Source organism: Pseudorasbora parva, chromosome 2, assembly GCF_024679245.1.
Source record: "Pseudorasbora parva isolate DD20220531a chromosome 2, ASM2467924v1, whole genome shotgun sequence".
Taxonomy (NCBI): domain Eukaryota; kingdom Metazoa; phylum Chordata; class Actinopteri; order Cypriniformes; family Gobionidae; genus Pseudorasbora; species Pseudorasbora parva.
In genome coordinates, this window is record NC_090173.1 from 8,008,915 (window position 1) to 8,153,093 (window position 144,179).

General features: G+C 42.0%; 5 protein-coding genes across 5 annotated transcripts; 2 read left to right on the forward strand and 3 right to left on the reverse strand.

The window, feature by feature from the left end:
* Positions 1-12,840: 12,840 nt before the first annotated feature.
* Positions 12,841-17,694, forward strand: LOC137048460 (interferon-induced very large GTPase 1-like). The gene is made up of 2 exons (XM_067426628.1): positions 12,841-12,997; positions 13,037-17,694. The coding sequence occupies exons 1-2, from the start codon at positions 12,841-12,843 to the stop codon at positions 17,584-17,586; spliced, it is 4,707 nt and encodes a 1,568-aa protein (XP_067282729.1). The 3' UTR covers positions 17,587-17,694.
* A 24,736-nt stretch (positions 17,695-42,430) lies between these two features.
* On the reverse strand, positions 42,431-79,960 carry LOC137048469 (interferon-induced very large GTPase 1-like). Its single transcript, XM_067426639.1, has 3 exons — positions 79,726-79,960; positions 77,496-77,542; positions 42,431-47,140 (listed from the first exon to the last, which is right to left on the reverse strand). The coding sequence occupies exons 1-3, from the start codon at positions 79,958-79,960 to the stop codon at positions 42,431-42,433; spliced, it is 4,992 nt and encodes a 1,663-aa protein (XP_067282740.1).
* Positions 79,961-95,889: 15,929 nt separating this feature from the next.
* LOC137048478 (interferon-induced very large GTPase 1-like) lies at positions 95,890-102,159 on the reverse strand. Its single transcript, XM_067426652.1, has 2 exons — positions 102,073-102,159; positions 95,890-100,685 (listed from the first exon to the last, which is right to left on the reverse strand). Exons 1-2 carry the CDS (start codon positions 102,157-102,159, stop codon positions 95,967-95,969), a joined length of 4,806 nt encoding a protein of 1,601 aa, XP_067282753.1. The 3' UTR covers positions 95,890-95,966.
* A 34,748-nt stretch (positions 102,160-136,907) lies between these two features.
* LOC137048482 (uncharacterized) lies at positions 136,908-137,576 on the reverse strand. Its single transcript, XM_067426666.1, has 2 exons — positions 137,315-137,576; positions 136,908-137,212 (listed from the first exon to the last, which is right to left on the reverse strand). The coding sequence occupies exons 1-2, from the start codon at positions 137,574-137,576 to the stop codon at positions 136,908-136,910; spliced, it is 567 nt and encodes a 188-aa protein (XP_067282767.1).
* A 947-nt stretch (positions 137,577-138,523) lies between these two features.
* On the forward strand, positions 138,524-143,553 carry LOC137048487 (interferon-induced very large GTPase 1-like). The gene is made up of 2 exons (XM_067426680.1): positions 138,524-141,459; positions 141,550-143,553. Exons 1-2 carry the CDS (start codon positions 138,524-138,526, stop codon positions 143,315-143,317), a joined length of 4,704 nt encoding a protein of 1,567 aa, XP_067282781.1. The 3' UTR covers positions 143,318-143,553.
* Positions 143,554-144,179: the final 626 nt, after the last annotated feature.

Here is a 144,179-nt window from a genome sequence, read left to right on the forward strand (position 1 = left end):
AATAGGCTATATTATTAATTATAGCCTATTATTATTTTTTATGCAAGTTATTTGTAAATTCCCCCCTTACCTGTCGCCCCCTGATTTGGCAAATTGAGCATTTAGACATACTCATAGTAAAAAGACAGCTGCTCATAAGTTATTCTGAATATACACATAACTAATATATATTTAGAAAGCCAACACTTGAGAGTTTACAGTTGAATACTCAGAATTACTCAGAGACCTCTTAATATAGAGATATATAGGCTAAAACATACAAATAAAAAATGTAAATATTTTTTAAAAATTTTCTTCATGTATAAAAATATTATGTGAATGTTGTTCATGCTTTATTTAAAATCTGAGGCTGTTAAGTCCAAAACTATGAATTTTATGAAACATGCTTTTATCAAATAAGTTTGCAGTCTTTTGTCTAATGTCTGGCAAGGAGAACAGCTCAATTCATGCTTCAATGTGCTCACTCAATGATCATTTCACACTTTTGAATGCATGAGACATAATCCTCATTATTCTTTTGTTACTAATCTTTTGTTGTTTTTAACAGCCATTACTAAAACCCATTATAACATGTATGCCTGCCTAAATGGTCCATTAACAGTGCAGTATTTCATTTAGTAGTCGACATTATCTAGTCTTTCTAAAAGAAAAACAACTAAACTAAAAGCACATTATGTGAATTATTGTAACAAAATAGACAAAGCTCCTGGTCCAACAGGTGCATTACAGCTTCAGTTAGCATCAAGCTACTATTCACTCTATATTTCCCTTTAGACCACCATCGAGTGTTTGTATTAGTTCCCTTTATCGAGGGAACTTCACACTGCGTCGGAACGACGAAATGGGGATGCTCCCTAAGCATCAGCGGCTCTGAAGTCTGAATAGAAACTAGACCAATCCGATTGGCGTGCGTGATGACGTCATTGTGACGGCGTACCCGGAAGTATAAAAGGGGAGCCGGCGCATAATGGCGGCAGTCTTTGCTCTTCAAGCAGGCGCTCTGTGTTACATTGTCTGTCTATTTACTGTTGTTTGTCCAGTTGCGATTGAAAGAGTGTGTTTGACTAGTTTAATAAAAGTGAGAATGGAGAGAGAATTCAAGCAGTGTGTGCATCCTTGCCCTCGTTACATCTCGGGCTCGGATACACACATGCTTTGTGTGCAGTGTCTGGGTGTTCAGCACGCTCGGGCGGCTCTCGAGGGAGCCGCCTGTGAATACTGTGAGCGGCTGACACTCAGACTGCTCCGCTCTCGGCTGGCCGTGTTCGATGAGACCGGCCAGCCTCGTGAGCCCCGTGGTTCTGGACCCGCGGTCGCTGAGGCGGCTCGGCGTCGCAGATCATGGGGCTCACAGCGGGACTTGTCAGAGGGTTTCGGGACTGCCGCGGCACTTTCCCAATCCTCCTCTGACAATTCCGACGATCTTCCTCCCCGTGTGGAAGCCCGCTTGGCGGCATCTTCCCCCGGGTTGGAGGGTCTGATGCTTGAGCTATCTGATTCTGAGGAATTAGATGTGCTCAGCATCGAGGCGGGTGACGTTAAAACACCATACACACTGCTTCATTCATAATAAGGTGCTCAGGCAGTCCCCGAGGGGGCTGCCTGTAGTAACCCCGTGTTCTCCGTTCCCGTGCGGAAGCCCGCGATGCGGCTCTTCCCCGGGAGGGAGAACCAGATGCTTGAGCAAACTGATTCCGAGGAATTAGATGTGCTCAGCGTCGACTGAGTGAAGCAAACGAGAGCTCGCCACCTTATAATACAGGCTCGATCTCGCGTTGCCGAGGCAGCGCGTGCATTAAGGGTCTGCAACAGAAAGTGAACACACGCTATATGTGTACATATGATACTGTTTAGCGAGGCTTGCAGTCAGCTCCGGAGGGTGCTGGCTGGTCATTGAGAAATGCTCGTAGCGTACAGAAACGTGCGTTTCGAGTGTTTCAGCCACGCGCCTGTGGTCTTTCATCTCGAGGGATGAAAGCCAAATATGTTGGGAAGATTTTTGAATCTCGCGTTGCTGAGGCAGCGGGTAGATGACGAGTAGTTGAATACATATTTAAACAGTATGGTCTGGTGATTAGGGCTGCATTTAATTCTGAGAAAGAATTTAAATTAAACATTATCTGACTTTGAGGAGTTAGATATGTCTATTCAGCCTATCATTCAGCATGTTCACGTGATGGGTGATTATGGTGGCATTTATTTCTGAGGAAATAAATGGGATTTATCTAACTTTGAGGAGTTGGATTATCAGCCTATCATCCCAGTTGTGTTCACTATTTGGGTGTTTGATGGCATTTAATTCTGTGCAATTAAATGAGATTTATCTGACTTTGAGGGGTTAGGTATTTCAACCTATCATCCAAATTGTGTTCGCTGGTATATTTATTGCTCCCGGGGAGCGATCGAGGTCGCCTCCTCTGTGGAGTCTTCTGGAAGTCGATGCTGCGATCCGCCGTCTACGACGCTCGGGCCACATTGGCTTCCAGCGAACGCATGCTGCTCTAGCCGCCTCTAGAAAGACTGCAGCTGGGCAGCAAACGCGTTCGCACACTGAAAATCCTCCCCGACTAAGCCCTGCCGGGTGGCCGCTTCAGGGGGTCGGGCAGGAGGCTCGGTGGGTACCAGAGACCAGCCTTGAGAGGCTGGTTCCCCTAGTAGGATATATCAGCGCATAGTCATTATGCTCCTAATATATCTGCTTGGGCCCTATGTACCATGGTCAAAGGGCGCAGACTGCAGTTCAGTGTTCCAATACCGAAGTCATCGGTGTGGTCTGAATGGTGGTATGCCCAGCCCAGTGGCCTGCTGGCCAGCCCCCTCTCCAGAGGAGCGATCGAGGTCGCCTCCTCTGTGGAGTTTTCTGGAAGTCGATGCTGCGATCCGCCGTCTATGACGCTCGGGCCACATTGACTTCCTGCGAACGCATGCTACTCTAGCCGCCTCTAGGGAGACTTCGGCTGGGCAGCGAACGCGTTCGCACACCGAAAATCCTCCCCGACTAAGCCCTGCCGGGTGGCCGCTTCAGGGGGTCGGGCAGGAGGTTCGGTGGGTACCAGGGACCAGCCTTGAGAGGCTGGTTCCCCTAGTAGAATATCTCGGCGCATGGTTATGCTCCCGAATATATCTGCTGGGGCCCTGTGTACCTTGGGCAAAGGGTAGAGACTGCAGTTCAGCGTTCCACCACCGGGGTTCATCGGTGTGGCCTGAATAGTGGTGTGCCCAGCCCAGTGGCAGGTTAGGGAACAGGAAGTGTGCTCCCTGATGGTAAAGGAGGCTATATAGTGTATCCCTCCGCCAGACAGGGAGTCCGGCTTTACGGTCGCTACTTCATGGTTCCCAAAGAGGATGGAAGGGTGCGTCGGAGGTACTTGAACCGTTCTCTGAGGAGATTCAGGTTCAAGATGCTCACTATCCCATCGTGAGTCAGATCCAGTTCGAGGAACTGGTTCGTCACGATGTATCTAAAGACGCATATTTCATATCTCCATCCTACCTGCCCACAGGAGGCCTGAGGTTCGCTTTCGGGGGCGAGGCGTACCAATATCGGGTTCTTCCCTTCGGCCTCACTGTTAAGCACTTTCAGAGAGTGCTGGGGCACATGGCAGCAGTGTCCAACGTGATACCGTTCGGCCTGCTACACATGAGACCCCTCCAGTGGTGGCTGAAAACCAAGGGGAATTCCCCCAGAGGGAATTCGTTCCGTATGATCAGGGTAACGCGCAGATGCCTTCGTTCCCCAGTCATATGGAGGAAACCTTGGTTTTTGCCCAGGGGCCAGTGTTTGGAGCGTCCTGTTGCCGGGAATCCGTTTCAACAGACGCCTCCCTCACTGGTTGAGGCGCGGTCATGGACGGCCGCTTGCGAGGGGCCCGTGGGAGGGCCGTCATTCCTCCTGGCACATAAACTGCCTGGAGATGATGGCGGTCTACAAAGCTCTAGGAGCTTTTTCCCGGACCTCCGCGGCCAACATGTCCTGGTACGGACAGACAATACGGCTGTCGTAGCGTACCTCAATCACCAGGGAGAGTTGAGATCGCGCCCTCTGTGCAGATTGGCGCATCTAATTCTCCTGTGGTCCCAAGGGAAACTGTTGTCCATTAGGGCAATGTATGTCCCGGGGGTCCAAAATCAGGGAGCAGACATCCTGTCAAGGCAGGGGCTGAGGCCCGGGGAGTGGCGGCTCCACCCCGAGGTGGTGGAGGCCATGTGCGAGAGGTTCGGCCCAGTGGAAGTGGACCTGTTTGCGTCTCGAGAGACGTCCCACTGTCCACTGTGGTTTTCCCTCACGCATCCAGCCCCGCTGGGGTTGGATGCCATGGTGCAGACGTGGCCGAGGCTGCGTCTGTACGCCTTCCCCCGATCGCTCTGCTCCCGGGAGTCCTGGAGAGGGTTCGTCAACAGGGGGTCAGCCTACTTCTAGTGGCGCCCCGTTGGCCGACCCGAGTTTAGTTCTCAGATATCATAGCTCTGCTGGCAGGTCAACCATGGTAGATTCCTCTGAGGAGGGATCTCCTGTCTCAGGCGGCGGGCACGATATTTCACCCCCGACCGGAGATTTGGAACCTTTGGGTCTGGCCCCTGATGGGGCCAGGTACCTAGAGGCTGGCCTGTCGGCAGGGGTGGTAGAGACCTTACTCAGCTCCAGGGCTCCATCTACCAGGAGACTGTACAGCCTCAAGTGGAATGTCTTTTCCACTTGGTGCGGGGAACATGAGGTGGACCCAGTTAACTGCCCGGTGGCTTCAGTGCTGGAGTTCCTCCAAGATCGTTTCTCTGCGGGTCTGACCCCGTCCACACTCAAGGTGTACGTGGCTGCCATTGCGGCTTTCCACACACCTCTGGGTGATGGGCCTTTGGGTAGGCACCAGCTGGTTGTACAGTTCCTCCGTGGGGCTCGGAGGATGAGGCCTGTGGCTCAGTCCAGAGTTCCTACATGGGACTTGGCAGTGGTTCTCGGAGGTTTGGCTGAGGCCCCCTTCGAGCCATTGGAGCTGGCGGAACCAAAACACCTGACCTTTAACCTGATAACCGTCACGAGGACGAGGACGCACTGAAGGTCTCTTTGTTTAAATTAGCTCAAAATTACTATCAGATGTAAGTAATTACCTTGACAAACTATACATCATTAAAAAGATCTAAGACTAAAGTTTAATTTTTTTACCTCTGTTTTATTCTCAAAGTCTTATAGTGACCGTAATGTGTTAATATGTTCCAGGAGTTATGAATATGATCTTGGGCGTCGCTACCTTTTGATTGTAATATGCGCGTCATTTGCTCCCATTCATAAAAAAATCCTCCTTGGTCGTCATGAAGACACTCGACAAAACAACTTCCCTCAGGGCTTTTACTTCAAAAGTGTGCAGATGTGGAGAAATATTGATAGATTCTCACACGTTTGAGTCAAATTTCTATACAGAGAAGTATTATTTATTCAATCTTTATCCAAAATCCGCGGATGAATGATTATGAGAGCAGTAGGCTGTGATATGCTGTGTTTTCAATTCATTCTGGCAGCCGGAGGGCGCTGGAAAGCTGTACTACTGAAAATTCACCCCATGGGGAACACATGAAGAACAGACACACCATGTGACATTCAGGAAGTATCTGACATATGGACATATCCACACAGCTCCCTGGGATCGTCAGATCGCTATTTTATGCAGATAAACACGTTTTAAGACAATAAACACACAATCGCGGCAATATATGGTTGGTCTGTGTTCTTTATGCCATGTTGGGTGGTTTCATAATAGATGATATTTATAATGCAATGCTATTCCACATAGCTTTTAGCATTGTATATTTTCTGTCAGATTTTTTGACCCGAAGCTATATGAGATCACATATTGTTATATAAAACACTCTACATATAAAATATAAAGTGATATGAAGCAAGTTTTGAATAAAACATGATTTTAATCGTATAAATTGTTGTTTTGCTGGTGTGCTAAGCTAACATGCTAGCTTGCCCTAGATGCACCTGCCACTGAGTAAATACTTTATTTTTATGAACATTTTCTAAATGTAAAACTACTGAAATGCTTATTTGGATGAAATGCATTCAATAGAGTCTCAGTGAGGGTAAAGTGAGAGGTTTGATTTAGAAATGAGGTTTGAATAGAACAGTTTGAATAGAGAATCGTTAGTAATTATAATGCAGACAAAAGAATAATAATTGGAGCCATAACCAGTCCGCAGAAGTGTGAATGCCGGGGAGACAAACTGAATGGGGCAGTTTGCACCTCTAAACAATAGAGGCAATACAGCGACTGAAAGCTGAGAAGATGTGGCAATAAACATCAGTTGATATTTCAGCGATATCTCAAAATAAAATCACATGAAACGATCTTGTAAAACGTTTAATAAAATGCAGAGTTTTAGACTGATCATCTTCAGATCTGAAATATAACATGGTCAGACTTGTGGCTTTAGCTGTAGTGCATTTCTAGATTTCTCCAAGGCCCACTTCAATTTTATTTTCATAAAGATATATCATACAAATAAATTTCTAATAACTTTACAAAACTTTGAAGCTTATTATAGCTTTTTTTTATTATAAAAAATATTATCATTTTGACTTTACAGTAAACTGCCAGGTGTCTGCTTTCAAATGAGACCATAATTATGCTTTTAGTGCAAAGGATTCACAAACTGTATTTGTTTTAGTCTGAGTATACATTTCTTAGGATTTTTTCAAAATTTAGAAATCAGCTTAACAGGTTAAAGTAGCTTTTCTCCTCGCTATTACCTCTCTTAGGAGAGTGGGAGATCTCCAGGCCTTGGCGGTAACGCCAACTTGCCTGGAGTTTGCCCCGGGTGGAGTAAAGGCTATTTTACATCCTAGGCCGGGTTACGTACCTAAGGTCCCATCAAGGGTGGTCAGGTCACTGGTTCTACAGGCATTTCATCCTCCGCCTCATGTGACGGCGGAAGAAGGGAGACTTCACCTACTCTGCCCGTTTCGGGCACTTAGAGTTTATTTGGAGAAGTCTGCACAATGGAGGAGATCTCAGCAGCTGTTAGTGTGCTTCGGTTCACCTAAGAAAGGGTTGCCTGCTTCTACTCAGACAATCAGTAATTGGATTGTCCAGGCAATAACCATGGCCTATCGGGTGCGCAGTTTGCCTTCACCCTTGGCCGTGAGGGCTCATTCCACCAGAGGCATGGCCTCTTCAGTGGCCCTCCTTTCTGGGGTCCCCTTGCAGGATATCTGTGAGGCGGCTGGGTGGGCCACCCCGCACACTTTTATCAGATTTTACAGCCTAGATCTCCCTGCGACGTGGCGCTAGGGTGCTCCAGTCCTAGTTGTGCCCGGTCTCCGGCTTCACACTAGGGCAGGCGCTACCCTCGGTGTGGCCTAGTGGGTACTCATCCCCATTTCGTCGTTCCGACGCAGTGTGAAGTTCCCTCGATAAAGGGAACGGCTCGGGTTATGTATATAACCCTTGTTCCCTGAGAGGGAACGAGCACTGCGTCGCGCCGCCACACCTCGGCACGCCTGGAGCGCATGCTTCAGAGCAAAAAACTGCCGCCATTATGCGCCGGCTCCCCTTTTATACTTCCGGGTACGCCGTCACAATGACGTCATCACGCACGCCAATCGGATTGGTCTAGTTTCTATTCAGACTTCAGAGCCGCTGATGCTTAGGGAGCATCCCCATTTCGTCGTTCCGACGCAGTGCTCGTTCCCTCTCAGGGAACAAGGGTTATATACATAACCCGAGCCGTTTCCTCTCGCGATATAATGGGGATTACATTCATATGGTGATGTTAATATATGTTACATTTATAATTTTATATGGAGCTAATCGCTACACCTGTTAGCAGTCATAATCTATAAATCTATACGTAAAACCCTTATTCCATAGTTAGGATGTTTTTTTAGCTTCTTAGTTCATGAAATGTAGAATATATGAATATATGTAGAATATATATTAGTAGACGTGTAGAATATATGTTCTTCACAGAGACAGAATGAGGAAGTAAACACACAGGAGGAGCGCGTCATGCATAGGGCAGTATTGAGCATATCATATTATTGAAAGCTCAGTGAGCAAATGAATGCCTGATGACTTCTATCTGACACATGTCATTAAGAGGAGACCTAGAGAGAGCTATGTGCATGTCTCAATTTTTTCAGATTGCATAATTCACTGAGAAATGAATAGAAATGGTATTCTGTATGATGAAATATTTTGCAAACATGTGAGATATCAATATTTCTCCAAATATGAGCACTTTTGAACAAAGAGCTAAACTTAAAGCTGTTCCTTGCGAGCTTTGTGAACACAACAGTGTCAACAGTGCAGACGGGAGAGAATTAATGTGTGTTTGATATTCCATTCAATATATCGTTCATAACGGATTGATTATAATGCACACCTGACATAAATGAAGAAAATAATGTGACTGCAACTCAGTTTTATCATAAACAGTGTTCAAATATCGAAGCTGACGTCTTAATCTGCCTGATGATACTGAGATTGTCCAGATAAAGTAAGAGTGTGATGTTTTAACAAGCAGTGAATGTTGAACAATAGTAATCTGAGGTTGTTGGCGATCTTTGAATGGCATGGGGTTAAACAAAGAAATTGCTGTCTATGGTTAATTTTCGTTAACTTGAAATGTGTTGGCTAAATAAATGAGAAGTGGTTGTTCTGTACATTGTTTATTTTTGTAATGCAAGTTATAATTTGTACATTAAACAAATTCATATATGTTCATATGTTCATGTGATCTGTAGTGAGATCAGGGAGCAGGTGGAGGAAAGTCTAGAGAGGTGGAGGTTTGCTCTGGAGAGAAGAGGAATGAAGGTTAGTCACAGCAAGACGGAATACATGTGTGTGAATGAGAGAGAACCAAGTGGAACAATGAGGTTACAGGGGGAAGAGGAAAATAAGGCACAGAATTTTAAGTACTTAGGGTCAACAGTCCAGAGCAATGGGGAACGTGGAAAAGAGGTAAAGAAGCGTGTGCAGGCAGGTTGGAACGGGTGGAGAAAAGTGTCAGGTCTGTTGTGTGATAAAAGAATACTAGCAAGATGAAAGGAAAGGTGTACAGGACAGTAGTGAGACCAGTGATGTTGTATGGTTTGGAGACGGTTGCACTGTGGAAAAGACAGGAGGAAGAGCTTGAAGTAGCAGAGCTGAAGATGTTGAGGTTCTCTTTGGGAGTAACGAGGATGGATATGATCAGGAATGAGTATATCAGAGGGACAGCCATTTGTTGACTTGACATGGTTAGATTCAGATGGTAAGTGTGAACTTTGCACAGTTTCGGTTGACGTCTGCTATGGTTGCAGTGCTGTCCGTAACACAGCATTTCTGGACACTTGTTCTAGGGCAACTCCTGCCCGTCGAAATGAAGGGTCTGACCTCAGGCTGAAGGTTTGGCAGCAGTACGGAGTAACAAGAGCCCAGTACATGCCGCTCTGCCACGCACAGCCATCTTATGTCTCAGCCATGAAGCCAGTGTTGAAGTGGCCTCATATGAAGCAATTCTCTGCACAGGTGAGAGTTTTCTCTTGTCCCAGGTGATCCGAAGTTCCAACAGGCTGAGGTGACTGAGCACTATGTCCCAGCCTTTGTTTGCACAACTGATCCCAGAGACTGAGCTAGCATGAGCCAGTCATCGAGATAGCTGCCTTCTCTGAGCAGAACAAGGGCTGCCTCTGCAACCTTTGTAAAAACGAGGGAATGGCAAGACAGGTACAGCCCAAAGGGAAGGACTTTAACTGATATGACCCACCCTTCGAATGTGAAGTGTCGAAATGGTCTGTGGTGAGAGAGAATTGAGATATAAAAGTAGACGTCCTTCAGGTCGATCATTGCAAACCAATATCAGGGATGATTTTTTTGAAATGCATTTCTGTATTTGATTAGACTAGATTGGCCATAAACCATTGCCTTTCTTTGGTACAATGAAGTAGGGGCTGTAAAACCCTGCCTTCATATCGGCTGGAGGGAATAGCTCAATCGCAACCATCACCACTAGGACCTCAATCTCTGTCCCACAAGGCAGGAGCATCGCAGCTCCACACAGAGTTGAAGTTTGCCCTTGCATCAAGCCCCTGTACTTGGGAGGGCACCGGGCAAACTGAATCGCATCTGATGGCCCTGATGAGCCTGCGAGACGAGCTGGGCAGTGATAGCCAGACTTCCAGATACTGTGCGTAAGTGGGACCAATGGAACCACAGACATACCTAGTGTGGGGTAGCAGGTTTCGTGAGAAGGCTTTCTGGTGTTCTGAAGCTGCATACTGCTGTCCACTGACAATGGAAGAGAGGGAATGGCAAGGCATTGTAGGGTTTCACACTGCCAACTGTGATACAGGGATAAGGAAAATGTGGGTAACCCTGAACAACGGTAACCAAAATAAAATGAAACTGAACATTCTCCACTCTGCCCTCTTCTGGAGGAGGGACTGGTTTGGACACCATCTCCTGGAGAGCAGCATCTTCTTTCCCTGGGTCTTTCTCTTTCCCTTGTGCTTGTCGCCAGGCTTGCTGGCAGGCTGGGCAACCCCAATGGTAACAAGCAGGCTGAGGTGCTGCAGGTGACAACTGGCTGGAGACAGTAGCTAGTCGCGGGGGCAGGATAAGCTTGAGTCCCTCTGTTTGTTTTTGTGTCATTGAAAACTGCTGGGCAAAATATTCAATGGCATCGCTGAAGAGCATCGCACTCTGGCGTCGCACTCTGTGAGGCAGGAGCATTGAGGAACCAAAGCTTGTCAGGCTCATGCATATCTGCTATGTTCAGGCACAGGTGGCACTCCTGATCCAGTAGTATGGAAATTTGCTGATCCAGGGAGCGTGCGGTGACTTTCGTCACCCTGAGAGCGAGGTCCATCGCCGTATTTAGTAACCTGCATAAGCCCTGGATTGAAACTACCCATGTGCATTTCCTTGAGGGCTTAGGCCTAGTAGACCTGCATGAGTGCCATGGCATTCTCCCCAATGTCAAGATGTGTCAAGATGTGTAAGCCCTGCCAGAAAAGACGCAATCGTACAATCGTACCTTTAGGAGGGGAACCGTAAATTACCCCGTTAAGAGGTAGCAGTCTTGGTACAGAGTTGCATTGCCACAGATTACTCCACTGGGGGGAGCTCCACACACCCATTAGTCACACCACCATCAGGGGTAGTGAAGGAGGATGCAGCACCAGACCAGCTTAGGGCAAAAAAAATGTTGCATCCATGATCTGTTAACTTCCAATGCACTTCCAGAAAGAAAGGCACTAGGGTGGCGTGCTGAGAAAGGGCATGCCTCCCAGAAATACCAATCGTCCAACTTTGAGGGTTCAGGACACAGTGGTGGATTCCACTCGAGCCCGACACTCATGGTGGTCCGGGAAAGCATAGCCGCTCTGGGTCAGACTCAGGCAATGCTACCACACATGAAGGGAACAGTGCAGTTGAATATTCATCCCTGTAGGATATAAGATCACCCTTCAATGCAGCAATCGGCATCCTGTCTTCTGCCGGAGACCAAAAAGAAACAACTGGCCTCCCATGGTCTCCCATGGTCTCTTGGAAGTGCCAAGGCTTGCGGTGTTGAGAAATGAGGGGTCCGAGGAGGTTGACTCAGCTGGGAAGTCCTCACTGTGATTCTCAGGTCACCACTAAGGCTATTACCCGAAGTAGGCCCCGTCTGAGTAGCCCCGGAAAATGCTCTAGATTGGGAATAGGTGAAGGGACTCTTTTGACACCTCATCTGAGGCATTTGAGTGTAGATCTCAACACCACTCTGGTCATGTTCCTGCATGCCATTGTTTGAAACACATGCTAATGTTTATTGGCTCGTTTAGTTTACACTCAAAGTAGATTGGTCTTTACGCAATCTCCAATTTGTTGGTCAGTTCTGATGTACATTCCGATGTAGGCATACAAACGTGACCAACTGAATGGGAACACAATATAACTGACTTCTAGCAACAGCTTTAGATGAAATCAACTGAAGATAAAAGTCATTAAATCTCTCAAGATCCTCCATAAGGAGGATTAAACAAGTCCACATACAGCATTACACTCTTCAGTTATTACTAGGCAGTTTGATGTTATTTCTCACATATGTGCAAAAACAATTCTCAATTCGTATTAAAATTTGTAGTAACTTCATGCCGGCAAAACATGCTTACATTGATTGCTTACTCTGACATCAGTATTTTACTTTAGCTTGGGCCCGGTGTAGCCTACACCAGTGGTTCTCAAACCTGTCCTGGGGACCCCCAACCAGTACACATTTTGCATGTCTCCCTCATCAAACACACCTGATTCAAATCATCAGCTCATTAGTAGAGACTCTAAAATTTGAATTGGGTGTCTGATGAGGGAGACATGCAAAATGTGCAGTGGTGAGGGGTCCCCAGGACAGGTTTGAGAACCACTGGCCTACACTACTACAGTGGCTTGCACAGAGAGGGCTTGAGCTCTTGCCCCTTTAATCATGAATGTGGATTCGTTAATCATTAATTTCCTTTTGTTTATTTATTAATGTCTACAAATGTTCGCTGGTTCCCGTCTCCTTCATCCTCATGATAGGACTCAAGACCGGTGTGGCTCGCAGTTGACACTCATTTTCAATCACACACTGGTCTCACTTGCTCCTTCCATGTCTTTCACTCATCCACCTCGCCACAATCAGTCTAGAGCGATATTATTATGTAAGACCAAAACAAAATTATAAAAGCAAATAAAATGTTTGTTTTTTCTTCAACAGGCAGAAAATGGGCACTGTGGAACATCAGAAGTCAGTTCAGATCAACATCTACAACAGGACGTGTTGACAAAAAAAATTAATCTGTTTCACAGACTTCATCTTGAAGGCAGAAATCACAATAAAATGAGAGCTGCAGATGTTCTTCAATTAACATCTGCAATTTTATTACAGTCCCATGAGTTTTGTGCTGAAGAGGATCTGATTCAGACGTTCATACAAAAATTACTAATGATGAACTACAGAGCAAGATACATTAAAACTAATAAGGCAATTGAGCAAGGTTACACTGAACAAGACAGCTATGATTCATTTAAACAAGAGACTGATGCTCATGATATTTTTTTCAATTTAATGTCAGTGACTAACAAAGGAACAAGCCAGTCTGAGCGAATCCACCCAATGGATGTTCAGATGGCTGTGTTTCATTGTGCTGATGGTTTCCTGAAGCAGCTGATGGTCACTAAACTGTCCCAATGTCAGTACGCTCTGCCTCTGCTTGTTCCTGATCCATTCACACAACACACTGAGTTTCCTCTCTGGACATTCAGACAAATCAGCAAGAGCTGGAAGATCAGAAACACCAACAATGAAATTTTAAGTCAAACCCAGTTGATCTACAAGGCAGAAACTCCAATGGTGTTTTTCTTCAGGTTTGGCTCTGTGTCTTCATCCAAGTCTCAGCTGATGAACAGTCTGATCAATGAGAAACACAACACGTTCTTCCACAGGAACTGCCCAGGTAGCAGCAGAACCAGAGTCCTGATGGATGGGGTGGTGGAGATCGCCTGGTTCTGCCCCTCTGGGAAAAACACGGATAAATTCACTGACTGTGTTGCGTTCTGTAATCTACATGGTGATGCTGGAGACCATGAGAAACAGCTGCAGATCCTCACTGAAATGGCTTCAGTCAATGTTGTTCTTCTACCACAACTTGTCAAGAATGACAAATACATGATAAAACTTCAACAACTCTACAAGAGCTCAAAGCCACTCATTTGTCTTTTTACCGAGGATGATTCTGCTGTAACTGTGATGAAGAAAAAATATAGGATTGGTCTGAAAGACAGAAATCAGTCAGAAGTGTCTGAAGAGATTAGAAGAGCAATAAATGATTGTCTCTCAGATTCATCTACCGCTTTCATGCTTGAAGATTTGTCCAAACACTCAGACATCAGAGTAGATGAGGAAGGAGATGATGACTGCAGGAGAGGAAGAGAAGCAGCACAGCAAATGATGGGTTTACTGTGGAAGACAGATCTGACACAAATCAAAGAATCATTTCTGCCCTGTCAGGGGAAACTGTGGCATCAGTGGAGTAAAAAGAACAAAGAACTACATCAACCTGATGGAGATGAAATAGAAATGGACATCAGTAGAAAACAAACAGAGATGAAGAAAATCCGAGAACAGCAGCATGAATCTGACATCAGTGAGTTCATGAAGTTCTTCATTAAACAAATGAACTCAGATGCTGAATATGAGAAGATCTATTTCATTAAATGGCTCAAAATTCTCCTGGATGAATACATTTCAGCTGACTTTTCTGATCTTCATCACAAATATGAAGAAACATGGTCAATGGTTTTAAAACTGAAAGAGAGACGTGAACCAGACAAACTGACAGCTAAACAAGCAGAACTTGAGAGAATATCTGAGGATCTTGAAGCTGCAACCTTTGGTCTGGAGCACATCATGAGGGAGATCGGTCAGATCTATGAATCATGTTCATCTGTGAAGAAGAACAAGAAAGACCTGCAGTTTGACTTCTCTTCTCTTCCGAGTCTTGCAGCAGAGAAGATGATCTCTGGATTTCCACTTGAGCTGATGGATGGAGATGCTGCTCATGTTCCTGTGATCTGGATCTCTGCTGTTCTAGATCAACTCATCCAGAAATTGGGAGACAGGAGAGTCTTTGTGCTGTCAGTTTTAGGGCTTCAGAGCTCTGGGAAATCCACCATGCTCAATGCCATGTTTGGACTCCAGTTTGCCGTCAGTGCTGGCAGGTGCACCAGAGGAGCTTTCATGCAGCTGGTCAGATTGTCAGATGAGATGAAAACGCAGATGAACTTTGACTATATTCTGGTTGTTGATACTGAGGGTCTTCGTGCTCCAGAATTGACTGGAAGTTCAACCAGGCATCATGACAATGAATTGGCCACATTTGTTGTTGGTCTTGCAAATTTGACATTGATCAACATCTTTGGAGAAAACCCATCCGAGATGCAAGACATTTTTCAGATTGTCATTCAGGCTTTGCAGAGGATGAAGAAGGTCAAACTGAATCCCAGATGTGTTTTTGTACATCAAAACGTCTCAGACGTCACAGCTGGAGAGAAAAACATGGAAGGAAGGAAAAGACTGCAGAGGACTCTGGATGAGATGACAAAAATCACTGCTAAAGATGAATTCTGTGATGCAGAACGTTTCAGTGATGTTATTAAATTTGACATTCAGAATGATGTGAAGTATTTTGCTCATCTCTGGGAGGGAAACCCACCGATGGCACCACCAAACCCAAACTACTGTGAGAATATTCAAGAACTAAAGAAAACAATTTTTTTGTTTCATGCCTCAAAATCAGATGGGATGAGGCTGATAGACCTAAAAGACCGTATTAATGATCTCTGGGAGGCTTTACTGAATGAACGATTCGTCTTCAGCTTTCAAAATTCTCTGGAGATTTCAGCCTACCGAAAACTGGAGAAAAAATACAGCAAGTGGTCCTGGAGTCTTCACAATGCCATGATAGAAACTGAGAACAAACTACACAACAAAATAGAAAATGAAGCAATTCATGAGGTTGAGGAAACTGATCTTCAAAAAGAACTGAAGACGACAAGTGAAGAAGTGGAGAAATCAATGTCTGAATTCTTTGAGAAAGACAAAGATAAAGATATACTGATTCAGTGGAAAACATCATTTGAAATCAAAATCAAAGATGTTCAGGAAAACATTGTGAGAGAAACAAAGAGGAAATTAAATGAGATTCTTCAGCAGCGAGACCTGAAGAAGAGAAATCATGAAAACACTCTCTATGAAAAGAGCAAAGAACTTGCCTCAAAACTCAAAGAAAAAACAGATGAAGAAAAATTAAAGAAAACAATTGATGCTCAGAGGACACGCCATGAAAACACACTTCATGAAAAGAGTAAAGAAATTGCCTTAAAACTCAAAGACAAAGCAAATGATGAGGAGACACTGAAGAAAGAGTTTGATTTGGTTTGGGAACAGGATGTAAAGAAGATAATCACAGACACTCCTCCAGTAAAAGAAATTGACATAATGAGAGATGTGAGAGAGATCCTCAGTGACATCTATGAGGGGCAACTCCCTGTGGATCACACTACAGATGTTTTCACTGTGCCCAGTTATCTTCAATATATTATTTTCAAAAAATCCACAAAAAATCGCTTTATAAGAGCTATAAAGAATGCTTTCAGAAGATTTAAAGAAGCATTTGGATACATTCGAACTCTGTCTCCAGAAAATGAAGCTAAAATAAGATCATTAGTCACAGATGTTGACCAGCAGACTGAAACAATGATTCAGTCATTCAACATTTCAAAGACGGGCTACAACAGAAGCTGCATTCAACAACTCATAGATTACATCAAGAGGAGACTAACAGATCATGAGGAAGAATCAGTAAAATATGAGTTTAAGGATGAATTTTTCATAGATTCTGTTCTTTCCATCTGTAAGAAAGCAAAAAAGATGATCATTGATCAACACAGAAAGTTTGAGGAAGCAATACATGTTGAGAAGAAGAGAGCAGAGTACTATAGTATTTTCCAGAAATACTGTCATGGAGCAACTTCAGCTGCTATTTTTGGAGAGATCATCTGTCAGAAACTGAAAGAGCCCATTGAGCAGAGCGTCTACAAGAAGACTGCCAGAGATCTGACAGATGAAATGAGATCAAACTGTGAATCACTGAATGGAAACAGATCCAAACTAGAGAAACACATCCTGAAGACACTGGCAGAACAGGAGGATTTTGTCAAATACATGGATTACATTAATTATCCCAGAGATCACTTCAAGAGTTTCATCAGAGATGAAGTCAGTCGGTACATCACTGATAAGTTCAGTGTCAGTGTTTTACCAAAGATGAAGGAGAACATTAAACTTCTGCAGCAGAAGATCATGAAAGCAGCTCATGAATCTACTGAACATGTTCAAGTGAACAGAGGAGATGCTGGTTTGTGGTTGAAGAGTTTCACACAGCAGCTCTCAGATGTGCTGATCTTCTCTGAAAAAGACCTCAGTGGAGTGAAACATGAGGATGTTGATGATTTCAGCCTCCTAGAAGATGTGATAAGACAAGAACTTCCTGCTATAATGTCAGATATCAGCAGTAGATTCAACACAAAGACATTCCCAGTAAAGCTGGACTATAAGTTCAGGCCAGCAGATATTCTGATTGATCACTTCTGCCAGTGCTGTTGGGTTCAGTGTCCATTCTGTAGAGCCGTCTGCACCAACACCATAGAAGACCATTATGGAGATCACAGTGTTCCTTTCCATCGTAGTATTGGACTAAATGGAGTAAATGACAGGAATACATCTAACTTGTCTAATCATATCTGCACATCAGCCGTAGCAAGCAGCAATCTACATTTTTATCCCAATGACTCAGATGATACAGTCCTATATAAAGATTACAGAACAGCAGGAGGAGTTTATGCAGGCTGGAGCATCACCTCTGATCTCTCTGAGCTGCCCTACTGGAAGTGGTTTGTGTGCAGATTCCAGAAAGATCTGGAAAAATACTACAGTAAAACATTTGAGGGAAGTGGTGAGATCCAAAAAGAATGGAGAAAATACTCAAAACAGGAAGCTATTGAGAGTTTGAATAAATATATCTAAAGGAGAAAAGAAAATGGGACTTGCGTCTCTCAGATTCTGCAGTCAGAAATGAGTTTCTCTGCCATTCATCAGTGAGTCTCTAAAGTCACATAAGCCTCAGAAGAGCAGAACTTCAAATATACTAGAGGAGGATTAAAGACAAGATTCAATTCCTACAAGTGTCTGTGAAATGATCTTAACTTCAAAACAACATGACTCAATGCACATGATTAATACTTTAAGACAACCCTAGTGAAAATTAAATGTACCAATAAATATTTTAAATGCATTTTTATATGCTAAGCATACACTGTAAACCCAGATAAGTTCAATTTACTTAAACCAATTTGAGGAAACTATTTGCCTCAAGTTAATATAAGCTTAAAAAACTGAGTTCATTTAACTATTTTTTTGTAATATCAATTACTTTGTTGTTATTGCACATTATACTTATGTTATTACAGTATATTTAAGTTAAATTTACTAAGGTAAATGTATATCTATAGATATATATATATATTTTAATTTAGAAAAAAGCAAATAAATGTACATTCATACAATTTCCTGTTTTATTTTAATTCAATTCCATTGTAAACACGAATAAGTTACCAGAACTCCAAAAAACTGAGGTACAGTATTTAAAGTGTCTTTAAAGTTTATTAATGCATTTCTCACTTTCCAAACCACCATCAGAATAACCTTGGCAATATACTACACAAATAGACACCAAACATGATCGAAAAAGATTGAACTGTCATGTGTTCATTCATTTGTTCATGAACAGCTGATTCTGTGTAAGATGTTGCATTACAAATAGCTGTCACTGAGAATACTTATTTCTCTGAATAAGAATGAAATGGATGTGTGTAGTTTGCATCAGTCTAAAGGTTTCCAAACATAGTTGTGAATGGATTTGGATGGATCAGTTTTGGTCTTTCTTTGTTTCACCACTACTGCTGAAGTCCTGAGGAATGTTTATGGCTTTCACAAACCAGGACATTAGGGATCAGTCTCTAGGTGGGTGAAGGGCAGAAACTGCATGTAGACCAATGAGAAGTCCTGTCCATCTTGGGCTTGGTACTAGAGGTCTTCTTCTTGCCCTCAAAGCGGTGTCTGGCTGTTGTCCAAGCATCTTTATCTGATGCCGTTGGACATCTCGTTTGTGCTAGTACAACAAGATCCAATCAAAATGTTGCAAACCTTTGTCCACTGTTACGGGCAAAGAGGGACCCAGCCATAAACTGGGCCCTGGAATGTGCTGTCCACTACCCTACAGAAGCTCTTATTGAGATTAACAGAAGTTTAAATGTTGATGATTTATTGAAATCTTGATCCTTTACTTTTTAACATCAGATTTGTTTGTTATGGAGAGTCTGATTTATAGTAATCATATGACCTTCAGCATGATATCCAGCAGTGTTTTAATAAGAACTGAATGATTAAAACAAAGTTATGTATTGCATTCCTGTTTAATAAACACTTTCAAACTCCTGTGAGTTTTGGACACACACATATCACATCAAGAATCAGCATATGAATCTCATCAACGGTGATGTAATTCATGCCGCAATGCATTCTGGGTGCGTCATACAAAATTCATCCATGGCTCCCAGAATGCATTACGGCATAGAATCATGTCACCAATGTTGAGATTCATAGGCTGATTATTGATGTTTGAGTGTGAGTTGATCTCATAGGAGTTCAAAATGTTTAGTGTTCAATGCATTCTGATAATTTCTCATTGCATTCTGAGTCTCTTGCTCTAGAATCACAACAATAATCAAACACAAATTAATAACAAATGTCACCCATATAAAAATCAGACATAAGATCAGTGAATTAAACCACAAAATGATGATTATATTCTCAAGTTCTCTTAGTGTTCACACAATAACAAACAGCCAGACAAAATAAATATGTTAAAAAGTCAAGGGTCAAGAGCCCAACTAAAGCAAACACTGATCACCATAATGGTGACATCAGACTAAATTCTAAACATCTTAACCTCTGTTAATCTCAAAAGGAGCTTCTGTAGACGTCTGACAGAAATAAAGTCAGTTTGGTTAGTAATGTGACGCTGGTAATGCTGTTTGTGGAGTTGTTTAATCCTCCTCTAATGAGACCTTCAGAGATTTAATGTCTTATTTTATCTTCAGCTGATTTCATGTTGTCCACCACCGGGCAGCAGAGACTTTGACATGTGAACAGAGGGGGAAAGTTCAGAAGATAATCACACATTACTAACCAGACTGACTTTATGTCTGTTATACAGCTACAGAAGCTCTTATTGATGTAAGGATTGGTTTTATCCCTTTAATGTTTGGTATCTTTGGTAAAGGTCTCAGTGCAATTGGTAAACTGGTCTCAACTTTACTGTAATCACTGGTAGGATGAGAAAGATGGACACTTATGAGAATTCTGTTCTCCTTTTTGAGTTGTCTCTTCAAGATATCTGATCCTCTCCCCTGAAACCAGGTGTTTGATTTGCAAATATTTACAGACCATTTGTTCTGGTCTGGGTATTTAAGGAAGTGTAGCGGAAATAGTGTTTTATATTTTTAAGCTGATCAGTTGTGTACCATGGATTCTTGTTTAATTATTTTTTATTTAAGATTTTATTCAAGCCACAATAAATGTTAATCTTGATTTATATTGTATTATTTTGAAATCATTATTCTAGTATAGATTGATATGTAATAATTTATTTCCAGGTTAGATCATACAGCCTGACATGGTAAAATATTCACGCTGCAATCCCCGGACTTATATTAGAACTGGCTATGTCCGTGATCTAGTAAATAGCAACGCTTAGTTCTGTGCAAAACTGACTCTCTGGATGAACGAATATTTGAAAGTAAGAGATACTAAGAAAAATCAACGATCTAAATTAATCTTATGATCAGCTGTTAAGTTACAAACATAACAAATATAATGAAGTCACATAAAATTGGAGTCAGATACGATTATTCAGTCAGAGTTAAAAATAGATATCAATAAACTAAAAAATAGATATCAGTGTAATTTTGTGAAAACAATAGTGTAAACCGTGTACCTGTTAAGGCATGTGTGCTGGAGCAGGTTGGAAAATTGTGAAGCACTTTGGGTAAGATAAAAGATGAAAGCATCTAAGGCCCTGTCCCTAATGGCACCCTAAACCCTTTCTTTGAGTCCACACTTTCACAACATAATGCTGTTTTGACTGCCGGGTAAAAGTCCTCTGCGTAGCTCGCAAACTTGCGGGCTCAGCTGAAGTGCACATCGAGGGCGCATAGCAGCCGCAAAGGGGGCGCTAACAAGCACCCTTCTTAAAGCGTAAATGCCGAATGGGACACTCTACGGTCTTGTGGACTTAATGGACATGCGCACGCAATGGCCATTGTAAGTCCACAAGACCAAAAGAGCACATGAAGTGTGCCATTTAGGACAGGGCCAAACCTGCAGGACACTGGACCCCTGCCCTATAGAGCACTATCAGTGTTTTACTGCATCAGTCAAAGGACTTTAAACAACAAAATGTGTGAAGTAACAACTTTTTGATGAATATAAGTTAAAGAGTATTCACCTTACTTTCATTTTAAGTTAGACCTATATGGTTTGAAACGCTTTACTTATATACTATTTAGGGATATCTGTAGTTTTACTGCATCAGTCAAAGTTCTTGAAACTAGAAAAGAAAAGGTGTACAATGCTGTATTTTTTGTTGTTGATGAATATCAGATTCATTTTATTTAGGCCTGTATATGGTTTGGAACATATACACTTTACCCAAATGCAGAGATCCTATATAAACATATATGTTTTAATATAGGATTTGATATAGGTTTTTAATATATGTGACATTTAAAATTGTCCGTTTTCCTATACTTTATATTCCTATAATTTAAATATTATACTCAACATAGTTTTAATCTGTCATTTTCAGCTAGGGCAACTTAAAAAACTACGTGCAATTGCTTTCCATGTTTTCTTCATGTAACGTGAACATATTTTTTAGCCTGGATGCCAGCCGAACTTAGCCCCGCCCACAACATTTTTAGGTCGGGCGGTTCGGTCTGGCCTCGATCCATAGAGGAGTTATTATCTCTGAACAGAAACTGTTCTGACCAATGAGATCATCAGGGCGGGCTTTAGATGATGACGGACAGATGATCAACAGTAAAGTAATCATCACGTCATCAAAGGGGCTTGGATTATATTTTTTTGAATCCTAAACGGAGAGCTTGTTTGTATCTGCATCACCTTCACAATTTCTCTCAGTAATGATGATCATATTGGGTAAGTACTCTGTGTATCATTAAATTATTTTATTTTTTTACAACACCGGCAAAGATCGCGTATTCCAGCCTGATTTCAGCACACGTGCAGACAGGGTTGCCAAGTTTTCACAACAAAACCCGCCAACTACTAGCCCTAAACAATAGCTTCTCGGGGGGTTCTCCGGGGGAAAATGGCGTTTGGGGGTAAAATGTGTGTTATTTTGGCAAGGTTGCCTGCTAAAATTCGCACTCAGGGGTCTTTATATCACATAATAGTCGCTTCAACCCGCGGACATAGAAAACAACCTGCGGGGAAAAAACACGGACTTGGCAACACAGTACAGTTGAACTATGTTGACATGTGACAATGCGTCGCTTTGTTGCTCTGATTGGTTGTATGTCTATCCAATTGATGTCTTTGCTGGTTCAGTTGAAACACGCCTCATTATCACAGCCCAGTGGAGCAGTATCAGACTCATATTCTGACTAGAATTGAGTATGACCACGTCAGGCTACATATTTTTAGTAGTTCACCTAGCATGAATGCACTTAACACTCAATTAAGTAAGCTTAATTGCATCAAGTTGTGCTTACTTAAACCATTCAAGTTGTGTCAACATAATTCTGTCTGTGAGCTGAGGAAGTGTACTCCCAGAATGCATTGCAGAACGAATAAATTAATCGCAGGGCAATTGTAACTTTGTTTAATTATTTTTGGCTTTATTTGACCATTTTATTTGCTGTCTTTTGTCGGTATAACCCCAATAATGACAGCAAATGAACTTTTAAAGGTCTTATTAAGTGTAAAAAAAAATGTTACCATTGTTGTGTTTTGCATGCTGAATGTTGAAGTCTGTGTGTGACTCAAGCATGATCAAATGTTAGATATTGTCACAAATATAGAGGCATTACATCAACACAATTAAAAGTTTGTCATACGTGTTAGCAAATAAATGTTAATAGATCATTAATTGGCATTTCATTTATATATATATATATATATATATATATATATATACACACACTTATTCCTTTTAACCAAAGGGAACACTGTTCACCATAATGGTGAGAAATTTTAGGAAATCAACATACATTTATGAATTCAGCTTATGTGATGCTTTCCCAAAGTATTGAGTTGTATAGTCAATAACATTCAACATGACTGGAAAATGAGTGAATGCAACTGCAGAAGAACAATGACAGCAGAAGTGGAGGAAATTAGTGCTAAGTCTATTAAAGCTTGGGTGAAATGCTGTTTCATGCATACTGAGCTTTTTCCACTGTTAAAGACTTGGATTCCCATCCTAAACATAGACAAAGTTTCAAAAACTAATGTTGGACGTTTGATGGAGTATTTCTGTGTCAAAAATACTCCTTCCGGTTTCTCACAAGTTTCGGAGAGGTTTTTTCGAGTATGGGTCGGCTTGACGTTAATAGAGTGGAAGGTCCTTGTATGGGCCGTACGGGCTCTTCTCCCGGTAGGGTGCGCGCGCGTGACTAGAGCGAGAGAGGAAATGCACGCCCATAAACACTCATCCGTGAACACTTCTGACACGCCCTATGGTCGCACCGTGCTCCACTTTATTCCTATGGGTGACATCAAGCATCTTCAACGCTTCAGCACAGCATTCGGGGAAGGCAGCGCTGCATTTGAACCGATTTGAATGCAGAAATGACGGGAAGTTTCACAACATCGCTTCAGTCGTGTCGCAAAAGTCGATCTCCACGGTCACTGCTGTCACAGGACATTACGAAATCAACAGTTACCAAAGAAGTGTGTTTTTGTCGGAGCGGTCCCAGTGATAAAGGTTCACAGTTGTGCTTTGGAAACAGGCGGTGAGTAAAACTGCTTCAAATGTCTGTGTTGTTGGCTATCGTTGCATAAGTAAATATCTGTAAACAACACGATCGTGTATAACGTTAGTTAATTTATCAATGGAGCATGCGATCTATAGTGTGTTTAAATACATTTGTTTAGCTGACCACTATAGGTGTCTGTTTGTTTATAGTAAAACCACCCAAACATAAACCTAGCGTTCTCACAAAGCGTGCTTCATCATTCAAATGCGCTAACGGACTCCATTGTTGTTCTGTATAACGTTACACTAGTCTGACGTGCAAAACCGTTTTGCTTGCTACTGCTAAGGTTTAGTCGCATACAATAGTCCATAAACCGAATCATGTCCTCATAAACTGCGAGTAAAGACACACAAATGTTGACAGGCCACTAAATACAGTCAATACCACAGAGACGGGCGTCCTGCTGTTGCTGTTTCTCCTGTTCAATTTATTTCAAACTCCGGATCTGATTCTGGATCATATATGTATTAGTTGAATCTGATTAAGGGTAGCGTTTTCTTCTCCACGCTTGAGGACGTCACCGCTTTGTGCGCACTCGTGATTCTTTAGCTCCGCCCACACAATACGCCTCCAGGTGCTCGTTTTTTTCCAGAAAGACTCGGTACAGCCGTCTCCACAATCTTCCTCAGGGTCCGGTCACCTCTTCTCGTTGTGTAGCATTTTTTGCCACACTTTTTCCTTCCCACAGACTTCCCACTGAGGTGCCTTGATACAGCACTCTGGGAACAGCCTATTCGTTCAGAAATTTCTTTCTGTGTCTTACCCTCTCGCTTGAGGGTGTCAATGATGGCTGTAAATCTGTGAGTTAAATCTTTGTATATATACACGCACACACACACACACATATATATATGTGTGTGTGTGTGTGTGTGCGTGTATATATACAAAGATTTAACTCACAGATTTACAATGGCCTTCTGGACAGCAGTCAGGTCGGCAGTCTTACCCATGATTGTGGTTTTTGAGTAATGAACCAGGCTGGGAGTTTTTAAAAGCCTCAGGAATCTTTTGCAGGTGTTTAGAGTTAATTAGTTGATTCAGATGATTAGGTTAATAGCTCGTTTAGAGAACCTTTTCATGATATGCTATTTTTTTGAGACAGGAATTTTGGGTTTTCATGAGCTGTATGCCAAAATCATCAGTATTAAAACAATAAAATACCTGAAATATTTCAGTTGGTGTGCAATGAATCTAAAATATATGAAAGTTTAATTTTTATCATTACATTATGGAAAATAATGAACTTTATCATAATATGCTAATTTTTGGAGAAAGACCTGTATGGGAGAAGTAGCGGATGGGATATGAGGTAAAAAAATAAATACTGTTGGATTTCTCACAATAAACCGATCGGTTCGTGTCTTAAGACATCAATGTGTCGTCAGGAGCAGCAGGGTTTTTGTGCACGTTGCCTAAGCATGTTTTTTTTGTTTGTTTGTTTTGCTCTCATAGACTTGTTACCAATTCACCCCATTATATGACTGGCACACAGCAACGGTTGGAGTTAAAAATCTTCATTTGTGTTCTACTGAAGACACAAGCACACCTACATGTTGGATGCTCTGGGGGTCAGCAGATAAACATAACATTTTCATTTTTGGGTGAACTAACCATTTAATGTGTTGATCAGAATATGCAGTTTGTCACTGTTGTTGATATTCCTACACTGACTGTGTGTATCTAAATGAATGAATTTAAGAAATCCTTATATTTACCATATTGATTAAAGCAGCATTGTGAGTCTACAGCTGTAACGAAGTATCCACTGAGAGGCGAGGTTGAGAACCCAAATGTAGTTTTTTTATTTAGTTAACTCAAAATCCAAAACAATAAACTAGAAACGTGACTTAAACAGTCTTGACTTGAACAGACTCACCACCCGTGGGTTACAAGATACAATAACAGACAAAGACACATGGCAAAGATGAGGGCTTAAATGCACAGCCTAATGACTGGACAAGGGACACTTGTGAACAATGATCAAACAATAAACCAATGACATGACAGAACACAAGAAAAGGGAGCACATAGCAGATTCACATGACAAACCAGGAAGTGCATGACAAAACATGACTGTGAACATAACTCAAAAACATGAACATGAAACATGAACCAACACCAAAACACCCTGTAACAGACCCACTCAACAACAGGGCAAAGTCTATAGACCGGGTCAGAGTCCATTGCACTGTGCTCTCTGGCATTAAATAACTGAAAAGGTCATTAAGTCCATGGCAAAATATGCCTTTGAGAGCAGCATCATAAGTCCACCTTAAAACACAGATTACAGAAGTCCTGAACTTAGTCCTCTATAGTGCGATGGCCTTAACACAGACGGAGCAGAGAAATTGCTGGGTTCATGTTGGCGGTCTGTTATTCTGTTACGAAGGATCCACTGAGAGGCGAGGTTGAGAACCTAAAATCTAATCTGCCACGAGTGTTGTCTAGCAACTCTCAATACACTTCTGATCTGTAAACGGCAAACTCTGGTTGGGCCATTCACATCATGTATAGAGTTGGTGGGCGGGGCTTAACATTATTATGTTATATCATACGTCCGAGTTGCGCTTGCGTGCTTCTAGTAAACATAGAAACTTGCCGAAACTGCGGTCTTTCGAATCAGCTTTGAGATAGTGGAAATAGTGAGGTTGACGTTTGGCCAAACACCAATAAAACGTCTCGGGTTATGACTATAACCCTTGAGAGGGAACGAGACACTGCGTCGTCGAGTGACGACACTCTGGGCACGACCCCAGTGTTACGTGACTGAAGCATGAATTAAATCTATCCAACTGTGATTGGTGTTGCTTCATGACTTAGTAGATGACGGCATAACCAGAAGATACAAAGCGACGCTGACACACACACAAACTAGCTTATTTGCGATAAAGCGAGCGCTCTGCTCATGATAGGTGTGGAGACGAGACGCAGTGCCTCATTCCCTCTCAAGGAACAAGGGTTATAGTTGTGGCGGAGTGAGTGTTATGAAGGTGAGGCGGAACACCAATTATACACGTACTCAGCGGGGTGTGTGTTATGAAGGTGAGGCGGAACACCAATTACACACGTACTCAGCAAATTCATATAGAGCTCACTTTCCGACTACGCCACCTCGGGAATTACACCCAAGGAATTTAGTGCGCCCCCTAAAGGCACGCACAGGTTCGCATCGCCATATAAGCCAGAGACATAAGTAATAGTACAAAAGTATTTTATTAACAGTATAAAAAAAGGGAGTATTACCAGACAGTCACACTCATCTCATTGAAGATTCAATTATTTATGGCAAAGGACCTGGGCTTACCGTCAGGGGCAGTCTCAGGTCAAATAATCACCCTTAAATCACATCACTCACTCAGCTCACAGTGCCCACAACATGGTGGCTTTATTACAGTAGGCTATGTGTGTGCGCTTCAGATGCGAGCACGAAATCTGCGGGGATTAGTAGAATGAATTTATGTGCAATCCCGCGCGAAATTCAGACCGATCACACACTAACACTAACACACTGTCATGAGGAAAAAGTCCAGCAGAACGCGCGTTCGCGTGTGTCAACTCGCTTTCGGTCGGAGAGGAGAGCGCAGCTGATATAGATACTGTAAAAACTGAGAATCGTATCGTTTCAGATATTCCAGTATCGATACATCTCGAAATATCGATATTTTTGACAACACTACTTCCGATGTATAAAAATAAGAGGAATAGTCTTTGGAGCCCCACCCCGGACTGAACAAGGAATGGTTGCGACTAGATCCTAGACCGGAACAGTATATATAGGTCCAATGCTTCCACCTGAACCCCTTTAGTAGGGCCCTGTAATTTCCGCGTTTACGGAATCGCGGACGAAATCCCGGAATTGGCATATTAACACGGAATTTGCACATTAACACAGAATCTAGTGTTAATGCAGAATTTCCCGGAATTTTACATATTTGTAATGAAATTCTGATTTGTGTGGGAGCAGAACGTATGTTTGAGGAAAATGCAGTATGGGGAAAGCAAATCTTGGCGACACAACCCCTCCCGTCATTTCAGCTCACCCTTTAAAACAATGAAAGTATGGCGAAGTTGGTCTCTGCGGCTCTGCTTTCGTCAGCGAAAAAGTTAAGAAACCCGACGCTATCGGCGGTTTCACACTGCACGCGCAGGCACCAGGCAGCGCAGAAGCTTTTCGTGTGGAGAGCGGGAGCCGCGCGGCCATTGTGCTCAGGCAGCATTGGTCGTGCGCAGCTGAACCGCGGCTTGTGTATTGCAAATACAGACAAATATTGTCCATTCTGTCAGGTTTTCCGGTGGTCTGCTCGACCCCTGTCATTCTCTTGCTTTGATTTATGATAGGCACATTAGGCAGCATATCTCTTGCAAATGCGACAGTGTTCCTCTCTGTTCCAAACACATATGCATATAACATGCGGTATATGGGTAGTTTACATGATAAAAGTAACCTTAAAGTTAAGATAAGCCTCTCGTTTTAATCATTTAAAGGGGCCTTTGAAGTTGGGGAAAAAACTTCTGGCAGTGTTGTGTTTTCGTGTATTTTATTTTTATTTTTCACATCTCTGGATCATAATGGTGATTGTTAAACCCACAGAACAATTCACGGTAACACTTTAATTAAAGGGGTGTGCATAAGACTGACATGACACCTTTATAATCATGACATGACACATGTTATGAATATGAAGGAGGTTTTATACATGTTTATGACAACTGTCATTAAGTGTCATTCACTCAGTTATGTCATTTTTAATGCAATGATGACATTTCGGAGTTGTCTTTGTTATGACAACTTGACATAAACCAATACATCATAACCTGCCAGTGTCATTGTCATGACAACTTGACATAACCAAGACAACATAACCTGTCATAAACAGACATGAAATGACATAGCAGATTAATTATCAAATTTAAGAAACTACTTAGCTTTATGGGTCAACATTACATTACATTAGTTGCTAGGCAACGTGGGGGAGAGGACACTGGCATTGTCTGTTCGCTGCTTCTCCGCCCACAAATCATGTTAACTGTACTATTAAATTTAGATTTTATTTTAATATGTTTGTGACTAGTCTAACAGTTAGAGCTACAATTGGCTACTAGTGAATGCTGGAAGCTACTGAGAGGATGTTGTTTGCCGTTCGCTGTTTTTTTTTACCGCTTCTCTGCTGTTTTTGTTTGATTTTGCAGTTGGTTCTGGTTTGAAGGACATATGATGTTGCTCGCTGGGGCTGCTCTCCCTTCTGGGTGTCGGCTGCACACTGGTGGTCTCCCTCGGGCTTGAGCTGCGGTGGCTGAAGTTTGCACCGGGCTAGTGTCATCAGCGTCCGGCAGGATGTTGGGATGTTCTGCTTCTTGGCTGCTGAGTCTCGGCTGCGCCGCTGTTCCGTCTGCATTAAGGCCGTGGAGCGGCTTGGACTTCTGCGCCGACCCCGGTGTGTCCACCAAAGTGCCCGGTAAGCTTTCCTGTAGCTCAACCAGTAGAGCATGGCGCTAGCAATGCCAAGGTCATGGGTTCGATTCCCAGGGAAAACAAGAACTAACAAAAATGTAAAATGTGTACCTTGAATGCAATGTAAGTCGCTTTGGATAAAAGCGTCTGCCAAATGCATAGTGCTGCAGCAATCCCTCCATCTGGTCTTCAGCAGTCATGCATCGACGACGTCATCAGGACAGCGCTGGGAGAAATGTAAAACATGGAGTGGACCACAGTGGACTGTAGAGCTTACAGAGACTTCCACCATCAGCTCTGTTTTCTGTTCAGAAAAGCTTTTAACTGTTGTGTTGTTTGATTGTTTGTATTATTCTATATGTTTACTTGTTATTCATGTTTTGTTATTTTTTCCCTTTGTAGCACTTTGAGATTCTTCGGAATGAAAAGTGCGTTATAAATAAAATCTATTGTTATTATTAAACTGTCATGTGGTTGGTTTTGACGTTGGCTGTCATGAGGCTATTGTCACGGAGTGACCTTGTAAGGGCGGAACTAAAAGTGACGGAGATTGGTTCCGCCTGGACCATAATCCACAAACACCGGTCACTTCTGGGAACTCTGGGGAGGGAAATCAGGGCTTCATTGATCACAGGTGCATAGATGAGCGGGGTGATCGCGGAATCGGCAGTGTGAAGTAAAGGGTGAGTATAAAGAGGGCCTCAGAAACTGGAGAGGGGGGGGGGGGGGGGGTTTTCGAGCCGATGCGGCGGGCGAGTTGGAGTGTTTGGGCGAGTGCAGCGGAAAGAAGGCGGAGGACATTGCTGGCTTGGCGAAGACGGAGACAAGGGTTTGGCAGAAACAGAAACCGGGCTGAGTATACTGAGATGTCTATCTAACTGTGAAATGCTCTATGGACATGTGTAACAAATTCTGAGCGGTTGAAAACAGGAAGACTCACCAGAAGTATCGCCAAAGGAGGCCCTTTCGACTGGTCACGGGTAGCAGGAGAAGTATCCAGGAGCTGGAAAGAGGAGGAAAAAGAGACCTTGTGTTAGTAACGGTGTGAGTACCCCAAAACCATTGTACAGTAGCATAATCATCTCGAGTGAACTATCTGTGAGCCTTCATGGGAAGTTTGTGGCATTGTATGTGAGCGGCCCTACCGTGGAGGAGGATTGTAGGTGAGCCGGGACCAGTGAGTGAGAGAAGACGTTGGGGTGTCGTGGCGGCAACGTTTAAACCTGTATATTTGTTGCATCAGTGGGCAAAAAATAGGAATGACCTTAAATTTTTTGAGGTAACAAACCACATTTACTTTTTAGGACAAACACTGCATGATGCAACATAACACTGCACGTCAAATATTATTTATGAGCTTTAAACTTTCCAGTAAAATACATTATATTAGTTTATATAAGTTAAAATGAAAGTGCTCCATTAGCTTTTTCTTTCAAGTAAAAAAATTAATAAAGAACTAAAAAAAATCATAAATCATCTTTTACATACAGTACTATTAAGTAAAACATTTAAAGCTGAAAATTAATATGAAAAAATAACACATTTAACCATGAAATCATGTTACCAATTGGGTAACACTTTACTTGAAGGGGTGTGCATAAGACTGACATGACACCTTCATAATCATGACATGACACATGTCATTAATATGAAGGAGTTTTTATGCATGTTTATGACAACTGTCATTAAGTGTCATTCGCTCAATTATGTCATTTTTAATGCAATGATGACATTTCAGAGTTGTCTTTGTTATGACAACTTGACAGAAACCAATACATCATAACCTGTCAGTGTCTTTGTCATGACAACTTGACATTACCAAGACAACATAACCTGTCATAAACAGACATGAAATGACATAGCAAATTATCAAATTTAAGAAACTACTTAGCTTTTTGGGTTTACATTACATTAGTTGCTAGGCAACGTGGGGGAGAGGACACTGGCGTTGCCTGTTCGCCGCTTCTCCACCCACAAATCATGTTAACTTTACTATTACATTTAGATTTTCTTATGTTTGTGACTAGTCTAACAGTCAGAGCTACAATTGGGACTGTTGCTGATTGCTGGCAGCCACTGAGAGGACGTTGTTTGCCATTTTTTCACCGCTTCTCTTCTGTTTTTGTTTGAATTTGTGGTCGGTTTTGGTTTGAAGGACATTTGATGTTGTTTGCTGCGGCTGCTCTCTCTTCTGGGTGTCGGCTGCTCACTGGTGGTCTCCCTCGGGCTTGAACTGCATGGTGGCGGAAGTTTGCACCAGGCTAGCGTCATCAGCTTCCGGCATGATGTTGAGATGTAATTTTTACTTGTTATTCATGTATTGTTATTTTTTCCCTTTGTTGCACTTTGAGATTCTTCGGAATGAAAAGTGCGTTATAAATAAAATCTATTATTATTATTATTATTATTAAACTGTCATATGGTTGGTTTTGACGTTGGCTGTCATTAGGCTATTATTTAATTTGTCATTAAATGTCAATACTCTGTCAAATTATTTTATAACATTGTCATGAATATATTTCTTGACCTAAACTACAGTGGTACAAGTTGAATTTGTCATTAACATGTCATTAAGTGTCAATACTCTGTCAAATTATTTCATAACATTGTCATGAATATATTTCTTGACCTAAACTACAGATACAAGTTGAATTTGTCATTACCATGTCATTAAGTGTCAATACCTGTAACGGAGGCAGGATTCAATAGCAAGTAACTCAGTTTATTTGACAGATTGTGTCACGAAGACAAAACTCAGAACACTGATGAAGTCTGGATAAGACGGAGCAGTGAGAGAGGCTCTGTTGGCGACACGGGCAGGCTGTGAGCAGCTGTGACTCGGGAGATCGGTACAGGTAATCCGGGAAGGGATCCAGCATTTCACGGAAGGGGGAAATGACAACCAACACGGAGACACAAGGGGAAACATCCAACAACGCTCTGACAAAGACAAGAGAGAAACAGAGAGGCTAAATAGGGTGAAGGTGATGAGTTGCAGCTGGTGCAGGTGATCAGCCACAGGTGCGTGATGAGCCAATCCCAGGCTCCGCCCTCACCTACATTCAACACGCACCCAAGAGTGAGACAGGGAATCCATGAACCATGACAGTACCCCTCCCCCTAGGAGCGTCCCCTGACGCTCCCAGCCGACCTTACCTGTTGACTGAAATCATCAATAAGGGAGTGATCCAGAATGTCCCTAGTAGGAACCCAACTTCTCTCCTCCGGACCGTAACCTTCCCAGTCCACCAAGTACTGGAAACCGCGCCCCCTCCGTCTAGAATCCAGAATGCGATTAACCGAATACGTTGGTTCCCCATCTACGAGCCATGTGCAATGACACCTCTGGATAAAGGCGTGAACAGAGGGGACCGCGACCTCAGAATCCAGACTAGAAAAAATAGGTGGCTGTTAACCTACTCTACACTCAAATGGCGAAAGGCCCGTAGATGACACTGGTAATGATTTATGAGCGTACTCCACCATAGAGAGTTGTTGGCTCCAGGATGAAGGATTCTTGGATACCAAACATCGCAACACTCTTTCCAGATCCTGATTGGCTCTCTCGGTCTGACCGTTGCTTTGGGGGTGACAACCCGAAGACAGACTAACCGTGGCTCCTAGTAATTTACAAAACTCCTGCCAAAATTTGGACACGAATTGGGAACCTCTGTCGGAGACCACGTCCATCGGGAGGCCATGTAACCGAAAAACGTGGTCTACTACAGATACCGCTGTCTCCTTGGCTGAGGGTAATTTGGGCAAGGGAATGAAATGTGCTGCCTTTGAGAATCGGTCCACGACGGTCAAAACAACCGTTTGGCCCTGGGAGTGCGGTAACAAAATCTAGAGCGATGTGGGACCAGGGTCTCGAAGGAACAGACAATGGCTGAAGTAACCCATGAGGAGGTTGGTTAGATGTCTTACCAACCGCACAGAGCGAGCAAGCCATAACAAAACTGCGAATGTCGCGAGCCATAAGTGGCCACCAAAATCGTTGCTTTATTAAACTGCTAGTGTGGTTTACCCCTGGATGACAAGCAATGTTGGAGCAGTGACCCCATTTGAGGACCTCGGATCTTAACCCCTCCGGAACGAACAAACGACTCGGTGGGCCGCCGGGCGGGGGCGTTACCCCTTCTAAGGCCACTTTGACCTTCGATTCGATCTCCCATGTGAGTGTAGAGATAACTATCTTCTCTGGCAAAAATACACTCTGGAGTAACCGGGCGTTCGGAAGCATCAAAAATACGAGATAAAGAGTCGGGTTTGATGTTTTTAGACCCGGGGCGGTACGAGAGAACAAACGTCAAAGTCAAAACGTCCGAAAAAAAGTGCCCACCGAGCCTGCCTGGAGTTGAGTCTTTTAGCAGATCTAAAATATTCAAGGTTCTTATGATCCGTCCATACAATAAAAGGTACCCCCGACCCTTCAAGCCAATGACGCCACTCCTCCAACACTAACTTGACGGCCAACAACTCTCTGTTACCAATGTCATAATTGCGTTCGGCAGGAGAAAGACGATGGGAGAAAAACGTGCACGGGTGCATCTTGTCATCTGAGGGAGAGCACTGTGAAAGAACCGCGAAAAGTAAGACACGTAAGAATCAGATTCACGAAAGAATCTGATTCTTACGTGTCAATACTCTGTCAAATTATTTTATAACAGTGTCATGAATATTTAGCTTGACCTGAAATATGGCATCATAGAGGAAATCGTACAGAGTCATTAAAAACTATTAATTTAACTCAAAATGATAGAGTGGCATAGACATATACACCTGATGATGTCTATGGTGGCACCACTGGTTATGTGTACGCTGCAACAGTTGTTGGCAGAGCCTCAGTCAGGTTAGTTTGTTTAGGTGTTTAATGTCAATTTAGTTTGCAGTAAGTAAAAACAACAACGCTATTTTGGGTTTAATATAGTTTATTTAAACTTTCGCTCACTCTTTAACGAATAGTTTGAGTTTATTCTTACCATTTCTTTGTTTGTCTGTTTGTTATGGCGGAGTCCCGTGTGCTGGTGCACCGTCTAAAGGGGTTCGGGCGGAAACGTTGGCCTATATATAATGTTCCGGCCTAGTCTAGTCGCAACCATTCCTTGTTCAGCCCGGGGTGGGGCTCTAAAGACTATTCCTCTTATTTTTATACATCGGAAGATAATTTATAAAGTGAAGTCATTTGACCAAGTGTTATTTTTCTGTGTTTGTTTATGTGTGTATATGATGTTGATATATATATATATATATATATATATATATATATATATATATATATATATTAGGGCCGGGACTCGATTAAAAAAATTAATCTAATTAATTAGAGGCTTTGTAATTAATTAATCGAAATTAATCGCATTTTAATCGCATATAAATATTTGACCTGAGAACAATGAGAAGTAATTTTTCACATGTATTTTTAGTATACCATTGAATAATGACTGAAAACATAAGCTTAATCAACAAAATATTGATTATTTATTTCAGTCCAGCAGACCAGTGCAATGTTTGCCATTAAGTTAACCAAAAGCATATTTGTGATATTTGAGGCTCGATGTGCTGCGGTGATACGCAAATTCCTTGTTGTATAGCTTGCACACTACCATGCTCTTGACGACGCTTTCGTTTTAAAAAACGAAAGAATCGTTTTTTAAAACAAAATTTCCCATCCACGGGGCCAAGCAAAGCAGTCTCATCAGCTTCTTCGTTCATGTTCACGCATGCCCTGCGGCTCAATCAGCTCCCTAGTTCCCTAGTCAGGGCACTGATCAAGACATAAGTCAATGGGCTGACTCCCTGATCAGTGCCCTGACTACTGAACTAGGGAGCGGATTGAGACGCACCCATGGTTTGTTGTTGTAGTTGTCGCGCTAGTTGGTGTTCCAGTATAATCGATCCGTCAATATTTGTTCATTGAAAAACGTTCCGCGGTGCAAAAATAAATGCGGTTAATTTTTTTTGCGTAATTAATTAACGCGTTAAAGTCACGTAATTAATGAATCTTAATTAACGCGTTAAAGTCCCGGCCCTAACATATATATATATATATATATATGTTTATTTTGTGTAATGGCCATTATTTGTGTACGTGTTTTCTCCTTTTTGCGTTAATTGGTGCTGGTCACCTGTGTATAAATTCATGCCTTGTGTTTTTAAGAGTCAGTTCTGTGAGAGGGCAGGTCTTAAAAATTAAATGATTGATTTTATTTCTCGAACTCCTTTTCATATTTTTAAGACATTTGAAATTGTCTATTATCTAACCTTCTGTTGAAGCTGGTGGAGGAAACTTAAAAAATAAAATAAAACATTATGAACTAAAAAATATTAATGATGCTGTTAATAAAAAAATAATTTGACAGTGTATTAACACCTAATTACATTTTAATGACAAATTAAACTTCTGCCACTGAAAACAATTTATGACATTATAATGGCCTCAGTCAACATCAAAACCAACCACATGACAGTTTAAGGTTAACCCTATAAGCTAAGTAAGTTTCTTAAATTTGATAATCTGTTATGTCATGTTTATGACAGGTTATGTTGTCTGTCAGAAAAGATCCCAGAGTCAAATGCAAGTTCACAAAGTTTATTTAGAAGTGATAGCGATAGGGTCAGATAGAGTACTAAAGTCACAGTCCACAAATGAGAGACCACACGCGGCGTCCAACGCCGTAATCCACTCTGGTTGGTGACCGGAGAGAAATCCTCACACAACAGATGACCGATGATACCATCCATGCACCACACAGAAGGCAGGAAAAGCCCGACAGAGGAGAGCTCACTGGAACCTGGAAAAGACTGGATCTCGCCTAAAAACAAAGCGCACCAGTCACTTCGGGAAAACAGGACAGAGTTCACTCGAGGACAAGATCACGTACTTCCACAGGCGAGCAATACTGGCCTTGACAAGTATCCAGATGCCGCGACAGGAACAGAGGAAGACTGAAGAGGGACAGCGTAGTGAATCTCCGACTGGACTGGACAAACTGACAGAAATCAACCAAAGCAATGAGCGCGCAACGAGAGACAGAACAGCGTGCTATACAAAGAGAACGGCTGATGAGACGCGACAGGTGAACAATTACTGAAATGAGTGGGAGGAGTTAGAGAATTAAGGAGAACCACCACCAACAGGTAAGAATACACACACACACACACACACAGATCACCCAGGAGTCCTGACAGTATCCCCCCCCCCCATGACCGGCACCGGACGGGCACGGAGGGGACTCACCCTGTCGCCGACGGAGGTCCTCGATCAGACCAGGATCCAGTATATCTCGGGACGGAACCCAGCACCTCTCCTCCGGACCGTAACCCTCCCAGTCCACTAAATACTGAAAACCTCTGCCCCTGCGACGAGAATCTAGTAATCTCCTAACAGTATAGGCAGGAGCACCATCCACTAGACGAGGGGCGGGGGGTCTGGGGGCAGAGACGGGGGGATTGTTCTGAGCAAAAATCACAGGTTTAACCCTGGATACATGAAAAACTGGGTGAACCCGACCAAGAATAGGAGGTAACTTAAGCTTAACCGCTACCGGACTAATGACCTTAGAGATACTGTATGGCCCAATGAAACGGGGAGCCAGCTTATGAGAAGGCTCACGGAGAGGCAAATCCTTAGTAGAAAGCCATACCTTTTGTCCACACATATAACGAGGTGGAGGTCGCCGGTGACGATCAGCCGCAGCTTTGGTTCGTCTGGAGCTTCGTAATAAAAGTGTTTTAGCTCTCCTCCAAGTGCGTCTGCACCTGCGCACGAAAGCTAAAGCAGACGGAACCGCTGCGTCGGGCTCCTGTGATGGGAAAATAGGGGGTTGATAACCGATGGATAATTCAAACGGGGACAAATTAGTAGATGCGACGGGAAGAGAATTATGAGAATACTCGACCCATGGGAGCTGTTGGCACCAAGAATTCGGATATTGTGACGACAGACAGCGAAGCGTTCGACCGAGATCCTGATTAGCCCGTTCGCATTGCCCATTGGTCTGCGGATGATAACCAGAAGACAAGCTGGCTGTAGCGCCGATCTGTCTACAAAACTCCTGCCAAAAACGAGAGATGAACTGAGGACCCCTGTCTGATACTACATCAGTCGGAATACCGTGTAACCGAAAGACGTGATTAATCAAAACCTGTGCCATCTCTTTGGCAGAAGGGAGTTTGGGCAAGGGAATAAAATGAACCGCTTTGGAAAAACGATCCACCACAGTCAATACGACAGTGTTACCATTGGACGCCGGTAAACCAGTGACAAAATCAAGGGCTATATGAGACCAGGGGCGGGAGGGCACGGGCAAAGATTTTAGCAGACCAGCGGGAGGTTGATTAGATGCTTTATTACAAGCACAAACTGAACAGGCTAATACGAACTGTCTGACGTCCGTAGCCATGGAAGGCCACCAAAAACGTTGGCGGATGGCAGCCAACGTTCTCCGAATTCCCGGATGGCCGACAAACTTGGATTCGTGACCCCACCGGATGACGTCGGAACGTAAACGCTCAGGAACCCATAGACGACCCACCGGACACCCCTCTGGCGCTTCCCCCTCTCGACCGGCCTCTCTCACCCGCTGTTCGACCCCCCACACAAGGGCACCGACCACCCTCCCCTCCGGGAGAATGGTTTCGGTCCGTTCAGCCCCGGGACCCTCGAACAGACGGGACAGAGCGTCAGGTTTGGTGTTCTTGGAACCTGGCCGGTACGAGAGTGTGAAGTTAAAACGATCGAAGAAGAGTGCCCAGCGAGCCTGTCTAGATGTTAACCTTCTGGCTGAACGGATATATTCCAAATTCTTATGATCCGTCCAGACCAGAAAGGGTTCCGAGGTTCCCTCCAACCAGTGACGCCACTCACCCAGCGCGAGTCTAACCGCCAGTAGCTCCCGATTGCCGTCGTAATGTCGTAATTTCGTTCCGCTGGGTTTAACCGATGAGAGAAAAAAGCGCACGGATGCACTCTCCAGTCAACGGAAGATCGCTGAGATAAAACGGCGCCTACCCCAACATCGGATGCATCCACTTCCACTATAAATTGCTTAACCGAATCGGGAATAGAAAGAACCGGCGCAGAGATAAAACCGGACTTTAATTCATCAAAGGCTTCCTGAGCTTCCTTATTCCAACGATAAGACACTTTAGAGGAAGTGAGAGCGGTAAGAGGTTTAGCGATCTGACCAAAATTTCTGATGAAGCGCCGGTAAAAGTTGGCGAAACCCAGAAATCGCTGAAGCTCCTTACGCGTGTCGGGTACTGGCCATTCGGCAACCGCTTTAACTTCAGCGGGATCGGGACGAATCTCTCCCTCGGCTATTACGTAACCCAGAAACGAAACCGACTCCTTGTGGAACTCGCACTTCTCCGCCTTAACAAAGAGCTGATTCTCTAACAGCCGTTGTAAAACCTGGCGAACATGCTGAGTGTGTATCTGCATAGAGGGAGAAAAGATGAGAATGTCATCGAGATACACAAAGACAAACTTGTTAATCATGTCACCCAGCACTACATTGACCATGGTTTGGAAGACAGCCGGTGCGTTAGAAAGACCGAACGGAAGAACGCAGTATTCCCAGTGCCCTGATGGTGTATTAAAGGCTGTCTTCCACTCATCGCCCTCTTTAATACGTACCAAGTGATAAGCGTTGCGCAGATCTAACTTGGTAAACACGTGCGCTCCCTGTAACAACTCAAACGCTGATGACATTAAAGGCAAGGGGTATTTATTCTTAACAGTAATGTCATTCAGCCCTCTATAGTCAATGCACGGACGAAGAGACCCGTCTTTCTTTTTGACAAAAAAAAATCCAGCGCCAGCTGGAGACGAGGAGCGGCGAATGAGACCGGCACTTAGAGATTCGTTAATGTACTTATCCATAGCCTCTCTCTCTGGGTTAGAAAGGGAAAATATACGACCCTTGGGCGGAGAAGTGCCTGAGAAAAGTTTGATTTCGCAATCATACGACCGGTGAGGAGGTAGGGAAGTGGCCCGAGCCCTACTGAACACCTGATACAGATCTGAGTACTCCGCCGGGACCCCTGAGAGTGCAACATCTGGAACCTGAAACGTAGAACAGACAACAGGAGAAGGAGCAGGACCAAGACATGAAACATGACACGAAGACTTCCAAGATAACACAACACCGTTCTGCCAATCGACGTGAGGATTATGTTTGGTCAACCAGTCATGACCTAAAATGACCGGCGATTGAGACTGTTCTAATAAATAAAATTCGATCTCCTCACGATGATTGCCAGAAACAAACAAACTCACAGGCGGTGTGCGATGGGTGATAACAGCCATATGTTGTCCCTTTAACGTCCAAGCGGAGAGAGAAGAAGACAGAGGAATAGCAGGAATGTTCCACGATTCGGCCAAGCCGGCATCTAGAAAACTTGCCTCGGCACCAGAATCCAGCAACGCCTGTGAATGATAAGACCGTTTATAGTTAACAGTTACGGGTAGTGTGGTGCAGTTTACGGGAGACTTAAGAGATGACACGCCCACCGAAACTCCCGAGGTCATCGGCGGGCAGTACCTTTTACCGGACACGCAGCTGCGATATGCCCAGGCTTACCGCAATACAGGCACAAACCACCGGACAGACGGCGATGTCTTTCAGTAGCGGTAAGACGAAGCTTGCCCAGTTGCATGGGCTCCTCCGTCTGGAGAGAGGATGAAGAGAGCTCCTCCGGTTCAGAGACGGCGAGATGACGAAACAACCGGCGGATGTCTCGTTGACGGTGGTGGGTCTCGATCCTCAACGCCAGGTCGATCGCCGTCTCTAGAGATGTTGGAGGATCCCGTGCAGCAACCTCATCCTGAAGGGCAGGATTGAGACCCTCGAGGAATTGAGCCCGTAGTGCAGCGTCATTCCAGCCGCTGTTGATGGCTAGTGTCTTGAACGCGATGGCATAATCTGTGACGGAAGAGGTCCGTTGCAGCAGTCTTACCAGCTCAGCTGCTGCCATGTCCCCACGAAGCGACCGATCAAATAAACTCAACATCTCCGTCTCGAGATCCTCAAACGAAGCCGTACATGGAGCCTTGGCCCCCCATACAGCCATTCCCCACTGTCTCGCCCTTCCAGTGAGAAGTGTCAGCACATATGCCACCTTAGATGTAGAAGCGGCGAAACGCCGTGGCTGAAGAGCGAAGACAAGGGAACACTGCTGCAGAAAAGCCCGGCAGGTGTTCGGGTCGCCGTCGAAGGACGGAGGCGTCGCCGCGTGTGGTTCTCGGTCTGTAGGTGCAGTCTCAACCGGTACAGAGGGGACGGGAGGAACCCGGTCACCGATCGGGAAAACCATCTGATCCACCCGTGTACTGAGCTCCGTAAATTGTTCCGACAGGGCACGGAAATCTCTGGCCGCTACATTCAGCATAGATGCATGCTGTTCAATGACTGCTCCCTGCTGCTGAAGTGCGGCGTACACCGACTCTGAACCCTCCGAACTTGCTGACTCCATTGGTGGCGCGCTCATTCTGTCAGAAAAGATCCCGGAGTCAAATGCAAGTTCACAAAGTTTATTTAGAAGTGATAGCGATAGGGTCAGATAGAGTACTAAAGTCACAGTCCACAAATGAGAGACCACACGCGGCGTCCAACGCCGTAATCCACTCTGGTCGGTGACCGGAGAGAAATCCTCACACAACAAATGACCGATGATACCATCCATGCACCACACAGAAGGCAGGAAAAGCCCGACAGAGGAGAGCTCACTGGAACCTGGAAAAGACTGGATCTCGCCTAAAAACAAAGCGCACCAGTCACTTCGGGAAAACAGGACAGAGTTCACTCGAGGACAAGATCACGTACTTCCACAGGCGAGCAATACTGGCCTTGACAAGTATCCAGATGCCGCGACAGGAACAGAGGAAGACTGAAGAGGGACAGCGTAGTGAATCTCCGACTGGACTGGACAAACTGACAGAAATCAACCAAAGCAATGAGCGCGCAACGAGAGACAGAACAGCGTGCTATACAAAGAGAACGGCTGATGAGACGCGACAGGTGAACAATTGCTGAAATGAGTGGGAGGAGTTAGAGAATCAAGGAGAACCACCACCAAGTAAACCACAAGTAAAGTGTTACCTATTAGGGTACTCTTGCGCTATAATAATCCACTCTCGACATTTGACAGGGAAATAACGCCATAGTAACCTACTTACCAGGAAATACCTCAATTGGATAGACCTACAACCAATCAGAGCAAAGGAGCGACGCATAACGTTAGTTGTCAAATATCAACAAAACTCAATGGCACTGTGTTACCAAGTCTGCGGTTTTCACGCGGGTTGTTTTCCATGTCCGTGGGTTGAAGCGACCTCAATTATGTGATATATAGACCCAGGAATGCAAATTTTAGCTGGCAACCCATTTTACCCCCCTATTGCCTTTTTTTTCAGGAGAATCCCCCCTCCCCCCGAAGAAAAAGATGATTGTAGATTTTCTGGTGTTATAAAATAAAAAAAAATTAAATAAAAACTTTGCTGGCATTATAAAAAAATATTTAAGGATACAGAGTACTTACCAACACAATCATCATTTCTGAGAGAAATAGTGAAGGTGAATGCATATATGAACAAGTTCTCTGTTTAGGATTAGAACAAATTCAACCCAAGCGCCTTTGATGACGTGGATTATTTTGTTACTGTTTATTATCTGTCCATCTTCGTCTAAAGCCCACCCTGATCATTTCATTAGTCCGAACAGTTTCAGGCATAATTACTCCTATAAGGATCAAGTCTAGACCGAACTGCCCAAGCTCAAATGTTGTGGGCAGGGCTGAGTTCGGATGGCATCCAGGCTACTTTTACATGAACACCCATACTTGAACACGTAAAAACAATTACGTTTATTCATGTTTCTGTCTTGTACATAATCACAAACACATATACACATATAGGTCTAAAAAGTGCATTTAAATAATTTAAACCCCCATAGAGAGTTGGTACTGAAAGTACTATTGGGTATAAGATTTGTGTTTTATACATTTTAAGGAGATTTTAGAAAGTAACTTCAAACTAAAGTAATTAGTAAAACATTTCAATCTAAAATCTCAAATAAAAATGACCTTCAAATTCCACCTTCAAGAATTTTTCTTAAACAATAAATATAAAATATGACATCTAATAAAAAACTAAATATAACTAAAATGAAAAAGACACTGAAAAATAATAACTATAACAACTGACATGAAATTACACTCCTTACTGAAGTCAGGGTTGATTGAGCTGCATTTTAGTCATTAATTTGAAGTGGGAAAACTTATTTTGCTTTTTCAGTTAAATATATTTATACAAAGTCCCAATTGCATCCTGTTTTGAGTATTTTCTCCATTCATCTGGAATCTCCCCTTCCCCCTCAAATGTTTTCCTGTAGTGTTTTTCCAGATCTTTCTGGAATCTGCACACAAACCACTTCCAGTAGGGCAGCTCAGAGAGATCAGGGGTGATGCTCCAGTCTGCATAAACGCCTCCCGCTCTTCTGCATTCTCTCAAGGGGACTGAATCATCCGAATTATTGGGATTAAAATATAGATTGCTGTTTGCTACGGCTGATGTGCAGATATGGGTAGACAAGTTAGATGTATTATTGTAATATATTCCATTTAGTCCAATACTACGGTGGAAAGGAACACTGTGATCTCCATCATGGTTTTCTATGGTGTTGGTGCAGGTGGCTCCACAGAATGGACACTTAGCCCAACAGCACCGACAGAAGTGATCAAACAGAATCTCATCTGGCCTGAACTTATAGTCCAGCTTTACTGGGAAGGTCTCTGTGTTGAATCCACTGCTGATATCTGACATTATAGCTGGAAGTTCTTTTCTTATCACATCTTCTAGGAGGCTGAAATCATCAACATCATCATGTTTCACTCCACTGAGGTCTTCTTCAGAGAAGATCAGCTCATCTGAGAGCTGCTGTGTGAAACTCTTCAACCACAAACCAGCATCTCCTCTGTTCACTTGAACATGTTCAGTAGATTCATGAGCTGCTTTCATGATCTTCTGCTGCAGGAGTTTAATGTTCACCTTCATCTTTGGTAAAACACTGACACTGAACTTCTCAGTGATGTACTGACTGACTTCATCTCTGATGAAACTCTTGTAGTTATGGCTGGGATAATTAATGTAATCCATGTATTTAACAAAGTCCTCCTGTTCTGCCAGTGTCTTCAGGATGTGTTTCTCAAGATTTGATCTGTTTCCATTCAGTGATTCACAGTTTTTCATAATTTCATCTGTCAGATCTCTGGCAGTCTTCTTGTAGACGCTCTGCTCAATGGGCTCTTTCAGTTTCTGACAGATGATCTCTCCAAAGATGCCAGCTGATGCGGCTCCATGACAGTTTTTCTGGGCAACACTGTAGTACTCTTCTTTCTTTTTCTCAACATATATTTCTGGATCATTGGCATTACTGAACAGTCTGTGTTGGTCAGTGATCATCTTGTTTGCTTTCTTACAGATGGAAAGAACCAAATCTATGAAGAATTCATCCTTAAACTCGTAGTTGGCTGATTCTTTCTCATGATCTGTTACTCTCCTCTTGATGTAATCTATGAGTTGTCGAATGCAGCTTCTGTTGTAGCCCATCTTTGAAATGTTGAATGACTGTATCATTGTTTCTGTCTGCTGGTCAACATCTGTGACTAATGATCTTATTTTAGCTTCAGTCTCTGGAGAGAGTGTTCGAATGTATCCAAATGCTTCTTTGAGTTTTATGAAAGCATTCTTTATATCACTTATAAAGCGATTGACATCTGTGGATTTTTTAAAATTAATATATTTAAAATAACTGGACACAGTGAAAATATTTATATGTATGTACTCACTGTCATCTATAATATGATCCACAGGGAGACGCCCCGCATAGATGTCACTGAGGATCTCTCTTACATCTCTCATTATGTCAATGTCTTTTACTAGAGGAGTGTCTCTGATGATCTTCTGCACACTGTGTTTCCAGAACAAATCAAACTCTTTTAAGGGAAGTTCTTTGCTCTTTTCATAGAGAGTGTTTTCATAATGTGTCTTCCGAGCATCAATCATTTTCTTCCGGTCTCGCTGCTGAAGAATCTCATTTAGTTTCCTCTTTGTTTCTCTCACAATGTTTTCCTGAACATCTTTGATTTTGATTTCAAATGATGTTTTCCACTGAATCAGTATATCTTTATCTTTGTCTTTCTCAAATAATTCAGACATTGATTTCTCCACTTCTCCACTTGTCGTCTTCAGTTCTCTTTGAAGATCAGTTTCCTCAACCTCATGAATTGTTTTATTTTCTATTTTGTTGTGTAGTTCGTTCTCAATTTCCATCATGGCATTGCGAAGACTCCAGGACCACTTGCTGTATTTTATCTCTAGTTTCCTGTAGACTGAAATCTCCAAAGAATTTTTGAAGCTGAAGACGAATCCTTCATTCAGTAAAGCCTCCCAGAGATCATTAATACAATCTTTTAAATATGTCATCATCCTTATGTCTGATTTTGTTGCATGAGACATAATAGTTTCCTTTAGTTCTTGAATATTCTCACAGTAGTTTGGGTTTGGTGGTGCCATCGGTGGGTTTCCCTCCCAGAGATGAGCAAAATACTTCACATCATTCTGAATATCAAATTTAATGACATCACTGAAGCATCCTGCATTGCTGTCTTCCTCTTCAGCAGCGAGTTTTGTCATCTCATCCAGTGTCTGCAGCAGTCGTCTCCTTCCCTCCATGTTTTTCTCTCCAGCTGTGACTTCTGAGACGTTCTGATGCACAAACACGCAGCTGGGATTCAGTTTGACCTTCTTCATCCTCATGAAGGCCTGAACAACAATCTGAAGAATGTCCTGCATCTCAGATGGGTTTTCTCCAAAGATGTTGATCAAGGTCAGATTTGCAAGACCAACAACAAATGTGGCCAATTCATTGTCATGATGCTTGGTTGATCTTCCAGACAGTTCTGGAGCACGAAGGCCCTCAGTATCAACAACCAGAATATAGTCAAAGTTCATCTGTGTTTTAATCTCGTCTGACAGTCTGACCAGCTGCATGAAAGCTCCTCTGGTGCACCTGCCAGCACTGACGGCAAACTGGAGTCCAAACATGGCATTGAGCATGGTGGATTTCCCAGAGCTCTGAAGCCCTAAAACTGACAGCACAAAGACCCTCTGGTCTCCCAGTTTCTGGATGAGTTGATCTAGAACAGCAGAGATCCAGACTAGAGGAACATGAGCAGCATCTCCATCCATCAGCTCCAGTGGAAATCCAGAGATCATCATCTCTGCTGCAAGACTCGGGAGAGAAGAGAAGTCAAACTGCAGGTCTTTCTTGTTCTTCTTCACAGATGAACATGATTCATAGATCTGACCGATCTCCCTCATGATGTGCTCCAGACCAATGGTTGCAGCTTCAAGTTCCTCAGATATTCCCTCAAATGTGTCTGCTTGTTCAGCGTTGAGAGGTTCAGTTTTATAATTATTATTTTCTTTCAATTTTATTCCAAGCCATTTAATGAAAAACATCCTCTCATGTTCAGTATTTGAGTTTATTTCTTTAATGAAGAACTTCATGAACTCATTGATGTCAGATTCATGCTGCTGTTCACGGATTTTCTTCATCTCTGTTCGTTTTCTACTGATGTCCATTTCTGTCTCTTTATCTTGAGGTCGATGTAGTTCTTTGTTCTTCTGACTCCACTGATGCCACAGTTTCCCCTGATGAGGCAGAAATGATTCTTTGATTTCTGTCAGATGTTTCTTCTCCAGTAAACTCATCATCTGCTGTGCTGCTTCTCTTCCTCTCCTGCAGTCATCATCTCCTTCCTCATCTACTTTGATGTCTGAGTGTTCGGACAAATCTTCAAGTCTGAAAGTGGAAGATGATTTTGAGAGACAATCATTTATTGCTCTTCTAATCTCTTCAGACACTTCTGACTGATTTCTGTCTTTCAGACCAATCCTATATTTTTTCTTCATCACAGTTACAGCAGAATCATCCTCAGTAAAAAGACAAATGAGTGGCTTTGAGTCCTTGTAGAGTTGATGAAGTTTTATCATGCTTTTGTCATTCCGTTCCAGTTGTGGTAGAAGAACAACATTGACTGAAGCCATTTCAGTGAGGATCTGCAGCTGTTTCTCGTGGTCTCCAGCATCACCGTGTAGATTACAGAACGCAACACAGTCAGTGAATTTATCCGTGTTTTTCCCAGAGGGGCAGAACCAGGCGATCTCCACCACCCCATCCATCAGGACTCTGGTTCTGCTGCTGCCTGGGCAGTTTCTGTGGAAGAATGTGTTGTGTTTCTCATTGATCAGACTGTTCATCAGCTGAGACTTGGATGAAGACACAGAGCCAAACCTGAAGAAAAACACCATTGGAGTTTCTGCCTTGTAGATTGGCTGGGTTTGACTGGTGATTTCATTGTTGGTGTTTCTCATCTTCCAGCTCTTGTTGATTTGTCTGAATGTCCAGAGAGGAAACTCAATCTGTTGTGTGTCTGGATCAGGAACAAGCAGAGGCAGAGCGTACTGACACTGGGACAGTTTAGTGACCATCAGCTGCTTCAGGAAACCATCAGCACAATGAAACACGGCCATCTGAACATCCATCGGGTGGATTCGCTCAGACTGGCTTGTTCCTTTGTTAGATAAAGATGCTGGTTTAAAAATAATCTCAAAAATATCATCCTGATTTTGAGAGTTTTTATTTTGAGAGTTTTTCTCTTTTCGTTGTGTGTTATCCTGTTCTTTGTCCTTATTAATATTTATGTATCTCACTCTGTAGTCCATCAACAGTAGTTTTTGAAGGGAAATCTGAATTAGCTCCTGTTCAGCCCAAGAGTCACTGGATTTTAATGAATGTTCATTTATCTGAAGAAAATCTGCAGTTCTCAGTTTGTGTGGCCTGCCTTCAAGATGAAGTCTGTGAAATAGATTTATTTCAGTATCTTGTTGTTTTAGGCATTGATCTGGTCTGAATTTTGTTTCCAAGTCTTTGTTTTTTCCCTGTTAAAAAAATAACAACAACAAAACTATAAACACTATTGATACATTTCATTTTCTCAAACTACTTTGAGCATTTCAGTCAGGGTTTTCAGAGTATTTGAGCTTTATAACATAACTCTATTATGTATAATTTTAAAGAAATGTTTGTTTGTTTGTTATTTCAAAATTTCACTTCGATTAACAAGTTATTTTATTTTAAATGCACATTTCCCAAGCAAATCACTGTAAACAAACATTTGCTAAAACCAAAAACATTTATTTGGGGAAGTGCAAAATGTAAAATCTAAAATAAACCTCAGATAAAATAAAGTTAATCAATGCATCTGATTTGGCCTTATGTTTTGAAGTTTTTTTTTTTTCAGTTTGTTTTCTTCTTCTTCGTTGTTACAGTGTGTCGGTGTAGCAAGAAAGAGGATCCAGGACTTTTACAAAGACAGGCTTTTTTCATATAACCATAGAACTAACCACCAAACACCATTAAAATAATGTATTTATGGAAAGAATGAACATGGGAACTTAAATACAAACATAGATAACTGACTAAGGGAAGGGCACAGGTGATACAGATGATGATTAAACACAGCTGAACAGAACTAGATAATGAGGGTAACCATACCCTCATGTTGTCAGGGGACAAACAATTGGCTGGAAACAGATACAAAAGAACATGCGACAAGAGCAAAAAACACAACAGAAACAGAATGACATGTGACAATAGGTGTGTTGTACATTGGCTGCGGCCGGATGCAGCCGATCGGCTAGAGTAGCTGCCTGCAGGCAGTGGTGTAAAGTAACGAATTACAAATACTCTCGTTACTGTAATTGAGCTTTTTTTTTTCTCAGGAATTGTACTTTTTTAAGTAGTTTAAAAACAGTGTTTTTTTACTTTTACTTGAGTACATTTTAAGTGCTGTATCGGTACTTTTACTGCGTCATTTTCCCTAAACCTGCCGTCTTAACTAAACTTCCCTAAATAAATTATATTTATTTATTTTTCTGTCAACGTGATTGGCTAAGATGAATAATCAGTCCTGTGTGTCCATGCGTCACGGCGCGTGACTTCCGTCAAATTAACCATAGCGACCAGTGTGAGAGTGAGAGGCATGCGCGCTTTATGAAAGGGGGTAAGTGCTGGCTACTGTATGATGACTGCAATCGTCAAATTGCCTTAACCTGTTAAGCTGACTTCCAAATTTTGAAAAAATCCTAAGAAATGTATACTCAGACTAAAACAAATACAGTTTGTGAATCCTTCTAGGCAGTCTGCTAGGCAGACACCTAGCAGTTTACTGTAAAGTCAAAATGATAATATTTTTTATAATAAAAAAAAGCTATAATAAGCTTCAAAGTTTTGTAAAGTTATTAGAAATTTATTTGTATGAAATATCTTTATGAAAATAAAATTGAAGTGGGCCTTGGAGAAATCTAGAAATGCACTATAGCTAAAGCCACAAGTCTGACCATGTTATATTTCAGATCTGAAGATGATCAGTCTAAAACTCTGAATTTTATTAAACGTTTTACAAGATCGTTTCATGTGAATCTCCAGCGATGTTGTTGCATCAATGTTCAAAGCAGCTAACCAAGCTTTCCGCCGAAATCGGTGAAACATGACGGCACTAAATACCTTCGCCTTGTTCTCACAACCCTTTACGACGCACATTATACCCATGATTGTTCAAACTATCTTCCTACAAACTGGTACTTCGTCAACTCTGCTCAAACTACTACTGATGCAGGCGTGCAGATCACGTTGGTTCTATTTACGGAAATGAGAGAGGGAGGGGGAGATGTGAGGGAGGATGTTTCGGCCGGGACTTTTTACTGCGCCGAGTTGAAGTACTCTCAGAAGTGCTATTCCGCCATACATTATAGTTCTCCTTTTTAACTCGGTTAAAAAAGCGCCACGTTTTATTTTGTGTCACCATACTTGATCGTCCAACTATTTGTGTAACTGTATTTAAATAGGGGAAACGTGGAGTTGATTGGTTGCTTCTAACTTGATCTCTGTTTGGTTCCATAGGAATGAACTGTGATTAGTGTGCTAAGCTAAATGCTATCAGAATGTCACCCCGCGTCAGAGAGATTAAGTGCACGCACTCAGACGACAGAGGTATGTATCAACTCATCTAAGTTAAGGGAATAACATAGTTTAATATGAAAAAACGGTGAAGTATCCCTTTAACTGATGGTCACTGCTAGATCATTGTCCCTTACGTCAATTTCGTTTAACATGTAAACGTATTAAACCTTCTTTCTGTCAGCTTACTGAAGTGTACCTTTTAATGTAATGTGTTCTCACATGGCGATTTAAAATTGCAGGCCATGTATATAGCAAATAACTTTTATGAAACATCAGATTTATATTTAAATCAGGTTTATTTTTTAATTCCAAGCAAAAATATTCAGTGGTGAAAACCATTTACTCGATGTTACTCGATTCTGATTTCTATTGTTTTTACAGATAAAACGTCCATTAAAATTAAAGCACGAATGCGTCTTGAAAAGAGAGATTTTTTTTATACATTTTTTTTAACGTGAAATTGTTAATGTACAAAGCTTTGCAACCTTTTTTAATTAACTGCAAGAAAACTTCTACAGAATGGTTGTCATAAATGTTTCCCAGATTATTGGTTGATTTCTAAAATATTACAAGGCTATATTCTTAGTGCTAACAGTCAAAAATAAAACTAAATATTTAAAGAAATATTGAAATATTTTTTGGTGACATCATGTTTTTGTTCTTTCTGAGAATCTTCCATAAAGAGTAAGCTACATTTTTAATTTGCAGGGTATAAGGTGGACTAACATTCATAGCATAATACCCACTACTTTTACTCTACTTTTACTCTACTTAAATTACATTTTTTGACAAGTAACAGTACTTCTACTTGAGTATGCTTTTTCAGTATATTCTTTCCACCACTGCGTGCAGGCGGGGAGGAGCTGCAAACGGAGACTTGAAGTCGGACACTTTCTGCTTCCCGTAGTGATGCTCGTGCTATATTTGTATACTTTATCACAGCTGACGTTAAATAAATAAAATATTTCTCAAATACACAGATGTTTCAGAAGACGTTTTCATTCAGTGCTTTATGTACTGCTTAATACAGCGTCTGTTTGTACAAGAATAAAGTTCAACATATAAACCTACACTATCAGTGAAGTGGGGTCTATGGTTTTTATCAGTTTTAGTTTGATAAACATGACAAAATAACATCGCGAATACATGAAAAGAGGTTTTACTGTAAACACGAAACACACTTGATCTTTGTCATGTGGTGAATCCGGCCAATCGTGGAACAGCTGTGTCGTCATCAGAGTTTGAGCAGCCACTCTTGAGAAGCTGCATCAGCTGGCTGTTCTCGAATCGCTCTTGCGGTACTTTCTTGACATATGTCACAGTCACGAGCCGTCGGAAAACATTTCTAACTGACACGCACTGCTTCTGGCCAGCCGCCGATCGGTCAGCGCATCGCTGTATGAGGTTGAACAAGCCTATTGGTTCCATGTGTGTCTATTAAAGTCTCACTGGTTTTATGTATTTTTGTAAATCCCCTTTACTCATTCCTTTTTCTGTGTTGAAAAGAGATGTAATCTCTTTAAAGATTCTCCTTCACTGTATTTGGGAAATTAAAAAGTCAATTTTTAATATTTCTATATTAATATTAAGTATTTGCTTATATAAAAAGGTGCAGTTTGTTATAAAAAAAATGTAGCAACATAAGTTTGCAGGTATGTTAGTCTAAATATTTTATCTTGATTCTTACCCTATTTCACTTAACATTTTCATAGTTTGTTGTCCCGATATTATTTAGACACTTTCTTACTAAAATCCTCTGCGATGACAACCCCCTGGTTATTTTTGTTTATCTATATTACCCATTTGATTTATACCAATATATTGTTGTTTTCCTGTTGATTTATTTGTTATATTCAGACTTGAGAAACATTTTGAGCCCAGTGACACATTTAACTAGAAAATTACAAAAGGGTAAATTATGAAATAGGCTACATTGGTTTTATAAATATAGCCAATATTTAAATTGCACTCACGCCATGTTTTTCTCCAGTCTCTGATGTTGTAGTGCCTTCCATTCTTTCTTTATTGATTGTGGGTTCTGAACAACCATTCGCTTTAAGGAAGAAGAAACAAAACACACAATTTAAGAGAAAGCCTTTTTAAATGTAACATTGAGCTTGTGTATCAGATTCAGGTTCATGTGTACTATAGTACAGTGAGGAAAATAAGTATTTGAACACCCTGCTATTTTGCTTAGGAATCATGGAGGGGTCTGAAATTGTCATCGTAGGTGCATGTCCACTGTGTGAGACATAATCTTTAAAAAAACAAATCCAGAAATCACAATGTATGATTTTTAAAAATGTATTTATTGGTATGATACAGCTGCAAATAAGTATTTGAACACCTGAGAACATCAATGTTAATATTTGGTACAGTAGCCTTTGTTTGCGATTACAGCGGTTAAACGTTTCCTGTGGCCTGTTGCACAAAGCTGGTTTCAATTGTTACCCAGGTAAGTTCGAGATTAGTTTGAGCAAACTGGTTTTTCGAGCTCAAGAAAGTGGATTGGTTTTTATCAGTGTTTATCACCATGGTAACTTACACTACACGGCTAACGTCTCAGGTTACGTATGTAACCCTAGTTCCCTGAGGGAACGAGACGCTGCGTCGAAACGCTGTGAGAACGCCTCTGCGTTATTGCGTCGTGAAGCGCCTGTAGAACCATTCCATCGGAAAAAAGATCGATCGTCGGCGTGATGACGTCATCGACCGGAAGCTATAAAACGTCCGTGAAAACAAACAGGAACTAACTTCTGATAAAGCCTGAAGTAAGTGATCACGGACACGCCGGGAGTATGGCAGAGCGACGCAGCGTCTCGTTCCCTCAGGGAACTAGGGTTACATACGTAACCTGAGACGTTCCCTTTCGGGGAACTCGAGCTGCGTCGAAACGCTGTGAGAACGCTTATACCCACATCGCCATAGGACCAAGTGTCTCGTATGTGTGAAGCCGAAGCGCACACGGTTACGAGAGAACCTGTGCCCCTACTGTAGATGCCAGGTCTAGTTCGTAGAACCTGACGAAGGTAGAAGGAGACGACCATCCGGCCGCGTTACATATATCATGGAGGGAAGCCCCCGACAAAAGTGCTTTAGAAGCAGCCATACCCCTGGTTGAATGTGCCCGGACAGCCAAAGGAGATGGCTGCCCGGTAGCTTCATAAGCAAGTGAAATGGCCTCGACCACCCACTTGCTCATCCTCTGCTTGGACACAGGAGCCCCCTTCTTAGGGGGTCCGAAGCAAACAAACAATTGTTCAGTTTTTCTCCACAGGGCAGCTCTGTGGACATAAGTATCCAGTGCCCTCACCGGACACAGCAGATTTAATCTTTCCTGGTCTGACGTCAAGAATGGAGGAGGACAGAAGGCTTGTAGAGTGATGGGGCCCCGTGGGCTCGTAGGAACCTTGGGGATATAACCCGGCCTGGGATGCAGAAATGCTTTCACCATCCCAGGCGCGAACTCTAGACATGAGGGCCCTACTGACAGGGACTGAATATCTCCTATCCTTTTAAGAGATGAAATGGCCAAAAGGAAGATAGTTTTCAGGGTGAGGAACTTATCCGAAACCTCCTCCAGAGGTTCGAACGGAGGTCCGGACAAGCCCCTCAAAACAATGGCCAAGTCCCATGCCGGGACCCTCGAGTGCATAACTGGCCTCAACCTTAATGTGCCACGAAGGAAGCGTGTAATTAGAGGGTGTCTTCCCAAAGACACTCCACTGCAAGGGACGTGGACAGCACCCAAGGCCGCCACGTACACCTTAAGTGTGGAGGGGGTCAACCCTGCAGAGAACCTCTCCTGCAGGAACTCCAGCACTGTACCAACCGGGCAGTTAACTGGATCCCACTGGCGTTCTCTGCACCATGCTGAGAAAAGTCTCCATTTCAAAGCGTACAGCTTCCTCGTGGACGGAGCTCTGGAGTGAAGGATGGTCTCTACGACCTCGGCCGAGAGACCCTCCTCTATGAGCCTAGCCCCCTCAGAGGCCAGGCCCACAGTTTCCACATCTCTGGGCGTGGGTGCAGGAATCTCCCGCCCGCCTGAGAGAGTAGATCCCTCCTGGTCGGAATCTCCATCGGAGAGCCTTCCAGGAGAGATATCAGGTCCGAAAACCATACTCGGGTCGGCCAGTTCGGGGCCACTAGAAGTACCTGGGCCCCGTCCCGGCGTACCCTCTCCAGAACTCCTGGAAGCAGAACAATCGGGGGGAAGGCGTACAGAGGCAGCCTCGGCCACTCCTGTACCATGGCATCCAGCCCCAGCGGGGCCGGATGGGTCAGAGAAAACCACCGCGGGCAGTGAGAGTTCTCCGCCGAAGCGAACAGGTCTATCTCTGCTTTCCCATAAACCTTCCATAGGAGCTCCACCACCTCTGGGTGGAGTCTCCATTCCCCGGGCCTCGGCCCCTGTCTCGACAGGCTGTCTGCTTCCTGGTTTAGGGCCCCCGGGATATATACTGCCCTGATTGACAGCAATTTCCCTTGGGCCCACAGGAGGATCCGATGTGCCAACTTGTCCAACGGACGAGACCTCAGACCCCCCTGGTGATTTATATAGGCCACCACGGACGTGTTGTCTGTTCTGACTAGTACGTGGTGGCCCCTGAGGTCGGGCAGGAACTGTTTCAATGCAAGAAACACTGCGAGCATCTCTAGCCGATTTATGTGCCAGTGCCGCTGATGTTCCTGCCATAGACCCTGGGATGAGCGACCACTCATGGTCGCCCCCCAGCCCATGAGGGAGGCGTCTGTCGTTAGCGTTACGCGACGAACATGAGCCCCCAACACGGGACCCTGAGATAAAAACCCCGGGTTTTTCCACATGACCAGAGCACGTAGGCATCGCCGCGTGACTTTGATCGTGCGGAGCGGATTTCCCCTCGGGGAGAACCCTTGTGTTTTGAGCCACCACTGCAGTGGCCTCATGTACAGTAGGCCAAGAGGTATCACGTTGGACGCTGCTGCCATGAGACCTAACAGTTTCTGAAACTGTTTCACAGTGACGGCTCGGCCTAGCTTCTGTTCTTTGGCGGCTGCCAGGATCGACGCTATGCGTGTTGGCGATAATTGCGCCCGCATAATTATCGAGTCCCAGTTCACACCTAGAAAAGTGGTTCTCTGAGCCGGAGAAAGCACACTCTTCTTGGCGTTCAGCCTCAACCCCAGCTTCGACATATGGGCGAGAACAGCATCTCGATGCTGAACCGCCATCTGCTCTGTATTCGCTAGAATCAGCCAGTCGTCGATGTAGTTCAGTATGCGGATGCCCTGAAGACGCAGCGGCGCCAGAGCTGCATCCACACACTTGGTGAACGTGCGGGGTGACAGTGCTAGACCGAAGGGAAGTACACGATATTGGTATGCCTCTCCCCCGAAGGCAAACCTCAGGAACTTCCTGTGATGTGGAAGGATGGAGACATGAAAATACGCATCTTTGAGGTCTATGGTGACAAACCAATCCTCCGATCTGACCTGCGCTACAATCTGTCTGAGTGTAAGCATCTTGAATTTGAGCTTGGCCACCGAGCGATTCAATAGCCGCAGATCTAATATCGGGCGTAAGCCCCCCATCCTTCTTCGGCACGATGAAGTAACGGCTGTAAAAGCCAGACTCCCTGCTGGGAGGGGGAACCCTCTCTATAGCCCCTTTTTGCAGGAGTGTCTCTACTTCCTGTGCCATTACCAGAGCCTGCTCCGGGCCCACCTCTGTAGGTAGGACACCGCAGAAAGGAGGTGGCCGACTTCTGAATTGAATGGCGTACCCCCTTTCTACTGTCTGCAGGACCCAATGAGATATATTTGATAGACGTTTCCATTCGTCTAGAAAATCTACTAAGGGAACCAGCCTCTCGAGGCTGGCCTCTGGTGTTTTTCGAGCAACAAATGCAGTGCCCTGAAGCGGCGGACCGGCAGGGAACGACTGACTTGACTGCTCTGGGACCCCCCGAAGGGGGTGCGGACCACCCTCGAGTGGCCCGCGGAGACCGACTGCGCCCCGGCATTGCGGCGGGGTTGGCAGCGCGGCCCCCCGAGGGTGCCGCAGGGAAACGGGTACCGTTGGCAGGGGTAGACACCGTTTCCCTACGGGGGGAACCACCCTCAGCGTCCTGACGCTTCTGGCGTCAGGAACGCTTCGACGAGGCCTTCTTGGCGATCAGGACTGTCCGCAGATCAGCCCTGCCCCTCGAAGACCTCGCCTGAGAGCGCCGCCCCTCGTCCCCGCGCTGAGGGGGAGCCCGAGCGGCGACGCTCTGCTTTTGTTGTGCCCTGTGAGCTGAGCTCGTACTCGGCTTGGGCTGCCTGATGTCAGCGGCAGCCCCAGGGACCTGGACTCGGAGAGGGAGAAACTGCTTTAGCGCCGCAGCTTGTTTCTTTGACTCCTGGAACCTCTCGGTGACAGTGTGTACTGCGTCACCGAAGAGGCCACCAGGAGACAGCGGCGCGTCGAGCAGAAAGCTCTTCTCCCTCTCTTTGATTTCGGTGGGGTTGAGCCATAAATGTCTCTCCGTAGCCACCAATGCTGCCATCGAGCGGCCAACACATCTGGCCGTCTCTTTGGTGGCCCGGAGAGTTAGATCGGCTGCTGTTCTAAGCTCATTTATGACTTCACCCCCCACTTCATCGCGTCCATCTAGATCCCTGAGCAGGTCAGCCTGATAAGCCTGCATAATTGCCATGGTGTGTAGGCATGCAGCAGCCTGACCTGCCGCCGAGTACGCTTTGCCCACCAGTGCCGACGTTGTTTTCAATGGTCTGGTGGGCAAAGTCGGGGCCTTTAGGGACGATGCCGAGGAAGGCGAGAGATGGCTCGCAAGTGTCTCTTCTACCTTTGGCATCGCCCCATACCCGTAGTGCTTCAGCCCCATGATGTTGCTATAGACCGAAGTCTGAGGGCTGAACACACGGTATGATGCCGGTCTCTTCCATGATGTTGCCACCTCGGTGTGCAAATCATGGAAGAATGGCAGGCCCCGCCGCTGAGGTTCTAAAGCGCGAGCGGGCAGGAATCTTTCATCTAATTTACTAGATCGTCTCTTTCCTGCCTCAGATCTCTCTACGGGCCAGTCAATATTTAATCTGGCCACGGCTCGCGTTAGAACCTCAACGAGCTCATCACTCGCAGGGGACTGAAGTGGCGAATCTTCAGTCGCGATGCTCTCAACGTCCACCTCCTCGGAGCTGGATAGTTGGAGCACCGGCGGCTCTCTCGGGGGGGAAGAAACCGCAATGCGTGCTTCCAAGCCCCGAGAAGAACCGCTGGATGGAGCGGGTGAGGGCAGAGATAAGGCAGTGCCCGTCTCAAACCCCTCCGCAACATCCAATTGTGAACCCCACGACTGCAGCCTCCGCTCTGCCTCGGCAGCAGCGGGACCAGAGCCGCGGGGAACACGAGCCGAGGCACCCTCCTCGAAGAGTGCCCGGCGGGAGCGCAGCGTTCTCAGTGGCATACGCTCACAGTGCTCGCAAGCAGCCCCCTCGAGGGCTGCCTGGGCATGCTGCGCTCCCAAGCAGGCAACACAAAGAGAGTGTGTATCCCCACTCGTGATGTAGCGTGGGCAGGGATGAACACACCTCTTAAAGTTACTGCTTTCACTCGCCATTTCTCTATCTATTTATTTTCTCTTTTTTGTAAATATATGAAATATTTAACAAAGGGTGGAAAAACTCTTTCAATAGACAGACAAAAACACCAAATAGACAGACAGGTTCACACAGATCGCTTACTGAAGGCACAGAAGCTAGTTCCTGTTTGTTTTCACGGACGTTTTATAGCTTCCGGTCGATGACGTCATCACGCCGACGATCGATCTTTTTTCCGATGGAATGGTTCTACAGGCGCTTCACGACGCAATAACGCAGAGGCGTTCTCACAGCGTTTCGACGCAGCTCGAGTTCCCCGAAAGGGAACCTGCTCTGGAGTAGGTTTTATTCTGGGTTAGAGATCACAAACCCAAACTGGACCAATCAGCTGCAAGTAAAGATGCAATAAAGCCACACCCGCTGTATGTCTCATTCAAAATAAAAGCAGTTTATAAATGAGAACTTTTGAAATAAAATTGTGCATCTTTTGGTGATAATTATTTATTATATTTATATTATATGAATTATAATAATTTTGAATTCATATAATATGTTCATATAAATATTATTTTAATTGACAAGTAGCCAAATAGTAATATAAATATACATGCATTCATAATTCTTTTAAACAACGTGTATTCATTCAAGCTTTTTGTGAACCTATAATTATTATGCATATTTATTTTATTCACATCATGCATTGATATTAGGGGTGTAACGATTAGTTTTAACAACAATTCGATTTGGCTGAAATAAAACAGTAACACTGATTTAAATTTTTGACTAAAAAGTTACTGTATCGATTTCAAGTCACTGAATCGTTTCGGATCATATCGTTCTAAATGAACCAATATCGTCCTTAAATGGTATCGACAACCATAAATCGAAACGTTGTTAAACAAATCGTTACACCCCTAATTGATATACAGGTCATTCTCAAAAATATTAACCGCAATCATGGGTAAGACTGCCGACCTGACTGCTGTCCAGAAGGCCATCATTGACACCCTCAAGCGAGAGGGGAAGACACAGAAAGAAATTTCTGAACAAATAGGCTGTTCCCAGAGTGCTGGATCAAGGCACCTCAGTGGGAAGTCTGTGGGAAGGAAAAAGTGTGGCAAAAAACTAGGGGTGTAACGATTTGTTTAACAACGATTCGATTCGTATCTAGATTTGAGGTTGTCGATACGATTTAAGGACAATATTGGTTCATTTAGAAAGATATGTTCCGAAACGATTCAGTGACTTGAAATTGATTCAGTAACTTTTTAGCCAAAAATTCAAAGCAGTGTGACTGTTTTATTTCAGCCAAATCGAATCGTTGTTAAAACGAATTGTTACACCCTTACAAAAAACGCTGCACAATGAGAAGAGGTGAGCGGACCCTGAGGAAGATTGTGGAGAAGTACCGATGCCAGACCTTGGGAGACCTGCGGAAGCAGTGGACTGAGTCTGGAGTAGAAACATCCAGAGCCACCGTGTACAGGCGTTTGCAAGAAAAGGGGTTACAGGTGCCGCATTCCCCAGATCAAGCCACTTTGGGCTACAGAGAAGCAGCACTGGACTGTTGCTCAGTGGTCCAAAGTACTTTTTTCGGATGAAAGCAAATTATGCATGTCATTCGGAAATCAAGGTGCCAGAGTCTGGAGGAAGACTGGGGAGAAGGAAATGCCAAAATGCCTGAAGTCCAGTGTCAAGTACCCACAGTCAGTGATGGTCTGGGGTGCCATGTCAGCTGCTGGTGTTGGTCTACTGTGTTTTATCAAGGGCAGGGTCAATGCAGCTAGCTATCAGGAGTTGCACTTCATGCTTCCATTTGCTGAAAAGCTTTATGGAGATGAAGATTTGGTTTTTCAGCACGACCTGGCACCTCCTCACAGTGCCAAAACCACTGGTAAATGCTTTACCGACCATGGTATTACTGTGCTCAATTGGCCTGCCAACTCTCCTGACCTGAACCCCATAGAGAATCTGTGGGATATTGTGAAGAGAAAGTTGAGAGACGCAAGACCCAACACTCTGGATGAGCTTAAGGCCGCTATCGAAGCATCCTGGGCCTCCAGAACACCTCAGCAGTGCCACAGGCTGATCGCCTCCATGCCACGCCGCATTGAAGCAGTCATTTCTGCAAAAGGATTCCCCACCAAGTAATGAGGGCATAACTGAACATAATTATTTGAAGGTTGACTTTTTTTTGTATTAAAAAAACTTTTCTTTTTTTTTTATTTACATTTTTTTTTAGATAGGAATTTGGGGTTTTCATGAGCTGTATGCCAAAATCATCAGTATTAAAACAATAAAAGACCTAACATATTTCAGTTGGTGTGCAATGAATCTAAAATATATGAAAGTTTATTTTTTATCATTACATTATGGAAAATAATGAACTTTATCACAATATGCACATTTTTGAGAAAGACCTGTAGTTAGATATTCTTTCAGCTGCCTTCTCAAACTGTCGCTACAGCAGCAGTGTTTATTCCTGCCTTGTAAACACATTTAATTTCATAGTAATTTTCAAAACGATCTCTCAATCTACAGAAGAAAAGTGAATCAAACCAACACTGTGATTGGCTGTTTGCCGCACGTGTCACACGTTCAGGTGCACACGCTTCAGAGTTGATCGCAAACTCTGGATTAAACCTGAGTTGACAGATTAAGTTTATACCAAGCTTTGAGAAATGGTTGAACTTGATATAAACCAGGTTGGATTTATCTGGATTTGTAACTCAGAGTTTGTTCAGCTAGCTTCATGCAACAGGCCTCTGTAGTTTTTCACCAGGTTTGCACACACTGCAGGAGGGATTTTGGCCCATTCCTCCACACAGATTTTCTCTAGATCAGTCAGGTTTCATGCCTGTCGCTGAGAAACACGAAGTTTGAGTTCCCTCCAAAGATTCTCTATTGGGTTTAGGTCTGGAGACTGGCTAGACCACGCCAGAACTTTGATATGCTTCTTACAGAGCCACTCCTTGGTTATCCTGGCTGTGCTTCGGGTCATTGTCATGTTCGAAGACCCAGCCTCAACCCATCTTCAATGCTCTAACTGAGGGAAGGAGGTTGTTCCCTAAAATCTCACAATACATGGCCCCGGTCATCCTCTCCTTTAAACAGTGCAGTCGCCCTGTACCATGTGCAGAAAAACACCCCCAAAGCCTGATGCTGCCACCCCCATGCTTCACTGTAGGGATGGTGTTCTTGGGATGGTACTCATCATTCTTCTTCCTCCAAAAACATTTAGTGGAATTATGAGAAAAAGTTATATTTTGGTCTCATCTGACCACATGACTTTCTCCCATGACTCCTCTGGATGATACAAATGGTCATTGGCAAACTTAAGACGGGCCTGGACATGTGCTGGTTTAAGCAATGGAACCTTCTGTGCCATGCATGATTTCAAACCATGACATCTTAGTGTATTACCAACAGTAACCTTTGAAATGGTGGTCCCAGCTCTTTTCAGGTCATTGACCAGCTCCTGCCGTGTCGTTCTGGGCTGATTTCTCATCTTTCTTAGGATCATTGAGACCCTACGAGGTGAGATCTTGCATGCAGCCCCAGTCCGAGGGACATTGACAGTCATGTTTATCTTTATCTTCTTCAATTTTCTAATGATTGCTCCAACAGTGGACCTTTCTTCACCAAGCTGCTTGGCAATTTCCCTGTAGCCCTTTCAGGCCTTGTGAAGGTGTACAATTTTGTCTCTAGTGTCTTTGGACAGCTCTTTGGTCTTGGTCATGTTAGTAGTTGGATTCTTACTGATTGTATGGGGTGGACAGGTGTCTTTATGCAGCTAACCACCTTAAACAGGTACATCTAATTTAGGATAATAAATGGAGTGGAGGTGGACATTTTAAAGGCAGACTAACAGGTCTTTGAGGGTCAGAATTCTAGCTGATAGGCAGGTGTTCAAATACTTATTTGCAGCTGTATCATACAAATAAAAAGTTTAAAAATCATACATTGTGATTTCAGGTTTTTTTTTTTTTTTTTTTAGATTATGTCTCTCACAGTGGACATTCACCTACGATGACAATTTCAGACCCCTCCATGATTTCTAAGTGGAAGAACTTGCAAAATAGCAGGGTGTTCAAATACTTATTTTCCACACTATATATTTGTTTCAATAATTCTATGGTTATTGAATACAGAATAAGCACAATAGCATCAGGAAAAATACACATTTAAAAAAAACAATTATTATAAATTAAGAAATATCAAGAAACCAGATCTTGAGGGGGGAACTTCCTTGTTATTAAAAGAAAAGCTTTCATAGACACCAGGCTCAGAAAACGAGGCTCTCAAATCAATGACTTTACTAATACAAAATCAATGTATTAGTAGGGTGAAATGCCGCCTCGCTGTGTATGGCTGCTTCTGTAGCCCGCTCACCGACTTGTGGAACCGGGCAATAAACACAACGAAGATTGCAAGAACATACCTTATCACGCTGTCACAGGCTGGAGAATCCCTTATTTGTTGGTTCATTGTGATTCGGGATAAAACCAGGGCTCGCATGTGTTTTCCAGACAGGCTACCAAAACGTAAGCACGATGGCAGGCCGATGAATCTTAAATAGTGAAATAAGTTGAGTTTGTGTGTGTGTGTGTGTGTGTGTGTGTGTGTGTGTGTGTGTGTGTGTGTGTGTGTGTGTGTGTCTGGTTTGTGCTTACATCACCGATTGGCCAGGCCAAGTAATAAAAAAATGAATCAATCGCGGGTGGATGAGAAATAAATCATTGTGTTTGTTTGATAAAGACGTTTCACGAGACCTGTGAGAGAATAATTCCGATTGCCGATTTCATAACGATCTCTCCCTCGTGTGAACTGACGGGAGTAGTAACTCATTAATTAGCCTAGCCATGGGCATTTACTTCTAAGTTTCCAGTGACACGCCCATCAAAACCCAGCATTCAGAATAGAGGGAATGCATCGACGCCACTTTCCCGCAGGAAGACGCCCCCTCAGCTGGGGCTGAGTGGCAGAAGAGCTGCTGCGTGACTGCAGTTAATGGAGGAAAACACGAGTAGAGCAAACAATTATCAGTTTAGAGGGGGGGTGAAACACTCAGTTTCAGTCAATCTCATGTCAATCTTGAGTACCTATAGAGTAGTATTGCATCCTTCATATCTCCGAAAAGTCTTTAGTTTTAAGTTTATCATATTTATAAAAGAAATATGGGCTGTACCGAGTCTTTCCGGAAAAAACCGAGCGCCTGGAGGCGTATCGTGTGGCCGGAGCTAAAGAATGACAAGCGCGCAAAGCGGTGACGTCCTCAAGCGTGGAGAAACCCATCTATCTCAGCTAATACAGATAATGATCCACAATCAAATCTGAGGCAGAAATAAATTGAACAGGAGAAACGGCAACATCAGGACGTCCGTCTTCTGTGTCTTTACTCGCAGTTTATGAGGACATGATTCGGTTTATGGACTATTGTATGCGACTAGACCTTAGAAGTAGCAAGCAAAACGGTTTTGCACGTCAGACTAGTGTAACATTATACAGAACAACAATAAGTAACCGTTAGCGCATTTGAATGACGAAGCACGCGATCATGTCGTTTACTAATATTTACTCACGCGACGGTAGCTGACAGCACAGACATTTGAAGCAGTTTAACTCACCGGCTGCTTCCAAAGCAGGACCGAACCTTTATCGCTGGGACCGCTCCGTCAAAAACACACTTCCTTGGTATGATTTGGTAAAGTCCTGTGACAGCAGTGGCGTGGAGATCCACTTTGCGACGCGACTGAAGCGATGTTGTGAAGCTTCCCGTCATTTCTGCGTTCAAATCGGTTCAAATGCAGTGCTGCCTTCCCAGAATGCTGTGCTGAAGCGTTGAAGTCGCTCGACGTCACCCAGAGGAATAAAGTGGAGCGCAGCGCGTCAGACGTGTTCACGGACGACTGGATCTGCACCTGAGAGACTGTTTACAGCGTGCATTTCCTCTCTCCCTCTAGTCACGCGCGCGCACCCTACCGGGAGAAGAGCCCGTACGGCCCATACAAGGACCTTCCGCTCTATTAACGTCAAGTCGACCCATACTCGAAAAAAACTCTCCGAAACTTGTGAGAAACCGGAAGGAGTATTTTTGACACAGAAATACTCCATCAAACGTCCAACATTAGTTTTTGAAACTTTGTCTATGTTTAGGATGGGAATCCAAGTCTTTAACAGTGGAAAAAGCTCAGTATGCATGAAACAGGATTTCACCCCCCCTTTAAACTAAAGGTTGGGCTCGATATAGTGGTCCTTAAAACTTACCACAGATTCAGTGATCCATGGATAATGACATGCAGCCAGGAATCGACATTTTTATGGGCCTGATTTCGATGATTATTTATAACTGATGAGTCATCACATTTTTCGAGTGAATCCCGCTTGTATATGTGGAGTGAATCATCCACTGTGGATGGGTCATTGTATTGAAGCGTGTATGTGGCCGCTTGTCACGAATGGAAAACAAAAGTTTTATTCAAATTCTGAATATATTATAGACCTATTAATAAAAAATAAATAATAATTATATTGCCCAGACATCATGCAAAGAGTGCTCCCTTTATAATCACTAAAAGCTGTCACTCATTCAATAAACGCAATCTCACAGATTTCCGCAGTGAAGCTGGTATACAATGAATCTCTTATTTTCACGATGTCTGCACTTACAAAGACATGCGTGTTAACTGAACTCAGCACCCGGACAAACAGTCGAGCGGTGAGTGGATTCCAAGTTCAACACCTGTGATTGGCCAACTGCGTTGTAGATATCTACAAACATGTCAGTGATTGGCTACATTACTCACCGAAGCCAAAACACGTTGGAAATGTAATCATTTCACGAGTGCAAATACAGATACACACTGGATCTTTTGCTAGCTCCTTTTCGCTAATAATATGCTATTATTACGAATTCCTACAGAGGATTGCAGATCCTAGATGAGCAGTTATGGGCAGCGTTTCCCTCTTAAAGCAGAAACAGCAGCAGGTTGGTGGTTTGAGTGAGAAAATTGCACGCTATTATCAAGTCCGTCTCAAGCTCTCAACAGCGATGTCCATTGGGTACGTGCACAAGCCTCCCCCTACCCCCCCTCTGGTGCCGGGCCTGGTTTTGTGTGTTTCGCTATATTCACACTGTAAACCAGTGCTGCCTCTCAGTCTTTCTGCCACTCAGCGGGGCGTAATCACAGGCCCTCCAGCTGACGATGACGTCACGTGCATTCCCTCTATAGAGCCTCAAAACCAGTGTAGATATTACTTTCTACTTATTAGTTATGAGGTTTTTGAATGTAAAAACCATGCAAGCGTCATAAGTTGAACTCAGACAACAGCATACTTTTTTTTAAAATCCAGTTCATGACACCTTAAAAATAAAGCTTTAGACAGATTTTAACTCAGTGTACCACATTGAGTAGTAATGCAATGTGGAATATGTAATTACATAAACCAAATACTTATATTTTAAATTATGTACATTTAAAAATGTATTATTTATATGAATTACACTGCATTTCTATATTGCCACAATTCATATAAATGTAGAAATTTAGACATTCTTGTTTAAAGGTGCCCTAGAATGAAAAGTTGAATTAACCTTGCCATAGTGAAATAATAAGAGTTCAGTACATCACATACTGTGAGTCTCAAACACCATTGCCTCCTACTTCTTATGTAAATCTCATAAATCAAAAACATATGCACGCCCACAACATTTGCATCTCTCCAAACATGTTCATTGTCAGGTGGAAATGATGGCGAATCATCAAACGACACTTGAGGATAGCAAAAACGAGCACACATTATGGGTGCGTTCACACTTGTGTATGTTTGGTTGGATTAAAACGAACCCTGGTGCGGTTGCTCGGTTAGTGCGGTTCATTTGAACACATGTGAACGCTGCCATCTGAACCCTGGTGCGCACCAAACAAGCGGACCAAGAGCGCTAAAAAGAGGAGTCTCGGTCCGCTTCCAAACCAACTCTGGTGCGGTTCGACTGATATATGAACGCAAAGACATGTAGACGGACCAAAGACAAGTAAACGGACCAAAAACCGGACGTAATGTCACAAGATGCGACGCATAGTCCATTGATTTGAGGACGCGGAAAGATCGTGTATCCAAAATGAGTAACGATAACGTTAGAGGCCAAACGTGGAGCAACGAGGAAGAGCCTCATCAATATTTGGTCCGACGAGCATGTTTCGAAAATGCTTGAAAAAACGCACAACAAGCATACCTGGTTATTGTCATCAAAGGACCCATGTTGCCCATTATTAGCAGGGACAGATGACAGAACGGCCATCTCTTTTCTGCACAACGGAGGAAATCCTGCTGCTGTTTTGAATGTTTTGAACATTTTATGAGCTCTTCATGAGTTCTCAGCGGGTAAAAAATAATGCCACACGCATAAAATGATGGCGTTTAATCCAGCACACAGCGTTGTTTTGAATGTTTTGATCATTTCATGAGCTCTTCATGAGTTCTCAGCTGGTAAAAATAATGCCATATGTTCACGCATAAAATGACCGCGTTTAATCCGGCACACAGCGTTGTTTTGAATGTTCGGTATGCGAGCTCCTACGTCATATAAGCCGACCAATCAGGTCGTGACCATCTCCCTATGCCTTTGGTTCGGTAACTTCAGGTTTGCTGTTAAAAATGCCAGTGTGAACGCTAAGCGGACCAGGACTATATGTTTTGTTTTTTGGTCCGGACCAAACGAACCAAACTAACCGAACTACAAGTGTGAACCTTGATCCAGGCTGTGCAGGAGAGGACTTCTCATATGTTAACAGTCATGGTTGAGGTTTATAATCAGATACCACAACAAATCGTTGGTTTGTTCGGCCCATTTCAAGCAAGCTTCACTCAGCGTCTTAAACTGAAGAAAGGGGCAATTACGACTGTATTCCTGCAAGCAGTAAGTAGTGATTTATCCACCTATTGACTAGCTGTTTTAAACAAGTTTTGATTAAATTTAAAGTTTCTTAGAGAGACAGCATTGTCTAGATAACGCAAGATGTTAGTACAGTAACAATAGGAAACACCAAGTACCATACAAAACTAAATAGTGTGTCTAATGACAAAGGGTAATATTATTTTGTATTACAAAATACAACCGTAGATACGTTGCTTACAGATCGTTCACGCGATCCTTCTAGCAAACCTCACCTTTTCCACCATATAAGTTAAAACTTGTCATTTGACAAGGCTATTAATTTTGTAAAAATATAAGATATATTTATATTTTTGAAAACTGAAGTAGGCCTATGATGTTTTTGCATGCTTGTATTTCAGAGTAGGCTACATCATAGTCACTGCGTAGCCTACATTGTGACTAACGTTATATAAACATGCAATATCGTTGATGAAAAAAGACGAGTCTAAAATGTAGACTGAATGACACACTTTAAGGCGAACATCTCAAATTGATAAAATGCAGCTTACTTGTTTATTGGTGTTTTCAGATCGTCTGTGCGCGAGAAAGAGCTTGCGTGTAAATGGTTGCCAGATTGGATATGTTTAGATAAAACACCGGATGTGTTCTTTTCACAGAAAAGCTCTGTTTGGGGGATTTAAATGACTGAAATCTGGCAACCGCACGAACGCGAGCTCCTTCTCACGCACAGATGATCTGAAAACACAAAATAAACAAGCTGCATTTTATCACTCTCCATTTGAGATGTTCTGCTTAAAGTGTCATTCAGTCGGTCTGTGTTCTGTCAGGACGGTCAGGACTCGAGCCGCTTCACTGAACTGCTGTGAGCTGCTGAAATAAGCCAATCAGAGCAGAGCTCAACATTAATATTCATGACCCTTCCAAATAAGGCAAAAACAGAGCATTACATCCTAGGGACAATTTATAGGGTTGTAAATGGAGCTGTATAACTGTATCTGGACAAATTTAGCCCTTAAATAAGCCACATACCCTCTATGTAGATATCAGAGAACAATTTAACATATTGTTTCAAATCATTCTAGGGCACCTTTAAATGTTCCATCTTTGTTTTTTAACAGGTTTAAGAAATATTACTAAAAAAAAAATATGACCAGAAAGTTGGTTAAAAAGTAACTAAAATTAGTTATTGAGCAAGGCATAAAACATTCTGTGGGCCCTTGAAACGTTGATGCCGCTAGAACAGTTTGGTATTCATATGCAGTTATCACTCTAAATAATAACTGAAGTGTGTGTGCATATTTAGCACCATACAACAGGACTGACAACCGCATTCTGCAGCTGAATTTGGCCAAGATCACATTAGGAGAGCTGATGAAGAAAGTTTCTGCAGACTTTACTCACATTTGCTTTCCCTGTTGGCCATTGTGTCCTCCACTGATGTCATCAGTGTCTTTATTGGCATCTGATCTTCCTGTGGGATGTTTCACTGCTCATTGTCCTCCTGGCCAATGACATTCATTTAAGGCTGAACAACTGTTTGGATCTACAAAAATAAATAAATAAAACAAATACATAAATGAATAGGATAAACATATGAGAAGCACAGCAATAGATGTTGTAATACCTGTATAGATACATTTTTAAACGTCGTCTTCATGTCATAGTGTGGAAAATGTTTGAAAGTGATGACATGTTTAGTCATGTGACGCATATTGTACCGATATACATGTTTATACCGCTATTGTGCCAGTTATGCTATTCACGTTCACACAGTTGCAAAAATGTTACTTTGTACACATATGGCAGTCCTGCAAGGGTGACAGAAAACATACTTGTATTTGCTGTCCTGTGGCAAAACACAAGTGGAGTTGCATTTTAGACCGAACATAATGGTTGACCAAGTTTGACCTGGACGCATCAGTGAATGGTGAAATATTGTGCTAAATAAAATGATCCTGCCAGAAGAATTGCGTGATAACTTTATGACATCTGTATCATCTCAGTGAGCTTTTCTGATGTTTTACACATGTGGAGTTGAATTTGCCATTTACTGATGTTTCAGTGTGGATGAGAAACTTTTGGAAAACGTTAGTGTTTACAGAGATAGTTTTGAAACCAAAACTCTTTTCAAATCTATCCGGATTAATATAGACATAGCCTTCACAAATCCAGGTGTTTGGAACAAAATACAGAGCAGGACTTTTTATTTTCTGAACCTGGACTTTCCACCTCTGACATTTAGGCAATTTGGCTGAGAAAAACAAAAACAAAATTCCTGTAGCAGATACATACACCGATACAGATAGATACAAGCCTTAGATTAAATCAACTGAAGATAAAGAATAAATTACATCTCAAATCAGGACTAAACAACTCTTCTTCAGAACCCACAATCAGAAGCCACATAATTTGAAGGACTAAACAACTCCACACACAGCATTACCAGCTTCACACATTACTGACCAGACTGACTTTATTTCTGTCAGACGTCTACAGAAGCTCTTATTGAGAATCAAGCTATGTGGCTACAGTGTAATTCTCAATTGCATTAATCATGAAAATGCGTTCATCACAGCAGGATTCAATAACTCTGAACTTTGTCATGCTCCTTGACACAAACATTGGTATGGAAAGATTTTAAGGCAGACCATACCACACTCACATTATCATGCTGGCTCTCTGTTACAATACATATTTTGCAGATACTTTTCATTAAAAAGGGGGTTTAAAACCAACAATGGTTGTTTTGTTATAATGCAATTTATTTCAATGTTTCCAGAAAGAGTGCAAGAGCTTATTCTCAACCTTGACCACTTTATCAAGTACATGGATTTAAGAGCTTATTGCCAGAGTATTTTAATCTGACCACATCTGACCAATGACAAATGCCATGTATGCTTTTGCTCTTTGTTGTGCTATATTTTCTTTTTCTGCACAAGTTCACATCCTGTCTCCTCAGAAAAAGGGACAAGCATTTTCTCTAACCTTCAGTAACTGTCCTAGCGGTGTGAAGTATTCAATGGACGTTTTGCATATCAAGGATCGGCCATTTTATAGAGCCTTCTCATGCAGGACTGAAATGAGAACAAAGACTGAAGTCTGTACGAGAAGTCTGAAGATGAAAGAAAGCACGTCTTCATGGACTGTGCTAGCTTTGGACTCATGAGTGTGACATACGATGTCAAGGGGGGAATTTGTAGGGTTTAATAATTTTACACTAAATATTTAATTATTTTTAATTTAATTACTTTCTGTTAAATTCTGTTGCATTATTTTCCTGTTACCATTGTGAAGTTGCTTTGAATCAATCTTCATTGTAAAACGCGTAATATAAATAAAGGTGACTTGACTTTAATTAAAATTTGAAAAGATATTTGAAAAGAAAAAATGAAAAGATATTTGATTTTTGAATTGAACAAAGACATTTGTTTTACTGTTTTCCACACCCTCTCTCTTAACAGTAGGGCCGTTTGTAATTCCTAAAGATGTTGAAGGTCTATAGGCCAAATGTGTGTCACACCTGTAGTACAGTGGGGGAAGTTTGGTCTGATTGGTCAGTTTGAATGTCTCACATTAGGGTTTTAGTCACATGGTCAAGGAAAGGATAAAATAGCTCTGTTATTCTCTCGCTCTCTTCTTTTAGCTGGGGTTTCATTGCTCTAGCTCTTTCTCTCTTCTCTTTTCTAAAGTCCCTCAGGTAACATTCTATTCATACTGGGTACGATTAATGGTATATGTTTTTATTAGCTCATATATCTATTTTGAACTATTTTAAGCGTAACCATAACCAGGTCCTTTCTATTACGAATGATGTGCTAACTAGTTTTGATTTGAGATTGACTTTTGAAATGACAAGAAATGTACAGTTTTCAACAGTCTTGCTGATAGTGATGTGGCAACCCTGAAGCCTGAACCCCCTGTAGGTGAACCACACTTACAAGTGGTGTAAAGTGGCAATGCAGTTCCAAAATTATCATTAATTTATTGTTACATGAACACAGATTCTATTATTATATATTCAACAGAAACCGAGGCCTCGTTTGTCATCGTCACGTGATTTTCACGGAAACGATACAAGTCTCGAATCGGGGCTTCATCTGGAACGCCCCTTTTTGCTCGACACAAGCTCCGGAGCCTCGCTTCAGATGTCCCACCACTACCTGTGTGTGTGTGTCCAGCGAACTCTCAAACAAACTCTCCATTGATTCTCTCCAGCGATTCCCACTTCCCTCACGAAGACTTCCATTCACCTGCCCACCTGCACTTCACTTCCGTTATACTCTCTGGTGCTCAATAAACCCTGCTAACTAACACCTTTGTCTCCTGCAGTCTCTGTACCCGTGACAATTGCAATATATATATATATATATATATATATATATATATATATATATATCGTTGTAAATAAATTAAGTCAAACCTGAGTTTTGAAGTCCTCCATCTCTGTATCATCAATTCGGTCTTGAGCTGCGTCTGTGAACATTTTTTTGTAAACCGTGTCTATTTATACGTGGATGTGGAAAATGTTTCGCATTCTTAAAATCACATGGCAGTACGCAAGTGAAAGAGTTTCTGTTATTTACTTTGTTGTGGAAGTCTTTAAGCTGATTTGAGCCAAACGTCAACTTTTTGCATGTACTGAAGATGTGAATGTTTCATTTAATTTCTTAGTTATCATTTTATTTTTTCAATAATTCACAGACCACATGTAATGACTGTTTTAATTACTGGTATGCATATAATGATAGAGAGGATATGTAATCCTTAAAGATTGTTTGGAATGAAATGTTGAGGAAGTAGTAATGTCAAACAGTTCTTTAGAAAAATATTTCCGTGTTTAAAAATTCTGTGTTCCGGGTATTTTCCCCCACCAATTTTCCAAGATTGCTGAAAATATGCACTGGTAGAAACCCAGCTAAATATATTTTTTTTCTTACATTTTATTTTATGTTATTACACGGGTCTGTGAAATACTTGATTCCGATTGGTCAATCGTGCATTCCAGTGGTATGTTATTTCCAGATAACACCCGCTCATCCGGGTACTACGAGTTATCTTGACCGGTACTACTTCTGTGCTTAACGCTGGCGCCATCTTGTGGCTTAAACAGCAGTGGGTTACAATGGAAGACTTCAAGGCAGGTTTCCTTTATAACGTTTTTAATATGGATCTTTTTCTTACACAAACGCATCGATTCGAATCAGAAGGCTCTATTAACCCATCGGAGTCGTGTGGAGCACGTTATTTGACGGACAGCTGCATTTTTATGGACTTCAAACACAGCTACATCTACTGCTGGGATTAACGTTAGCCTGGACTTTTCAAATATAACTCAAGTATTTGTCTGAAAGAAGAATGTCATATACACATACGATAACTTGAGGGTGAGTAAATCATAGGCTTGGTTTCATTTTTGGGTGAACTAACCCTTTCAGCATTAATTTTAACATTTAGCAGCAATAGATAAAGGCTTAAAGCAGGTTGGAACTGTTTTCCTTCGCGGAAGCTTTGCGTAAGAGCTAATCAAATATTTAATCTCGAGACAATATTTTGTGTCTAAAAATTATTTATTTGAGACTAGTAGCCGTGTAATAATCGGGATAATGTACACCCAGCCGGTTTTTATCGCAGAATAAACCCCTTCAGAGTGATGCAAGACCCCTCCGTCGGGGTTTATTCTGCGATAACAACCGGCTGGGTGTACATTATCCCTTACTTAACATTTTTTTATAACATTTTTTTTTCTTTTTCTTCAAACATTAAGTACTTCTTTCTTTCTTCTTTTTATTAGCAAAAGTTATCAAATATGTTACTAAATAATTCAATGGAGAACATTGAAGTGACATGAGCCGACATACACCGGCTGTTAAAGTTCACTTAACAAAGAAGATTTACTTATATTTTACTCACCCCCATCTCATCCAGGATGTTCATGTTTTTCTTTCTTCAGTCGAAAATAAATTAAATTCTTTGAGGAAAACATTTCAGGATTTTTGTCCACATAATAGACTTTAATGGTAAACAAAATATTAAAGTTCCAAATCAATGCATTTCAAAGGAAGGGCTTTAGAGTCGCTGCCCGATCTTAGCTAAGGAATGTGGTTATTATCTAGCTAAATGGTCTATCATTTCAAAAAAAGGTTTTTGCACATGTAGGAAAAGGATCGACCGCCTGCAGTTGATTTTGATATTTAGGTATTATCTACTGGCCATAATTTTGAGACTGCAATACGTGTTGGAGTATAATGTGTTAAGAGCTCACTCAAGTACTGGGGAGCTAAACCATTTAGTGCTTCGTAAGTAGTTAGCAGGATTTTAAAATGTATGCGATGTTTAATAGGGAGCCAGTGCAATGTTGACAGAACTGGACTAATATGATCATACTTCCTCGTTCTAGTAAGAACTCGAGCTGCTGCATTTTGGACTAGCTGGAGTTTGTTTATTAAGCGAGCAGGGCAACCACCCAGTAGAGCATAATGGCTGTTTCACATCGCAAGCGTGAACAGTGCATGTGCTGCACGTCAACGTAACTACACTGTCACTGCAGCTGCAGACGCGCAAGAGTATTCACACTGAAAGCATTTGTACAGCGTCAGCAGCAGCTCCCACAATGCTAGAACCTAAATACCTGTCTGAGTATGGCTTTCAAATGAAAGATTGGTATTAAAGAGAACACACAGGTTTCTCACTGACGACGAGGGCTTGACAGAGCATCCATCAAGTGTTAAGACAGTATAAGGTTACTATTTGTGGAGTTTTTTTTTTTTTTGTCCAATAATTAAAAATGCATTTTTTTTTTTTTTCCTGAATTAAGTTGCAGGGAATTACTAGTCATCCATTTTTTATATCAGCTATGCATTCCATTAATCTTGTGAATTGGTAAGTTTCATCCGGGCGTGAGGAAATATAGAGCTGAGTATCGTCAGCATAAGAATGAAAACTAACGCCATGCTTCCTAATGATATCTCCCAGTGGTAGCATATACAGGGTGAAAAGCAACGGTCCTAACACTGAGCCTTGCGGTACCCCATACTGAACTTGTGATTGGTGTGACATCTCTTCATTTACTGCTACAAACTGATAACGGTCAGATAAGTACGATTTAAACCATGCCAAAGCAGTTCCACTAACGCCAACATAATTTTCGATTCTATTCAGAAGAATATTGTGGTCGATAGTATCGAATGCAGCGCTAAGATCGAGTAACACTAATAGAGAGATACAACCACGATCAGATGATAAGAGTAAATCATTTGTAACTGATGAGAGCAGTCAGTCAGTCAGTACTATGATCCAGAGATTTAGTCCTCAGTACTAAATCCTCACATATACCATTTCTTTCTAAAAAGGAGCGTAATTGTGAAGACACAGCCTTTTCTAGTATTTTTGACAGAGAGGGTAGATTTGAGATTGTCCTGTAATTGACTGATTCTGTAGGATCAAGTTGTATTTTTTTTAATAAGTGGTTTAATTATAGCCATTTTATAGGTTTCCGATACATATCCCTAATGACAAAGATGAATTAATGATATTAAGAAGAGAATCTATGACCTCTGGAAGCATCTCTTTTAATAGTTTAGTCAGTATAGGGTCAAGCATACATGTTGTTGATTTTGATGATTTAATGAATCTAGCCAATTCTTCCTCTCCTATAGCAGCCAGTGAATGAATGTATTTTCCTCAGTGACACTAAAATGCTCTGTCTGATGTGATACTGTAGTAGACGGCTGCATGGTTATAATTTTCTTCTTAATATTATCAATCTTACATGTAAAGCAGTTCATAAAGGCATTACAGCTGTGCTGTTTGCAAACATCATAAGTTGAAGCTTTGTTTCTTCTTTGTTTAACCACTGGCAAGGCAGGCAAAGCAAGGCAAGTTTATTTATACCCAATGGCAATTCAAAGTGCTTTACACATAAATTAATTAAAATAGTGGTAACATATGGAAAGAAAAAAGAATACCATGTGGACGAATACAAAATTAAAAACAAGAATAGTTCAAACAATTGTAAAGATAATAATAAAAATAAAATATAATGGTCAGATCCACAATAGTGGTCTGATATAAACATAAAACATTCTTCTCTGTTTCAAAAAAAATCTTCTAAGAAAGATCCAGATCTAGCAGTTTTTGCGACCTTTCTATACGCAATCATGCTCTCCAAAAAATTTCCAGTTTTGTTTTCTTCAAGCTGCGCTTCATTTTTTCTGGCTGCTGTTTTAAGGGCCAGAGTGTGCTCGTTGGACTATTTTCTTTGATTTTCTACACTGTAAAACCCAACAAGTTACGGTAACTCAAACCATTTGAGGAAACCGATTGCTTCAAACCAATTAAGTTTTAAAACCATTAAGTATGAGTACTGAAAACTCATATACATTGAGTTAAATTAACTCATATTTTAGTGTTGTTTAAGTGTTAAAACTTATATTTTAGTGTTGTGTTGATCAATTATTAAGAGTAAACTGAACTTAAAATTTTAAGTTAATTTTATTAATTCAGTTTGAATTCAGGTAACAAATCTAACTAAGTCTTAACAACTACATGGTTACTTAAATGGTTTTAGGAAACAGATTGCGGCAAATGGTTTAAGTTCATCAAACTCAAAGTGATTAAGTTACATAAGACTAAGCACAAGCTAACATTGGTACAAAATGAAGACAGAACAGGAGGGTATTTTTAAGTAATTTATTAAAATATAACATTTACATCATAAATACAGTATGCCATATGTTCACAAATATAACTAGACAAAAAATATTAGACTTTTTCACCAAATAAAACAGCACAAACATGTTTAAAAAAGTCATAACATTTAAATAACAAAACATATAAAATAAAAAAAATTATGTAAAAAGGTACGTTTCCTCAAAAAGCAAAAGCACTGTATGATCTTTAATGTACTCTAAGTGTATTGCACTGACCGAAGACTTGGCAGACATCACCACATCTTTAAAGACAATCAAAGCATCCAGTGGGTTTAAAGGTAACGTTCCCTCTTCCTCCTCGACAGTAAGGATGGTGACTGTTGGCTTCTGCACCTGGTCAAGCTCCTTTTTCTATATGCATTGGAAAAAAAGTTTGTATGTCACCACATATAAAAATAACCCTTGTCAGGGCAGACACCATATTTCAATTTTCATAAATAAAAAAAACGTTGTTATAAGGAACGGATTATTGTTGATTTAATTGGGCATGTGCTTATTTAAAACCCTGTAGTACAATTTTGTAAAGATGTTAAGTTGTTTGTCAGCAAGGTTTAATTGGGGGAAAAACATTTTCAGGGGTGTATCAGCCGAATGTTCTAGACCTTGAATTGAATGACGAATTGAATTGAATTGAATTCAAGCGATAATGCACACATTGCAAAACATTTGTTTTTCATGTCAGTATGTCATAAATAGAAAGAGGCAACAGTTTACTGTCAAAGATTTGTCGCTCACATCACGCCGCATCCAGTGTAGACAACATAACGGACTATAAGGGGCTCTTTTGTCCTGTCGCGCTGCTCACATCCGGTGTAGACAAGGTGAAACAAGACAGATTTGATTAACAAATTTTAAATGGATAATGGCAAGACATCCTTGGTGTAAATTACGTTCTTCTTTCAGATTAATATAATCAGAGCGGTATTAATAAATGTCCTGGTTAATCCAAGCATTATAATGGCAGTAAATGGCTGTCCAAAATTTGAAGCCAAAAAAGTGCATCTATTCATTATAAAAGTAATCCACATGACTCTGGAGGGTTAATAAAGTACTTCCGAAGTGAATCGATGGGTTTATATAAGAAAAACATCCATATTTAACTCGTTATAAAATAAGAAAATAACTAGTTTCCGGCGCAACGATGACGTCGGATATAGCGTAAAAAAGCATAACAGCCACGGCGTTGACGGCGGACGCAGCGTAAAAAACATAAATGATGTGACGATGATGTCGGGCGTTGCACAAGCGTTTTGAATCACGAGAGGATATTTTTCTTACACAACCCCATCGATTTAATTCAGAAGGCCTTTATTATTCCCCCGGAGCCGTGTGGAGCACTTTTAAAATGGATGGATGCACTTTTTTGGGCTACAAATTTTGGGCTGCCATTCACTGCCATTATAAAGCTTGGACGAGCCAGGACACGTATTAATATAACTCTGATTGTATTCGTCTGAAAGAAGAATGTCATTTACACCAAGGAGGACTTGAGGGGGGGAGTAAATCAGGGTGAACGATTCCTTTAAGCTTGAGCTGAGATTGGTTTATTATGTGTCAAATAAGCTTTTGCTGTGCTCAATGTATATGCTAATGAAAGCCTAAATTAAACGTTTTGAAGATTAGATTTTCAGTGGACAGATTAATAAAATTCTTATGTGTTTGGAACAATATGAGGGTTGGTAATTTATGAATCATGACTGAATTTGTATTGGCAAGTGGACTATACATTTAAGACAACTTGAATGATCAACTATCAGTCACTGTAACCACACCATGCATTTATGCTGGTGGCAGCTGAAAGGTTAACATGTTGCTAAATAAATGTAATGTAGTTTTGACATGTGTCCTACCTTATGTCTTGAAAACATCTCCTGACTCTTCCTTTTAAATAGTAACAGACCTGCCAGGATCGTAGTTTTTTTTTATGATTCATGACAAGACTTCTTTCAACCACTGCAAATCTAGCATTGCCAATTACCTTACACCTTTACAAACCCAAGGCAACTTCAGGATAACTGCCAGTGAAAATATAACACACGAAATGTTTCTGTTTATATTAGGAAAGCCGACTATAACAACAACTTTCAAGACTTGACCAGTATTCTCCTGAAGCAATACAACATGACTTTGAATGATAGACAGACTGGACTTTGGACTTTAAGCCTTTTAAAAAAATCATATTGCTTCAGAAGACTTACAAGTTGTGCTAAAAGACATTTATGGTCATAATTACGTTTGCAAAAATAGCAATTCATTCAAAAATTAAAATTGAAGAACAAACTTATATTTGTATGAACATTATGTAACTGTTCATAACGTTATCATTTGCATTTTGCACAGTAACGTTACAAAATTCCATTGATTTGTTCAATGTTAATTCTAACTTACTTACTCATAGAATTGTAGCCACGTTGCTGCCATTGCACCTTCGTCTTTGCTCTGAAAAGATTTAAAAGCATGGCAACAATGTGTTAGTGTGAGTTTCAAATGAGAAAACGTCATGAGAAACAAATAACAGTTTAAAATTTTATCTAACGTTAGCAAAACAGGATCTAAAATGCTCCTCAAGTCACTTTGTTCACCCCGGAGCTTCAGCTGCTTTAGTCAAATTAACTAGCATCACATATGATAGAGGAAACTCGAATTCGATTAACAATACATTTAAAACGGTTGTAATATAAGGAATGCGTGAGTTTGCATTAACGTTACCTTTTGCTTTAACGTAAGTTAGTTAACGTCACTGTGGCACGAGACGAGAGACATGGAAAGTTGGCCAACTGTCTCAAAAGCCAGCGTTTATCTGTCCGACTGTGAGAAAGCACAAACATATATTTTTTAATTCCCCGCTGACAAACTGCAGTGTAAAACAGCATAATTAACTCCAAACGTGTACATTACCGTTGATAACACTGGTGCAATAGCGCATTTGCTCCTAATGTTAGATTGTTTGCTGGCTAACTTTACACACAACATTACTGAGCTGGTTAATCTTCGGATAAACATAAAAGAGGTACGAAAATAACACTGAAAACGTTCAAACATGAGCGAAATATGAATAAATAAGTTTGAAACGCTTACCTTTTGTTTTTCTTGACTGTAGCGCGAGCCGTCCTGCTGTGACTGGACTGAAGGAGGGAAAATGGTGCGGTTTTTGTCACCTCGGAAACTCACTGGGATGATACTTTGACATGACTAAATGTAATGACTTTAAAAGAGCTTAATGTAAGACTGTAGGCTTAATATGAGGTAGATTAATGTATATACTATTGTTTATTTATTTATTTTATCAGCTTTTAGTTATTTAATTGGCCATAGATGTAAAATACTAGATTAAATAAATATCTGTAACTTAAACCATTAGAGTTAAAAAGTTTTAGTAACTTATTTAGATTGAGGTTTGCTTACAATAATACATTTTTGAGTTAACATCACACATATTTGTTAAGTTGAATTAACTTTTTTGGTAACATTAAGTAAAATGAACTTATTTCATTTAGTGAATTTCACTGTTAGGTTTTACAGTGTATAAGCACAGAGGAGCAACTGTGTCAAAAGTGCTTGAAAAGCGAGAGTCAATAGTTTCCATTGCAACACCGAGTTCTTCTAGGCTATCTGGGATGCTGAGAAGATTAAATATTATTTACAAAGCAATTTTTAGTGGTGGCAGTGACAGTCCTGCAATATTTGAATCGAGGGGACAGCTTTGCAGTCTTAGGTAAATTAAGCATACATGATACTAGGTAATGATCTGAAATGTCATCACCCTCTGCGGCAGAATTTCAACTGTATCAACATTTATTCTCTGAGACAGTATTAGGTCTAACGTATGATTACGGCGATGAGTGGGTCCTGAGGTGTTGCTACTAACAATAGAGTTTGAAGAGAATTTGTAGGGAAAAGATTTTAGCATTGTAGAATTGCTTCAAATGGCTTTTGGAGCCATGTATACGGTGTGAGTGGGTGGGTGGGGCGAACTGTTGGAAATGTCAGTTAAATTTGAAATCTATTTTCCTTTAAACATTAATTATTGGATATTACTGCACCCATATTGTAAAGTTTTACTGCTATAACACTGTTCTAGTGGTATTTGGAGATTCTAATCTAAAAAATGTTACATGTAGTGCCTTTAAAAATACTGGACATGTTTGTGTTCTTGGAATGTTACAAATCAACGTTACTAGAATGTTAGCCGTTAATTAAAATTAAGTTGAAACATTGAAAGCATTTGAATCTTTTTTTTGAACCAACCTCAAAGAAATCATTCCATTCACATCAACAACCTTTTCACATTCCAATAACCAAAACAGAATGTTAAGAAAAAATGTAAAATGTTCAAAAAATGTTAACTGGCTTTCTAGCTGTATAGATTTTCAACAATCTTGCAAACCTGTTTAACTGAATGGGAGTTTAAAAAAGATACCCTTAAAAATGAATGAGGAAATCATTCTCTGAAGAACAGCTTGGCATTACTAGTCCCTCAACATTTCATTCCAGTCAACCCTATGGGTCTGAGTCAGTTTGGGGGCCCTGTTTTGACATGCTCTGATATTTGTGCTTTTCTCTCTTTCTGTTATACGTCTACATAAGGGTTGAACTGTTTGGTTCTACAAATAAATAAATAAAACAAATACATAAATAAATAGGCTAAACATATGAGAAGCACAGCAATAGATGTTGTAATACCTGTATAGATACATTCAAAATGTCGTCTTCATGTCGTAGTGTGGAATGTGAAGACGGAGATATTTGAAAACGATGACGCAAGTTTAGTCATGTGACACATTTTGTACCGATAAGCATGTTTATACCGCTATTGTGCCAGTTATGTGCCATTCATGTTCACACAGTTATGTTAAAAAATATGTTACTTTACACACTTCTTATCAGTTCTGCAAGAATGACAGAAAATGTACTTGCATTTGCTGTCTTGTTGCAAAACACGAGTGGAGTTGCATTTTAGACCACAACCATATAATGGTTGAAACAAACACAAAAGGCAGATAGGGATCTATTTCTCACCATTATATTTGTATTTCTTCTCTTTACAACTATATTAAATGTCTTTGTTTTTATTTAATTTTATTTCTTACACATGGTAATCTTTTTCTTATGCATATTTTAACACTATTTTAATTATTTATATGTAGAGCACTTTAAATTGTCATTGTGTATGAAATCTATACAAATTAACTTGCCTTGCCTTGGTTGAGTGCCATCAGTGAATGGTGAGATATTTTGCTAATTAAAATGAGCATCAAATGCGCGGGAGAAACAGCAGAGCAGGCTATGAAACATCCATGGATCTGACTGTGGGAGGCGGGAGCAGAATCCAGGAGACTCGGAGCGGAGAATTGGAGGCCCGGAGCAGAATCCAGGAGACTTGGACCGGTCTCATTGAGACTTGGAGAGGAGACAGGTGGCACTGTGTCCTCTAGACTCTGGTCTGGAGCCATAACTGGACACTGGACTGGGGCTGAAAGAAGCTCCGCCCAAAAGTCTATCAGCCAGTGGTTCCTCACTGGCTCAGGCATGGTGGTGGCCATCTACCTCCCTTGAGTCGGTAGCTTAGTGGTCTCTGGAGCAGCAGTGGAAGGTCTTGTTGCTGGCTTGGGGTGAGTTGGAGCACCCAAGCAACTTTGAGATGGGACTGGATGAGAGTGGTTAAGTAATTTGATTTCCTCAACCACAAAATCTGAACCATTAAGGGAGAGAATAAGGTTAATGGCCTCTACCAATGAAGAACAGGGCTTCGGCTTACATGAAACAAAGCAAATTACTTCCTCATCCAGTCCCATCTGAAATCAAGAACTGGGCACTCCAAGTTTTCCAACTCATGAAAAACTCACAAACTCCTCCATATACTGCTCCAGTTCACAGCCACCTTGGCGGAGGGTGAGGAGGAATTCCTCTGCCCTTTTCTGTATTGGTCTGGTCCTCTGTTACAAGTCAGCTTAGTAAGGCAAGGACAGGTAAATGTATAACTCAAAGGAAGTTTTCATACATTTCTTCCTCAAACAAGGTCAAACATCTATTTCAATCACTATTCCCTGATTTTTTTTTTTTTTTTTTACTGAAGAACCTTCTTGTTAAACCCATTTTCACTCATCATATTTAACTCAAACAAACATATAAAACAACAATAACCAAATATACGAACATTTGAACATTGAACATTTGAACAGTTGTAAAAAGAATAAAAAGATGATGCACAGATTAGATAGGGTGCGATCAGTCGAACATACAGTGCTCAGAGCTCATTCAATAAATGCACAGCTAAACAGATGTGTTTTGAGTCTGGATTTGAATGTGGCTACTGTTGGAGCACATCTGATCTGTTCAGGAAGCTGGTTCCAACTGCGGCTGGCATAATAGCTAATAGCAGACTCTCCTTGCTTTGAGTGAATTCTTGGTATTTCTAACTGACTTGATCCTGCTGATCTAAGTTATCTGATGAGTTTGTACCCGAGGACTAGTGTGATATGGTCGTAATTTTTAATTATTAGACCTTTTGTCACGGTTCATGAATTCACCTGCTCGCCCTGCACTGTGTCATGTGGTATGTGAGAGCTGCCCTGGGTCCCAATTCGCATACTATCCATCCTAAATAGTATTCGAAAATAGAATTAGTATGTCCCAAAGATTCCCCGATGGTTTACTATTTCCGGTCCGAATTCGAAGTACGGATCGATGTGCACTCTAACGGCTGATATTGCCAACAACCCATTGCGAGTTGGACGAGGATTTGATTAGAACTACAAACGCAGAAAAAAAGTGTTAAAAAACTACAAGCATGACGGATGTGCGAGTTTGACGGTTAAGTAGTTTAGATAAAGGGGTTTGAGTGACCAACTATCAATATTTAACCTGACAAAAATATATTTATTCAGGGTTGTCCACATTATATTTCACCTGCAGTAGCATTGTGAACTTTTTTAATTACATGTTTGACCATTAACTTTTAAATGCATCATTATATTTAAACTGCAAACACATGAGGAGAGTCTCTGACCCACACATGGCAGATCAACGAGGAGATTAAACTGAATGTGGAGGATTTAAACTGTGACGAATGACAGGGCAGATAAACGGTGATGGGATGCACGTAACTAAGTGACAGAGTCTGTTAAAGATGGCGACGTGAGGACATCACGACATCATACTCTGACTCGCATTACTACTCTTATATTATCAGTAAAGATAATTGTTCACTTGCTCTTGAATCCTCTGCCTTTATTCCAGTGACATAACGATCTGACCAACAATGGATTCAGCGAGTGCACCGGAAGTATCTGAATTCCTGTCATGGTGTGTCACCCGTATTGAACAACAGGAGGTGCAGATGTCCGCCACTGGCACTATACACCAACAACACCACAGTTCCGGTGGTGTTGGGTCACCCCTGGTTGGTGAAGCACGGTCCACAGGTGGACTGGGGTCGGAGCACGATCCTGGCATGGAGTAATGAGTGTTATGCCTCTTGTCTTGTCTCTGCCCGTCCGTCTCTGTCTAGTGTTGTTTTACAGGAGGAGCCGGTGAATTTGTCTAACGTGCCCGCTGAGTACCTTGACCTGAAGGAAGTGTTCAGTAAGTCCCGGGCTGCTTCTCTACCTCCGCACTGTCCCTATGACTGTGCTATAGATTTACTGCCAGGTATTTCTCCGCCTAAGGGCACGTTATACTCTCTCTCGGTTCCAGAGAGGGAGGCCATGGAAAAAAACTTTTCAGATTCACTAGCAGCTGGGGTCATTCGCCAATCTTCTTCTCCAGCGGGGGTGGGATTCTTTTTTGTTGGTTAGAAGGATGGTTCTCTGCGACCTTGTATTGATTACCAAGGGTTGAACAACATTACGGTAAAGAATACCTATCCTTTGCCGTTAATGTCTTCAGCCTTCGAGAGGTTACAGGGAGCATCCTTTTTCACGAAATTGAATTTACGTGTTGAGAGACATGATAGATCAGTTTTTATTTTTTGTTTATTTATTTATTTCATATGGACATAGCAATAACATTGGACAAACCAGATGCATTGTTTAAAGTGTTATAGCACATGTGCTCATTCTCAACACCTGTCCATAGGGGCTTTTACAACAGAAAACACAATTGTTGATTTATGTCTACCTGGATGACATACTGATATTTTTGTCGTCTCTCCAGGAACACATTCAGCATGTTAGACGAGTGCTCCAGAGGTTGCTAGTGAATGGGCTTTTTGTCAAGGCGGAGAAATGCAATTTTTTTATTTATTTTTTCATGCACAGTCTGTTCCTTTCCTAGGTTACATCATCTCATCCGAGGGAATACGCATGGAAGGTTAAGGCTGTGGTAGAGTGGCCAAGCCCAGATTCCCGTAAGGCCCTACAGCGGTTTCTGGGGTTCGCCAACTTCTACCGGCGTTTTATTCGCAATTTCAGCCAACTAGCCGCACATCTGACTGCCTTGACCTCTCCCAAGACTACGTTCAGGTGGTCTAATGTTGCAGAGGCGGCATTTTCCAACCTGAAGAGCCGTTTCATTTCGGCTCCCATCCTGATTACCCCTGATCTATCACGTCAGTTCGTGGTAGAGGTCGACGTGTCAGAGGTGGGGATAGGAGCAGTTCTATCTCAGCGTTCTTCCTCGGATGTCAAGATGCATCCATGCGCGTTTCTCTCTCATCGTCTATCACCAGCCGAACTTAATTATGACATTGTTAACAGAGTTGTTGGCAGTCAAGTTTGCGTTGGAAGAGTGGTGTCACTAGTTAGAAGGGTCAGGGGTGCCTTTTATAGTCTGGACCGATCACAAGAATTTGGAATATATCAGAACTGCTATAAGGCTTAACTCTAGGCAGGCTCGGTGGGCTCTGTTAGTTGGTCGCTTCGATTTTTTGCTTTCTTACCAGCCGGGTTCTAAAAACATCAAACCCAACGCGTTGTCTCGTGTTTTTGACCGTTCCGAACGCCCGTCTACTCCGAGTGTATTTTGCCAGAAACCATCATTGTTTCCACACTCAGATGGGAGATCGAGTCGAAGCGGCAACTCCTCCGCCCGGTGGGCCCCCGATGTAGATTGCTGGGGGCGACGGTTAGTCTGTCTTCAGGTTTCCATCCCCAGAGCAATGGGCAGGCGAAGTGAGCCAATCAAGATCTCAAGACTGTTACGATGTATGGTTGCCAAGAATCCTTCCTCCTGTAGCCAACAACTCCCTATGGTGGAGTACGCACACAATTCGTTACCAGTGTCATCCACAGGTCTCACTCCGTTTGAAGGTAGTATAGGGTACCAGCATCAATTTTTCCCAGTCTGGAATCCGAAGTCGCGGTCCCCTCTGCTCTTGCCTTCGTCCAGAGGTGTCGCCGCACATGTATCAGAGTCCGCGAGACTCCAAGGCTAAGGCCGATCGCCACTGGTCGAAGCCTCCCATTTACGTCGTTGGTCAAAAAGTGTGGCTTTCTACCAAGAATATTCAGATCCGCGCCATTAGCAATAAGTTAGCCCCCAAATTTATTGGACCGTTTACTGTCACCAAAATCATTAATCCGGTGGCAGTCCGCCTCAAACTTCCTCCAGTGTACAGGAGGATCCATTCCGTATACCATGTTTCCAAATTAAAGCCTGTGTTTCATTCACCTATTAATCTGCCGGTCTCAGTTCCTCCACCGCCGCGACTCGTATATGGGGAACCAACGTATTCGGTCAATCGCATCCTGGACTCAAGATGGAGGGGACGCGGATTTCAGTATTTGGTGGACTGGGAAGGTTACGTCCGGAGGAGAGAAGTTGGGTTCCTGCTAGGGATATTCTGGATCACTCCCTTATTGATGATTTCAATCAATAGGTAAGCTCTTCAGGGAATGCCAGGGGGCATTCCTAGGGGAGGGGGTACTGTCACGGTTCATGAATTCACCTGCTTGCCCTGCACTGTGTCATGTGTTACGTGAGTCTTGGTATTTGTTGGTAATTGTTCACTTGCTCTTGAATCCTCTGCCTTTATTCCTGTGACACCTTTAGCCTCAAGATATTCATTCACCTTGAGAATTTCATCTTTGTTTCCAAATGTAGTGATTTCAGTTTTGTCTTTGTTTAACTGAAGATAGTATTGGCACATCCAGTTGTTAACTTGTGATAGTGCTACATAGCTCTGCGTGTCGTCAGCATAGCTGTAGTCAGGGACGTTTCTAGGATTTTAATTTTAAGGGGGCTCAGCCCCCAGTGAGGGTAGGCCTGTAGAAAAACTGGTCACACTTTAGTTTAGGGTCCAAATTGTGCTATTAACTAATAGCTTACAAACATGTACCCAATAATGTAGGTAGCTTTATAAATCACAGAGATCCCAAATGTTAAGGTGGTTTGGGAGTATGCTCCCCTGAGAAAATTTCTATGATCTACACATGTGCATTTTAAGATGTTCTGAAGGCCAAAAAATTACCAATGGCTTGAAAAAAATGTCACTGGGCATTAGATTATTTGTCTTTCTTATCTCCATATCTCTCTTTTTTGTTTTTATCTTGCCCTGTCTCTTCCCCTCATAACGCCGAGCTTTGACTAATATAGTGTTTTCCATTTTCGTCAGTGAATAAAGTAAACATATGGTTTACATATTAGCATACTTAAAAAAGCTCAAGGTCTTAAAGCAGGATGGATTCTGATTGGCTGTCAATAATAATTTGTTATATTTTATATAGCATTTTTCTAGGCACTCAAAGCACTTTCGGGGGGAATCTCCTTAACAACCACCAATGTGCGTGGTTGTTGTATGTTTTATGAAAATTTTTCTTAGTGTGGGAGGAGACTAGCCAGTAATGAGTTTCAGGTGCAGGTGCTTTGTCACATGATTAAGGAAGCATAAATAGTAGTTGCAGAGACACATGGCGAGAGGTTTGTTTCGGAAGTTGTGCTTGACGTACAGCCTCCTTTTCATTGAGGCTGACTTGAAGTTTTACACTCTGTCTGGGAACACTTATTGCTGCAGTACTTTCAATAGGCTGATGGCCACGTTGGAACGGTGAATAACTGTATCATTGTATCATGTGTGGGGATTGAGCGCTGAGATTGGATAACTGTGCTGCAGTTGTACTTTCGCTAAAGGGCAAACCAGCCACTGTTTCTTGTATATTTAAGTTTCCCTTTTGAGTTACATTTATTTTTGATTTACTATATGTCTACTTTGATCATACTAATAATTGTTTTTATTTGTTGTTGTTTGTGTGGTATTGCCCTCTTCTTTCTGTTACAGTGCTACTGGCTTTGTACAGGGCCGGGCCTGCATCGACACCTAACCTCCCTTGGTGTGGCTGATCTGGGTGGTGTGTGGCACTGTGTGGTGTGCATTAGAAGGTTGGCACTATAATTGGTGATTTAATTTGTGGTTACTTATTTGCAGTGTATGCTGTGGGTTTCTTTCGTCTTCTTCCCCCGTCTCTTTCAGGTGGTAGGTGGTGTAAAAGAGCAGGCCCGACCCTTCTTGCATTCTCGAGGAGCGCCATTTCCTGATTCTATGAATCCTATTGCTGATGCATTTTTAATTGGTTTTTAACCTTTTTGATATGGCTGTGTTGTACTAATAAAATTGTGATTATTGACAAACTACATTTGTTGCTTATAATCCCATTACTTTTGGAAGGCTCCTCCTGCCTTAAATAAGGAGGTGGCGTAGTCAGTTTCATATTTACTACACTACATTTTTGGCGTAGACGGCAGGGTTTTCTTTTTTTGTGACATTAATTGTTTTATAATTTTGGTTAAATAGAAACAGTGGCTGGTACAGGATACAAGAGGAGCGACTGCCCGGATATACAATGTGGGGACCCAGAGGCCAGTGACTGTCAATAACTTGTTTTTTTTGTTCTTGTTTTTTTTCCAACCCTTTTTATGTGTATATTAATGTTTTTGTAGTAGGCTTGGGTTGTTGTAAACATGAGTTTGGAAGAGGAACAGGAGGAACTTCTTGCTCTACGTGAGGAAGTACAAAGACTGCGGGTAACTAATGCACAGCTTCATCAAGGAGGGGGTGCCAGTTTAGCTGCAAGTAGTACTAGTGGATTACCTGAGGTTTCTAATATTGCCTCATCAAATTTCCCTAGACAAGCAACACCTGAAAGGTTTGTTTATTTTCATCGTGAGAGGAAGTGTCCTTATTTTTCTGGCTCTACATCCAAATCTGATTTTTCCATTTACGATTGGATTGAGAATGTTGAAGCATGCCTTAGGGATCGGTGTATTACTGATAGAGAGAAGGCCCTCTTCCTTTATGATCATTTGGAGGGGGAAGCAAAAGCAGAAATCAGGTTTCGCTCTTTGACAGAGCGGGAAAACCCTGAGGTTGTTTTACAGATTTTAAAAGATTTGTATGGTTCCTCCTCTTCCTTTGTTAGTCTCCAAAAACAGTTTTTTGATAGAAAGCAAAAAGATGGAGAGTCCTTAAAAGAGTTTTCTCACTCATTGTGGGCTTTAATTGGGGATATTCAGCGCTCTTATGCAAATAAGCTAACTGACCCAGACACCTTGGTTAGAGACCAGTTTGTGGAACACGTGCGTGACATAGCATTGCGCAGAGAATTAAAGAGTATTGTGAGACAAACCCCATTAATCTCTTTTTTAGCACTTCGACAGGAGGCTATCAAATGGGCTGAAGAGGGTGAGCGACCTTCTGGACAGGCTCGAGTAGGGCTTTATCATCAAGAAGCTGACTTTAATGTCAAGGGGACCTGTAACTCGATGGGGACTGGGAAGGGGTTAGACTTGCCTGCTTTACAAGAGCAACTTCACAAACAGCAGTCTCAAATTGATAGCATCCTACAAAGTTTAGCTAAGATACAATCTATGTTGGATCAGTCTGCCCCCCGTACTCTTAACTCCAATTATCAGTTTACTGCAGAAGGTGTGCCTATTTGCCTGCGTTGCCGTAAGCCTGGACATGTCCTTCGCCAGTGTCGTCAAGGGCCGAGACCACGAGCCGCTAGCCTATCTGTTGACCCAAATACCACCCCTGCTGCTACTGGACCCCCAGGTATGGGAGATGGGGGGAGAAAAAGCACTGATAATGTCATTTGTAACATTAAGTCCTCACCACCTCTTATAGGTAAATGTCCAGTTGTAGAGGTGGTAATGGGTGGGGTAGAAGTGAAATGTTTACTAGATACCGGTTCTATGGTTACCACCATTACAGAGTCATTCTTTAAGGAAGCATTTAAGCATTTGATGGCCCCTAGACTTAGATCATGTGGGTGGCTTGCCCTGAAGGCAGCTAATGGGCTAGACATACCCTATGTAGGTTACTTGGAACTGGATGTCCAGGTTTTGGGCCGAACCATTCCGGGCCGGGGGGTTTTAGTGGTAAAAGACCCCCTTGGTGTTTCACGACAAGATGCGGTACCAGGGCTTTTGGGTATGAATGTCATTGGAGAGTGTTATCAAGAGTTATTTGCGCAACAAGGGGAAGTCTTATTTAGCTTGTTAGATGTTGATCAGGTCAAGGCGGGCTGGGGAAAGGCTTTGCGTCATTGCCATAGACTAGAGGTCTGTCCAGTAATCAATGAAGGTAGGGTCCGTGTGCTTGAAAGGGCAGGAGATTTTATACCAGCAGGGTCACTAAAATTGGTAAAGGTCACTTGCCCAAAGGTTCCCTATACCACCCCAAGATCTATGTTGCTGGAGCCAGGGGGTTCAGATCTTGCCCCAGGTTTGTTGCTGTCTCCATCTTTAGTGACGGTGGTAAATGGTGTGAGTTATGTACCTGTAGTGAATGTAGGTGTTACAGGGGCTACAGTTCATGCAAAACAGGTTTTGGGCAAGTTACATCAGGTTGAAGGAATTGAAGGGCAGCAATTGAATTTTGTTGGGGAAGGTGAAGAGGTTGCACATGTGACTGTAGTTAATGCCCACACAGTTATGGAACCCCATGTGCCTATATCAGAAACTATTTCAGCATTACAATGGCCAGGACTCACATATGTAGAGGAAAGACGTGTAAAAGAGCTGTTGGAGAAGTACCATCAGGTTTTTGCTAAAAATGAAGGGGACCTAGGGTGTACTGATGAGATTATACACGAAATACCACTTACTGATAATGTCCCCGTACGTCAGAGGTATAGGAGAATACCTCCTACACAGTGGCAGGCTGTGAAAAGTCATATTAAGCAGCTTTTGGACAGTAGGGTAATTAGGGAAAGCAGTAGTCCCTATGCGTCACCTATTGTTTTGGTACAGAAAAAGAATGGAGAGTTAAGAATGTGTGTGGACTATCGACAATTGAACGCCAAGACTCGTAAGGACGCTTACCCACTTCCCCGTATTGAGGAGTCCCTGGATGCCCTGGCAGGTGCACAGTGGTTTTCTACCCTGGATCTGGCAAGCGGCTATAACCAGGTCCCTGTGGCAGAAAAAGATAAAGTAAAGACAGCCTTTTGCACACCTTTTGGGCTTTTTGAGTTTGAGAGAATGCCATTTGGATTGTGTAATGCACCAGGGACTTTCCAACGACTCATGGAAAGAATATTTGGCGATCAGAGCCTGCATTCTATTCTTTTGTATCTTGATGACGTTATTGTCTTTTCTTCTTCCGTTGAACAGCACTTGCAGAGACTGGAGGTGGTCCTTAGTCGACTGAAAAAGAAAGGACTAAAAGCAAAGTTAAGTAAATGCCATTTCTTCAAACAGGAAGTGCAGTACCTAGGGCATCGTGTGTCCAGAGAAGGGGTGGCGACTGACCCAGAGAAAACATCTGCTGTGGCAAATTGGAGGCAGCCCCATGATGTGAAAGAGGTCAGGTCTTTTCTTGGCTTCTGCAGTTATTATCGACGCTTTGTGAAGGGTTTCGCCCAATTAGCTGCCCCCCTCCACCAGTTGGTTGCAGATGTTCTTAAAATGGCAAAGAAAGGGAAGGCTAAACCCAGTATGTTTTCACCTGAGATGTGGACTGATGAGTGTGAGCGAAGCTTCAGGGAATTGAAGAGGACTCTTACATGTGCCCCTGTTCTGGCCTTTGCTGATTTTACGAAGCCATTTGTTTTAGAAGTTGATGCGAGTCATCAGGGCTTGGGGGCCATCCTGTCTCAAGAAAATCAGGGCAGATTAAAGCCCGTAGCCTATGCCAGTCGTTCACTGCGGAGGTCAGAGAGAAACATGGAGAATTATAGCTCTATGAAATTGGAGCTCTTGGCACTTAAGTGGGCTATATCAGAAAAATTTAGAGAGTACCTGCTGGGAAGTAAATGCACCGTGTATACTGATAACAATCCTCTCAGCCATTTCCAGTCAATTAAGTTAGGTGCCACTGAACAACGATGGGTCGCACAATTAGCAGCTTTTGACTTTACAGTGCTCTATCGCCCAGGTCGTGTCAATGGCAATGCTGATTCTCTTTCTCGCCAATACAGTGCACAGGCCAGTGAAGACCGCAGTGATGGAATTGTTCCACGTGATGAATGCTCTCCAACTCAAAATTATGGTGTTGATGTAGCAATGTTGCAACAGATTGGGGTGTTTCCCAGTCGTTCCAGAGCTGACTTGGTGGCACTGCAAGGTGCTGATTCTCTTTTGAAGACATTCCTCTCATTCTGGAGGTCGGGGCAGAAACCAAATAAAGAACAGCGGTTACAACTTTCAAAGGATCTACAGTGTTTGTTTCGTCAATGGGACCGGATCACTGAGAAAGATGGCCTGCTGTATAGATGGGCAATGAGATCCCACGGTGAGGAGTTTTTCCAATTACTTTTGCCTTTTTGTCTTCATCAGGAAGTTCTGTATAACCTTCATGATGGACATGGGCACCAGGGGGTGCGACGGACTACTGATTTGATCAGGCAAAGATGCTACTGGCCAGGAATGGGAGTGGAGATAGAGAAGTACTGCCAGCACTGCCAACGTTGTATACTTTCTAAAGCCGTTCAGCCAGGAGTGAAGACATATCAAGGTGTTCTTCTTGCCAGTCAGCCATTGGAGGTTCTTGCGATTGATTTTACTCTTTTAGAACCTGCTACCGACCGGCGAGAAAACGTGCTAATCATGACTGATGTCTTTTCCAAGTATACACAGGCAGTGCCTACTAAAGATCAAAGTGCTGTTACTGTAGCAAGAACCCTGGCTGAGAGCTGGTTTTATCGGTTTGGAGTGCCTAAACGAATACATTCTGATCAGGGGAGAAATTTTGAAAGTGCCCTTATTTGACAGCTCTGCAGCCTTTACGGGATTGAAAAATCCAGGACCACAACATATCATCCACAGGGCAACGGACAGTGTGAGCGATTCAATCGGACACTTCACGATCTGCTTCGTTCCCTCCCTCCAGAGAAAAAAAGGGTGTGGCCCAAGTATATTTCCCAGTTGGTTTGGGCATATAATACTACAACTCATCGTTCTACTGGCCATTCACCATACTCATTGATGTTCGGAGTGTCCCCTCGACTTCCTGTTGACTCCCTTTTGGGTATAGATCTTTCTGAAGCTGACAAGGAGGTAATTAACTCCTGGGAAGAGTGGGTTCAGCAGCACCAAGAGAGGCTCCGGGTGACTCATCTTGGTACAGGATCTTGGTTTGAGCAAAGGGCAACTAGTCTATTTGAAAGATCATCGCCATCAAGGTCGCCATAAGATTCAAGATGTATGGTCATCACTACTGTACCAAGTGGTTAACGTGCCAGACAAACCTGGTGCCCCATATACCGTTACACCAGCTGATGGCACTGGTAATATGCGGCGGGTTAATAGGTCTGAGATGAGGGCAGCTCGGCTTGGAAATCAGCCTGGTGAACCAATAATACCTCAGCCTTGTCTGCAGTCTGGTATACAAGAAGGTGAACTTAATAGTGAAGAGGAGTATTGTTCGGCATGGCCTGTTAAAGAAAGGTCTATTCTGTCTGTGGATAGTTTTTTAGAGGGAGCATACCATGTGTTAACACCAGGTAAAGGAGGCCAGGAAGCAGACTCTGATATTCTGGGACATGTCAGTCCTGTCAGTGATGGATTGGAGCAAGGTGTGTTGCAACATCATGCCCCTTTAGCCAGTGGTCAGCAGGAGAGGTTACAACTTCACGATGAGATGCTGACCGTTCGACGCACTTCAAGGCCAACAGCTGGTCAACATTCAAATCCTCACCGTCTGCCACATTCCGCAGTGACAAGCATTTCTGTTGGGGCGATAGGGGCTGCTGCTTTTACAGATCTAACTCAAGCCACTCATTTTAGACCCTGGCTATAAATTATCCCTTGCCGTCGGGGCGACGACATCTTTTGGGAGGGGTGAATGTGGGAGGAGACTAGCCAGTAATGAGTTTCAGGTGCAGGTGCTTTGTCACATGATTAAGGAAGCATAAATAGTAGTTGCAGAGACACATGGCGAGAGGTTTGTTTCGGAAGTTGTGCTTGACGTACAGCCTCCTTTTCATTGAGGCTGACTTGAAGTTTTACACTCTGTCTGGGAACACTTATTGCTGCAGTACTTTCAATAGGCTGATGGCCACGTTGGAACGGTGAATAACTGTATCATTGTATCATGTGTGGGGATTGAGCGCTGAGATTGGATAACTGTGCTGCAGTTGTACTTTCGCTAAAGGGCAAACCAGCCACTGTTTCTTGTATATTTAAGTTTCCCTTTTGAGTTACATTTATTTTTGATTTACTATATGTCTACTTTGATCATACTAATAATTGTTTTTATTTGTTGTTGTTTGTGTGGTATTGCCCTCCTCTTTCTGTTACAGTGCTACTGGCTTTGTACAGGGCCGGGCCTGCATCGACACCTAACCTCCCTTGGTGTGGCTGATCTGGGTGGTGTGTGGCACTGTGTGGTGTGCATTAGAAGGTTGGCACTATAATTGGTGATTTAATTTGTGGTTACTTATTTGCAGTGTATGCTGTGGGTTTCTTTCGTCTTCTTCCCCCGTCTCTTTCAGGTGGTAGGTGGTGTAAAAGAGCAGGCCCGACCCTTCTTGCATTCTCGAGGAGCGCCATTTCCTGATTCTATGAATCCTATTGCTGATGCATTTTTAATTGGTTTTTAACCTTTTTGATATGGCTGTGTTGTACTAATAAAATTGTGATTATTGACAAACTACATTTGTTGCTTATAATCCCATTACTTTTGGAAGGCTCCTCCTGCCTTAAATAAGGAGGTGGCGTAGTCAGTTTCATATTTACTACACTACATTAGACACGTTAATTTACTGTTTTATTAAAGTTTTAAGTTTATTAGATTCACATTATAAACACATAGCCTACATTACTAATATTATGCCCAATACAGGCTGAAAAGGGCTGTTTTTTAAAATTTGCGTTCAGCCTCAGCAGTTTCTGTGTGAACGTCAACATAAAGCCCGTCTATACTCTGATTTGATTGGTTTTATCAAATATTTTGACATTGAGCAGTGACAGACCAATAAATCTCAGATTTACACACGCACACACACACACCTCTGCTTCTGATGTGCGCTGCACTCTGCGGATTGAAGACACACAAGACTAAAAAACGGGATGTAGCCAAAAGCTCCTGCCAGTTTCATATGTTTTAAAGGTTAATCACATATTTTTTAGGAGGGCTGAGGCATAAGTGTAGGGGGGCTTTTTTTGTGATAAAAAGGGCCTAGCAACGCCCATGGCTAAAGTAAGCAATTTTGTTATTTTTTCTTATTTGGCTCAGTGGCAGCATACACAGGTTGAATAGAAGTAGTGCAAGAATGGACCCTTGTGGGACTCCGCATGTCATGGATGTCCACTCAGACTTATGGTCTCCTATACTCACATAATAACCTCTCCCTTCTAAGTATGACCTGAACCATTTGAGGACCATCCAAGAAAGCCCAACCAAGTTTTCCAGCCTGTCTAGAAGTATGTTGTGGTCAACAGTGTCGAATGCAGCACTGAGGTTGAGTAGAACCAGAATTGATGCTTTGCCTGTATCAGTATTTAACCCTTTAGGTTTTTTCCTAAAACGTTCCATTTTGACATCTTAATATCAAATCTTAAAAGAGATAAAAGATAGAAACTTTCTGTAAATTAGAGAAATATTAAGGATGACCCTAAGTTTATGTAGGGATTACACTTTCCCATCTAATTTGCATATTATGACATCATAAAGTGGTGGCAAATCTTGGATTATAGAATTTTCATGAAAAGCCAAATGTTTAAATGATAAATGCAGCACTTATTTCCCCCCAAAATGTCCCTCACCTTCTGTGTGCTATATTGCACAATACTGAATGTTCAGGTAAATAGTAAATAGTAAACAAACTGTGTAAATCATTACTAATAAATGGTAGAAACAAACCAAATGCATGTAGCGGTTTGTCTTTTGCTGTAGAGATTTTCCATTTATTACAAACTGTACGCACTCTGATTCCATATATAGGGCACATATATTATATATTATGCATTATAGCTCCTCTGCCCCGTGTCACAGCGCATCTGCTCCTACGAGCAGTGCGTCCAGATCAGCCTTGCGCACGCAGAGTGTGCACAGCCACAACTACTGTTATTGTCATTTTGAGTCCCAACGTTGCCTCCGAACTGCCCTATGAATACTTCGACCTCTTCTAACATACCCAGTGGTGTTAGATAAAGTCTCCACCACAATACTATCGCCACGATCGCAGAGAGGCACACGGTGAAGACGCGTGCTTCTTGGTGAGCGCGACAAAAATCTCCTGCGGCCGCCTCGTTCCCAACACTAACACACCTGCTTACTTAGCGATGCACACTCCGACCCCGGGAAACATTATTCCCACCACTGACACTGGGCAAAGGACCATCTACATTGGTCAAATGATCCACCGTTTGTGCATAGAAGACCCAACACTTCATTGCGGGTAAGCTTTATTCATTAGAAAACAATAATAGTAATAATAATCTAACGCAAATACTCGCTGACGTTGACAATGCTCTGATAAAACGGCTCACTCGCACACCAGCTCCGCTTTTGTTTGCACTCATTCAATGAGCCCTTGCTCGTAGATTTTGTATAGAATCCTGATGTTTTTATGAGTCGGGATAAAGTACGACATGTCTGCCATCTAGTGGAGGGGAGGTTGAATGAAATTTGACACCCTATTTGACAAAATCAATATATATATAAATATATATATATATATATATATATATATATATATATATATATATATATATATATATATATATAATTATGATCATCCATGAAATTACCTTTAAAGGGACATCATAGGAGTAAATGACTGTTCTTTCAGACAAACAAATCTAGAGTTATATTAAAAAAGCCCTGGCTCTTCCAAGCTTTATAATGTCATTGACTGTTGCTCTGTTTTTAGTCCATAAACGTTCATCTGTCCATCAAATAACGTGCTCCAAGCGTCAAACTTCTGACGAGCATACCTGGTTATTTAAGTCTTTCAAACCGTAGAGACACTTTCAACACTTTTTCCATAAAATTAATACAGAAGGCAATTGGCCAAACCTTTATTTATAAAGTTTTAAATATGGATATTTTTCTTACACAAACACATCAATGTGCTTCAGAAGGCCTTCATTAACCACCCATAGCCATGTGGAGCATGTTATTTTATGGACAGATGCATTTTTTTATAGACTTAAAAAACAGAGCAACAATTACTGGAATTAAAAAGCTTGGATTAGCCAGGACTTAACGAAGAATGTCATACACACAAAGGATGACATGATTATGAGTAAATCATGGGCTAATTTTTGGGTGAACTATCCCTTTTAAATGAGAGCAAGATAAATTGGGGGACTGGTTTTATTGCATCAGAAGATGGTCACTTAATGCTCACAGCTGATTGATTCAATTTCAGTTTGAGATTTATTACCCAGAACAGAACCTATTCTGGAGCTGGTTAGCCCGTGGAGTGCAAGTTACAGTAGCAATGAACACTGGTAAACTCTGAGCCACTTTCTTGGTGCCTGAACCCCAGGTTTGGTGGAAACTAACTTGAAATCTGGCTAGCCACTTAAACCGGCTTCAGGTCTCACAAATTTGCTCCAAAACACTTTGGCATCAAAGTAAAAATGTTTGTCTTCCATAATGTCTGTGTTTCTGATAAATTTATTTTGTAGTACTCTTTTATTTATGTTTCTGTCTTGTATATAATGTACATAATCACAAACACACACACATATATGTCTACAATTTGAATTTCTACTGAAAGAACTATTGGGTACCACATTTGTGTTTTATATATTTTAAGCAGATTTTAGAAAGAAAATTCCAACTAAAGTAAATCTCCCAAACTATCTAAAATAACAATTACAATGTATACCTTTTTTTGGTTAATACACACAGTATATAACACAAGTTTAAACCTTCACATCCCAACTTCAAGAACTTTACTTAAACAATAAACATAAAATACTACATCTATTATAAAACTAAATATAACTAAAAACTTTTATTTCAGTGCTGTCTGAATGGAGGATGTAAGTAGAGATCACTTCACAGATACTGGTATGATGAAACAGAACATTTAAAATCTTTAACTCCTCTCTCTCTGACGCATTCTGTGAAATGAAGTTTAGATGATTTTAGACTCACTGAAGTGATGAAGTTCTCTGTGAGGCAGAAACCAAAAGAAACTTATTTTGCTTATTCAATTAAATGTATTTATACAAACTTCCAATAGCATCTTGTTTTGAGTATTTTCTCCATTCATATGGAATCTCCCCTTCCCCCTCAAATGTTTTACTGTAGTATTTTTCCAGATCTTTCTGGAATCTGCACACAAACCACTTCCAGTAGGGCAGCTCAGAGAGATCAGGGGTGATGCTCCAGTCTGCATAAACTCCTCCTGCTCTTCTGTAATCTCTCCAGAGGACTGTATCAGAGTCATTGGGGTGAAAATATAGATTGCTGTTTGCTACAGCTGATGTGCAGATATGGGTGGACAAGTTAGATGTATTATTGTAATATATTCCATTTAGTCCAATACTACGATGGAAAGGAACACTGTGATCTCCATAATGGTTTCCTATGGTGTTGGTGCAGACGGCTCTACAGAATGGACACTGAACCCAACAACACTGGCAGAAGTGATCAAACAGAATCTCTCCTGGCCTGAACTTATAGTCCAGCTTTACTGGGAAGGTCTCTGCGTTGAATCTACTGCTGATATCTGACATTATAGCAGGAAGTTCTTTTCTTATCTCATCTTCAAGGAGGTTAAATTCATCAACATCATCATGTTTCACTCCACTGAGGTCTTTTTCTGAGAAGATCAGCACATCTGAGAGCTGCTGTGTGAAACTCTTCAACCACAAACCAGCATCTCCTCTGTTCTCTTGAACATGTTCAGTAGATTCATGAGCTGCTTTCATGATCTTCTGCTGCAGGAGTTTAATGTTCACCTTCATCTTTGGTAAAACACTGACACTGAACTTCTCAGTGATGTACCGACTGACTTCTTCTCTGATGAAACTCTTGAAGTGATCTCTGGGATAATTAATGTAATCCATGTATTTAACAAAATCCTCCTGTTCTGCCAGTCTCTTCAGGATGTGTTTCTCCAGATTAGATCTGTTTCCATTCAGTGATTCACAGTTTTTCATAATTTCATATGTTACATTTCTGGCAGTCTTCTTGTAGACGCTCTGCTCAATGGGCTCTTTCAGTTTCTGACATATAATCTTACCAAAAATAGCAGCTGAAGTTGCTCCACGATAGTGTTTCTGGACAACACTGTAGTACTCTGCTCTCTTTTTCTCAGGACTATTGGCTTCCCTGAACATCATGTATTGGTCAGTGATCATCTTGTTTATTCTCTTACAGATGGAAATAACCAAATCTATGAAGAATTCATCCTTAAACTCATATTTAACTGATTCTTTCTCATGATCTGTTAGTCTCCTCTTGATGTAATCTATGAGCTGTTGAATGCTTCTGATGTTGTAGCCCATCTTTGAAATGTTAAATGACTGAATCATTTTGTCTATCTGCAGGTCAACATCTGTGACTAATGATCTTATTTTGGTTTCATCCTCTGCAGACAGGCAAGCATCTTTTACAGCATCTTTAAATCCTTTTTTTGTGGACTTTTTGAAAGTAACATAATCAAAGTAACTCCACACTGTGAAGATATTTATGTACTCACTGTCCTCTTCAATGTGAGTCACAGGGAGTTGCTCCTGATAGATGTCACTGAGGATCTTTCTCACATCTCTCATTATGTCAACGTCTTTTACTGGAGGAGTGTCTGTGATGATATTTTTCACAGACTGTTCCCAAAGCAAATCAAACTCTTTCTTCAGTAGGTTATCATTTGTTTTCTCTTTGAGTTTTAAGGGAAGTTCTTTGCTCTTTTCATAGAGAGTGTTTTCATGATGTGTCTTCTGAGCATCAATCTCTTTCTTCAGTTCTCGCTGCTGAGGAGTCTTATTTAATTTCCTCTTTGTTTCTTTCACAATGTTTTCCTGAACATCTTTGATTTTGATTTCAAATGATGTTTTCCACTGAATCAGTATATCTTTATCTTTGTCTTTCTCAAAGAATTCAGACATTGATTTCTCCACTTCTTCACTTGTCATCTTCAGTTCTCTTTGAAGATCAGTTTCCTCGACCTCATGAATTGTTTCATTTTCTATTTTGTTGTGTAGTTTGTTCTCAATTTCCATCATGGCACTGTGAAGACTCCAGGACCACTTGCTGTATTCAGTCTCCAGTTTCCTATAGACTGAAATCTCCAGAGAATTTCTGAAGCTGAAGACGAATCCTTCATTTAGTAAAGCCTCCCAGAGATCTTTAATACGGTATTTTAAATCTATCAGCATCATCCCTTTTGATGCATGTGTCATGATTATAGAAACTTTTTTTTTGTTTCTTTCTGCATGAGACATAATAGTTTCCTTTAGTTCTTGAATATTCTCACAGTAGTTTGGGTTTGGTGGTGCCATCGGTGGGTTTCCCTCCCAGAGATGAGCAAAATACTTCACATCATTCTGTGCATCAAATTGAATGACATCACTGAAAGTTTCTTTATCACAGACTTCCTCTTCAGCAGCGAGTTTTGTCATCTCATCCAGTGTCTCCTGCAGTCTTTTCCTTCCTTCAATGTTTTTCTCACCAGCTGTGATGTCTGAGACGTTCTGATGCACAAACACACAACTGGGATTTAGTTTGACCTTCTTCATCCTCATGAAGGCCTGAACAACAATCTGAAGAATGTCCTGCATCTCAGATGGGTTTTCTCCAAAGATGTTGATTAAGGTCAGATTTCCAAGACCAACTACAAATGTGGCCAATTCATTGTCATGATGCCTGGTTGATCTTCCAGCTAGTTCTAGAGCACGAAGACCCTCAGTATCAACAACCAGAATATAGTCAAAGTTCATCTGTGTTTTCATCTCATCTGACACTTTGACCAGCTGCATGAAAGCTCCTCGTGTGCACCTGCCAGCACTGACGGCAAACTGGAGTCCAAACATGGCATTGAGCATGGTGGATTTCCCAGAGCTCTGAAGCCCTAAAACGGACAGCACAAATACTCTCTGGTCTCCCAGTTTCTGGATGAGTTGATCTAGAACAGCAGAGATCCAGATCACAGGAACATGAGCAGCATCTCCGTCCATCAGCTCCAGTGGAAATCCAGAGATCATCATCTCTGCTGCAAGACCCGGGAGAGAAGAGAAGTCAAACTGCAGGTCTTTCTTGGTCCTCTTCACAGAGGAACATGATTCATAGATCTGACCGATCTCCCTCATGATGTGCTCTAGACCAAAGGCTGCAGCTTCAAGATCTTCAGATATTCTCTCAAGTGCTGCTTGTTCACCGTTGAGGTGTTCAGATTTTTCATTATTATTTTCTTTCAATTTTATTCCAAGCCATTTAATGAAATATATCTTCTCATGTTCAGTAGCTGAGTTCACTTCTTTAATGAAGAACTTCATGAACTCACTGATGTCAGATTCATGCTGCTGTTCACGGATTTTCTTCATCTCTGTTTGTTTTCTACTGATGTCCATTTCTGTCTCTTTATCTCGAGGTCGATGAAGTTCTTTGTTCTTCTGACTCCACTGATGCCACAGTTTCCCCTGATGAGGCAGAAATGATTCTTTGATTTCTGTCAGATCTTTCTTCTCCAGTAAACTCATCATCTGATGTGCTGCTTCTCTTCCTCTCCTGCAGTCATCATCATCTTCCTCATCTACTCTGATGTCTGAGTGTTTGGACACATCTTCAAGTCTGAAAGGGGAAGATGATTCTGAGAGACAATCATTTATAGCTCTTCTGATTTCTTCAGATACTTCTGATGGATTTCTGTCTTTTAAACCAATCGTGTATTTTCCTTTCTTCGTCTGTTTTGCGTTAGATTTAAAATTAGTACAAAGGAAAATGACTGGCTTTGGGTCCATGTAGATTTTTTGGATTATTTCTGGAATTTTGTCATTCCTGTCCAGTTGTGGTAACAGAACAACATTGACTGAGGCCATTTCAGTGAGGATCTTCATCTGTTTCTCATGGTCTCTTGCATCACCGTGTAGATTACAGAACGCAACACAGTCAGTGAATTTATCCGTGTTTTTCCCAGAGGGGCAGAACCAGGCGATCTCCACCACCCCATCCATCAGGACTCTGGTTCTGCTGCTGCCTGGGCAGTTCCTGTGGAAGAACGTGTTGTGTTTCTCATTGATCAGACTGTTCATCAGCTGAGACTTGGATGAAGACACAGAGCCAAACCTGAAGAAAGACACCATTGGAGTTTCTGCCCTGTAGATCGGATGGGTTTGACTGATGATTTTATTGTTGGTGTTTTTCATCTTCCAGCTCTTGTTGATTTGTCTGAATGTCCAGAGAGGAAACTCAATCAGTTGTGTGACTGGATCAGGAACAAGCAGAGGCAGAGCGTACTGACACTGGGACAGTTTAGTGACCATCAGCTGCTTCAGGAAACCATCAGCACAATGAAACACAGCCATCTGAACATCCATCGGGTGGATTCGCTCAGACTGAATTGTTTTAGGCACTGACCCTACATTTAAGAGAAATTTTTGAAAATCAGAATCATCCTCTTGAGTAAATGAGTCACAGCTGCCTTGTTCATTGTGACCTTCCTTAATTTCCTCATTAGTTTTAATGTATCTTGCTCTGTAGTCCATCATCAGTAGTTTTTGTATGAAAGTGTGAATCAGCTCCTCTTCAGCACAACAGTCTTGGGACTCTACTGAATGTGCAGATGTTAACTGAAGAACATCTGCAGCTCTCAGTTTATTGTGTTTTCTGTCTCCAAGATGAAGTCTGTGAAATAGAATTTCTTTTTTTGTTGACACTTCCTGATCTTGATCTGAACTCACTTCTGATGATCCACAGTGCTTGTGGTCTGCCTGTTGAAGAAATAAAAATGGAATTGTTTTATTTAATTGTACACTTAAGCACAATTTATTCATATGCACTTAGTTTAACTTAATACATTTGTGAAACACTATAAATTGGCATACTTAAAGTGTTAAATTGGAAACAATTCTGTACTAAATGCATTTTAGTTCTACAAAAGGTGTGCTAAAGTTCACCTAAAGTTGTATTAAATACACTTAATTGTGCTAAAGTGTAACTATTCCAAATATACTTAAGTACAATTTAAATATGCTCTTGTATCTAACACCTTGTCTACACTGGACCCAACCAACAGCTAAAAGCTGTCTAAACTGGACACGACAAAACAACCGTTGCAAAGCATTTGGCCATCATGTCAGAATGTCAATAGAACAAAGCTTCAGTTACTGTCTGAGATTTGTCATGTTGCGCTGCACCGCTATGTGGGTAGATTTGTTGCGTTATTCCAAACAAATAGAACAGAGATTCAATTTTTTAAAAATAAATTCACAAATAAACAGAATGTGATCCACAAATATATGCAGGAGTTTCACAAAAAGAAAGATTCACAGATAAATATAATGGCCTTTGTGAATAATTTTTCGATTGAATCTAATCACAGTTTCCTTGCTGAATCGGTACCTGTTTAAAAAATCGCCATCATCATAAAACTCAACAGGATTGAGACGGTCCCTAATTTTTCTGCGAGGAACTCTTTCATTTTCTTCAATCCACCAAATAAGTGCTGCCATTTTGACGATTTAAACCTCCTCAGTAGCAAGTTTAAATTTAATCCCTAACTGAAATTTTAATCTGAGATTAAAATTATGGAGCAACAAGATTATAGTTAATCCAGGTTTATTATGAAAATAAATCCAGGATTTAAGTCATGGTTTAAATTTAAGCCTGCTTATTTTTAAACAAAGTTTAAAGTTTGGTGCAACAGAATTATAAGATAAACCTTGATTTAATCTAGATTTAAAGTTAATCCTTGTTGGTGCAACCCACCCTTAATTGTGCTAAAGTGTAACTATTCCAAGTATACTTAAGTACAATTTAAATATGCTCTTGTATCTAACATCTTGTCTACACTGGACGCAACCAACAGCTAAAAGCTGTCTAAACTGGACACGACAAAACATATATAGAACAAAGCTTCAGTTACTGTCTGAGATTTGTCATGTTGCGCTGCACCGCTATGTGGGTAGATTTGTTGCGTTATTCCAAACAGATTGTTATCCACACATAAATGTAAAGAGATTAATTTTTTTTTAAATAAATTCACAAATAAACAGAAAGCGATCCACAAATATTACAGGAGTTTCACAAAAGATTCACAGATAAATATAATGGCCTTTGTGAATAACAAAAATATCCACACACATTTTTGTCACAAACAGAACTCTGCCTTGCGTTCATTTGTGAATCGCTTCCTGTGCAGTTGTTGATGGCTTCCTCTGCATTGGTGGATCTGTTCTTGCACATTTGTAAATCGCATCACGCTCCAACCAAACATGTTTTGGCCAGTGCCACTGAACAGTTATGACACTCCCATAGACTTCCATAGGAACTGAGGTATGCAAAGCGTGTCACGGAGCGACCAATAGTTCCAGCATTGAACACCATTCATTTCAATGTAGGCTATCTCAAGCACACTCGCTTGAAAATTGATGAAATTACTGCCTATTTTATGATTTTATGGCAACATTGGCCTCTCAGGAATATTGATAGAAGATGTATTTTTTGAAGCATGTTAGAGTTGATGTATATATTGTTATATAATAGATCGTCAGACTCTAACTGCAGTTAGATAACGTGAGCAGCACTGCATCAGCTACTATATCCAGATTATAGCTGTCATTTCAACAGTTTTTAGATTTCTCTGAGATCTTTCTGTCAAATGCATTTATATACATTCAAGGAATAACGTATCTAATGCCTAAATATAAAGAGTTGAATAAATTGGTTGCCCTGTTTTTTAAGAACACTATTTAAAACTTCTTTCTTAGGTAAATTATGTATATATTATTCTGTTGTATATGCTTCGAGTATAAAAATAAAATGAGTGCGTAAACATTAAAAAATTAAAAGAAATAAATTAACACTATAGCCAATTGATGGCGGAAGAAGAACACTTATTGGCTCATTAGCCATTTTTTTTCTATTTTGAATGAATTTTTATAGATTATCAAATCACTATTATACCATTAAAAATATCTATTTTTGTTACTTTATTTGTACTGAAGTGTTATATATAGGCTAATTGTAAGGAAAAGTGTTGTCACGATACCAAATTTTTGACTTCGATACGATACCAGACTAAAATACCTCGATACCGATACTAAATCGATACCACGGTAAAAAAACTAACAAAAAACAGATAATATGAATAATATGACAATAGAACTTATTATTCATCGTTTTATTTTTTTTTACTAAAAATTCACTTGGCCAGCATGTTCCTGCCCTGGTTTTTGACCATTCCCTTCTGTTATTGCTATAATAACTGCATGCCAGTGTGAAGATCTTCACAGAGATCACATCAATCATGTTATCATTCACTAACCTTTCACTTCTCAACAGGTTGGGATGACCAAAATCTTATTTTATGATACGAGTAATTTAATATTTTTTAAATGTAATCTTATAATTATAATATAGAATTTTAATTGTATCTGTTTTTAAAAATAAGCAAAAAATGTAAATTACAAACAATATGACGAAAACAGTGCTTTATTTTTCAGCTTCATTAGGTCTATTAAACAGTAGCAAGTCAAGAAAGAAATTAAATAATCAAATATAAAACTGCTTACTTAGTCTTCACTCTATAATTTAACTATACACTGATTCTTAATAAATATAATTTAGTTATTTAGCCAAGCATGTTGTGGTTTTCTATTTTTCATTGTTTGCTTAACATTAATCACAGAATATTAGGTCTGGCTTAAGACCTGCACTGATCTAATTACCTCAGCTGTATACGTTAACTAAAGACATATCCGACTGTGTTTACCTGAATACTCACCAGAGCGTGGATTTTTACATATGTTTGACCATTCAAACCCAAATAATAATCCACGAAAGAACTGAATGGCGATCGCAATCGCACGTTTGTTGTCTGAACGGCGTGTGTGCGCGCTTCAGGTCAGAGTCCGGCAGCGCGAGCACGTCCCGCGCCCGCTTTTTCTTCTCATGTGCGCATATTTCTGTTGCTTTCTCTGTCGCGCTGCGGGTATATATTTAACTCTTCTACTACTTCCAATATTTAGTGAACAGTGCAAGCAGTGTTCTGCACACACTTCCTGACACCTGCTGTCACACATCCATCCACGCACATTAATACAGCTCATATTAGCGCTGTCCTCCTTAAAGTACCGGTACTAATAAAAGTCCATATGGTACCGTTTGTAATAGCTGGGTATCGCAATACTTTTCTAGTACCGGTATATCGTGCAACACTAGTAAGGAACATCACAAAGTCTAATGAAAAACAAAAACATCTGACTAAACTTCACAATAAATCTTTATTTAAACAGTGTCTGTGATTTGTTTTTGATGATGAGAGGATTTGTAGATAATGGGAAGATTTGTGTAAAACGTAAACTTGCACTAAAATTAATTCAGTGTTTTGAGACTGTATATTGTTGGTAACACTTTACAGTACGGGTGCACTCATATGCATTAAGCTTTCTTACCAGTGGGCTACCAGCCTAATAGCAATGAGTTTATTAGAAAAACATCCACATTGCAATGATCCTATCTATTTTTAAATTTGTAATTGCACTAAAAATGCATTTTACTTTCAGTGAAAACAATCCACCGTGCCATTCGCCGTTGTCGGCTAAAACTCTATAGGTCAAAATGAAGCCATATCTAAACATGATCCAGAAGCGCAGGTGTTTTCTCTGGGCCAAAGCTCATTTAAAACGGACTGTGGCAAAGTGGAAAACTCTTCTGTGGTCGGACAAATCAAAACTCTAAAGTTCTTTTTGGGAAAACTCAGACGCCATGTCATCCGGACTAAAGAGGACAAGGACAACCCAAGTTGTTATCAGCGCTCAGTTCAGAAGCCTACATCTGTCACAGGTCAGGGTGGGCACTTAAGTGACCGGCCATCACCGCTGACTTGCATACTAGAGGTCTTCACGGGTCCAAAAATTCGTACCCAAACCCAAAGAGACCCGCGATGTTCTACACAGAACCGACCCGGACCCTTCTTTTATTTCAAAAACTGGACCCGGACCCATGCAGATCCAAAAAATGCCAAAAATATACTACCCGGAATCGACATGGACCCGTCTATTACTTGATAGCTGGAACCGAACCCGGCGGGAAGACACAGACCTGACTGGACCCGATTGTCTCATATTACACAATAAACTGCTGTTAACAAGTTAATGAACAAGCTGTGAAAAATAACTGTCTCAGTCAGCCTACCTAACAATATATAGCCATTGTCTCCCTTTCTTGTACCTGATTGTGATGTATTAAAATATTCCTCTGTAATTGTTCCAAGAATGCTTAATTCACTCATCATTTCAGCTGTAAAAGTCAACTTTATTTCACAGTGACGGATTTATGAGTTAACTCGCATAATAACTTTATGGCGTTTCTGCTGCGTGTCAGCCGCGGGGCGGCTGCCTGGCGTTTTCTGTCATTGCACACCAGAAGCGTGTCTGACGCGGCACTGCTGCTGCTATTAATGTATAGGGAAGCCCTATACTTCATGTTAAATATAAATATATTGCCTATTGATACAGCAAAGACAACGTCAGCAGTAGCCTATTGACCGCTACATATGTATGGTATTGACGGCAAAATAGGCTACAGAATACTTCATTCTGTATTGACAGGTTTAATATTACAAAATTGATAATTATGTTGTTTTTATTATTACACTTAGGCCTATATCTGCATTTATGTTAACCTACAGACTTTCAAACATGAAAATGTCATTTATTAATATGTATTTGTGTCAAAATGGCATATAAACATCTTTTCCTATTCTATTTTGCCAAGAAACGCTTCCAACACGCTCGCGTGTCGCGTGCAAAATAGGCGTCTCTTCTATTTGAAGCATGCACGCTTTTTCCGCGCAGCAGGCAGTATGCAAGCTCTAACCTGTTAACATGGGAGCCGAAATAAAAACGGACATGCCACGCAGCCGAGACGCTCACGGCATGCTTGCAGTGTGTCCCCGGCCTAACCCTGAACCGTCAGGTAAAGTGCACAGGCTCGCAACTGAAGGAATACATACCTACAAATCAAATGCTTTGCTAGTCACACAAATTAAACAAGTCCATGTTGCACAAAAATAAACACTGAAGTTTATAATTACTATGTTGTTGTTGTTGTTTGCAGTGGGTCATAATATAGCATATCTTTGTCAGTGCGATTTGTGGTGTTAGGAATTGTTTTTCTGCGCATTTTCGCAAAACGTGCGTACACCACCTCCTGAGCTGGCGTAGGATTTGAGCGTGCCGTACGCCAACGTCCATATTGATAAATCTCAAAGTTACCGTGGGTTTGGGTGTACTGGTCAGTTTTAATGTCTCACATTAGGGTTTTAGTCACATGGTCAAGGAAGGGATACAAGGATATTGCAACTGTTGCTCTGGCTCTGTTATTCTCTGACTCGCTCTCTCTCTTCTAGGGTCCTGCTCTTTGGGTCCTCTCTGGATTCTCAGGGGCTTCTTTGCGCTTGCTCTCTCTCTCTTCTCTTTTCTAAAGCCTCTAACTCACTTTCTATCCCTCAGGTAACATTTTATTCATACTGGGTACGATTAATGGTATACGTTTTTAACCATCTCATACATCTATATGTTACAAAACTATTTTAACCTACTTATTTTAACCTACTAACAAAACTTATTTTAACTATCGGCAACCCTGAAGCCTGAACCACAATTATCAATTAACTAGGCAAACCACAATTATCAATTAACTAGGCAAACCACAATTATCAATTAACTAGGCAAACCACAATTATCATTTAAGGGGGAGTGAAACACTCAGTTTCAGTCAATCTCATGCCAATCTTGAGTACCTATAGAGTAGTATTGCATCCTTCATATCGCCGAAAAGTCTTTAGTTTTAGTATATTTATAAAAGAAATATGGGCTGTACCGAGTCTTTCCGGAAAAAACCGAGTGCCTGGAGGCGTATCGTGTGGGCGGAGCTAAAGAATGACGATCGCGAACAAAGCGGTGACGTCCTAAAGCATGGAGAAACCCATGGCTATTTCAGTTAATAGATATGATCCAGAATCATTCAGAGGCAGAAATAAATTGAACAGGCGAAACAGCAACAGAAGGACGTCAGTCTCTGTGGTATGGACTGTATTTAGTGGCCTGTCAACATTTGTGTCTTTACTCGCAGTTTATGAGGACATGATTCGGTTTATGGACTGGGATTAGGATGGGAATCCAGGTCTTTAACAGTGTAAAAAGCTCAGTATGCATGAAACAGCATTTCACCGCCCCTTTAATTTATTGTTACATAAACACAGATTCTACTCTACAATCCGACATATAGTCACTAATTACAATTAAGATACATTAATGTGGCCAATTTTTTATTTTCATTGCAATGTCAAAAGTGCTCTAATTTATCATTTCAGTTGGTATCATATCAGTTGGTCCAAGTACCAACCAAATTACATTAATGATCATAATGGTGACTTAAAAAAAAAAAAAAAAAATTTATATATATATATATATATATATATATGTAAAGTTGTAAAATAAATTAAGTCAAACCTGAGCTTTGCAGTCCCCCATCTCTGTATCATCAATTTGGTCTTGAGCTGCATCTGTGAACGTCTCTGTAAACCGTGTCTATTTATACGTGGATGTGGAAAATGTTTCGCATTCTTAAAATCACATGGCAGTACGCAAGTGAAAGTGTTTCTGTTATTTACTTTGGTGTGGAAGTCTTTAAGCTGATTTGAGCCAAACGTTAGCTTTTTGCATGTACTGAAGATGTGAATGTTTCATTTCTGCTATTTCTGTCTTTTTATATAATTTTAATAATTCACAGACCACATGTAATGACTGTTTTAATTACTGGTATGCATATAATGACAGAGAGGATGTAAACCTTGAAGATTGTTTGGAATGAAATGTTGAGGAAGTAGTAATTTCAAACAGTTCTTTAGAAAAATATTTCCGTGTTTAAATATTCCGTGTACCGGTTATTTTCCCCCACCAATTAGACAGATTCTCAAGATTGCTGAAAATATGTACTGGTAAAAACTAAATACATCAAACATTAAATTCTGGCTATGGGAATGTGAAAATGTCCAGTTTTCTTAATGATAGTGGAACAGGTTTTAAAAGGTTAGTATGATGTTAATTTTTTCAACTTCATTTTTATTAACAAAAGTTATCAAAGATGTTATTAAATAATTCCATGGAGAACATTGCAGTGACATGGTTCCAAATAAAATCCTCCGTGTTAAATTAACACAACTCATTTGGTCTATATGGGGCCCATTTACAGTCTGAAAGTTAAGTTAGATAATTAAATGAATCATTTTGTGATAAAGCAGTAGTGATATACCTGCTGTTAAAGTTCAATTCAAAATGAACATTTTCTGATATTTTACTCACCCCACCTCATCCAAAATGTTAATGTCTTTCATTCTTCAGTCTAAAATTAATTATTTGAGGAAAACATTTCAGGATTTTTCTCCACATTATAGACCTTAATGGTAACCAAAATGTTGAAGGTCCAAATCAATGTATTTCAAAGAAAGGGCTTCTGAGTCTTTTCACGATCCTAACCAAGGAAAAGGTTAATTTAAAAAACAATTTAAAAAAAATAAACAAATTCCAAATGTAGGAAAAGCATTGACTGCCTGCAGTTGATTTTGATATTCTAGGTATTACCAACTAGGCCTGTCACGATAGTCGATAAATCAATTAATCGTACAATAAAAAAAATTAGCTCGATAATTTTTCCGGGATAATTGCCATTTGCATGCTTTTTTGTTTTCCTCGTCTCTCTTGTTGACTGCGCGCCTGTCGTTTGGGGAGGTGTTGACTCGACGCGCAGACCAGGTGCGGCGTGATGAGACGTCATTCTCGGCCAGCAGATTCATCTGGAACTCGTGGCTCTTCGGTTGCGGAGCCACACGTAAAGTTGCGAAATTTGACGTGCACAAAGCCAAGCGAAATGGGGTCTCGCACCGGCGTCATTTTTGTTGTCCGCACCCTCGAGCGGACGCGTCGTGTATAAATGAGGCTTAAAGCTACACTGAAGTTTGATAAACTTGGCTGGAAGTTTGGCATTGGTGGCAACTTGGTGGTGGCTGAGGAGATTCCCCCCTTCTATATGTAAAGCGCTTTGGGTGTCTAGAAAAGCGCTATATAAATGTAATTAATTATTATTAAAATTCTTCAGTTAAATCTTTTTGTGCTAAAGGCACATGAGTTCCTGTAGAGAGAGCAATACACATTCTCCTTTTTTTGCCAAATAAATGAAAAGCATGTCATCAATTTCTTCTCTCTCGCTGTATCAAAATATCACTTTCCTCAGAGATGGTCAAGCTCAGTTTGTGCATGATTAGGCTATGATATAATTTTTTTTGTTTAAATACTGTATCCTAAATTGTGGATAATTAATATATCATATGCTGAAGTACATTTCTGGATTAAAAGAAAAAAAACAACAAGAACCGTACAGAACGGAAAACGTGACCCTAAAACCATGATACGAACCGAACCGTGGGGTTTGTGAACCGTGCCGCCCCTAATATGCTCCAAAAATACAATCGTCCATTGCAGTTTTCATCCATTTTATTTATTGTTTTTGGTACTTATCTAAATGCATTTTTTTTTCACAATAAAAGTCCAAGCTTTTATTGTGTTTGGTTGTTTTGTTCATTTATTGTGGTTATTTAAAATGTTTTCAATTTTTAGAGTTAAATAGTCATTAGAAATTAATGTGTATTGATCTTTGAAAAGGTGTACCTGCATTTTTATGCCATTATCATTATTTTAGATGAAAATGGTCTCAGAACGACAATATTATCGTTTATCGCAATAATTTCTTGGCCAATTTATCGTCCAGCAAAATTTGTTATCGTGACAGGCCTATTACCAACTGGCTAGAATTTTAATAATAATAATAATAATAATTTGTTTGATTTATATAGCGCTTTTCAAGGCACTCAAAGCGCTTTACATTGAAGGGGGGAATCTCCTCAACCACCACCAATGTGCAGCATCCACCTGGATGATGCGACGGCAGCCATATTGTGCCAGAACGCTTACCACACACCAGCTGATTGGTGGAGAGGAGACCGAGTGATAAAGCCAATCAGGAGAGGGGGGTTATTAGGAGGTCATGATGGACAGAGGGGCCAAAAGGCAAATTTGGCCAGGATGCCGGTGTTACACCCCTACTCTTTTTCTGAAGGACATCCTGGGATTTTTAATGACCACGGAGAGTCAGGACCTCGGTATAATGTCTCATCCGAAGGACGTGCTCTTTGTCAGTATAGTGTCTCCATCACTACACTGGGGTGTTAGGACCCACACAGAACACAGGGTAAGCACCCCCTGCTGGCCTCACTAACACCTCTACCAGCAGCTACCTGGTTTTGCCAGTTGGTCTCCCATCCAGGTACTGGCCAGGCTCAGCCCTGCTCAGAATTTTGAGACCGCAATAGACATGATGGAGTATAATGTGTTCAGGACTCCTGGGTGATCAGTCTGTGTGTGTGTGTGTGTGTGTGTGTGTGTGTGTGTGTGTGTGTGTGTGTGTGTGTGTGTATGTATTCGTACCTGTTGCTGGTGGTTCTCTTCGGGTTCTCTAACTCCTCCCACTCATTTCGGTAATTGTTCACCTGTCGCGTATCATCGGCTGTTCTCTTTGAATAGCACGCTGTTCTGTCTCTCGTTGCGCGCTCATTGCCTTGGTTGGTTTCTGTTCAGTCCAGTCGGAAGCTCATTACGCTGTCTCTCTTCAGTCTTCCTCTGATCCTGTCGCAGGCATCTGGATACTTGTCAAAGCCAGTATTCGCACGCCTGTGGATGTACGTGAACTTGTCCTCAAGTGAACTCTGTCCTGTTTTCCCGAGGTGACTGGTGCGCTTTGTTTTTAGGAGAGATCCAGTCTTTTCCAGGTTCCAGTGAGCTTCTCTTCCTGTCGGGCTTTGTCCTGCCTTCTGTGTTGTGCATGGATGGTATTGTCAGTCATCTGTCGTGTGTGGATTTCTCTCCGGTCACCGACCAGAGTGGATTACAGCGTTGGACGCCGCGTGTGGTCTCTCTTCTGTGGACTGTGACTTTAGTACTCCCTATCGCTATCTCTTCTAAATAAACTTTGTGAACTTGCATTTGGCTCCGAGATCTTTTCTGACAGAATGAGCACGCCACCAATGGAGTCAGCAAGTTCGGAGGGTTCGGAGTCGGTGTATGCCGCACTTCAGCAGCAGGGAGCGGTCATTGAACGGCATTCATCTATGCTGAGTGTGGTGGCCAGAGATTTCCGTGTCCTGTCGGAACAATTTACGGAGCTCAGTACACGGGTGGACCAGATTGTTTTTCCTGATCGGTGACCGGGTTCCTTCTGTCCCCTCTGCACCTGTTAAGACTGCACCTGCAGACCGAGAGCCACACGCGGCGACGCCTCCGTCCTTCGACGGCGACCCCAACACCTGCCGGGCCTTTCTGCAGCAGTGTTCCCTTGTCTTCGCTCTTCAGCCACGGCGTTTTGCCGCTTCAACATCTAAGGTGGCATATGTTTTTACACTTCTCACTGGAAAGGCGAGACAGTGGGGAATGGCTGTATGGGGGGCCAAGGCTCCATGCACGGCTTTGTTTGAGGCTCTCGAGACGGAGATGTTGAGTTTATTTGATCGGTCGCTTCATGGGGACATGGTAGAAGCCGAGCTGGTAAGGCTGCTGCAACGGACCTCTTCCGTCACAGATTATGCCATCGCGTTCAAGACGCTAGCCATCACCAGCGGCTGGAATGACGCTGCACTACGGGCTCAATTCCTTAAGGGTCTCAATCCTGCCATTCAGGATGAAGTTGCTGCACGGGATCCTCCAACATCTCTAGAGACGGCGATCGACCTGGCGTTGAGGATCGAGACCCGCCACCGTCAACGAGACATCCGCCGGTCATTTCGTCATCTCGCCGTCTCTGAGCGGGAGGAATTCCCTACATCTTCTCTCCAGATGGAGGAGCCCATGCAACTGGACAAGCTTCGTCTTACCGCCACTGAAAGACATCGTCGTCTGTCCGGTGGTTTGTGCCTGTATTGCGGTAAGCCTGGGCATATCGCAGCTGCGTGTCCGTTAAAAGGTACTGCCCGCCGATGACTTCGGGAGTTTCGGTGGGCGTGTCGTCACTTAAGTCTCCCGTAAGCTGCACCACACTACCCGTAACTGTAAACTATAAACGGTCTTTTCATTCACAGGCGTTGCTAGATTCTAGTGCGGAGGCAAGTTTTCTAGATGCCAGGTTGGCCGAATCGTGGAACATTCCTGCTATCCCTCTGTCTTCTTCTCTCTCCGCTTGGACATTAAAGGGACAACATATGGCTGTTATCACCCATCGCACACCGCCTGTGAGTTTGTTTGTTTCTGGTAATCCTTGTGTGGAGATTGAATTTTATTTATTAGAACAGTCTCAATTGCCGGTCATTTTAGGGCATGACTGGTTGACCAAATCCTCATGTCGATTGGCAGAGCGGTGTTGTGTTATTTGGAAGTCTTCGTGTCATGTTTCATGTCTTGGTCCTGCTCCTTCTCCTGTTGTTTGTTCTACGTTTCAGGTTCCGGATGTTGATCTCTCAGGAGTCTCAGATCTGTATCAGGTGTTCAGTAAGGCTCGGGCCACTTCCCTACCTCCTCACCGGTCGAACGATTGCGAAATCAAAGTTCTCTCAGACACTTCTCCGCCTAAGGATCATATTTTTTCCTTTTTCTAACCCAGAGAGAGAGGCTATGGATAAGTACATTAACGAATCTCTAAGTGCCGGTCTCATTCGCCGCTCCTCGTCTCCAGCTGGCGCTGGATTTTTTTTTTGTCAAAAAGAAAGACGGGTCTCTTCGTCCATGCATTGATTATAGAGGGCTGAATGACATTACTGTTAAGAATAAATACCCCTTGCCTTTAATGTCGTCAGCATTCGAGTTATTACAGGGAGCGCACGTGTTTACCAAGTTAGATCTGCGCAACGCTTATCACTTGGTATGTATTAAAGAGGGCGATGAGTGGAAGACAGCCTTTAATACACCATCAAGACACTGGGAATACTGCGTTCTTCCGTTCGGTCTTTGAAACTCACTGGCTGTCTTCCAAACCATGGTCAATGAAGTGCTGGGTGACATGATTAAAGGGGGGGTGAAACACTCAGTTTCAGTCAGTGTCATGTCAATCTTGAGTACCTATAGAGTAGCATTGCATCCTGCATATCTCCGAAAAGTCTTTATTTTTTTAATAATTATATAAGAAAGATGCGCTGTTCCGAGTCTTTCCGAAAAAAGCAGAGCGGGTGGGGGCGTGTCGTGTGAGCAGAGCTAAATAATGACGTGTGCAGCAGCGCGCTGCTATTGTGTGGAGTCGAGTGCGTCATCCCTAACAGCGGGAAAAAAACTTTATTCAAAATAAAAATATGGCTTTTAATCAGATACAGCCATACATCTATGATCCGGAATCAGACCCAGAGGCTGCAGTTGAACAGGAGCAGCAGCAAAAACGACTAGAGCAGGACGTCTGTATGTGGTACAAGTTATACACTAACTATATAATATGCTTAGCGGCTTGTGTTATTTACATATTTATACTTGAATTATATCGTCATATTTTTGTCTTTGAAGGTGTACATGTGGGAAGTGCAGTTGTGCACGTGTGTTTGTGTGTTTACGCGTGGTTTGTGTAGACAGTAAGCGGACTAAAAAAAAACAGACATTTGAAGCAGTCTCACTCACCCTTCTAACGTTGGGACTGCTCCATCCTTCAGCATTAGGCGATTGGGAAAATCCGGCGTCGAGCTGGGCCTTGTTTATGAAACAGTCGGCACCGAAATGCAGCGAACAGATATAAACATTCGCGCAACTCAGTTGCTGATCCGGAAAAGCAAATTACATCCACTGTTGCCTTAACGCGGGGTTTTGGCGAATCTGTGCAGGACTGTCTTGGTCTGGCAACCAAAAACGCACTTTTTTGGTGACATTGTTATGTGCACATTACCTGTGCAGCGCAGCCTACAAGCAATGGGCGTAGCCTGTTACTTTCGCTCTCTCCCTCTCTCTCTCTCACGCGCTTCCGGTAGAATTGTCCGTAAGGCCCATACAAGGAAATTCCGCCCCCATTAACGTCAAAGGGGACGCATGATCTCAAAAAACTTGCCGAAACTTATGACTAACCGGAAGTAGTATTTTTGACAAAGAAATACTCTCATCAAACGTCCACCTTAACTTTTGAAACTTTGTCTATGTTTAGTATGGGATTCCAAGTCTTTAACAGTGTAAAAAGATCAGTATGCATGAAACAGCATTTCACCCCCCCTTTAAGTTGTCCAGCACAGGGCAGCAGAGACTTTGAAATGTGAACAGAGGTGGAAAGTCCAGGTTCAGAAGATAAAAAGTCCTGCTCTGTATTTTTTTTCCAAACACCTGAATTTGCTAAGTAGCTCAGTTGTTCAGCCAGGAGGCAGATTTTATTAGTGATTTTATTAGTTCATGAGTGGATAAACATATGGCAGGACTTTTACTTTCTGACCTCTGGACTTTACACCTCTGTCACTAATGCTCAAGTATCACTTATTTAATCACTTAACTTTACAATTACTATCCGATTATAATGCTGGGAACTATAAATGTTTTAACTCATTTTTAACAAGTTTGTCTTTGTGTATCTCGATGACATTCTCATCTTTTCTCCCTCTATGCAGATACACACTCAGCATGTTCGCCAGGTTTTACAACGGCTGTTAGAGAATCAGCTCTTTGTTAAGGAGGAGAAGTGCGAGTTCCACAAAGAGTCGGTTTCGTTTCTGGGTTTTGTAATAGCCGAGGAAGAGATTCGTCCCGATCCCGCTAAAGTTAAAGCGGTCGCCGAATGGCCAGTACCCGACACGCGTAAGGAGCTTCAGCGATTTCTGGGTTTCGCCAACTTTTACCGCCGTTTCATCAGAAATTTTGGTCAGATCGCTAAACCTCTTACCGCTCTCACTTCCTCTAAAGTGTCTTTCCGTTGGAATAAGGAAGCTCAGGAAGCCTTTGATGAATTAAAGTCCCGTTTCATCTCTGCCCCTGTTCTTTCTATTCCCGATTCGGTCAAGCAATTTACAGTGGAAGTGGATGCATCCGATGTCGGGGTAGGCACCATTTATCTCAGCGATCTTCCGTTGACGGGAGAGTGCATCCGTGCGCTTTTTTTTCTCCTCAGTTAAACCCAGCGGAACGAAATTATGACATAGGCAATCGGGAGCTGCTGGCGGTTAGACTCGCGCTGGGTGAGTGGCGTCACTGGTTGGAGGGAACCTCGGAGCCCTTTCTGGTCTGGACGGATCATAAGAATTTGGAATATATCCGTTCAGCCAGAAGGTTAACATCTAGACAGGCTCGCTGGGGACTCTTCTTCGATCGTTTTAACTTCACACTATCGTACCGGCCAGGGTCTAAAAACATCAAACCTGACGCTCTGTCCCGTCTGTTCGAGGGTCCCGGGTCTGAGCGGACCGAAACCATTCTCCCGGAGGGGAGGGTGGTCGGTGCCCTTGTGTGGGGGGGTCGAACAGTGGGTGAGAGAGGCCGGTCAAGAGGGGGAAGCTCCGGAGGGGTGTCCGGCGGGTCGTCTATGGGTTCCTGAGGGTTTACGTTCCGACGTCATCTGGTAGGGTCACGAATCCAAGTTTGTCGGCCATCCAGGAATTCGGAGAACATTGGCTGCCATCCGCCAACGTTTTTGGTGGCCTTCCATGGCTACGGACGTCAGACAGTTTGTATTAGCCTGTTCAGTCTGTGCTTGTAATAAAGCATCTAATCAACCTCCAACGCTGGTCTGCTAAAATCTTTGCCCGTGCCCTCCCGCCCCTGGTCTCATATATCCCTTAATTTTGTCACTGGTTTACCGGCGTCCAATGGTAACACTGTCGTATTGACTGTGGTGGATTGTTTTTCCAAAGCGGTTCATTTTATTCCCCTGCCTAAACTCCCTTCTGCCAAAGAGATGGCTCAGGTTTTGATTAATCGAGTCTTTTGGTTACACGGTATTCCGACTGATGTAGTGTCAGATAGGGGTCCTCAGTTCATCTCTCGTTTGTGGCAGGAGTTTTGTAGACAGATCGGCGCTACAGCCAGCTTGTCTTCTGGTTATCATCCGCAGACCAATGGGCAATGCGAACAGGCTAATCAGGATCTCGGTCGAATGCCTCGCTGTCTGTCGTCACAATATCCAAATTCTTGGTGCCAACAGCTCCCATGGGTCAAGTATTCTCATAATTCTCTTCCCGTCGCATCTACTAATTTGTCCCCGTTTGAATTATCCATCGGTTATCAACCTCCCATTTTCCCATCACAGGAGCCCGACGCAGCGGTTCCGTCTGCTTTAGCTTTCGTGCGCAGGTGCAGACGCACTTGGAGGAGAGCTAAAACACTTTTATTACAAAGCTCCAGACGAACCAAAGCTGCGGCTGACCGTCACCGGCAACCTCCACCTCATTATATGTGTGGACAAAAGGTATGGCTTTCCACCAAAGATTTGCCTCTCCGTGAGCCTTCTCGTAAGCTGGCTCCCCGTTTCATTGGGCCATACAGTATTTCTAAGGTCATTAGTCCGGTAGTGGTTAACCCTTTAGGCGCCAGAGGTTTTTTCCTAAAACGTTCGATTTTGACATCTTAATTTTAAAAGGCTATATCTTAAAAGTGATAAAAGATAGAAACTTTCTGTAAATTAGAGAAATATTAAGGAGGACCCTAAGTTTATGTAGAGATTACATTTTCCCATCTAATTTGCATATTATGACGTCATAACATGGGGGGAATCTTGGATTATAGAATTTTCATGAAAAGCCACGTTTAAATGATAAAATGCAGCACTTCTTTCCCCCCAAAATGTCCCTCACCTCCTGTGTGCTATATTGCACAATACTGATTGTTCAGGTAAATAGAAAATAGTAAACAAACTGTGTAATTACTAATTTTTAAAGTAAAGTAAAAAGTAAAGTAAAGTAAAAAAATACAAACATTACTAATAAATGGTAGAAACAAACCGAATGCATGTAGCAGTTTGCCTTTTGCTGTAGAGATTTTCCATTTACTACATACAGTAAGCACTCTGATTCCATATATAGGGCACATATATATTATATATTATGCATAATAGCCCCTCTGCCCCGTGTCACACCGCGTCTGCTCGTGTCCAGATCTGCCTCGCACGGACACTGTTAGTCATTTTGACTCCCCACCCTGCCTCCACGTTGCCCTCAAACTTGCTTATGAATACTTCGACCTTTTCTAACATACCCAGTGGCGTTAGATAAAGTCTCCACCACAATACTGTCGCCGCGATCGCGGAGAGGCGCGCGGTGAGAAGACGCGCGCTTCATGGTGAGCACAGCAAAAATCTCCCGCAGTCGCCTCATTCCCAACACTAACACACCTGCTAACTTCGCGATGAACACTCAGACCCCGGGAGACATTATTCCCACCACTGACATTGGGCAAAGGACCATCTACATTGGGCAAATGATTCACCATTTGTGCTTAGTGTAACGTTAGGTTTAGTTTCACTTTCAGAATCACCGTCATCTCATATTTCCCTTCAGAATCAGGGTCCGCGAATAGAAGACCCAACACTTCATTGCGGTTAAGCTTTATTGATGCCATTAGAAAATAATAATAGTAATAATAATCTAAGGCAAATACTCGCTGACGTTGACACTGCTCTGATAAAACAGTCAGCTCGACTTTTGTTTACACTGATTCAATGTGCTCTTGCTCGCATATTTTGTACAGAATAATGATGTTTGTATGAGTCAGGGATGAAGTACGACATGTCTAACATCTAGTGGAGAGGAGGTTGAATGAAATCCGACACCCTATTTGACAAAATCGGCCGTTTTATTCAGTGACGCATCTTGTCGAGTAAACTCGACCGTTAGCGCCAAGAGGGTTAAGCTCAAGTTACCTCCTATACTGTCAGGACTCCTGGGTGATCAGTCTGTGTGTGTGTGTGTGTGTGTGTGTGTGTGTGTGTGTGTGTGTGTGAGCCTGTTTATGTGGTTTATGAGGACACAAATTTGTATAACTACATGGGTATTACACTGGTATTACACTATAAATGTGGTTTATGAGGACATATCAAATGTCCTCATAATTCAAATGGCCTTAAAAACATACTAAATGATGTTTTTTTGAGAAAGTAAAAATGCAGAATGTTTCCTGTGATGGGTAGGTTTAGGGGCAGGGGCAGTGTAAGGGGATAGAAAATATGGTTTGTACAGTATAAAAACCATTACGCCTATGGAGAGTCCCTGTAAACCACATAGACCAACATGTGTGTGTGTGTGTGTGTGTGTGTGTGTGTGTGTGTGAATGTATTCTTACCTGTTGGTGGTGGTTCTCTTCGGGTTCTCTAACTCCTCCAACTCATTTCGGTAATTGTTCACCTGTTGCGTCTCATCAGCTGTTCTCTTTGAATAGCACGCTGTTCTGTCTCTCGTTGCGCGCTCATTGCCTTGGTTGGTTTCTGTCATTCTGTCCAGTCCAGTCAGAAGCTCATTACGCTGTCTCTCTTCAGTCTTCCTCTGATCCTGTCGCAGGCATCTGGATATTTGTCAAAGCCAGTATTCGCACGCCTGTGGATGTACGTGAACTTGTCCTTGAGTGAACTCTGTCCTGTTTTCCCGAGGTGACTGGTGCGCTTTGTTTTTAGGTGAGATCCAGTCTTTTCCAGGTTCCAGTGAGCTTCTCTTCCTGTCGGGCTTTGTCCTGTCTTCTGTGTTGTGCATGGATGGTATCGTCAGTCATCTGTCGTGTGAGGATTTCTCTCCGGTCACCGACCAGAGTGGATTACAGCGTTGGACGCCGCGTGTGGTCTCTCTTCTGTGGACTGTGACTTTAGTACTCTATCTAACCCTATTGCTATCTCTTCTAAATAAACTTTGTGAACTTTCATTTGGCTCCAAGATCTTTTCTGACATTAAGAGCTTGCTCAAGTACTGGGGAGCTAAACCATTTAGTGCTTTGTAAGTAATTAGCAGGGTTTTAAAATGTATGCAAAGTTTAATAGGGAGCCAGTGCAGTGTTGACAGTTCCCTTTCAATCGGTCACGTTCGATGTACATCGGAACTGACCAATGAATTGATCTATTTTTTTAGAGACCAATCTGCTTTGAGTGATTCTTATCAAGCCAATTGATATTGGCATGTGGTCCACGCTCCGCTGTGTGAGTATAAATACGGAAGTGGAATACCACATCCTCGCTTTCTACTTTGGAGCCAAACATTACTGCAAGCCAGTGTGTGCCGGAAAGGAGTGTTTATATTGTGAGTCGAGGATCTCTGGAAGGTGTTGGTGATACAGTGGCGGCCGCGAGCGTGTTTCCTGTTCATAACAAAAAAGCTGTTTTCACAGCTTGCTGGGCATTCATGAGTGCTTACAGTGGGCTAGCACTTTTGAACCACTTCAAGCCATGGCCATTCCCCCTTTTCTAATAGAGCAAAAAGGTTTGACCACTTCTTTTTCAAGATGTCATTTAAACCGTGTGTTCCTGGGTGCAATAGTTTCCTGTCCTCATGTAATGGCCGCGGTCACTCTCACATGTAGACATTTAACATGCGTTTGTGGGTGATTCATGTTCTCTCAAAAGAACATGATCATGTCGGCGCGTTGTTCATCTCACCCTTCTTGTAAGGGCTTGAGCGCTCAGTGTGTTGTCGAGCGGCTGGCTAACAGCGCAGGTTGTCACGGCAAATCACCTGACGCTCTAGATGCACGGTCAAGACCAGAGTCCTGCAACAGGTTGGGTTCCCGCGGATACCCGCATAAAAGTGGCCAACGGGTGGATTGTGATATTAATAAAATTCACGGGCGGGGATCCGGGCGGATAATTAACTCATCGCTGGCGGGTAGTAGCGCGGATGAAAAATATGTGCAATAGTTGTATGTCATTACACATACGCAACAACGATATGACATTTTGACCCATCACGTCACCACCACGGCAACATTGCGAGTTCTGTTGATGCTGCACGTAGTTGAGGATGGATGATGGATGAGGTAAAAGTAAAGTTGGCGAGTGGAGTATATCAAATTGTGGACGAGTCTTTAAAGGGGGGGTGAAATGCTGTTTCATGCATACTGATCTTTTTACACTGTTAAAGACTTGGAATCCCATACTAAACATAGACAAAGTTTCAAAAGTTAAGGTGGACGTTTGATGGGAGTATTTCTTTGTCAAAAATACTACTTCCGGTTAGTCATAAGTTTCGGCAAGTTTTTTGAGATCATGCGTCCCCATTGACGTTAGTGGGGGCGGAATTTCCTTGTATGGGCCTTACGGACAATTCTACCGGAAGCGCGTGAGAGAGAGCGAGGGAGAGAGCGAAAGCAACAGCCTACGCCCATCAAAGCGCTGGTTTGTAGATTGCTGGACAGGTGACAATTACACATAATGTCACCAAAAAAGTGCGTTTTTGGTTGCCAGACCAAGACAGTCTTGCACAGATTCTCCAAAACAGCGCGTTAAGGCAACAGTGGATGTAATTTGCTTTTCCGGATCAGCAACTGAGTTGCGCGAATGTTTATATCTGTTCGCTGCATTTCGGTGCCGACTGTTTCATAAACAAGGCCCAGCTCGACGCCGCATTTACCCAATCGCCTAATGCTGAAGGATGGAGCAGTCCCAACGTTAGAAGGGTGAGTGAGACTGCTTCAAATGTCTCTACACAAACCACGCGTAAACACACAAACACACGTGCACAACTGCACTTCCCACATGTACACCTTCAAAGACAAAAATACGACGATATAATTCAAGTATAAATATGTAAATAACACAAGCCGCTAAGCATATTATATAGTTAGTGTATAACTTGTAACTTACCACATACAGACGTCCTGCTCTAGTCGTTTTTGCTGCTGCTCCTGTTCAACTGCAGCCTCTGGGTCTGATTCCGGATCATAGATGTATGGCTGTATCTGATTAAAAGCCATATTTTTATTTTGAATAAAGTTTTTTTCCCGCTGTTAGGGATGACGGACTCGACTCAACACTACAGCGCTGCTGTACACGTCATTATTTAGCTCCGCTCACACGACACGCCCCCACCCGCTCGGCTTTTTTCGGAAAGACTCGGAACAGCGCATCTTTCTTATATAATTATTAAAAAAATAAAGACTTTTCGGAGATATGCAGGATGCAATGCTACTCTATAGGTACTCAAGATTGACATGACACTGACTGAAACTGAGTGTTTCACCCCCCCTTTAAAGGCAAAATCGGATGTGTGGAGAAAATGTAGTCTAATAAGAGATCAGGAAAATAACATCATAAGCGGCTTTGCGGCTTGCAAAGCATGCCATAAAGTTTTGGCGTTTGATAGCCGGAAGCTAGGCACGTCTTCTCTTAGAAAGCATGTCGAAACTTGCAGGAGCACAGCAGGGGTTGCCAGTGCGACAACTGACAAGTACTTTGCCAAAGGCTACAAACCTCCAAGAGGGGAAGACAAGGAAGCGATAACACAATTGGTTGTGCAATTTGTGTGCCGAGACGTTAGATCATTTGAGACTGTGTGCGGTGATGGATTTTTGGAACTGGCACAGGGCTTAATAGACATTGGTGCACGAGCTGGCCTTGTGGACGCGCGTCAGCACTACCATTTGGTGTCAGACGTTGCGGCCATCTGATGTCAGGCCTGCACCTATATGCTTGTGGAACGTGTGTGTAGGCTGGATATCCATTTGTAGTGGTTCCTAAGTATAGCAACCTCATATGTGTATTCTTTCATGGTACCAAGCTACCCTACTCGGCTAGCCTTGTGTCTTTCCCTTTCCCTGAAACCAGGTTGGAACCACCCCAGACACCGCCATATGTTGCACTACGCCATATAGTGCTAGGTTAGCCCTTATGTGTATTTTGCCACCTCTCCTTTTATTTGGAGGATGTGGCTCTGCAGCGTTCCATCTTTCGAGATGGTACGCTTTCCCAGCATTATCCAATAGTCACTCTGAATGGGTCTTGCAGGAACTGCAGTGACGGACCATCTTTACTTGGAGCCCTAACTTGCCGCTTCAATACAGGGGCAGTTTAGCAAGCTCAAGCATAGCGCTGGAAGAGCCAGCATCCTGCTGTGTTGGTAGGGATCCCAATTCATCGGTCAGTTGCGACGTACGTCTCAGTTCCCTACTTCAGGGAGAGGAGGTTGCATATGTAACAGAGACGTTTTTTTTTCTGAATTAAGTTGAAGGAAATTACTAGTCATCCATTTTTTATATCAGCTATGCATTCCGTAAGATGCAACATCGGGTTTCTCAGTGCTATCTGAGATGCTGAGGAGATGAAACTGATGAGGAAGATTATTTCCAAAGCAATCTTTAGTGACAACAGTGACAGTCCTGGCAAATTTGAAGTGAGAGGACGGCTTTGCAGCCTTAGCAAAATTAAGTGTACATGATACTATGTAATGATCTGAGATGTCATCACTCTGCTGCAGAATTTCAACTGTATCAACATTTATTCCATGAGACAGTGTTATGTCTAAAGTATAATGGTGTGGCGATGAGTGGGTCCTGACACGTGCTGCTTAACTACAATATTTTAGCATTGTAGAATTGCTTCGAGCGGCGTGTGGGCCATGTATACAGCGTGAGTGGATGGGCAGGGAGAACTGTTGGAAATGCCGTCCATGCTGATAAACTGTAAATGAACAGAGGTAAGACTGCTGTGTATATATACCTCTTTTTGTTTTTTAGCTGAGTGCTCTCCACTTGTGCTCCTCCTGAATGGTGTTAATAGAACATAATTTACACAGTGCCTGAAATATAGTTCCTAGCCTGCTAGCCATATCAACCTAGAAAATTGCAATTTTTAATTTTTCGCCAGTCTTAGTACACCGTGTAACTACAGAATAGTCAAGTTTTAAATAGGAAAAATATCAAAATTCTTTGGTCATTTTTCAGTGAGATGCTAATGGTCTAATCATATCTAATCAATGCTCTATGCTAAGCAGTGATGCCAGAAACGCGTTACTATTTCCAAACCAGTAATCAGATTAAAGTTACTTATCCAAGTCACTGTGAGTTACTATATTAGTAATTTTCCTTAGTAAAAACCGACAGCTTATCAAAATCAAAAGTCTGACTGGAGCCCGTGTTTTTTATTTACTTTTTTTTACATTGTTGCAGCCATTAAAATAGTTCAGTTTTGTTTTTAATGTTAAAGTAGTTATATTTCGTTTCGCTTCTTTAGTACGCTAATTTAGAAAAATGTTTAGAGCAATTTTTTGTTTGTTAAATTTACGTTTATAAAGGCAAGACAAGTCATGAGTTGGTTTGAGAGGCTAAATCAATTAAACATGTGGTTAACTCACTGTCGGCCGCTTTTGTCGTCACATATCAAAAGCGACTTACAAAAAGGGGAGAGCACTAGAAGCGACGAAACATGCAAGGGCAACAACCTGAAAGTGCTGTTAGAACTCTCAGTTAATCAAGCACAGTACACTTTTTTTTCCCTCCCTTCAACTGCAGTGATAGGAGAAGCCGTGTTTCTGAATGACAGAGCCTAACGACGACATGTAGATGGAGAAGAGAAGGGCCCAAGCACTGAGCCCTGGGGAACCCCAGTAGCTAGATGATGTGCCTTAAGGCAGGTGTACACGGTGCGATTTCGTACGACCTCGCAGACGATTTTTTTTTCTCAGAAGAAATCGGGTGGACATCGTGGATGCTCGTATGGTCGCGGCTCGCAGTGTGTGAGAGGAAATACGGGAGGAGCTGAGCACGTTAGGAGCACATCCCGACCTTACGATAATTTTTAAGCATGTTTAAAAAGTTTGGGGAGTCGGCACGATTTTTACCTGCATATGGCTGTCCCCTATTGCCAAATCATGCACAAGCACGTCACATAGGCTCAATCTTTCAGTATTATTAGCTCAGTGGCTGCAAACATACAGCATTCACACACACACACACACACTCTTTCTCTCTCTCATGCACACCCTTCTCTCTCCCTCTGGTTGTTTAAGTTGAAAGGAATAGCTGTACTGGTCTCTGCTTTTCAACAAATCATTTGCACACAATTTTTCTTTATTTTTTGTATCTGAAACTATAGCAGCAACATTAAAAGCTCCGGTCTCTGTGCTTAACACGAAAGCTTGTGGATTGCGGCCGGCTCCCGGTGCAAACAGTCGTGCCGTGTACCAGCTGATATGTGCGATGATCAAATTAAATGACTCGTAGCGTCTGCAATATCTCACAACCTCCTGAGTGTCCGAATTCGCACAGTGTACGCCCGCCTTTAGACACTTCACCTCTCCGACACCCTGTAGGACCTACCTGAGAGGTAAGAGAGCCTGAGAGAGCAGTTCCTGAGATACCCATCTTTTTAAGTGTTGACAGGAAGATCTGGTGGTTAACTGTGTCAAAAGCAGCAGACAGATCCAGCAGGATGAGCACTGAGGATTTTGGAAGCTATTTTGCCAGTCTCAGTGCCTCAGTAAACGAGAGTAGGGCAGTCTCAGTCGAGAGGTCGCTTTTGAAGCCTGATTCGTTGTTGTCCAGGAGGTTGTTCTGTTCAAGAAACAATGAAAGGCAGAAGGGATGTAGTTTTCTAAAAGTGCTGGATTAAGGGGGTTTCTTAAGCATTGTGGTTACCCGAGCCTACTTAAATGCTGTGGGAAAGGTTCCCAATATTGATCGTCCCCGGTTACGACTGTAACCTTAGTTCCCTGAGAACAGGGAACGAGACGCTGCGTCAGCTGACACTATGGTGAACGCCTCCAGCGTGACCGGTGTCTGAGCTACTATCAAATCACAGCAATCCTATTGACCGGCGACAGCCTATGATGTCATCAAGGTGCGACCAGGAAGTATATAAGGGCGCCTTGCAAACATGACACCAGCTTCTTCGTCTGAAGGGACTGTTCGCAGGCAGGCCCCGAGGCATGGCAAAAGTGATGCAGCGTCTCGTTCCCTGTTCTCAGGGAACTAAGGTTACAGTCGTAACCGGGGACGTTCCCTTTCGAAAGGGAACTCGAGCTGCGTCAGCTGACGCTATGGGGAACGATATACCCACGCCGCCATGCCGAGGGGAGTGCATGCCTACTGGCAGTGACAACTGTCAGGACAAGCAAATTCAACTGAAATGCCTGAACCACTCCCCCTCTGGTCACATTAGGCTGTCAGTGACAGCATTCCCTACGGTCATAGCCCGAGCTGTGGCCTTGGGGCACCTTCATGTACCCTACCCCGGCCGCTCAAAGGCCTGGAACCAACCTGTTTGACAGAAAGGGTTCCTTTAAGGGAATGTGGCTAGGGGACCCAAGGGCGCCCCAGCCAGTCACTATTCGGGAAGAACTTCACCGAATGCCACCAGGGAGGCTTGACCTGGCGTCACTATGCGGGACGCTTCCGTCTGCCAGCCCAGTCTGTTAACAACAGAGCCTCTGGAAACTCGCCTCTGGAGAGGCATCAAGCTGAGGAACTGCGAACTGGCAGTGTCCGCCTCAGGCCGGAACTCAGAGACGGGCTATCCTGGAGAACAGCGCTCAGCGTAGTGCTTTCCTACCCTTGCTAGCGAGGGGAGTCAGCTGCTCGATCCTAGGATCTACCGAGCACATACATTACAGGGGTGCTCAGGAGGCCTGAGAAGGCCTACAGGCTGATCTCACAGGGAGGCCCCGAGGGGCCTACGACCAACTGACCAGGCCCAGGCGGCCGTAAGCTCACAGACAACCCTCATAAGAGGGGAGCTCTTAAGCCTGCCTGGTAGGTACCATGCTGTAGGCAACCTATGCAGGTCCCTGTCCTGTAAGGACCGCATAGCAGCAGTGTAAACTCGTCGTGCTAGAGTATGCGCCCGCCATCAGGTGCTGCCGGCTAGGACCGAAGCCTGATGGCAGGAACCACTAGCTGTCAGCTTGAGCCAGTTATGTGTCTCCGTCCAAGGAACTCATTCCCCCTGGGAGGCCCCGCAGGGCCTACTACTTGCCAGGCTACTCGTAGCCGGCACTGAGACCAGGGAACGACCTCAGGGAGGCCTGGTGAGGCCTGCTACCTGATAGCAGACCATGCTAGCCGCCCTGGCTAGCAACCATGCTCACTGTCATAGGAACCGGGAACCGGGGCTCACCCTCCGGGAGGCCTAGCGAGGCCTAATCCCTGTCACCCAGTGGCCGAGGCCCTGGACCACCCCCTCAGGGGAAGCCAGATGAGGCCTGCTGCAACCCAGCAGGCCCTCCGGGAGGCCTGGTGAGGCCTGCTACCTGCCATCTGGTGACTGGAGCCCAGGAACTGTTATCCAGCGCTAGTTCCCTGGAGTACCCCCTCAGGGGAAGCCAGATGAGGCCTGCTGCATCCCAGCAGGCCCTCAGGGAGGCCCCGCGAGGCCTACTACCTGTCATCCAGTGACTGAAGCCCAGGAACGACCCCTTGGGGGAAGCCAGACGAGGCTTACTGCTACCACAGCAGGCCCTCAGGGAGGCCTGGTGAGGCCTACTACCTGCCGTCTGAAGCACGGGAATACCCTCTCAAGGGAAGCCCGGCAAGGCCTGCTGCACCCCAGCAGGCCCTCAGGGAGGCCTAGGGAGGCCTACTAACTGTTGGATGAATGCTGGCCGCTCCAAGTCGGGCTGACAGTGGCTGTCTGCTTGGCTGACGAAGACCTAGACATCCAGTTACCACCTGGGGACTCACCCCAGGGAGGCCATGATGGTCCTGCTTGTCGACGAGGTACTGCTGAAGCCGACATCGTAGGGGATATTCCTCCCAGGCGCACATTGGCCCGATGTCGCGACTCACCCGCAAGGAGGCCTGCTGAGGCCTCCTGCTCAGAGTCCACTGCCAGGACTGCCCAAGCTGGCTGCTCACAGCCAGCTGGTAGCCCATGCCCCTCCCGGGGCTGGCTTCATCCCGGAGCCTCACGGGGTCCTCCATGCGATGACGCAGTCCCATCCGGCAGTGCCTACAGACATAGCCTAAACACATTGCCAAAAGCAGTGTACTCAGCAGAAAGTACCTAGACCCTCAAAGCGAGGGGAGTACAACTTACGTCACCTGCGTCAGGGCGGCCGCTCTTCCTTCATGCAGCGGCCTACCGTTCACGCTAGGGCGTCAGCCATGGCAATGCTTCGGCTTCCAGGGGAGCATCCGACCGAACCATTACGAAGCACGCAGGTTGGAAGTGCAGCTCAACCCGAGCCCTAAAAGGTGGAGCAGAAGACACAGAGCAGAGGGCAAAAAATATTCACAAATATGCTACCCACCGGCCCAACATCCTCCAGGATGGGGCCAGGGGCCGCCAGAAGGTGGCAGCCACAACAAGCTCTGGAAAGCGGGGTTTTTGCAAAACTAGCCCAACCACGTACAAGCGTGGGACGCCAAACCCCGCCCCACGACCACTGGCTAAGTCGCTGTTCATTCTGCTTCACACCAACCTGCATTACTAAAAACCCCAAAACGCAGAGAAGGGGGCGGGCCTTGACCGGACGACTCTAATGTAAGAGGAGGCTGACTAGGGATGCGAAAGAAAATGCCCTGCAATATTCAAACCGAGGGCCTCGGGCGATAATTACTTTCCTTCTTTGGAAAGAAATGCCCCCCATCCCGTAAAAGCCTAGGCCAACCGATGCAGTGGCCCGGAGAGGGCCAGCCTACATAAGAGTATTATACGCGGCTCGGGGGAGCGAAAAAACCTCAATAATACTCCGTCCAAGCCCTGCGAGGCTAGACATAAATCTGTAGTTCGTGCGTAAGCCTAAACTCACCCTCCCGTCTATGAAATTCCACGAGGGGCAACGTTGACCGCTTTACCCTGGGGTGGCTAAGAGCTTCCTGTTTGACTAGGAGAGCACACTCGCCTAAAACAACAGCACATTCCTACAAGAATGAGCGGTTGCCTCAATACTGCTTCATCACACAGAGAGAAGGCAAAAAAACTGTTCGCACAGCTGTACATACAATGGCGGCTATTATCTCCTAGCAAAGCTAGCTCTAAACATACCACATAATGGCATCTAAAAAATTGTTCTAGCCACCGGACAGGGGAACTACAGGGCCCTATGGTGTCCTCCATCGATACCGTGATCCCCAAACCCTTGGCGGGGAGCATGAAGTCTCACACAACATAAATGTATATGTATGTATGTATACGTGTATGCCCTGCCATCTAAACTTCCTGAAACATAGTTGAAAGAAGCTCAGATGGCAGGGTTGGAGCTCTTAGTGCCCCCGCCTACCCGGATCTTTCTAGATTATTCTTAACAGCAATCCGGGGCTAGAACACATACCCATATCCACCCATCCTCCAAACATCAGCATTTAACACCCGCTGATGTCCGTGAATACACTGAATATGGGTTCTTCCATACCCTCACGATCTCAGTCAGGAGATCAGGAAGGAATGGAAAAGCTCAACTGAGCCGACGGTTTTATGGCCGGGGAGAAATCGATCGTTCCGTTTAAACGAGCGATCTCTCCTTTAATGCGCCCACATGACGGCCGCAGCCTGCATGCAGCGCGCTCATAACAGCCATCGGCTCAGCATACACAGTCAGGATGGCTGAGAAATTAATTTCCCTTCTCACCAGCCATCCCTACGAGCATTCGTGATTAGTCTCGTCAGTCGCTAGATCGCCGGAGGGAAACATCCTCTCGCGGCGATCGGCGACCCCATCCGAGGGACTGTGACGTGCATCCGCGCTCAGCCTCAGCGTGAGCGGGGATCACATCACTAATCTCAGATGCAAATACGCTCTTCCCTCAGGAAGAGCGCTAGACGAGAACGGAGCGATCTCGGATTGAAAACTTCGCTCACATTACACACAATCGAACAAATGACTCCACAAGAGCTTGACTGTGCATGCTCTTAATCCCAGGCAGAAAATAAATGAATCTGGATTACCTTTGACTTGAAGCATTCAGACAAAAACAGTCCCTGAAGACGAAGATGCTGGTGTCATGTTTGCAAGGCGCCCTTATATACTTCCTGGTCGCACCTTGATGACATCATAGGCTGTCGCCGGTCAATAGGATTGCTGTGATTTGATAGTAGCTCAGACACCGGTCACGCTGGAGGCGTTCCCCATAGCGTCAGCTGACGCAGCTCGAGTTCCCTTTCGAAAGGGAAATAAAGATTGCAATATGAGAGAGCGACCTAAGTAGTTGTAAGTTCATTTAATCTCATTAACTTTTATTGAAGATAATTGTGCTTTGTGTGACTTATTTGTGTTACTTATTTTAAGTTTCATTTACGAAACTTAAGTTCAATGCACTTTAAAACATCACAAATATTCTAAATTCTTTATTAACCCTGTATTCTTTGGATAAATAATTAAATGCATGTAAATTCTACATGATTTAAATAACAATAGCCTACATTTTTTAAAAATTAAAACAGATAGGCTATGATTTAGTTATATCACTAGATGTCCACAAGAATTAAGGACTCAATTGCATGCGTTGTTGCTAGCAGAAAAAAAAACTAGAAGATTGGAGATGTTTTCCATGATGGAGGAAATTTTAAAACAACAATAAAAACATTAAGCATGAATTAATGGATATTAATGTACATGTTTTGTAAAGTTTTACCGCTGTAACACTGTTTTAGTGTTTTTTGGAGATTCTAATTTAAAAATGTTACATGCCTTTAAGAAAAACTGAACATGTGTTCTTGGAATGTTACAAATCAACGTTACTAGAATGTTAGCCATTAATTAAAATTAAGTTGAAACATTGAAAGCTTTTGAATCTTTTTTTAAAAAACCTTGAAGAAATCATTCCATTCACATCAAGGAACCCTTTCACATTCCGATAACCAAAACAGAATGTTAAGAAAAACTGGACATGTGTTCTTGGAATGTTACAAATCAACGTTACTAGAATGTTAGCCATTAATTAAAATCAAGTTAAAACATTGAAAGCATTTGAATCTTTTTTTTAAAAAAAACCTTGAAGAAATCATTCCATTCACATCAAGAACCAAAACAGAATGTTAAGAAAAAATGTAAAATGTTCAGAAAATGTTAGCTGGCTTTCTAGCAGTATAGATTTTCAACAATCTTGCGAACCTGTTTAACTGATTGGAAGTTTAAAAAAAAAGATACCCTTAAAAATGAATGAGGAAATCATTCTCTGAAGAACAGCTTGGCATTACTAGTCCCTCAACATTTCATTCCAGTCAGTTTTGGGGCCATTTAGATATTTTGTCATGCTCTGGTATTTGTACTTTTTTTCAGATGCTTATAAACATATTAATGGCAAAAGTGTCATTACACTGTATTCAGCACAAACTGGGATTCCTGGGAAAAATGTAACCACCTAGGACCCACTGCAACTTATACAATAAGTGCAGTTACAATAGCAAAATATGTGGGAGAGCATTGCTATAGTGTGACGATATTGTATTGCAATAGAGGAACATCATAATACCACATCATACCTAGTTAGCACAGTATTTGTAATTGAAAGGGTTTAATGACAATATCTGGTCATGGTTACACTTATAACAGTTGCTAAATAGATGTGTCTCTGTTATCTACAGAAGCTCTTATTGAGAATTAACAGAGGTGTAGATGTTGATGTCATATTGAAAATGTTTAGTTTGAAGTCACCATGATGGGGATCAGTGTTTGCTTTAGTTGGGCTCTTAACCCTTGACTTTTTAACATCAGGTTTATTATGTCTGGCTGATGTTACTTAGTGTTTATAAATTATGCAGATGAATGTTTCTACTATTTGCTTTTATTCTTATTATTAGGTTTTATGTTTTTGTTTTGTTGTTAAGTTTTAGTACCTTGTTTTGTGATGTTCGTTAAAGTTGATCTGTTTATCTGAAAATGTTGTTGATCGTATCTTGCAATAATAGTTTTGGTAGTCCACAATGAAACGTATAAATTTAAATAACATACTTTTGATCAGTGATTAAACTTGGTATGAGATCTTTGAATCAGACCACAATATGTTGATGAAAATACTGTCACCATCAATAAATACATAATATCACCTGATCCATCTTTAATTTAGATCTACCCTTTTAATAATTCTCAAAAGGAGCTTCTGTAGATGTCTGACAGAAATAAAGTCAGTCTGGTTAGTAATGTGTGAAGCCAGACTGATCTCATGAAATGGCGTTGTATGACACACCAGTTCGTATGCCATTTTGGCGTGCTATACAGACGCATAATCGCTTTTTAGCCTGTTTATCAACGCTGTTTCTTTCTACCCCTCTACACTGCCCCACCCCTAAACCTACCCATCACACACACACACAGCCCCTAAACCTACCCATCACAAGAAACATTCTGCATTTTTACATTTTCAAAAAAACATAATTTAGTATGTTTATAAATAATTTGCCTTGTGGACAAACATATTCAGACACATTTTGAACGCGTAACTCAGGCAGATACGACTGCAGGCACAATTTATTTAGAAAGTACAAATACTCCAAGTGTTCCGAGGCCAAACGATTGATTTGTGTGAAGAAAATCCCCAATCAGTAACGTCGAGTCCATCCACCAAAGATTAATATATTTCAAATATTGCCGCCGGAAGAACCGTCATGTCAGCTTTGACAGCATTGGCTCTCGTGTGTCTCGTGACCAATTGCGTCATTACGTCAGCTTTGATTGTAAAATACCATTGGCTCTCGTGTGTCTCGTGACCGATCGCATCATTCTCATCATTGTCATCTCGTGTATCATTTGAATCAGAAATATTAACGAGTGCGTGTGTTCTGTTCACAAAGAGGCGCGGTCATCATTTCAACGACTGAAACATTAATATCAACTCAGTTCTTCATATGGAGATATCGTCTGACTTCAGAAGACCTGGAATGCAACATGAGTTAATACTTTTATACTATGTTTGGTCCGTTTTTGCAATAAATACATGTGACTGTACATTTGTTTGCCTGTTACGTGTTTTATATTGTTGAGAGTGGGTAGGTTTAGGTTAGGAGTGGAGTTAGTTGCTCCAAAATATAAAATTAGGCTATAAATATTAATTCTGTCAGATCAGGTTGGCAGAATCACACGGCCTAGACATACACGCGGAGATGATGGTTCATTTAGGCGTAGACATACACGCGGAGATGATGGTTCATTTAGGCGTAGACATACACGCGGAATCACACGGCGTACACATACACGCGGATAGCTCAAAATGCATATAGATAACATGTATGTTTACGCAAAGTCATGATGTCATGTTGGTGAAGCTGGTAATGCTGTTTGTGGAGTTGTTTAATCCTCCTCTGATGAGATCTTCAGAGATTTAATGTCTTCTTTATCTTCAGTTAATTTAATCTAAGCTGTGACTGAAGTCGGCTATAGTTCTTGTTTTTCTGCTCATCTCTATTTCCTTATTATTTCTCTTTCACTAAATTTGTGTGTGCATTCCGATTATATTGCTAAAAAAAACGTTGAAACTGCTCTTATGTCTGTGGCTTCCCAACAGTTTTAAAATCAGTTAAGATTTGAAAAGATTTGTTATTTACAACATAGTGTAAAATATAATCAAAATATAAATAATGAGGGTCTAAGTCACTTTTTTTAGAACAAAGATTTGAACAGAAAGTTAAGCAGTCAGAAAACATTTGTGCCATTCCTGAAAACAGTTCCTGTTCAACAGTGAATACCAGTGAATACATTTCCAGAGAATTTGCTGCTGATTGCCCTGAAGCAAAAAACTATGGTATTTATAAGTGCACGCTCAGGAATGTTAAAATTAACATTGAAGCAGTGTTAAAGTTAATTAGACAATTAAGTGATTAATTAAGTGGTGATTGGTTGATAAAACAACAACAAAAACATTAATGTTGTGCATCTTGAGACAAAAAAAAAAAAAAAAAAAAAAAAAAAATTGGCTTTGACACTATATTGCCAAAGGTTTTGGGACACATGCCTTTACATGCACGTGCACTTTAATTCAATCCCATTCTTAATCCATAGGGTTTAATATGGAGTCGGCCCAGCCTTTTCAGCTGCAGCTTCAACTCTTCTGGGGAGGCTTTCCTCAATGTTTAGGCTTTCCACAAGTGTGTTTATGGGAATATTTGACCATTCTTCTAGAAGCGCATTTGTGAGGTCAGGCACTGATGTTGGAAGAGAAGGCCTGGTTCAAAGTATGTATGCAAGTTAATTGTTAAATGAAACATTATATTGCCAGGTTGCTTAGGGCAGGGAACTGGGAACTGTGTGAATGCCATTACTACAGGACGTTTTATTCACTTAAAGTTCAAGAATGGTTGCACTGTTGTGTCGGGGTGGTTGGCCTATTGTCGACCACTACCATCTTTAATCCTGCGCCACAAGAAATCTGATCGAGGGCTGTGGGAATGCAGACCAGCCTATACAAATCCTTTTGTCACCAGTGCACAATGAATTCTAGGGTAGGGTAGGCTGTGAAGGATCCATCTGTTGTATCCTTCCTTTGCCTGAGAAACGGAGGGGGCATTTAAACCCACTTTCGAATTGCAGTAGCTTTGCTTGTGAGCAGTGGCGCAATCGGCCATAAAATGTGGCCTTCGGAGGGTGCTTCCTGAATTTGGACAGCATTCATCGCAATCTTGAGAACTTGAAAAAAATATTAAACCCGGAAATACTTTTAAGAACTGTTTGACAATACTAGTTCCTCAACATTTCATTTCAAACAATCTTCAAGGATTACATGTCCTCTCTATCATTATATACCAGTAATTAAAACAATCATTACATATGGTAAAAAATAAAAAATAAAAAGTTACAGAAATAGCAGAACTGAAGCATCCCCTTTTCAGTACATTCAAAAAGCTAATTTTGGCTCAAATCAGCTCAAAGACCTCCATACCGAAGTAAATAACACAGAATCTCTTTCACTTGCGTACTGTCATGACAGGTTATTTTAAGAATGCGAAACATTTTCCACATCCACGTATAAATAGGCACGGTTTACAGAGACGTTCACAGACGCAGCTCAAGACCGAATTGATGATACAGAGATGGGGGACTTTAAAACTCAGGTATGACTTCATTACTTTACAACTATAAATATCCCAGAGAAAAATAGTATACACTCTAAAAACTCCAATTAATAAAATGTTGGAAGAGCAAAAAAATATATGTTGAACTAATTCTCTTACTTTTGCTTAGTTAAGAAGACATATTATATTAAGTCTGCAGAAATATATTTGAAAAACCTTAAATTAATTGATATTTTCTAATCCAGTTAACATTTAGAAATGCAAATGTTGACTGGATTAAAAAACACGAATCCAGGGCAATATTTTATAAAAGTAGGCTATATGGCCAAAACAATATTTTACACACAATATTTTACTATCGTAAATAGATTTTTGTTTGTGCTGTTGAAATGGGCTGTTAGAAACATTTGATAATAGCCTATATCAGAACAATATTTGTGAAATTAGATGTATTTTTGATGATTTGTTTATGATGGTATCTGCATTTACAATGAGAAGATGGATCCGACAACACTTACATATTACATATTTAATATACATATATAATTCATGAACATATGTAGTTAATTGTGGCATTCAATCTGCCTAATTTTAATGAATACGTACAAGAGCTTGTTTGACTACGCGGAAGGATCTGTATTGCTCGTTTGATTTCGCGGAAGGATTGAGATCAAAGGACTTCGCGAGGTTCACCAAAGAAGCAGCATCAGCAATTTTGAGGGTGTAGTTCACGCGTCAGGTAAGTGTTAATGATTAAATTGCAGAAAAATATGTCAAACATCAGGCTTGTGTGGATATTTAACGTTAGAAGTGAAGTAAGAAGTAAATTAGAAGTAAATATATCCAAGGGAAATAGGGATTATTTAGGCCTAAGTGATGTCTACGTCAAGTTCACTGGTCATCGAATAAATGATTTACGTTATGTTAATGTGGCCTTTAACCATGTTTAAGTAATAATACATCATTTTGTTTTAAACTATAATACTATATAATGTATTTTAGATTTAATCTCAGCGTGTTGTGTGCTATTTTTGTGTCAGACACAAACTTTCTCTCATTAGCTAACTTATAGGCCAAGGTGCTGTGGTGATTGTTATACGAGCAAATTTACTGAAACATGTCAAACGTCTAACTTAATGTAGGCCAAATAATGTAGGCTATTTAGGGTTAGGTGGTTGTGTTGAACGTGATTTTTCAAGTTCCAACTTTTGAAATTGTCCCGTAAAGTTAAGGTTACGACAAAACCAGGAATACTATGATAAAATGACGCTCATTTCATCGTCCTCAAAAGTGGGACGAATTCTAAACAGCATAAGAGAAAAAAAATCAAGCCATGTAGGCCTACGTTGCAATATAGGGTAAAAAACAAACAAAAAAACTTTAGTTTGCAACTTTAGTTTAGTCACACATGCAAGTAAATTCTTAATATTGACAAAATGTAAAAATAATATAATTTGATTCTTTTAATTTTTCTTTTTCTTTCTCCAACAGGGTGTGACCAAGATATCCATTGATGCTGACTCGATGCAAAGTTTCTCATCCAAGCCAGTCAGTTCTTCTGAAAGGGAAAGTTCACCCAAATATGAAAATTCTGTCATTTACCCTCATGTTGTTCCAAACCTGTATTTTTGTTTTGTTCTGCTGAACACAAAATAAGATATTTGTAAGAATGTTTGTAACCAAGCAGATATAGCAGCCATTCACTACCACAGTATGGGGAAAATACTACGGTAGTAAATGGTTGCTCTATCTGCTTTGGTACAAACATTCTTCCAAATATCTTATTTTGTGTTCAGCAGAACAAAGAAAATTATAACATGAGGGCGAGTAAATGAGGACAGAATTTTCATTTTTGGTGAACCATCCCTTTTCCAGCTGAAACACTGGCAAGTAGCATGAATGCTCCACTGTATTTACTTTGACTGTGTGTGTATTTTTAAAACTAAAGGTGCATTAAAGACACTAAAGAAAAGTGACAAGGGCTTTGGTCATTTTTTTTATTATTTAAAGAAATTTGAAATTAATTCTTATGAAAATGTATTGTTTGTATGACATGTTATGCAGATGATACAATGTGTTTTCATTTGTTTTTATCCTCGCTATAACATGTAACTAGTTTCACTGCAATTTCTAGTAACAATTAAAACCATTTAAAAATGAAACCCCTAATTAAAACGTTTTATTTGAATTAATAATAAAAACAGGTTGAGTAAATGTACATTTTAAAGCTGAAGTCAAGTTTGAGCCAACTAAATTTTTTAATTCAATTAACTTTAAAAAAATAATTGAGCAAAAGTGCATTTTAATGTTGAAGTCAAGTTTGAGCCAATTAAAAAATGTTAATTCAGGTAACAATTTCTAGAACAAAATTTATACTTTAGTATAACCAAATGTGGTAACACTTTATAATAACTATACTCTTTTGAGCATAAGTAAATAGTTAAGTCATCATTTATAAAGAGTTAATCGACATTAAGCAGTTTATAAAAACAGCTGTAAATGTTTATTGTTGACTTATAAGCATATCTTTAATGTGTTTAATAATTGTATTTTCCTTTTGTATCCCCTTTGTAAAAGCGTTACAAGACATATATCCTTACTTTAAATGAGCTCACAAAAATAGTTGACTGGCAACTACTAAATGTTTTATTAAAGGGTGGTTACGTGATTTTTTTCTAGGATTGGTTGTGTTTAAGGTGCCCAGTATAACATGTCTTGATACTTATTTATTTTCTAAAACGCTATATTTTTCTTATATTTTACCTTTATTCCACACCGCAGTCTCCACTGTGCTTTGAACAGCTTGTTTGCTTCCTGCTTCTATGAAGCCCATCCCTCCAAAAAACGCAATGGTCTTAGATTGGTTAGATGGCCAAATGTAGTTTCATGTATTTTTATTAGCTGAAGTGCCAAGCACAGGTTTTCCGGAAATGCCACTTCCAGAGGGAGGCAGGGGGGACAGACCAGGGAGGGGGGGAACAGACAAATGGGAAACAGTGGAAATAAAAAGTTCAGAAGGCCAGGGTGGCTTGCAGAGCTCAGGTTGCCACGGCAACGCTGTGAATGGCAGGAACCCGGGTGGCCTCTCCGGCTCAGCAGCGTCCACCCGCACAGGGGCCAGTGGCACAGAGTCCTCTGGCACAGGAGCCACCATCACAGAGTCCACCGGTACTTGATCTACCAGAAATGGGACCACCGGAACTGGGACCACGATCCACCGGAACTGGGACCACCGGAACACGATCCACCGGAATTGGGACCACCAGAACATGATCCACCGGAACTGTGACCACCGGAACACGATCCACTGGAACTGGGACCACCGGAATGGGGACCACCAGAACGGAGTCCAGCAGAACATGATCCACCGGAATTGGGACCACCGGCACAAGGACAACTGGAACAGGTACCACCGGAACTCAATCCACTGGAACTGTGACCACCGGAATTGCCTCTGGAGTTTTGGATAAAGCCCTGCGCTCCTTCTAAGCATGCAGGCCTGCCACCATGAAGCATCCCATCACAGCCCTCCAGGCTGTGTGTGGGCTTGGGACCACCTGAACACGAACCACCGGAACATAATCCGTTAAAACTGAGTCCAGCGGGATACGGACCACCGGAATACGGACCACCAGAACTGGGTGCACCGGAATACGGACCACCAGAACAGAGTCCACCGGAATGCGGACCACCAGAACAGAGTCCACCGGAATGCGGACCACCAGAACAGAGTCCACCGGAACACGATCCACCAGAACCATTACGGCGGGAACCTTCCTTCTCCTCCATTTTGAGACCACCAGAACAGAGTTCACCAGAACAGAGTCCACCGGAACAGGGACCACCGGAACTAGATCCACTGGAACAGGGACCTCCGGAACTGGGACCACCGAAACACATTCCACCTAATCGTCCAATCACAACTGACTTCAGGAAAAACGGAATAAGCCAATGACATTTGAGGTTACAATGACATAAGTAAAGTCCCGCCCCATGACTGCCAAAAAAAAAAGTTTTCGCACGAGCAAAATAGAAGGTCGAGCGTGAGTGTGGGGAATGATGATGCGCCTGCAGCGAGTCGTGTCCGAGCACGCGAGGGCTTGATTTGCGCGCAGAGATGTCGTCATGTGCGCGCGTGGGTTCAAAATGAACTTGTGGGCTCCCATTTCCTTGCCTGTAAATCTGTTATTCTCTTGCAGGAAGTGATTTACAGCGCGCGAGCATCAGTTGTGTGCTCGGTTATTAATGACATTATAATGCCGTCATAGCTGAGTTCTCAAAATGGTCGGATCGTTCTGTAATTTAAAAAAGTGAAAGTGTCCTTTTCAATTGTATTGCAGTGCCCCACAGAATGATTTTGCGCCTTCCCCCACATCTGTCTGTGCATGCCACTGCCCTACTGCCTACTGAGTAACTCTAATAAGCAGCCTAATAAACATGCTGCTGTCTGTGTCCTTAGTGTTAACCAAACAACAAAATAAAATGACAAAATCACTCACTGCTCTTGACTGAATAAATGTATAGATAGATAAATTTAAGACTTAGTAGAAAATGTAAAACAACGATCTAGAAATATATTATTATTAAGGACCAATTTTTTAAAATAAAAGTAAAGTAAATTTTTATTTTTATTTTTCTTCAGCAGGCAGAACACAAGCACTGTGGAACATCAAGTAAAGATCAACACCTACAACAGGAAGCTGAAAAAATGAATCTGTTTCACAAACTTCATCTTGAAGGCAGACATCACAAACTGAGAGCAGCAGATGTTCTTCAGTTAACATCTGCACATTCATTACAGTCCCATGACTTTTGTGCTGAAGATGAACTTATTCACACTTTCATACAAAAACTACTGATGATGAACTACAGAGCAAGATACATTAAAACTAATGAGGAATTTAAGGAAGGTCACAATGAACAAGGCAGCTATGATTTATTTAGACAAGAGGCTGATTCTCAAGATATTTTTTTGAATTTAAGGTCAATGGCTAATAAAGGAACAAGCCAGTCTCAGCGAATCCACCCAATGGATGTTCAGATGGCCGTGTTTCATTGTGCTGATGGTTTCCTGAAGCAGTTGATGGTCACTAAACTGTCCCAGTGTCAGTACGCTCTGCCTCTGCTTGTTCCTGATCCAGTCACACAACAGATTGAGTTTCCTCTCTGGACATTCAGACAAATCAACAAGAGCTGGAAGATGAGAAACACCAACAATAAAATCATCAGTCAAACGCAGCCGATCTACAAGGCAGAAACTCCAATGGTGTCTTTCTTCAGGTTTGGCTCTGTGTCTTCATCCAAGTCTCAGCTGATGAACAGTCTGATCAATGAGAAACACAACACGTTCTTCCACAGGAACTGCCCAGGCAGCAGCAGAACCAGAGTCCTGATGGATGGGGTGGTGGAGATCGCCTGGTTCTGCCCCTCTGGGAAAAACACGGATAAATTCACTGACTGTGTTGCGTTCTGTAATCTACACGGTGATGCAGGAGACCATGAGAAACAGCTGCAGATCCTCACTGAAATGGCCTCAGTCAATGTTGTTCTTCTACCACAACTTGACAAGAATGACAAAAGCATGATAAAACTTCATCAACTCTACAAGGACTCAAAGCCACTCATTTGTCTTTTTACTGAGGATGATTCTGCTCTAAAAGTGATGAAGAAAAAATATAGGATTGGTCTGAAAGACAGAAATCAGTCAGAAGTATCTGAAGAGATCAGAAGAGCTATAAATGATTGTCTCTCAGAATCATCTTCCACTTTCAGACTTGAAGATGTGTCCAAACACTCAGACATCAAAGTAGATGAGGAAGGAGATGATGACTGCAGGAGAGGAAGAGAAGCAGCACAGCAGATGATGAGTTTACTGGGGAAGAAACATCTGACAGAAATCAAAGAATCATTTCTGCCTCATCAGGGGAAACTGTGGCATCAGTGGAGTCAGAAGAACAAAGAACTTCATCAACCTGAAGGAGATGAAATAGAAATGGACATCAGTAGAAAACAAACAGAGATGAAGAGAATAAGAGAACAGCAGTATGAATCAGACATCAGTGAGTTCATGAAGTTCTTCATTAAAAAAATGAACTCAGATGCTGAATATGAGAAGATCTATTTCATTAAATGGCTCAAAATTCTCCTGGATGAATATATTTCAGCTGACTTTTCTGATCTTCATCACAAATATGAAGAAACATGGTCAATGGTTTTAAAACTGAAAGAGAGACGTGAACCAGACAAACTGACAGCTAAACAAGCAGAACTTGAGAGAATATCTGAAGATCTTGAAGCTGCAACCTTTGGTTTGGAGCACATCATGAGGGAGATTGGTCAGATCTTTGAATCATGTTCATCAGTAAAGAAGAACAAGAAAGACCTGCAGTTTGACTTCTCTTCTCTCCCGAGTCTTGCAGCAGAAATGATGATCTCTGGATTTCCACTGGAGCTGATGGATGGAGATGCTGCTCATGTTCCTCTAGTCTGGATCTCTGCTGTTCTAGATCAACTCATCCAGAAACTGGGAGACCAGCGAGTCTTTGTGCTGTCAGTTTTAGGGCTTCAGAGCTCTGGGAAATCCACCATGCTCAATGCCATGTTTGGACTCCAGTTTGCCGTCAGTGCTGGCAGGTGCACCAGAGGAGCTTTCATGCAGCTGGTCAGACTGTCAGAGGAGATGAAAACACAGATGAACTTTGACTATATTCTGGTTGTTGATACTGAGGGTCTTCATGCTCTGGAACTGTCTGGAAGATCAACAAGACATCATGACCATGAATTGGCCACATTTGTTGTTGGTCTTGCAAATCTGACATTGATCAATATCTTTGGAGAAAACCCATCTGAGATGCAAGACATTTTTCAGATTGTTGTTCAGGCTTTGCAGAGGATGAAGAAGGTCAAACTGAATCCCAGATGTGTTTTTGTACATCAAAACGTCTCAGACGTCACAGCTGGAGAGAAAAACATGGAAGGAAGGAGAAGACTTCAGGAGAAACTGGATGAGATGACAAAAATCACTGCTAAAGATGAATTCTGTGATGCACAACGTTTCAGTGATGTTATTAGATTTGACGTTCAGAATGATGTGAAGTATTTTGCTCATCTCTGGGAGGGAAACCCACCGATGGCACCACCAAACCCAAACTACTGTGAAAGTATTCAAGAACTAAAAGAAACTATTTTTTTGTTTCATGCCTCAAAATCAGATGGAATAAAGATGATATACCTAAAAGACCGTATTAAAGATCTCTGGGAGGCTTTACTGAATGAACGATTCGTCTTCAGCTTTCAAAATTCTCTGGAGATTTCAGTCTACAGGAAATTGGAGAAAAAATACAGCAAGTGGTCCTGGAGTCTTCACAATGCCATGATGGAAATTGAGAACAAACTACACAACAAAATAGAAAATGAAGCAATTCATGAGGTCAAGGAAACCGATCTTCGAAGAGAACTGAAGGCAACAAGTGAAGAAGTGGAGAAATCAATGTCTGAATTTTTTGAGAAAGACAAAGATAAAGATATACTGATTCAGTGGAAAACATCATTTGAAATCAAAATCAAAGATGTTCAGGAAAACATTGTGAGAGAAACAAAGAGGAAATTAAATGAGATTCTTCAGCAGCGAGATCTGAAGAAGACAAATCATGAAAATACTCTCTATGAAAAGAGCAAAGAACTTGCCTCAAAACCCAAAGAAAAAACAGAAGATGAAGAAAAATTAAAGAAAATGATTGATGCTCAGAGGACACGTCATGAAAACACTCTTCATGAAAAGTGTAAAGAAATTGCTTTAAAACTCAAAGACAAAGTGAATGATGAGGAAACACTGAAGAAAGAGTTTGATTTAGTTTGGAAACAGGATGTAAAGAAGATCATCACAGACACTCCTCCAGTAAAAGAAAATGACATAATGAGAGATGTGAGAGAGATCCTCAGTGACATCTATGAGGGGCAACTCCCTGTGGATCACACTACAGATGTTTTCACTGTGCCCAGTTATCTTCAATATATTATTTTCAAAAAATCCACAAAAAATCGCTTTATGAGAGCTATAAAGAATGCTTTCAGAAGAGTTAAAGAAGCATTTGGATACATTCGAACTCTGTCTCCAGAAAATGAAGCTAAAATAAGATCATTAGTCACAGATGTTGACCAGCAGATAGACAAAATGATTCAGTCATTCAACATTTCAAAGATGGGCTACAACATTAGTTACATCCAACAACTCATAGATTACATCAAGAGGAGACTAACAGATCATGAGAAAGAATCAGTAAAATATGAGTTTAAGGATGAATTCTTCATAGATTCTGTTCTTTCCATCTGTAAGAAAGCAAACAAGATGATCACTGACCAACACAGACGGTTTGAGGAAGCAATATATGTTGAGAAGAAGAGAGAAGATTATTTCTGTATTTTCCAGAAATACTGTCATGGAGCTGCATCAGCTGGCATCTTTGGAGAGATCATCTGTCAGAAACTGAGAGAACCCATTAAGCAGAGTCTCTACAAGAAGACTGCCAGAGATCTGACAGATGAAATGAGATCAAACTGTGAATCACTGAATGGAAACAGATCTAATCTGGAGAAACACATCCTGAAGACACTTGCAGAACAGGAGGACTTTGACAAATTCATGGAGTACATTGATAATCCCAGAAATTACTTCAAGAGTTTCATCAGAGATGAAGTCAGTCGGTACATCACTGAGAAGTTCAGTGTCAGTGTTTTACCAAAGATGAAGATGAACATTAAACTCATGCAGCAGAAGATCATGAAAGCAGCTCATGAATCTACTGAACATGTTCAAGTGAATAGAGGAGATGCTGGTTTGTGGTTGAAGAGTTTCACACAGCAGCTCTCAGATGTGCTGATCTTCTCAGAAAAAGACCTCAGTGGAGTGAAGCATGATGATGTTGATGATTTCAGCGTCCACGAAGATGTGATAAGACAAGAACTTCCTGCTATAATGTCAGATATCAGCAGTAGATTCAACACAGAAACTTTTCCATTAAACCTTGACCGTGAATTCAGGCCAGCAGATATTCTGATTGATCACTTCTGTCAGTGTTGTTGGGTTCAGTGTCCGTTCTGTAGAGCCGTCTGCACCAACACCATTGAAAATCATGATGGAGATCACAGCGTTCCTTTCCATCGTAGTATTGGACTAAATGGAGTAAATGACAGGAATACATCTAACTTGTCTACTCATATCTGCACATCAGCCGTAGCAAGCAGCAATCTACATTTTTATCCCAATGACTCAGATGATACAGTCCTATATAAAGATTACAGAACAGCAGGAGGAGTTTATGCAGACTGGAGCATCACCTCTGATCTCTCTGAGCTGCCCTACTGGAAGTGGTTTGTGTGCAGATTCCAGAAAGATCTGGAAAAACACTACAGTAAAACATTTGAGGGAAGTGGTGAGATCCAAAAAGAATGGAGAGAGTACTCAAAACAGGAAGCTATTGAGAGTTTGAATAAATATATCTAAAGGAGAAAAGAAAATGGGACTTGCGTCTCTCAGATTCTGCAGTCAGAAATGAGTTTCTCTGCCATTCATCAGTGAGTCTCTAAAGTCACCTAAAGCTCAGAAGAGCAGAACTTCAAATATACTAGAGGAGGATTAAAGACGAGATTCAATTCCTACAAGTGTCTGTGAAATGATCTTAACTTCAAAACAACATGACTCAATGTACATGATTGATACTTTAAGACAACCCTAGGAAAAAAATTAAATGTACCAAATGTATTTTGAATGCATTTTTGTAAACTAAGTATACACTGTAAACCCGGATGAGTTGAATTTACTTAAAACAATTTGAAGAAACTAGTTGCCTCAAGTTAAGTTGTAATATTAATTACTTTGTTGTTACAAACTTTGTTGCACATTATACATATGTTATTACAGTATATTTAATTTCAATATACTAAGGTAAATGTATATCAATTGTTTTAATTTAAATAAAAGAAAAAAGCCAATAAATGTACATTTATAAATGTTCCTGTTTTATTTAAATTCAATTCCAAATGCAACAAAATATTAATGTATGTCCTGAAAACATTTTCATAGAAAAAGCCTTTTAACAATTCAGCTTATAGTTAAGCACATGCACAGTCTATCTCAGAATCACAAAAAAAACAAACATAAAAACTATATGGTTTGTTTACTCTCCTGAGTTCATAATATTGGCAGTATTCAAATTTGGGTCCCAGCTAAATGTTTCCTAGGTTTCTTAGAATCAATAAAATATAAAGTATTTTTCATAATTCAGGCGCAGGGCATAAATCAATCTGTAAAAAAGGACACAGAAGTCCTGAGGTCGGTCAGTTCACTCTAGAATTAGTTTAGTTAA

Coding starts and splice junctions, on each gene's coding strand:
- LOC137048460 (XM_067426628.1), top strand. CDS start 12,841: ATGAGAGCTGCAGATGTTCTTCAATTAACATCTGCAATTTTATTACAG. Junction 12,998..13,036: donor TAATAAGGCAATTGAGCAAG/GTTACACTGAAC, acceptor CATTTAAACAAG/AGACTGATGCTCATGATATT.
- LOC137048469 (XM_067426639.1), bottom strand. CDS start 79,960: ATGGCCACCACCATGCCTGAGCCAGTGAGGAACCACTGGCTGATAGAC. Junction 77,543..79,725: donor TTCTGCTCCCGCCTCCCACA/GTCAGATCCATG, acceptor TCCCTCCTTCAG/TCCAGTCACAGCAGGACGGC. Junction 47,141..77,495: donor ACAGTCAAGAAAAACAAAAG/GTAAGCGTTTCA, acceptor TTTTTTTAACAG/GGAAAAAACAAAGACTTGGA.
- LOC137048478 (XM_067426652.1), bottom strand. CDS start 102,159: ATGTGCAAGAACAGATCCACCAATGCAGAGGAAGCCATCAACAACTGC. Junction 100,686..102,072: donor TGAACGCAAGGCAGAGTTCT/GTTTGTGACAAA, acceptor TTTCTTCAACAG/GCAGACCACAAGCACTGTGG.
- LOC137048482 (XM_067426666.1), bottom strand. CDS start 137,576: ATGGTTCTGGTGGATCGTGTTCCGGTGGACTCTGTTCTGGTGGTCCGC. Junction 137,213..137,314: donor GGGATGCTTCATGGTGGCAG/GCCTGCATGCTT, acceptor TACCTGTTCCAG/TTGTCCTTGTGCCGGTGGTC.
- LOC137048487 (XM_067426680.1), top strand. CDS start 138,524: ATGAATCTGTTTCACAAACTTCATCTTGAAGGCAGACATCACAAACTG. Junction 141,460..141,549: donor CAGCGAGATCTGAAGAAGAC/AAATCATGAAAA, acceptor ATTAAAGAAAAT/GATTGATGCTCAGAGGACAC.